Here is a 121,896-nt window from a genome sequence, read left to right on the forward strand (position 1 = left end):
GCAAAAGATAATGTCAATCTAATAAAAACGTAATTTAAGTCTAAATTCAAATCATAATAGCTTTAAGGGTAAATTTTATACACCAGTGGGAGGCTCCTTTGCACAAGATGCCGGCTAGATTATGGGTACCACAACGGCGCCTATTTCTACCGTGAAGCAGTAATATGTAAGCATTATTGTGTTTCGGTCTGAAGGGCGCCGTAGCTAGTGAAATTACTGGGCAAATGAGACTTAACATCTTATGTCTCAAGGCGACGAGCGCAGTTGTATTGCCGCTCAGAATTTTTGGGTTTTTCAAGAATCCTGAGCGGCACTGCATTGTAATGGGTAGGGCGTATCAATTACCCTAAGCTGAACGTCCTGCCCGTCTCGTCCCTTATTTTCATAAAAAAAAGACTTTTATAATAAAGTCCCAGCGACTGCTGTGGCATTCTCTATAAATAAATTTAAATGTTTTATTAAAACAAGGCTCTGTTGTTAATCCTTCTACTCCACAGCTGAATATATAAGAGATCGGATAGCCTGGGACTTGATAATGATCATTTTATAGCAGTTACAATGACAGTACATTATTGTATATTTTTCTTAAAAAGAGCGCAAAAAAGAATGCTGAGAGAGTTTCTTTTTGAGCCGCATTCTTCTCTCTCTCAGAGCGCCATTTGTTTCCGAAGCGGTAGTAGTATCTAGTGTATTAGAAATGACATCAAAAAGAATTCTAAAGGAATCAATTTTGAGAAAATAAATGCCTTTTATGCCTTTTAATAAAAATAAACTTGTGCGCTCTTCGAGGTAAACTTTGCTCAAAAGATTTGACTTCGCAAATAATAAATTGAACAAAGTTACTTCAATTTCATGTAGAATCTCATGACAAAGCAAGTACTATTGAAACAATAATGCAACTATTAGATGCTTGTGTGCTTGGCATCTTGACACTCAATTGCATTTTTTTTTTATATATGAGAGGGGGCAAACGGGCAAGAGGCTCACGGGATGGGGAGAGGTGAGGCAACCGCACATGGACATCCGCAACAACAGGTGTGTCAAGAAATGCGTTGCCGGCCTTTAAGGTGGGAGTATGCTTTTTTCTTGAAGGTCCCTAAGTCGTGTCCGTTCGGGAAGACCGCTGCCGGTAGTTGATTCCACAAAGTGGCTGTGCGAGGCAAGAAATTTCGAAGAAAACGCGCGGTTGTGGAATGCCAGACGTCTACGTGATGCGGATGGTACTTTGCACGTAATGTCCGATGGTGGAATTCGGCCGCTGGAATCAACCCGAACAGCTCCTCTGAGCACTCCCCGTGATAAATGCGGTAGAAGATGCAAAGAGAACCCACATCTCTACGCAATGCTAGAGAATCAAGCCGATCGGAGATGACTTGATCGTCGATGATTCGAGCCGCTCTTCGTTGTATGCGGTCAAATGGAAGAAGCTGGTACTGGGGAGCACCCGCCCAGAGGTGAGAACAGTACTCCATGTGAGGCCGAATTTGCGCCTTATAAAGTTGCAGGCGGTGGCTTTTAGTGAAGTACTGTCTCGCCTTACTGAGTACACCAAGCTTTTTAGAGGCCAGTTTGGCCTTCTCTTCCAAGTGACCACGGAACTGAACGTCGCTCGATATATCGACGTCAAGTATGCCAATACAGGCTGTGGCAGTTAGAGGAGTAATCTCGGATCGAGGGGATACGACAAAGGGAGACTTTTTAGTGGTGAACGCACAAACTTGTTTCTTCTTGGAGTTGAATTGGACTAAATTTTGTCGGCCCCATTCCGAGACTTTGCAAAGCATAGTCTCGATTTCAGACACAAGTTTGATCCGGTTCTCGTCGACGCTATCCCGGGACATGTTGGCACGGCCGGTGTAGGAAGCATACCCCGTGCTGTCGTCCGCATAGCAATGAATATTGCTGATTTGCAGCATATCATTGATATGCAGAAGAAACAGCGTAGGGGAAAGCACACAGCCTTGCGGGACACCAGAGTTTATGGGTTTTAAGTCGGAGCATGCACCGTTGATAACAACCTTGATGCTCCGATCAGCGAAAAAGCTAGTGACCCATTTGCACAACTTCTCGGGAAGCCCATAGGATGGCAGTTTCGCTATAAGCGCTTTATGCCACACCCGATCAAAGGCCTTCGCTATGTCCGAACTCACCGCCAACGCCTCTCCCTTCGACTCAACCGCTTGCGCCCATTTATAGGTGAGGTACGCAAGAAGATCACCCTGACGGAAACCGTACTGGCAGTCGCTGATCAGCTGGTGCCCCTCTAGGTATCCCAAGAGCTGGCGGTTGATGATCGACTCCATTACTTTGGAGAAAATGGAGGTAATAGCATCTTTATAATTTTGTAATTGTTATTAATAAAATACAAAATACTTACTGATGATATGTAATCCAGCAAAGTTCAAAAGAACATGTGAACGTCACACATTGTTCGAGACTGGCTCGAGTACGTCCACTTGAGCGTAATATTCAAGAGACCAATTCGTGGTCCAAGTACAGACTCCTATTTTGATATCGGTGATATAATTCCAGCTCTCTAGTCTAATGTTAAAATATTGTATAACGGGCTTGGAAAAATATTTTACCTAATAATTGAGGTAATACTGATATTAACGTGAAGGAGACACAACGATTTACCTTGACCCAGATTCCTAGAAGTAGATCCTTCCACAGATACTCGAGAGACGATCCATGTTTCTGAGAAACCAACAAAAACTTGTCTTAAGAAAGGACAATAGATAAGATGAATACGCAAAGACAAGTTAACGAATTTGAAAAAAAATAAACATCATTTTAGAGCTTTATTTACAATATCTGTTAATTAGTTCTTACAATATTATGAACTTATAATTTTTTTAGCTAAATACGCTTACGATACAACATGAAATCCTACAAGTTAATTTCAAACAAAAAAGGTACACATAAAAGCACTCAACCTTTTTCAAACATTGTAGGATAATTTTGCTTTTACGCGTTTAGGCAACGCATGAAAACAGGCCAGGCTTATCACATTAGTGTGCGTGACAAGCTACGTCTTACATTCGCGATACGTTTGTCATTTGGTTTTAGTCTGCGTGTATTTGCTGAAAATAGAGGTTAACAGTTCGCCGTTATTTTTTTTAACGTGTTCACAGCTGTCACAATCTATCTAGACGTATAAATTATCTAAGTTCCCAATCATTGCTCTTAATTATTTGGTTTTTTTTTTATGACAGATAGGGACCAGACGATCAGGACGTTCAGATGATGGTAATTTATACGCCCTGCTCATTACAATGCAGTGCCAGGATTATTACAAAACCCAAAAATTCTCAGCGGCACTACAATTGCGCTCGTCACCTTAAGAAATAAGATGTTAAGTCTCATTTGCCCAGTAATTTCACTAGCTACGGCGCCCTTCGGACCGAAACACAATGATGCTTACACATTACTGCTTCACGGCAGAAATAGGCGCTTTTGTAGTACCCATAATCTAGCCGGCATCCTATGCAAATGGGCTTCCCACTGGTAAAGAGGTTGTATTCATGAAAGAGTCTGAAAGTTTCTATTAAAGCATTGCATCTTGTAACACGGACAGGAAAAGTAATATTTTACTATTCCTTCCAATAGGATGAAACCTGTCACAAGCAAGCCTTTGTACAATGGACCGTTTCATTATATTCAATTGATTTTTATTTAAGACTGTCAGGCCGTAAGTTGAAATCACTTGTTTTGACAAGAAATACATTATTTAATTGAAACTTCTAATGCGACTTCCAACAAGTGTTCGGGCTCAGGAATAATATCTGGGACTGTATTAAGGTTTCCTATAGTCGCCGGTTTTGGCTCGTTAAATAAATGAATTTATGTAGGCACTTGCAATCAACCAAGAATCATGAGGAAAGAAGTTAAATGCAATCCACTAACCTTTGAACACTCCCACGTCACTCAGGTGGCGGCGGGTAGCAGCTCCAACGGTCCTGACTGTGGTGTTCCAGGTGAACGTCTCTGGAGATCGCAAGCTTGCAAAGTTTATATGTAGACACTAGTATTGAACGTCAACAATAGACTTGATGACCACTGGTTATCACTCAGGGTAAACACGGTTTACATATGTAATGCTATCGACCACGCCCGAGCAAAGATCAATTGTCTCTGTCCGCTTGTCTACCCAAGCGCGACTTGTGTCATCGGATAGTGGAGCACGTACAACTACCCTCATGATTCCCATAAAAATCAGCAAGTACCGTACAACAAGGTTGCGTTATAGTTATTAATTATGCAACTGTTATGTAATAAGGAGTATTAAAACACGAATGTGGATTTATTAATAGTATCACATGAGTGTTTAATACCTAATTATCAACAGTTGCATACAAGACTTTATCTACACCCATAATATAAATCCTCTATAAAAGATTCTGAAACAGCTTACTGCTAATATTAAAAAAGCCAGTCCTAATAACCATAATATCATCCAAAGGAGTGTTGTAATGTTGTACTCAATTTCATTACAACACTCGTTTGGATGATGTAATGGTTATTAGGACATTGAGTGTTTTTAAAGCATGGGTGTAGATAACGTGTAGATAACGTTTAACGCTACCATTGAGGGGTTATGAAAGAACTGTTGCGTTAAACGTTCAACGCGCCTGGGGAGGGATTTTGATGTATTTTTTTCTTTTTTTTTGATGCAGTCTTTGCATCATGAAATATTGAAAGAATTGAACTCAAACATTTCGTATCTTACTTTAGTTATCATAATCCCATTGTGAGTGTTAAAGATTTGGATATTACTCCACTCGTAAATGATAATTAAAAGATGCGATAAATTTTGAATTGAAAGCAATTTTATTAATGTTTGTCTTAAAGATAATATTAATATTAAAAATTATTTTATATATCATATGTTTCACTTTGTAATCGTTTTTGTACCTTAATTAAATAAATAAATAGTACTCTAACTCTTTTCGCAATATGCTACGGTACCCAAGCACAAAGATAAATTTTGCACGGCTCAATTCTTATGTTGTGTTCCTCTTACAATCTCAAAATCTCTTCAAAGATTGAACAAGTGTAATCATGAAACTAGAACGCAAATAGACACATTTATATAACTCGAGAGAAACATTTGTCTAGACTGTAAGCGGGAGATTGGGGGTAGGCTGGGAGCCGAGGTATTACCGCTCCACTGCTCTACTATTGTCTATGCTCAACTCTCACATTTATTATGCCAGCTTATGTTGAACAAGCTCCGCTTCACTTCGCAAAAACGGAACAAATTCATAAGCCGCGCGCGGTAACATTGCAACACAACTCAAGTACGTAATTATATTAAAGAAACAAAACAATAGAGTTATATTTATCTGAGCGTGAATAAACATAATTTTTTTTAAATTTTTAATCAAAATAGGATATATGTAATATCAATAATGATTATTTAAACAATTTGTTTTTCAAAGTGATAACCCTCACTTCTAGGTTTAATACACAACAAAAACTAAATGCCACAACCTGAGAGTTGAATTAAGCATACAAGATTTTATGACCATGCGTCACTCGAACGGTTAGCTAAGTTGGGAGAGCACTCACACAGAACGCGAGAGGTCGTGGGTTCGAGTCCCGCATTGTTTTCAAATCTCATTTGCCCTTATTTAAATTCAAAACTATCACCCATTCAAAAAGGTATTCCTCAGACCTGAGAAGAACGGGTTCAAGAATCACAGCGGGCTTCTTTTTCTGTTGTGTACATACATCAGTTAATAAGTATTAACAGACTAATTAAACATTTAAAAAAAATACTACCTAAGTTTCAATAAGTTTTTCATAGCTCCTCAATTTAACTCATTGTTAAGTTAAATTGAAAAATAAGTAAGTAATCGTCAGTTAGAATTTGGGATCAACATGAGTAAATTATGAGGTATTAAAAATTAAGAGGGAATGCTTTAAAACATCACAGAGGCAAAATGCAGCAAGCAAGAAGTGCTCTTGTAAAATGCTTGCTTGCAAAATTCCTATAACAAGTACCTCTCTTTTGGCACCAGCTTTGAGTACTGCTGTTCTACAATATTTCTCTTTTATCTTTTGTGGCTCATTTGGTGCTAGTAATTTATAGAATTAAAAATTCTTAAATTTAAATATGGTTGTTTTATTTAATTAGACTTTATAATTTTATAACTAATTCAATTTTTGCATTATATAACGTAGTGTCAACTGTTTGATTCCCAAGTTATGATTAATTAGAAAATCATTTATACACAAACGTTTTTAACAAATGCTTTTAGATCAAATTAATAAATGTATAGCACAGTAATTTCTACAGTTTTTGTCGCTACTTATCTTAATGATCCTTCTATTTATTTTTTGAATTGATTGATTGATGAAATATTTTTTGAATGATAAAGATAACTGAGACTATTGTTTCAAAATTTATTGTTATTAAGTATTGTTGTACTCATTTAAAAACTATTTTTTAAGTAGCTTTTGTAAGTCAAGATGAGACTTCCACTAAATAACTTATAAATTTTTATAGTGAAAAATTTTTATTTGAATTTGATGAATCTTAAATGTTGATTAAAATAGTGGTAATATGCGACTACTCATCAAAGCTCAACTTTTCTGTAATGGTGGTATGTGCTGAATGTATAGCTTTGACAGTCATAAGCATATTATGATAAGGTATAAATCAATTTTGATTTGATTTACTATTTTTTTGGCTTCAAGATAAAGTAGTAGGTAAAATTGTAGGTTTTACTAATGATAATCACTATTATTATTGTATCACTATATAATCCCATGCAAAATTTACATTAAACCTCTAAACTGCATATGAAGTCCTGGTACATGTTGCTAGGATGACACATGATTTCAACCGCTATGAAAGACTGAAAGACATTACTATCACCGCTACCATACTTATGTTCTCCTGGTGTCTATGTAGAACATATATACATCGTGCGCATGACGTCAGAATATATTAAGGTAATCTCGCGTCATACAAAAGACTCTCTAATCTCTTCTTCAACTATAATCGCCTGGTACTAAAACCCTGTATAATGCTTCGTATCTCATATTCTCCCTCGAAATCTTATGATTTTATGTGTCTGTCTCTTTTCACTGTCTCGCTTTTTCGATTCATCGACTTTCAAATCACAACGATGTTAAAGAAGTCTTCACTAAAAAATACAAAAGTAAAGAAATGCAATAGTATAATTTTCATTATATTAGCATTGATATGAAATTCGTTACAGTGAATGGATACGCAGCATGACTGGTGAGACATCGATTCTCGATAAAGTTATATAAGGCAAGTTTTATTTTTTAAACATTAAAAAAATATTAATTGGCTACTTAATAAACAACCGGAAATTAAGTAATTAATAGCTTAGCGCATAGTCAGAGCGGACTCACGGTTCACGCTAATCGTGAAGCGCGGAAGTAACAAGCGGGAAGATAGGGACCTGTCAGCGCTTACGCCAACTGACGAAAGAAATGAAATGAAATTTCTTTATTCATTTGGGTACAATTTGAACGCTTATGAACGTTGATGCCATCGGTTCAAGAGACTACCAGGAGGCTTTGTTCTGAGAAGAACCGACAAGAAATTCAGGTGAAATTTGTTTTGTTAATTATGTACCAAATTTTATTAACATGGCAATCAGTTATAGACAAAGATCTACAAAACTCCCAAATAGATCCGTAGACGACCTAGGTTAGAACGTCCTGGCGAAGACTGATTAGGAGAGCCGACCCCAACTAAAATGGGATAGGGTGAGGATAAAGAAGAGTACATATGCACCTAAATTACGAATACCTAAATAGCAGAATATGGAGTATTGCTGTTGTTCCAGCTTTAATAAATTGACCATCTCCAACGCAGATATGTTTGAATCGTTAAAAAAACTCCTATGGTTTCAGGCAGATATGACACGAAAAAAGACCACGTACACCTTCCCAAAACAGTCGGCAACGTAGAAAAGTAGTGTTTTTTTGCTATTTAATTAGTCTGTTAATATTTAACTAAGTACCTTAGTTTTACTTAGACGAAAGAAATGAAATGAAATTTCTTTATTCATTTAGGTACAATTTGAACGCTTATGAACGTTGATGCCATCGGTTCAAGAGACTACCAGGAGGCTTTGTTCTGAGAAGAACCGACAAGAAATTCAGGTGAGATTTGTTTTGATAATTATGTACCAAATTTTATTACATAATCAGAAAGAGAATCAAGAACCAAGTACTCATTAATCCGTTATCTTTTCTATCGTTATTCATACTGTACATGTATTTATGAATTATTATTTATAATAATAATATTGACACACTTTTACACAAATTATCTTGCCCCAAACTAGGCAATGTCTGTACTATGGATGCATAACAACGATATGTTTATTACAATACACCTAAATATATATCCATGACTCAGAAACAAAGATATATTCACCATAAACGTTTACCCCTACCGGGATTCGAACCCTGGACCTCTAGCTCAGTAGACAGGGTCACTGCGCTATATGAGTCGTCATATTTATGTATATTGCATATAATATATCGTTGTCCAACGTCTATCATAGAGTAAAGAATCGCCGTTTTTGGCCCTCCCCCAAAATCAATTGTCAATGTCATTTTATTTTGAATGAAAACATAAAAACAAATGGAAAGTAATAAAGAGTTTTTCGTCTAAACAAATTAAGGGTCAAATACTTTAAGCTTTTTGCTAGAACTTCAAAAGATAGACTCAACGTTTCTCAAGTAAGTATTTGTTTATTAACTTTTGGAGTATTTACATAACTCAGCAATATAATTTCGAATTAAATAGATACTTTTCATCTTCGTGCCCCGAGGGTCGACGGTTAAAATTTTGTTTGTTCTACACTTTTTGCGGGTCGCAAAACCTTTTTTAAATTGACAATGAAAAATTGTTCTGGAATTTACTATAAATTAACAACCTTTATTCATGACAGTTACATCAAGGAAGAGACAAGAAGCAATATATCGTTATATATATAAACACCAAAAAAGTTTATCAGTTCTCTAGTGAACATATTTATGAGAAAAAAAACAATGACAAAATATTATCTGTAAGTAAAGTGAGAGTCAATGATATTATAGTATTAAAAGATGTAGATATGTCACTAGCGCGCCGAAAATGAATCGCCTGTATGGAGGCAATTGGCCCCTTTGGTCGTAGTTGTTCTGTCGATACGAAAACGATACGCACGCGTTTCATGTTGACAGAATTACTTACAATTTGAAATAGGTACATAATTAAAATGCCATCTTGTGTAATGGGAAGATGCACTAATTACGAAAGTAAAAGAAAAAATCATAGAATTACATACCACAGTTAAGAAATCATAAATTATAACGTTTTATTTGATTTCATTATTTCTCTAACAAAATAAATATGTTGCCATGACATCGCGTGGCGAACGTAAGTCGATCCAAGCCGAACGCGACTCGAGTGACAGTGCGGACACGTTAACGTTATTAACGTACAGAAATGACGAAATATTGATGCTGTCTGTTGCGGAATGATCGAGGTAGTATATGTTAGGTAGGGTAACGCGCAAGACGGCCGTAACCGTCTCCCCGCTGATATCATTAGTACCCCGCCCCGCCACCGTCTGTCTCCCCGTGGGACGGTCGCGCACGAAGTTGTCGTACTATAGAACCAATTATATTTGGTTGGTTACAGTACCTTAATTATCTTTCACCGCCAGTAAAATACTTATCATTGTGAACTTCAGCAGGTTTTTTGTCTTCTTCGTCAGAAAATTTATGTACGCATTTTATTTTCCATTTTATAAATAAGGTGTATTCATACACTCTCAATCCCCTTCTAGATATATTCAATTCTTGATGAAGTGCATTTTAATGCTTTAAGAAGGTCTTCATTTGCTGTTTGGCCAACTTGGGTTATTCAAAGAAAATGCTACAAAACCAATAATCTCAAATAAAGCATTGCATTTCAGCACCTTGATATTGGAACAAGTATTCATCTCAAAGTCGTCGAATACAATATTCCTAACTCTGCTGAATCTTGTTTCCTGCTATTACTCTCTGTCGGCTGCACTTTCCAACCCCTTTTTAAAATTGCATTTGAAGTTTTCAATTATAATCCGTTCCATGTTTGAAAAATCTTAAATTAATACAACTCACGGTCACTTTAGCTGAATATACGGTTGAGTTATCACGGTGAGGGACAACATTGCTTCTAAGACGCTTTTCTAAAGCTTGTGTCTCTCTATAAACTCTGGGTAAGCGTGAGTTGTTGTACTTATAAGTAATTAACAATTATAATAGGGGATATGCGTATTTATTATATATATATATACTATTTTCAACGATATTTAGATAAAAGTTTAGTATGGACTGAAAATAACTATTATGTTAGTTCTTTTCAATAACTAACATTTCAAACACACGCCATTTTTGCGCATTGCGAACAATGACGTTATAGTTCATAAAAATGAATAAACAAGCGATTGATTGAATGAAAACTGACATTTACCGCGATACTTTTAGTTCAAATTCACTCTGAGTTAAATGTATTATTATCATGATTATTTATTTAACCCTAATTATAAATTTATTTTAAATATTACTTTTATTCGAATCACATGCATAAATTCTATCGCTTTTCTGTTTCTTTTGTTGTAAGTGATCAGTTTCAGAAACTTTGAGTATTCCCATGTAAAACAAGTAAAAGATGACCAATATTACTTAATTGCCTAAAATGTATGCATTGTGAGTAACCAGTCACAAAAGACAAAAGAACAAAAAAGGTGAAACAATTACACTATCATAATCCAACCACGTATTGAGTATTGTTCTCTTCTTTGATTTAGTTTCAGTATTGGGTCAAACTATTTGACCGCGTGCAACGCAGAGCTCGAATCGTCATGAACATATCTGCGAACAACTTGATCGCTTGGCATTCCATAGAGACTTCACTTTGTTATGTGTCTTCTACCGCATTTACTCGTACTACGGGTAGCGTTTGGAAGAAGTGTTTGATGTGATTTCTGCCGCCAAACTGAAATATACACCATAGACAACCGCACTGTGATAGATAGCTATCATAGTTTGGTTTTCAAGAATCTTATTCCATGTACAACTTAACTATAGAATGTACTTTTACCCGGTGACTTTAGATTTTTAGAATGACGCAACGTGGGCAGTTTAAAAACTCGTAGAACAATTGTTCTGCTGTTGCAGATTAGTATGCTTCTTCTCTCTCAGAGCGCCATTTGTTTCCGAAGCGGTAGTAGTAGTATCTAGTAGTATAAGAAATGACATCAAAAAAAAGAATTCTAAAGGAATCAATTTTGAGAAAATAAATAAATGCCTTTTATGCCTTTTATGGACGTAGTCAATTAAGATCATAAGATAAGATAGCTCGTAAGTCACCCATTTCCATGAAATGCGGTGTTTTTGAAGTGATAACTTTCTGTGAGAGGGTAATCCGCTTCATTACGTAACGCGATGCTTCTGTCAGAACAAAATCAATTGAAACACTTTTTAACAATGATAGCCATTAATGGCTTTAAAAATTTTTCAAATTGTTCACTAATATTTCTTGAAAATCGCCAAGTAGGTATATAAGTTTATTAATTACTACTTTTATACTATTTCGACAATCTTTATGATTTTTTGGTTTCTTCGTCTATTATTAAGACATCAAAGGTTTCGATCCCATACGGCCATATCCGTTGATATTCAATAATTAATTGTCAAAGCCGCGTCTGCAAGATTTTTAGATATTTTATTATATTATGACAATTTTTGATATCTTATTATACCTAACCAATTAAATATTTATACTAATAATATACCTACATATTCAAGAACTGTACCTAAAAATAAAATATATTTTATAATCAATAAAAGATTTTATTAATAAATAATCTTTCCTTACATTATCATAAAATTTAAGTAATCCTAAGATTTTCTCAAGTTATTAATTGCAATATTTAATAGTTCAACTTAAACTAGTTTAAGTTAATCACTTCTGTAGGGCGTCCCGAGGCGCACACATATTTTGTTTATAATAAAAAGCGACGGAATGAGCAAGACGTTTAGGTTATAGCAGATGATAGGCCAAAATTCTGAGTGGCATTGGAATTGCCCTCGTCACATTGAGACATGCGATCTTACGCCTCATCAACCCAGTAATTTCACTAGATGCGGCGCTTTTTATACCGAAACACAATATTTCTGGCACATTTTTTTATGAAAATAAGGGACGAGACGAGCAGGACTTTCAGCTGATGGTATTTGATACGGCCTGCTCATTACAACAATATTTCTGGCACATTTTTTTATGAAAATAAGAGACGAGACGAGCAGGACTTTCAACTGATGGTATTTGATGCGGCCTGCTCATTACAACAATATTTCTGGCACATTTTTTTATGAAAATAAGAGACGAGACGTGGAGGACGTTCAGCTGATGGTATTTGATACGGCCTGCTCATTACAAGAATATTTCCGGCACATTTTTTATGAAACTATGGGAAGAGACGAGCAGGACGTTCAGCTGATGGTAATTGATACGGCCTGCCCATTACAAATAGTGCCGCTAAGGATTCTTGTAAAACCCCAAAAATTCGGAGCGACACTACAATTGCACTCTTCACCTTGAGACATAAGATGTTTAGTCTCAATTGCCCAATAATTTCACTAGCTACGGCGCCCTTTAGACAGAAGCACAATAATGTTTACTCAAGAAATAAGCGCCGTTGTGGTACCCATAATCTCGCCGGCATCCTCTGTGCAAAGGAGCCTCCCACTTATTGCTTGACGACATAAAAAGACGTCGTTTTGGTAAACACATAGCGGGTATCCTGTGGTAAAAAGTCTCCCACTTGTACCGACTGGTGTGTGCTGAAAACCACAGGATAAAAGTAGAAACTTATTCAAGGTGAGAGATTAAATACGAAAAACAAGAAAATATATTGGATTAGGCGTTATTTTGCGCATATCAATAATTATCTAAATGACATGGGCTTTTTAAAACTTAGCGGAGCTTTCTCTTGCACCAATTCGAGGTTGAGAACTTCAGGAGGTGTTGGCTCGCCAAATTCTGAAACAAGAGCTCTCGTAGATGTTGACAGATTTGAGAGGTTGGCGAGTTAACATCTCCTGAAGATGCCTCGAGTAGAGGCGAAACCCGTGTCGAATTGGTGAAAGACAAAACTTAACGGAAGAAAAACTCATAACACTTATAAACGAAAAACAACTTTATTTTTCTTATATGGATAGAATTATAATATTTATTATATTATATTATATTTATTTAGCTGATTATAGTTATGTATAAATTACTATTAAATATTTTTTTCTCCTCACGAATACAGTCGACAGGCGGGATCCTGCCGACTTTATTCGAACAAGCGTTATATACAGCGCGTCATAATTTAGTCTAATGCATTTTTTTTTCCTTTAGGGAACATAATAATGTAGTTATTATAATGTTGTCCCATTTGCATTACAATCTAGCCTTAACTTAGAATAATAAGTACTTACATACTTTCTACTTTAACTCAAACTGCTAGGCTGATTAAACTAAGAATGTGTCCATTAACACATTTCTTAATGTCTCCATCAATTAGTCTCCTCTCTAGTCTCTAGTCTCCAAAGAGGTTATTAGCGCTCCTAAAGAAGTTTTTAATTCACTTACCTGTCTTATTGTTGTTTTTAGCAGAAGAAGCCGCATTGAAGAGCGAAGCTCCAGTCATCCTGGCGCGTCTCAGAATCCACCACATGATTTATTTCACATCAACTTCTACACTTCAATATTACTTCACAATCACTTACGTTACTTCTATCAATAGGCTATAAGATTGTTCATTCATAAAATGCGATTATTCAGTTATTGTATTGTCACGTAAGGTCGTGTTTAGTTTGCATGTGTTCGCGCGACGTCCAGTCGGTTTGATAGCGTAGTACTGAAAGTGTTTTTGGACATTTCGCGCATGCGTTAAAGTCCGCAGGTGAAAATTCTTTGTAATTTACATTCGCTAGAGCTATTGGGCGGTGAAATTAATTTCGGTTTTATGTTTACCAATTTACATATTATTAGAGTCTGTGGGTTACAATGGCTCACTTATAACTACATACATAAAGATATTAAATTATTAACAAATAGAACGACTTAAAACATGTTTAGGAAAGTTTTAATTGAGAAAAGTCTACTTTACTGCCAGTTTGTGATACTTTTTTTTGGAAGAGGCGGACTAATGAGCGTACGGATCACCTGATGTTAAGTGATCACCGCCGCCATTCTCTTGCAAAACCAGAGAAGTCGCAGGAGCGTTGCCGACCTTTAAGGAACGCTTACGCGCATTTTTTGAAGATACCCATGCCGTATCTTCCTACGGAAACATAGCACAAGGAAGTTACCTAAGATACTCAATAAACTCTTTCTTTCTTAATACAAATTGAAGTCGTAAAATCGAATTCTTATTTACATTAAGATGACCGATTTTTGAAGTGAAAAGTTCTTTAACCGCGTTGGACACTTTCTTTTCTATTTGTATATTAATATCATGTTTGACATAAAGCGCTTTAAGTGCTCTCAATGTTCTGACGTCATTATTTTTTATAAGACAACATGAATGCGGATTATCTTTTTTTTTTATGGAATAGGAGGACAAACTAGCGTACGGGTCACCTGTTGTTAAGTGATCACCGTCGCCCACAATCTCTTGCAACACCAGAGGAATCACAGGAGCGTTGCCGGCCTTTAAGGAAGGTGTAAGCGCTTTTTTTGAAGGTACCCATGTCGTATCGTCCCTGAAACACCGCACAAGGAAACTCATTCCACAGCTTTGTAGTACGTGGCCTAAAGCTCCTTGAAAACCGCGCTGTGGAGGACCGCCACACATCCAGATGGTGAGGATGATATCCTAACTTGTGGCGTGTCGTGTGATAAAGATTCAACATGGACCACGTTTTACCAGCCTAACGATCACAGGAGCGTTATGCTCAATAGGATGCTAGGTTATGAAAAACAATCCTTTTTAAATGCTTTATCTACACCCATGCTTTAAATCCTCTGTTAAAGATCCTAAGACAGTTAGTTTATTGCATACATTAAAACACCCAATGTCACCCAATTACAAACATTAAAACATCCAATAACCATTACACCATCCAAACGAGTTTTGTAATGAAATTCAGTACAACATTATATCATCCGTTTTTATAATAACACTCCTTTGGATGATATTATGGTTACTCGTTAACTCGACAAAAAGCCAAGTTAAAATGTATATATATATTGTACAGGGCATTTAAATTTGGATAAAGCTTTTCAAAGTCAATCCAGTGACACCCGTAAAACACCATATGGCAGAGTGAAGCGGTGCCAGGAAAACAAAAGAATATGTCTAGCCAATTAAAAACACTTACCAATATTTAACAATACCGAACAATGAAAACGAAATTTTTTTATCAGAAATGTCTATTTATTATTATTCGTGATTTAGGCACTGTAAGTATCACAGACTTTTACAGATTATTACAGTTATAATATAAGCTATGAAGCAAGAAATATTTGTTAACCTATTTAATATTTTTTTCAAAGCCAAGGGATTGGACGCAATACTATCAGATCATGATAATACTGGATTTCCGATGATTCCAGCAGCTCCGAGTTATACTATTTAATAGACTTAAAGAAATCATATTTATGATCAGTGACCGTTGAACGGTTACAGTTTTTTTTTTTCCGATAATACGGGACAAGACGAGCAGGACGTTCAGCTGATGGTAATTGATCGCCCTGTTGAGTTAGCAATTATTACTTTATAATTATTTTTGTCGGAGAATATTAATGTTAGACTTACAAGGGTGCTAAGGATAGTAAAGGTATTTTTTTGTTAATGAAAATAAGGGACGAGACGAGCAGGACGTTCAGCTGATGGTAATTTATACGTCCTGCTCATTCCCCCGCTCAGTATTCTTGAAAACCCCAAAAATTCTGAGCGGCACTAGAATTGCACTCGTCACCTTTAGACATAAGATGTTAAGTCTCATTTGCGAAAATGCAATAATGCTTACAGATTACTGCTTCACGGCAAAATTAGGCGCCGTTGCGGTACCCATAATCTAGCCGGCATCCTGTGCAAAGGAGCCTCCCACTTGTAAACAGTACAGTACCGTACTTATGCGCAAGTGCCCCGGTTTATGTGCAGCTAGTTTCAGATGAGAAGCAATAAAACTTTCATTGGATATCGGCGACTTACTAGCATATCCTTGTGTTACGTAAAAGTGCGCGATCTTACCCATGCTCTTACTTGTGAGATGGGAATTATAGTAATAGAGACTGTTGTAAATAAGATTACCAACCTTTTCTGGAAGATTTAGAGTATGTCTGATTTTAGAGTGGAAGAATAAAGAGGACAGATTAAAAAAGAATATCGTGTATTTCTGTTTTTTTCCATTAACAACTTTACGTCACATTAACGTTATTATTTGACCTGACTGATGTGTGCTCAGAAACGTCCGAGCAAAGATATAAATACTACGTAATAAGAGGCGGGAATGCCTAAGTAAAAATTTAAATAAAGTTTAGCATAAAAACGTGTAGTGATTAGACATAAGTCTGAAAGAGTAATTACTATTGAGCCACGAAGTAAAATCCGGCTAAGTTTGAAAGCGAATAGTTGCTTAAAATGTAGTGGATTTCGGCTATCTCCGTTTTTTACAAGATTAACGGCCGTTTTCAATAACGTATCTCTAGTTACGGATATATTGCTATCACCATTCACCGTTTAATGACAAGATCTTAGCTATCTATTTTTATGTCCAATATAATTATATTATTAGTTATAGTCCAATGCTGTCTGTCAATAGGTTATTAAAATGTAAGTAAGCGTAAAAGGATGGATATGTTTACCTCTAGTAAGTTAAACTAAGGATAGATAGGTTATTGAAAACGGCCGTATAGCCGTCATCTGTCAATCTATCAATGACTGCACGTTTCATACAATCGAGTGAATCGCTTTTTTCTTAGAGAGTTTCGCTAGGCTGCTTCCGAGTTTTATGTATTTGGATACCACCGACCAGTGGTTATTGGTTAAAGAGTAAACATATCTGAAATAGTAAGTTCACTTCTAAAGACGTTCAGAAGTACACTATTCTATTTTAGAGTACGGTTGACAGCCCTGGACTTCTATACATATTATTAGTGCTCGATCCTCATCTAGTATCTGTATGTAATGTGGATATCTATGTTTTTATGTACAGGGAATGTAAAGTTATCTAGACTTAGTTACAAGTATCAACTGCGGATTTTTTTTATGAAAATAAGGGATGAAACGAGTAGGACGTTCATCTGATGGTAATTGATTACATTACCCCATACAATGCAGTGCTACTCAGGATTCTTGACAACCTTGAAAACCCAAAAATTCTGAGCGGCCCTACAATTGCGCTCGTCACCTTGAGACATAAGGTGTTAAGTCTCATTTGCCCAGTAATTTCACTAGCTACGGCGCCCTTCAGACCGAAACACAGTAATATATATTACTACTTCACGGCAGAAATAGGCGCGGATTCTTTAAATCATCCTAAACATCTTTGAAAAGTCTACATAAAATTGCCAACCCCAACCAACCCAAAGTTGGCAAAAGTTCAATGTTTAAATATAGATAACTGTTGATGATAAGTTTATTATTAAAACAAAACAAATCTTATAACTATATTTACAATACTACGACTACATAAAATTAAAACTATCATTACGTGGAAGCGTACCAAGAATAATGGCAGCATTACCGCGTTGGATAGCAAGGCTGATCCGTTGACCGAAATAGCTGCCAGTACTTGTGTTGTCAGTAGCCTTATCGAGGCGCGAAGATAGCATTGATTATGTTGAATATTTATTTATTTATGTAACCAATAAAACCCCTATCCTTACAGAGTGACCTATTGCGATAGAGGCTTGACTTAAATTTAAGTATTTAAATTAATATAAACATAAATCTCAGAGCTACTACTAACAATCTATACCTACTATACTAGATTATTACATATATTATTATATATCTATAGCTCAAACTATTAGTTTCAAAGTTTGCAAGAAAAGCCATAGATCGTTGAGATGTTTTACTTTAATACTAATTACGAAAGTTTCGAATCGTCAGCACCGAAATGGGCGCTTTAATGGACGTCTATATCAACCAATCCCTGAATTATTATATAACTGCGGTTCCTGACTAGAATTGAACAAATTCGGAAGATTTTATTTCGCTTGAAACTTGTTCAGAAACCGAGAATATTCGTACAGAAATATAGGATATAATTTATCATTGGTAAGCTCAACCGTTATATTTTCATAAAATATGAAATATGTCATACTAGGAATGTTATATAGAGTGGGATTTTATACGTATAAATTATAATGCTATAATTATTCTTGATTAGCTTAGGTATATTATATAATAACTAGCTGACCTTAGTTTTTCTGATATTAGTTCTTCTGTTCATTATATTATTTTCAACACACACGCTCGTAAAGTGAGCTTTTTTACATCGTTTTTAGGGCCATAAACCGAACTATATATTTATAACACACACATGCATAATAATATTACACACTAGTGCATAATAGAATCATCCCTACAAAGTTAAGTTTTTACTTAACTGCAAATTATATTATGAGAGTAAACAGAGCATTTTCAATTTAACCGGGTAATACAGTTTTTTTTTGTAACAACAAGGTTATATGCCGCTGATACATACATTTTTGCGGATAAGTAATAGTGTCTCTTTTAATAAGACGAAAAAACATTTATTATTATTATCAAATTATTTATAATTCACAATAATTCGTTTTAAAATTTATCACTAAAATTATAATTTTCAATTAAACTGTATGGCTCGTATGGCTATATGTAATGAATCACTATACATTTGACGCGTGTAAATAAAAAAAAAGTGCGCGCCATTTTACAATAAATCTATATTTTGTTTGAACGATTTATGTAATACATGTTTGTTTTTTCCTCGCAAGTGTGTTGAAAAAGTGCGTATGAAACTTGCTCACTAGACTTTTAATTTAATTTAATACACGTCGTATGCAAACCTTATAGCTTGAACATTAATAAAATACTATTATTTGAATGTGCCATATAGAGATAGATTTTAAGTCGCTGCTAAGCCCTAAACAAAATAAAACTGAGTATTATAAACAGCTTACTTACTGTAATTATCAACGGCGTCTGCCCACTTGGGTGGTTTTGTTCTGGACGAAGCTATCCCGCACAAAGTTACGCGTGGCTAGTGTGGGTTACATTTGGCTCGGCACCGATTCAAACCTATCAATAGGTGGCACATACAAATAATAGTATTTTATTAATATTAAAGGTTTGCATAAGAGGTGTATTAAATTAAATCTTTATTAAGTTATTTTATTCTTTTTAGTTATTGAAGTCGGATTTTTTTAAACGTAAGTTTTTTTTACTCTTGTCTGTGTGTGTAATAGGTTGTTCAGTAAACAGAAGTAGGTTTTTTTCTCTATTACATCAGGTAAACTATGTTATTTCGTTGCTTTATTGTGTCACATTATATTAAATAGTAATTTTTTTTAAGTAGCTATGGGTAGGCCTATGAAAGGTGCCATGCGCCTTAAAGAATATAGATCCCAATAAACGGGAACATAAAACTGAATCGACTTCGAAAAATGCTATATGAAACTCTATTTCACGTTCTTGTGAGATAATGAAATATCGTACATTAGTATCGTAAGTACACTTTGTTAGCAATGAATGACATGTAACTTAAGATAATAATGAAAATATATAATCATCCTAAGTAAATGAAAACTCCAAAAAAATCTGTACACAAAATAAAATTACATCGTCCACGTAAACAATAACATCATCCACGTAAACAATAACATCATCCACGTAAACATGAATGTTCATAAAATGAAAAATACCGATCGAATTGAGAACCTCCTCCTTTTTTAAGTCGGTTAAAAAGGATGTCTTATACATTATAATTATACTAGCTGACCCGGCAAACGTTGTTTTGCCACATAAATTATTTTAAGTGGTCGACCGTTTTTTCTCCGACTTACTTAACAAATCCGACTACTATGAAAAAGTCTATTCATTCTTCGGTTTAATATATTAAGATAAATACAAATTCAAATATTGTTATTCAAAGTAGGATTTAATATCATTTATTGAATGTCAAAGACTACCACTATGACACTCAAAAAATTGTAGTTTTCTATTGGACGTAACAAACATACACACACACTCACAAACTTTCGCATTCTCTATTCATCTATTCACCACAAATAAAATTATTATATAAAATCAAAGAAAACCAAATACTAACCCATGTAATAAAAATAAAAACGAAGTAATCCCTTATAATTAACTATTCAACACATGTTCAGATAAGTTAAGTTTTCAATTGTATAGATCTTTTGCTTGCTAGTCGATAAGAGATGGCGCTAGTTGTATTCATTAGTAACAATCACACTTCTTTTATATTTTGTATAATTCGCACTATAGTTTTATAAATTATAACCTATTTGTTATTCTGGTGTGTAAGCTATATTATTGTAAAGTTTCATCAAAATCTATTCAGTAGATTTTGCGTTAAAGAAGTTCAAACATACATCCAGACATACAAACTTTCACATTTATAATATTAGTAGGATATGTAGCTACGTAATGTTCAACACTCTAAGCCTATCATAGCAAGTAGGCTGACGTAACACTCAGAATGAAATAAAAATATTGTGATGTAAAAGGATGTATTAAAATTATGCGAAACACAATTCCGTTGAATATCCTATTGTGACGCAGTGAAAGCTTTTGATTATAATTTGAATATCGTTGAAATTTGAAGCATTAAGACCTCATTGTTTCGTACCGCAGAGATTGTGAGAGAACAATGGGTATTGGGGCAAGAGTCCTTGCTCGCTCAAGTCTCACGACTCGACCTTCAAGGAGGCTTTTGTCCTCTGCTGACAATGTTTAATATGTAGATACATATTGGCAAATATAATGACATATTTTTTTTTTTTTCATTATTTTTCGTTTATACAACGCTCTTCATCATAATCATCATATCAACCGGAAGACCTCTAGGGCTGGATTCTCTGGACGCCTCCCCGAAAGGGACAGATTTTACGACTTTGGAAGTGTCTCTCGCGCAAACTATTCAGTTAAGAAAAAATGATATTAGAAACCTCAATATCAATTTGAGACCTATCGATAGATACCCAACCCCACACGCCTGACGAAAAAAACATTTAGTTTCACTTTTAAGTTTGGGAAACCCCCAAAATTTAGTGTTTTTTTTCTATTTTTGTGTGAAAATCTTAATGCGGTTCACATCTTAGGTTTTATAGTTTCGGAAAAAGTGGCTGTGACATACGGACGGATAGACATGAATCCATAAGGGTTCCTTATTTTGCCATTTGGCTACGGAATCCTAAGAACTCATAATTAATTCGTAAGAATTTGTATATAAAACGTAATAATATTACTATCAGTACTATCGATAAAAATGAATCTTTACCTTAGTGTCATTTTGCTACAGTCGTAATAAAGATGAAGGCCGAAAGTCGCTTGAACATATTATATTTCCTAGCGGCCGTTCCCAATATTCAGTCTATCTCTTACTTTAGATAAAAATCGTAACTATTGTTGACTTTTCTGTTCCAATAAACTTACTGACAGTAACTCACCTTATCCGTTCACGCTGTTTGTCAATGGGACGACGTATAGCTTACCAGCGATATAAAGTTTGTATGGAAATTGCAATTCACGCGTCCCAATATAAGGCGATAAGAATGACTTATCGGGTATATTGGGACAGCTTCAGATTATTGACAGTAGACGGCAGTAATTTATCTCTATCTATATTAGGAACGGCCGTAAGTAACTGTTATCATTTTATTAGACACTGACAGTACACCAATTGTCATACATTTTTCTTCGTGCAACTTTCGTGCAAATATAAACCCAAGTGTTTTTATTTGATTTTAAAAGAATTATCAACAAAGTAGATGAATCTATTTTGGTATAGTTAACGAGTTCAAGATTATTTATGAGCAATAAACGTACTATTCAGTATGATTTTATTTGTGGGTTTTTATTAAGTGGCAGATCGGGAACGAAATGCTCAAGGTTTTTTGCTCAGGGAAGCGCCTTTATAACAAAAAAAGATATATAAATTAATATATTTACTTATTAGGCACTTCATTACAATACATGCTAATACATTTATAAGCCCTATGTAGGTACATCTGTTGACCAATCAGAAATTCACCAATTTAAATTTTACTATTAACTTCAAATTATACAGCTACAGTCAAAAATAATACTACCCAATGTGTCAATACCCTAAAATACCCTGGAATCTTTTGTAACGTCTAAGCCTAAAAGACAAGAAGAGTCATTAAACCTATTCGGGCGATCTGGGCCAGATTACCGGTCCATATTGTGGGGGGGGGTAGGTGGTCACCATTCAAGGACTTTACTGGCCCAACAGCCACCTGTCCATGTACCCTGCCCACTGCCACTTCAGTTTCACAACCACTGGGCTTTGTCGGTGACTTTGGTTCTCCTACGGATCTCCTCATTTTTGATTCGATCTCGCAGAGACACTCCGAGCATAGCCTTCTCCATTGTCCTCTGAGCGACACTGCCTCATAAGGCCCATAGTTAGCGACCACGTCTGCGTTCCATTTGCCATCATTAGCAACAAACCGTCGCCATTTTGACTTACGTTAAGTTAAGAGACCGTTAAGGAGTTACAAATACATATACAAACCAATAAATAAACATTTATAACCTTTATAATATCAGTGTACTTTTGAATGCAAAGGTCAAAAACATCCGACTGACGAGAACTTAATCAGAAAATACGGACAGTCTGATAAACATAAAACTTATGGCAACCCTCGTTTTCGTCAGAGTTTAAAAAAATAACTTGCTGCTACTCCAATGATGCCACTGTCCAAATCGGTTTCTAAAATCACCATACGCAGCTTAAACTGAAGAAATGCTGCCTACCTACCTATAACATTATACACAACTAGAGTAAATGGAGAAATGTATAGCAGTCGAAGCTTAATATGGTGTTATTTATGGCATGTGCTATATTTTTGCAATGATGTGATTCAGATTTCAGTTTCAATTATCATATGTATAAGTAGTAAGTAGAACGGAATTTTTATGGATGTCACTACAAGCACAACCACCGCTTCAGAAACAACTTGAATGGCGCTTTAGAAAGAAGAAATGGCGCAAGAACACTCCTTGTATTCTTTTTAACACGATGTACTATATATATTCTACCTACTAAGCTAGAGGTCCCGGGTCCGAATCCCGGTAGGTCCAAGTATTCATATGATGAATATGGATGTTTGTTTCCGAGTCATGGATGTTTAAATGTATTTATGTATGTTTATATGAATTTATGTATGTTTAGGTAATTATATTGTGTTAAATATATCATTGTCTTGTAACCCATAAAACAGGCTATATATGCTTAACTTGGGGCAAGATAATTTGTGTAAAAAGTGTGTAAATATTATATTATTATATATTCGTATAGAACAGAGTAGTCACAGAAAATTTTCAAAATTTGATTTAGTACCGCATAGATTCATCCCTTCATCAGATCTGGATTTTACAATGGGATCAAAATGGGACTAATGAATAAAAAAAAACAATTTAAATGTGTTTATTTACTGTAGATTTGATAAGTTCCGAAATATTAAAAGATAAACAAACTTCATCACCTTCTAATAAAAGAAACAAAACTCTAGAATCAACACTTTAATGTGAAAAGTTTTACGTAATTTGTTGATTTATTCATCAAGTATCAATAGAAATGTAACATCGGAAACGGTAATGCAATTCGATTGGAAACGTTTGCTCCGGCGAGAGGGAAGAAGTCTCCTCCCCTTGATACATCCTAATCACATTAGAGTGATAGGGCTGAACAAGAACTGACTTTAATTAATCAATCGCCATAAAATATGTGTCGATGCCACGGACCAGCGGACTATGTGACTTTGGTACGGTCCAAGTATAGTCACATCAATTTCCATAATGGGCTAGATCTTAAGGCCACTCTCCCAAGAAAACGCCAAAATAGCAGATAATTGAAACAAATTCTTGACGGTTTATATAAAGCTTATATATATAGCTAATATATTCTAGATTCCTATGGTGTCAGTCTATCGGGGCCACCACCAGAATTAGAACTGAAGAGAATTAAAACTGAATTAATACATGTTTATCGGAAAAAGATGCTGTTATTTTTGTTCCTTGTTATTTTATAAAGCCAAATAATGTTTCATTTGAGTCCGGTATCAAGATATCACTTGAGAAAAATACACCCGGCATCTTACACGTCGCTGTTACTAACGTTAAATTCGAAATTTTTATATCTATTTAAAATATTGCCCAAAATATCAGAACAAATTGAATTATTTCCTGTGAATCAACTGTGGTTATCACTTTTGATGATTATTAAATATATTTCTCATGTTATTTGATTTTGTGTAAATGTGTCCGGAACAGCAATTACGTGGCAGCCCTACAAAGGATAAGTATAAGTGGAACTTTGAGACGTGCGGCGTCCCATTACTAGACAATATAGTATCACCAATGCCTACATTCCAATTTGATTTATAATTAACTAAATCGGTTATAGAGAAAATAATATTATGATATATATATCTTGGAAATATATTTGCATATCTATATACAATGTGTCCCGGCATGTAGTAATAAAACTTGAGGAGTAGTAACTATTTGATCGACGAAAATACCCCATATAGCCACTTTTATTTTTATCTTGGCAAAATTCGCCTTAATTTGTAAAACAACGGCGGGCGCGCGGTTTTAGTTCTACGTCCTGTAGAACTAATACTGTAAAAAAAGCTGGCAAATAACTGTTTTTTGTGATTTCCGAAGGGAGAAAGTTTATTTTTTACAGTATTTGAGCACACATGAGCGTTTTATTTTAGAATTGTGCGAAAACAACACTATTAACTCATCCCTTTTAATTTTATAATGATATTTGAGTTGATTTACAAACTCGTATACGAATCACTGCTCTCGGTCTAATAATCTAAGAGTTATTGTTGATCAAAAACCCCGTTTATATAAAGCTTTTCTTTTTACAAAAAATACTTGTATGTCTACAGAATTTGAGAAGAAAATTATTTTTTTCTTTACAATTCTATCATTAATCTACATTGCGAAAAAAATATACCAAAGTAAGTACATATAACTTTTGGAGTTTTCGTTGGAGCCATGTTAATCTTTCGATCTAGATAAAAATTGTACGAAAAATTATTAACTGCTTACCATTTATTTAACATGACATAGTTTTGTTATTTTTGTAAAGAAAATTGTTAGTTATAAGTTTAATTACTGAATTAAAACTATGGCGATTTTGTACGGGAAACCTAGTACGCTCAATTTCTCAAGGCCGTTGGCTCGGTCCTCAGCCTTAAGTGTATGAATAAATCCAAAATCTAATATTTAATGAGATGATTTTTTAATTTTCTCTAGTCAAAAGATAAAATATGTTATTGGCTTATTAATAGAATGTTTTATTTTGAAGAAACCATTTTATTCTCCTACGTACATATTTCTTATTTGCTATTGTAGATTGTTTGGCCGATCTATTTCTAGCCGTTAACACTCAATTATTGCGAGATAAAAAAAAGATTCACGTACCAGATCGGCTAAATCTCAATCCACTGCGCCCGTTCAATAGATAACGATAATTTATAGTTTAAGTTGTTTATTTGTGAGATTTTGTGTGGCTTTTGTGAGGTGAGTTTGCTCTCTAGATAAGTTTATGGTTCATTTATCTATGGTTTGCCCATAGACTAGAATAGACGTAATTATAGACAAACACTCTCATGACGGTGAAGTTTAAAATGTTCATGTGTGCTAGTTTTACAGATGTGTTAGACTTAGAGAGTTAGTGAAGTGTGTAGTATTTTGCTTTTAGACGACTGAGACAATCCTTTTGACAAATATTGATAATCTGCGTCTGCTATTTTCTAACACATATTTTTTTTAATTAATATAAACTTTACAAAATAGAGTGTTTACTGCGTATATAAAATGTTATACAAAATATTTTAGTGAATATATTCTACGAAAATAAGCACCACGAAAGTAGTACAGAAGAATCAGTATTTAGCTGTGAAATAATAATAATAACTTTATTTCCCAAAACTAACAATAATTAATAATAGTAGTAGTAGTTACAAGTTACAAATAGTTCTAAATAATATTATTAATTATTTACATACAAAACAGGGAGCAAAGACAGCTAAACTAGTATGAACTGTGTTTCAGCTGTCAGAGACTTCTCGGTACAAGATATCATTACCTATATAGTTAATCAAATTATCAAAATCAGATAAAATAAAATAAAAGTATAACTTCTAAGAATGTGTGTGTATGTGTGAGTGTGTTTATTAAGATTGTTGCTGTAGATAACAACACAATCTAACACAGAACACGACACCATTATATTTTGTGTGTACCACTCTTTTGGTATGTACCAACCCTAGCGCTTCGCCCAGGCGTAGGTATAAATTTGAAGGAGACTACTGAGTTACGCTACTGTACTATTACTGTACTGTGGTATGGAAAACCTGACAGACCGATTTTTTTATATAAAAGGGGGCAAACCGGCAAGAGGCTCACGGGATGGGGAGAGGTGAGGCAACGGCCCATGGACATCCGCAACAACAGGTGTGTCAAGAAATGCGTTGCTGGCCTTTGAGGTGGGAGTATGCTTTTTTCTTGAAGGTCCCTAAGTCGTATCTGTTAATTGATTCCACAAAGTGGCTGTGCGAGGCAAGTAATTTCAAGCAAAACGCGCGGTTGTGGAATGCCAGACGTCAACGTGATGCGGATGGTACTTTGCACGAACAGCACCTCTGAGCACTTCCCGTGACAAATGCGGTAGAAGATGCAGAGAGAACCCACATCTCTACGCAATGCCAAAGAATCAAACCGATCGCAGATGACTTGATCGTCGATGATTCGAGCCGCTCTTCGTTTTATGAGGTCATATGGAAGGAGCTGGTACTGGGGAGCACCCGCCCAGAGGTGAGAACAGTACTCCATGTGAGGGCGAATTTGCGCCTTATAAAGTTGCAGGCGGTGGCTTTTAGTGAAGTACTGTCTCGCCTTACTGAGTACACCAAGCTTTTTAGAGGCCAGTTTGGCCTTCTCTTCCAAGTGACCACGGAACTGAACGTCGTTCGATATATCGACGCCAAGTGTGCCAATACAGGCTTTGGCAGTTAAAGGAGTGACCAATAATGCATGACCAAATTTAAATTATCAATGTGTGCGTAAGCGAGTGGTTTAATTATTAGATAATATACATGTCTAGAATGAGACTCTTGCTGTTAGGCAGCGCATGACAACAGGCTAGAGTTATTACTTCACTGTGCATGACAGCTACGTCTCACACTCGCAATACGCCAGTGCCTTAGATTAAGTGTGCGTGAGTTTGCTGAAAATAGAGGTTAAATTTCGCCGCAATTTTTTGACGTTTTGACATTTGTCTGTGAAAACTGTGAATCACGGTCTATCTATATGTATTAATTATTTAAGAGTTTAATTTTCAAAATACATATGAGATTTTATCAAGGGTGTCTTAAGTACGTATTGTCGATCAAAATCGGATATTAGTAACAATAGATTCGTTTTCCTTTTCTATCTTGCTGTATTTCCGTTAGAGGTGTGCTTCTCTCACTCTTATTATTGTGTAGTTTGTGATCAAAATTCAAATTCAAAAACACTTTATTCATGCAGTCACGGAAATGACACTTCTGAATGACAAAAAAAATATTGTTTCTTATTGAATTTACCGCTACTTCGTAAAGGGTTGAGCTAATGAGAAGAAGTAGCAAGAAACTCATTGCCACTCTTTTAAGTCAAGATTTACATTTTAATTGTTTTACAAATCATTTCAATTACAATATATGCAAAGTGACGCAACAAAAATACTCAAATGTCAAAAACTGAAAGGCTTGCACGAGTAAGTCAAAAAACAAAAAAAAAAGTAAATTAATACTTATGAACACAAGAGTTATTGAGTATAGTAGATGCATCAATCCACACATACCGTAAACAAATAGAGGCATTATGTGAGCATTTCATAAAATAAAATAAATAATAACTTTAACTTTAAAGGAAATAATAATAATAAAAAACACATCAAGCAGACACCAAGGTAACAAGATCATCCAGCCACCACAGATCAAAGAAAATACAATTAAAATTGATATCATAACACAATTTCTATAAACGCATAAAAAAGAAAAAAAGGCATAAAAGGCATTTATTTTCTCAAAATTGATTCCTTTAGAATTCTTTTTGATTTCATTTCTTATACTACTACGGCTTCGGAAACAAATGGCGCTCTGAGAGCGAAGAAGCGGCGCAAGAAACTCTCCCAGCATTCTTTTTTTTTGCGCTCTTTTCAAAAAAAATATACAATATTGTACAGTCATTTCTATCGCTATAAAATAATCACAATCTAGTCCCAGGCTGTCCGATCATTTAGATATTCAGCAGTGGAGTAATAGGATTTACGACGGAGCCATTTTTTTATAAAACATTTAAATTTATTTATAGATAATGCCTGAACGGTGGCTGGGACTTTATTGTAGAAGTGTATACATTTACCCTTAAAGCTATTATGTATCTTATGTCTATACACTATTGTTACAGCTTCCGTGCACAATACATTTAGCGGTTCTGTTGCAATAGAAACGAGAGGCTTTGTGTCCGGTTTCAATCAGAGTTAGCCTTCAGCCCGCGGTAACCGGATTACGTTCGGGTTTCAGTTCGTAGCTGCCGCGCCAGTGTACAAGTGCACGATATATTATATAGCGCTGCGAGCAAGTCTGAATGAAGCGAACCGAGTTGTATCGAAACAGCATCTTTTGCATGGGACCAACAATTTACAATAAATTACCTGACAATATTAAGCGCGAAAATATATTCCACTTTAAAAAGTCTCTCAAATCTTACTTAATAAAAAAAGCATACTACTCATTAAAAGATGTAAATAAATTAAAATAATAAATAAAGATACTTTCTGGATGTGTGGCGGTCCTCTACAGTGCGGTTTTCAAGGAGCTTTCTTCCTCGTACTACAAAGCTATGGAATGAGCTTCCTTGTGCGGTGTTTCCGGGACAATACGACATGGGTACCTTCAAAAAAAGCGCGTACACCTTCCTTAAAGGCCGGCAACGCTCTTGTGATTCCTCTGGTGTTGCAAGAGAATGTGGGCGGCGGTGATCACTTAACACCAGGTGACCCGTACGCTCCTTTGTCTTCCAATTCCATAAAAAAAAAATCTTGACGATAAAATAGTAAATAATAAAAATTAACTTCGACTGAACTTAATATCATTGTGTAGCTAATGACATTATATTATAAATTAAAATGAATAAGCCTATGAAATAATAAATATTGTATGATTGATGTTAATCTAAGTTTGCTTGGGATGTATATCTTTTTTTAGTATAGTACAATATATTATAATTGTTAAAACATTAAAACGTGAACTATGTATGCCTCTATAAGTTTGCATGCCTTGTGGGTTAGGATAAGAGCACTTGTTAATTATAAGCCAACAACATATTATTACCTTATCTTGCAAATAAAGATTAATGATGATGATGATTTGTCCTGTTAATATAGTTGCTAAGGTATTTATTGTTTTCAGATTTGTCTTCTGCACATAGCAACGCGCAATTCGTGTCATTCGAGGACCAATAGCTGAGCTTGTGTGTGAAGTGACTGTTAAATGGACCAATAGTGAATAGTGAATTAATGAGTGATAATAATCACATCATAAACAATGTTTGTAGCCAAGCCAGTGATCTTGTGAAATGTGACCTATGCTCTCCTACACGTTATTTTAGAGGTGCAAGAGGCTTAAAAATTCACACCGGTAAAAAGCACAGTTCCGCGTTAGTTTCGGATATACATTATAGCACCTTGCCCTTGACAAATAACGCATATCATGTTACAACAAATTTTTCGGAATTATTAGGAAAATTAAAGAATTCGGTTCCAGTAGTAAAGCGAATTCCAAAAGGGGCTCGCATTACTGTTGCAACTGCACTCTCCAAAGTCATTCGATCTACAGTAAACCAAAATTCAAAAGATAGTTGGGAGCATTTGTTCATGTTCGCATATTCAACTTTACATGCTAAAAAAAATGACCACAGTTCACTCACACAGAAAATAAAATCAAATTGTTCTGACCCAAATATCTTTGGCAATATTTTAAATAGTAAACAAAATTCAAAATTCAACATTTTTCGAAAAGTAGAACAGAAAGTTAATGACGGTGACGTGAAAGGTGCTGCATCTATACTTTTTTCAAATGATATCCTGGCACCCGACTCAAATGAAACACTTTTGGCTTTACAAAGTAAACACCCATCACCAGATGCTAATTGTGATATTCCGGAACCATCTTTTTCCGATAATCATCTACGGGCTAATGATGGTGATGTACTAAAAGCAATAATGTCCTTTAAGACTGGTTCTGCCGGCGGCCCCGATGGACTGACACCCCAGCATCTTAAAGATCTGGTATGTCCTTCCACAGGGGATGCGGGTAGAGCGTTGCTTGAGGACATTGTTCTCTTAGTAAATCTCATGCTTTCTGGAAAAGTTAATACCGAAATTACCGAAATTTTATATAGTGCGAATATATGTGCTCTTAAGAAAAAAGATGGTGGTATTCGTCCTATAGCCGTGGGCTGCACATTTCGACGCCTTGTTTCTAAAATTTGTTGTAAACATATTTCTCCTTTCCTATCAACTAAATTCATTCCAACTCAGTTGGGTTTCGGCTGCAAAAGTGGTTGCGAAGCTGCAGTCCACGCTGCGCGAACTTTTTTGGAGAGGAACTCTGATGATGTCTTTTTAAAATTAGATGTGAAAAATGCTTTTAACTCTGTTGATAGGGGAGCTCTGCTGAGAGAAGTTAAAAATTCAATTCCTTCAATCTATCATTATATTTGGCAATGTTATAGTAAACCATCAAAATTATTATTCAAAACTCATAATATTTGGTCTTCTGTTGGCTGTCAGCAAGGCGACCCTCTTGGTCCAGCAATATTTAGCCTTGCCATTCATTCCGCCATAACGAAACTAAAATCAAAATTTAATGTTTGGTACTTGGATGATGGTACTTTGGGTGGTGAAGTGGACTCTGTTTTAGATGATTTGAAAGTTGTAATAGAAAGTTTTAGCTCAATCGGCCTTGAGTTAAATTTTTCAAAATGCGAGCTTTTTATCGGCGAAAATTTCCAAATTTCAGACAGGGTTGATATTACCAATAAATTTAATGTTCTGGCCCCCAATATTAAAGTTTTGGATAAGAATTCACTTCACCTTCTTGGAGCTCCATTATTTCCTGTTTCAATTCCAACGATCTTAAACGATCACATTAAAAAATTTAATAACGTTTCGGACAGATTATTGAAAATTAATTCTCATATGGCCTTAACTATTATTCGGTCTTGTTTATTTGTTCCAAAATTTACGTACCTCTTAAGGTCTAGCCCGTTATGGAAATTTCCAAATTTGCTTGATGTGATTGATATTTCACTTAAAAATATTTTAGAAACCGTTTTGAATTGCGCGTTTACAGATCGTGCATGGTCTCAAGCCTCTTTACCGATACGGTTTGGTGGTTTGGGTACTCGCAAAGTTTCGGGCGTTGCCTTACCAGCATTTCTATCTTCAGTTCATAGTGCGCAGCCTTTGGTTACTAGAATTGTAAATCATGTACCAGGTAACTCAGAGATTGTGTATTTGAACGAAGCTAACAATGCTTGGCTAAATATTGCAAAAATTCAAAATTTTCCAGACGATTTAAAGTGTCAAAAAGCATGGGACGCACTTCTCTGTAAGTCAGCCTTTGATGATCTTTTGATCTCATCTACTGACATAACAGAGCGTGCTCGTCTTTTGGCCGTGACAGAAAATGAGTCGGGATTTTGGTTACAAGCCTTGCCTTCTGCGCCGATTGGAACGCTACTTGACAATATGACATTGTCAATATGCGTATCACTCCGGCTAGGTATAAAACTGAATGAACCACATCAATGTAGATGTGGCGTTCAGGTAGATGCTCTTGGACGCCACGGGTTATCCTGCCTAAAATCGGCAGGCCGTATCAGTCGTCACGCCAGCATTAATGAAGTCATCCGCAGGGCATTTGCCGCTCTTAATATACCAGCTGTTTTAGAGCCAAATGGTATTACCCGCCGCGATGGCAAGCGTCCTGATGGAATGACGCTGGTGGCTTGGGCACGGGGAAGGGCGCTGGTGTGGGACGCTACTTGCGTCGACACTCTGGCTCCTTCTCATGTCCAAGTTACGTCAGTTGGTGCTGGGGCTGCTGCTTCGACTGCCGAAGACAGCAAGCGTCGCAAATATGTTGGTCTCAGTGAGTCATACATCTTTGTGCCGTTTGGTGTCGAGACACTTGGCCCGTGGGGCCCAGAGGCGCGGAGAATGTTCAAAATACTATCTTCGCGCCTCAATAAGGCTACTGGAAACCCAAGCGCTGGCAGCTATTTCGGTCAACGGATCAGCCTTGCTATCCAACGCGGTAATGCTGCCAGTATTCTTGGTACGCTTCCACGTAATGATAGTTTTAATTTTATGTAGTCGTAGTATTGTAAATATTGTTATAAGATTTGTTTTACATATATGTTAAATATCATATAAAATACAAGATGATTTGATTTGAACCTTATTACATACTATGATTCCACTTTCTGTCCGTTCTTCTGGTTGATAACAAAAAAACAACCGACTTCAAAAACACTATTCCAAAACAATAGATATAATATGCAATAAAAAGTATGAAAATAATTGCGTATTTTTATACAATCTAATTCTAGTTACGAATATTGTTATTTTTGGAATCGGTGTCCTTCACCGTGGAATAGTGTTTTTGAAGTAGGTTGTTTTTTTGTTAATTTATTTTTTATTTTTTGATTTTTAGTGAATTTGAAGTACACTTACTAACAATTTGTCTAAATATGTGTAGATATACTAAATTTTTCAATGCAGCAATTAACGTAAGCGGTTTGCAATCTGATTACAGTTAGTTGGAAATTCTGCCTCAGATCGCACCCTTACTGTAAGTTACTAAGGAGTGATCATCATATTCGACTACAACAATTACTTGATCATAACTATGTTATGACTATATATGGTAGACTTAAATATCCGAATAGCATATAAATATTCGGCCGAGTATCGTTAATTTGCTCCTAAGAATTGAAGAGTTCCGTTACTTTGTCATGGATCTTGGATTTGTCCGTAATTGGAACCTTACCAAACTATTTTTAAAGTATATCCCTTCCAATAAAAAAAAAATCATCGAAATCAGTTGGTGCGATATTGAGTAATTCGTAAATTTATCATCCACTTTGCTATACGTATGTATAGCAAATTTAAGACTTTTATGGTTTTCTCATGGATGTCATTGTCAGATTACAATGGGACCAAATTACAATGGGACCACATAGGAAGCACCAGCTTTCAAATATAAAAAGAATTATCAAAATCGGCTCACCCAGTCAAAAGTTTTGAGGTAACAAATATAAAAAAAAATACCGACGAATTGAGAACCTCCTCCTTTTTTGAAGTCGGTTAATAATAATTATAGTTGACATTATAGAGACTCATATTATAGATATGTCGAGCTATATACCGCAGGCGTAGTCGCAATGTGCAATATACTACGCGTATTTGGCGTACTCGAGCCAGTCTAGAACAATGTGTGACGTTGACGTGGCACATGTTCAGTTAAACTTTGCTCGTAACTAAAATGCCGGGTTGCGTTGTAAAACTTTGTAAAAAAAACAATATCACGATCACATTCATCAGTAAGTATTTTGTATTTTATTAATTGCAATGTAAAATAACAAGAAGCGTACGTTACAAAAATTGAAAGGTGCCATTGAGTGTCAAGATGCCACGCACACAAGCATCTAATAGTTTAAATAAATTAGCTTTATATTACCGTTATAAAAAAGCTAGCTAGCTATTATTCTTAGGTAGTGCGATACCTAGTTGGAGCACAGCGGAAACCAATCCTTAATCTAAGGTATATCTCCTAAAATAACATATTATTCTTTTTAAAGTATGCCTCAAACCTGAGAAGAACGGGTGCAAGAAACTCAGCGGCCTTATTTTATTAAATGAGTTGGCAATGAGTTTCTTGCTTCTTTTTCTCATTAGCGCATTCCCTTTACGAAGTATCGGTAGATTCAATTAGAACTAATATTTTTTTTGACATTCATAAGTGTCATTTCCTTGACATACATGAATACAGTGATTTTGATTTGATTTCAATAAAAATATGGTTGCAATGTAATAGCGTACAATAAATTTTATTATCCAATAGCCTGAGGACGGTCGCTCCACTCTCAATTCCACGATCACTTGGCGTTGCGTAGAGACGTCGCTTCATTGTGTGTCTTCTACCGCATTTATCACGGGGAGTGTTCCGAAGAGCTGTTTAACCTGATTCCTGCCGCTGAATTCCACCTTCGCACGACACGCCACAAGTTAGGATATCATCCCCATCATCTGGATGTGTGGCGGTCCTCCACAGTGCGGTTTTCAAGGAGCTTTCTTCCACGTACTACAAAGCTGTGGAATGAGCTTCCTTGTGCGGTGTTTCCGGGACGATACGACATGGGTACCTTCAAAAAAAGCGCGTACACCTTCCTTAAAGGCCGGCAACGCTCCTGTGATTCCACTGGTGTTGCAAGAGATTGTGGGCGGCCGTGATCACTTAACAACAGAAGACCCGTACGCTCGTTTGTCCTCCTATTCCATAAAAAAAAACTGTGGTATCATTAAGAAATTCATTTATGTTATAGTAACCTTTACCACACAAATGTTTTTAACAATTCTTTTGTATTTTGTAATAGATTTGTTTTGAATATTTTCTGGGATCTTGTTGAAAAGCATATAAGTACATCGCCCCAAAAACACTTACTAACTCGACTTGGTCGAATAGTGGATGTAATATTTATTCCTGGTGGTACCGTATGGAGTATGGACATACATAGCATTAACAAGAATATATTGAGACGCAACAGTTAAGATGTATATTTCTAGATAGTACTAGAAGTAGATGTATATATGATTAAGAGAGTAGCTACAGCAGTTAAACTAATTGTTAACAAAAAAACACGTGGTAGAAGTGAACTCATCAAAAATTTTGTTTTACATTTTACTCGTAAATATTCTAATATATAAAATGGTCATGTCGTGGTGTTTGTAGTTAAACTCCTCCGAAACGGTTGACCGATTCTCATGAAATTTTGTGTGCGTATTGGGTAGATCTGAGAATCGAACAACATCTATTTTTCAACCGCCTAAATGTTAAGGGTAGCCCTATTTTTTTTTTAATATGATTAGGCATTAAAAAATAGATACAACTTAAAATTTTCGCCCTTCTACGATCTACAACTATTTTTGTATCGTGATTCTTAAATTATTCTGTTCCATCCACAAATCCGCTATAGGGTTGCAAGATGGCAATCAAATACAATAATTGTAGTACGATAAATTTGGTAGGTCTGGGAATCGGTTGCATCTACTTTTTATATCCCAAATTTTTTTTTATTACTTTATATGGTAATACAACGTTTGCTGGGTCAGCTAGTATTATATATATATTTATTCAGACTCCGAGCTTAAATTTTCGATATATGATACAAGAGGCTTGATAAGTAACAAAAGTATGAAATATATTAGTTGGTCTTAATATATCTTTACTACTGTGCCAATTACTGTTTTTGATCTGGTTGTTAATACAGTGCGAGTTCTGCACATTTTCAAATTTAATTTGGCGTCAAGCAACGGAATCGCGGTATCCGATACAAAATTTACATTAAACCTCTAAACTGCATATTATGAAGTCATGTATCAGGACTTGCTAGGTTGACACATGACTTCAACGGCTATGAAAGACATTACTATCACCGCTGCTATATTTATGTTCTCCTGGTGTCAATGTAGTAATGCGTCCAGTGCATGACGTCAGAATATATTAACGTATACTCGCGTCATACATACGACAATCTCTTCTTCAATTATGATCGCCTGGTACCAAAATAGTACCGTAGTAGTAGTAGTAAAAATACTGTATATAGCTTCCTATTTCATTCTCTTGCCGCCTGAATTCTATACATTTACCTGTTTGTGCCTCTATCGTCTCGCTTTTTCGTTTCATCGAGTTTCAAATCACAACGATTCTAAAGAAATTTTACTACAATAAAGTTTAAGTAATTAAGGCAGAAATCCTTATTATTTAACCTAGATTCCATCGCCAGACCACAGATGCCTGAACCCTACGTGATAAAAGCGTTCTACTTACTCTACATTCGTTCGACAGTCGCCAGCCGTATCCACTCACAATCACAGATTGAAAATTGTTGCGAAAGTCATTCCAGTAATGTCTCCCAAAGCCACATTGCGCACTGTTATTATTGCTCGAATACTTTTATCTGTTATCATAAGAAATATAACCTTCCTAGTGGTCATACTCGAACACTTAGGTATAGCTTTCCTAAGTAATTTTCAATTTTGCTTTGTATTTGCATATCTGTTTTAAGCTAAGGTCACTTGGTTATTTGAATAAAAGATAGTTTAATTGTTATATATCAATCAGCACATAATAACTACGTTTTTAAAGTCAGTTCCTTTTTTCCTTTTTTGAACGTCCGGGTCATCTGGTGGTAAGTGATCAGCGCCACCTATACTCTCTAGCTATACCAGTGGGATCACAGGAGCGTTTGCAACTTTTTAAAATAAAAACGAGGTGAACGCATTTTGTACGAAAAAACGCATGTCAAATTGTTTTGGAAATCCTGCTCAAGGAGGTTCATTACATGTATTCAATACACCTATTATATCGAAAGAGGCGTTAGCTGGTCCATAAGTCATGCTCGTGAACGGGCGCTGCTTGTGGTGGCTGGATGATCCTCTCACCGGGAAATCTGTTTTATGTTTTTTTATATCTGTTTAGGCCAAATATGCCTAAAGGGTTTTTATAAATAGTGAAACAGTCACCGCATTAATTAATTAATTTACTAATGAATTAAATATTGTGGGTGCACAAAGAGTTGCACTAATTCCTTCTCTTTCCTACCTGCACCCTATCCCTCCCACTTACGGAGTAGCGCGAGCGCAGCGGATCGATGCGTTCCGCGAGGAGTAATTACTTAGTTAGTATTGAAGGCGTACTGAACTTGTATTGATCAAGTATTGAACTTGTCAACGCGCGCCGTGATAACTCATTAATCGTCTCCTTACGTGTAATCTCGTGATCAAGTGTCTTGTGATCCCTTGTTTCATCATTATCGAATTCGGGAAGGAAGAGTGGCCACTCAAAGAAAACGTCTACAAAATAAAGAGGGAAATTCGCGACCCGGCACGTGGTGGAAGAATCGCTGCTGCTCTGGTAAGTCGTCCTGTCTTATTTCCTTACACCGGCTTCCTAATTAAAATATTCACCTAGATCCAGCGCATACACATTTTTTGGTCACTTCGGCCAGGGATATCTAACTTAATTAAATTTGTTAATTCTGTTAGTCGGCCGCCATATTAAATTGTTAATACTTAATACGTTGGCTGTTTCACTGTTACTTACTTAACATTACGTCAATCAGTAGATATCTAATTAACGATGGCCACTTCTAAATCACAAGAACAAATATTTGACCGTAATTTACGTAGGTTAGAAATTAAAGTAAAGGCCTACTTTACACGTATGCAGGATATGTACGATAGTATTGCGAAGTTGGATACTGCCGATAAAATAGACACATTTTTGTCTAAGGCTAGTACGATCGACATTATTCGATCGGACTTTGTACGTACATTAGACGAACGTAATGAGTTGTTAGCTTCAGAAGTAAACGCTGGTGAGCCAAATTATGCAGCCATGCTTGCTTTTGAAGACCTATATGCGTCTGTTAGATTCAAATACTCGCAGTTGTCATCGCGTCCCAATACACACAATACCTGTGAAACCAAAATGGCGTTTCACAAGTCAAGCCCAAAATTACCGAGGCTTGAATTAATGTCTTTTAATGGCGAATTAGAAAATTGGCCTATATTTTATTAAACATTCAAGTCAAGTATTCACGAAAATATAGAACTAAATGATAGTGAGAAAATTCAAAATTTAATGGGTAAATTAACGGGAAAGGCATTAACTATTTGTCAGGGTTTTATGCCAACGGCTGAAAACTATTCGGTTCTCTGGCAGACATTAATTAATAAATATAACGACAAACGCGTACTGGCTGCATCGTACTTCGATAAGCTGTTAAACTTACCTTCCGTTAACGAAGATTGTTCTAATAGTCTAGATAACTTCATAGATAAATATTCATCTCTAATTAGTTCGTTAAAACAATTAAATTTAGATAGTTTGGAAGATTTTATTTTTATTCATTTAGGTTCAAAAAAGGTTGGCTTAAATATTTTGAAATCGTTTGAAATGCATCACGGTACTTCAGTTAAACTTCCGTCATGTTCGCAATTTATAGACTTTATTCGTAATCAGTCACATATTTTACAACGAGCTAATAATATTGTAGGTACGAGGCAGTCTAGTAACAAGTCGGTAAAGAATAGTACGTCCGTTTCAACTTCTCGTCCCAATAGTAATAATTATAATAAAATTAGTAAGACTTTTGTTATTAAAGATCAAAACAAATGCTATTGCTGTGGTAATACAGAACATTTTCAGTTGCGGTTTTGTAAGAAATTTAATGCATTATCGCCCACGGAGCGTTTTGATTTTATTAAATTAAATAAAGGCTGTGTCAATTGTCTAAGTAAAGAACACACAGTTCGTCACTGTACTTCTAAATCGACGTGTACGCAATGTTCACGGAGTCATCATTCACTTCTTCATTTTACGTCTGAATTAAATCGCGAACCTCACTCGAAAATACTGAGTGAACGTATAACAAATGCCAGCTTTGCCACTAATGTTAGTTCATCGCAAGCTGCGCATGAGACGGCCGCATCGCCACAATCTATTTCTTTGTGTGCCATTAATCCGAGCGCCGACGTACCGCGCGCACTATCGCCTGGTCATACTATTCTACTCGGTACCGCGCAATGTAACGTTATTGATTGCGCGGGAAATAAAAACACCGTTCGGATTTTAGTGGACAGCGCGTCGCAAAGGGATTTAATTACACTTAATTGTTGTAAGAAATTAAATTTACAACTATTGCCCTCCCCCACAAAATATGTTTATGGAGTAGGTGACTTAACGAATCCTATTGAAGGATATACTAATATTACTTTACGTTCACGTTTGGACGATTCCATTTCTTTTACTATTAAGCCTTTAGTGACTCATCGTATTACCGGCGAGTTACCGTCCGCTTCAATTGATTCCGAACGTCTAGAATATTTAAAAGGCATTCAATTAGCCGATTGTTCTTATTCAGAACCTAGTGATATCGACTTATTAGTTGGGTCCGATTTCTTCGCTCGTATAATACGACCAAATATTATTGCCCGTGGTATGAACGAACCCGTGGCTATCGAAACCTTATTTGGGTTTATTATTTACGGTCAGGCTCCGGTTTTATACCCCGAGACTGATATTCACACTTATTGCACATTAGATTACAATAATTATTTTGAAAAATCCGTTGGTCGTTTTTTCGAATTGGAAGACGTACCTAAAGCGAATATACTTTCGTCGGAAGAACAAGAATGTGAGAATTTTTATTCCGAGACCACCGCGCGTGATCATTGCGGTCGCTACATTGTTGCATTGCCGTTCAAGGATGATCCGAGTAAATTAGGGAACTCGTTACAGGCAGCTACGCGTCGGTATTTGTCTTTAGAGCTTAAATTATTATCGAACGTAGATATTCATTCAGAATATCATAGAGTATTTAGTGAATATTTAGAAAAGGGCTATTTAGCACCCATCACAAATAATAATTCGTTTAATTCTCATTATGTCATACCACATCACGTTGTCTTGCGACCTGATAAAAGTACTACAAAATTACGTGTGGTACTCGATGCAAGTATGAAGACATCATCAGGGTTGTCACTCAATGATATGTTGCATGTTGGACCAAATCTTCAAAATGATTTGTTTAAAATTATATTGAATTTTAGACTGTTTCCAATAGCGATCAATGCTGACATTAAACAAATGTTTTTAAGGATTTTAGTGAAAAATGAAGATAGACCGTATCAAATGGTTTTATACCGAGAAAACAATAATCAGCCGCTTCGCTTGTTTCAAGTAACGAGGGTACCATTCGGTTTATGTTGTAGCCCGTACCTCGCAATACGAACGGTTCGTCAATTGATAACCGACGAAGGCTTGCTTTTTCCGGCCGCGGCTCCCGTTGCTGAGCGTGACATATTTATGGATGACCTTGCCACCTCTTGCGGAACCCCTCGCGAAGGCATCGAGTTATCTCAACAATTAGTTGAGTTGTTCCATGCTGGCGGGTTCGATTTAGTTAAATTTTCTAGTAATTCGGTTGAAGTTATGGAAAGCATACCATCCTCCGCTCGGGTCTCGTCTGATGTCGAGTTCAGCCCTGACGATTCGATAAAAATATTAGGCCTACGGTGGCTACCGTCTGAAGATGTTTTTGCGTTCACAGTAAACATTCGTGAATGTGAATGCACGAAACGTAATATTTTATCCACTATTGCCCGAATATGGGACTTAATGGGATTGGTGGCCCCAGTCACTCTACTGGGAAAATTAATTATTCAATCATTGTGGAGTGAACACATTGATTGGGATGAAAAGCCACCACAAAAAATAGTTTCTTTGTGGCGCCAAATTGAGTCGGAATTACATGTTCTGGAAACCGTTAAAATTCCGCATTTTGTAGGATACGACCCACAGTGCGTTGTTAGTGTCTTAGGCTTCGCGGACGCTTCCGAGAAAGCCTATGGTGGAGTCATTTATCTTCATATTTATTTTCCAAATGAAAATAAATTCTTAACTAATTTAATTTGTGCTAAATCTAGAGTAGCTCCTATACGTACCGTTTCATTGGCTAGATTAGAACTTTGCGGTAATTTAATTTTAGCTAAATTAATGCGTTCAGTTATCGAGACATATTCGCAGCGTATAAAAATTAATAATATTTATGCATTCACGGATAGCATGGTAGCTTTAGCATGGATCAATGCACCAGCATCTCGTTGGCATACGTTTGTGGCGAATAGGGTTGCTAAAATTCAAACCCTGTTGTTGCTTAGTAACTTCTATTTTATATCAGGTAAAGAAAATCCTGCCGACTGTTTGTCGCGTGGCCTTACTCCAGCACAACTGGCTGCTCATCCACTGTGGTACCATGGTCCGCGCTTTGCCGATCTGCCTATGTCCCAGTGGCCTATTAGCGAATATAATCAGACTACTGATATTGATGTCCCTGAAAGAAAGCCTACTGTTTTAGTTTCAGTAGATAAGATTGAGCTTCCTCTTATACTTTCTCTTGCATTAAGAGTTTCGTCTTGGAATAAATTAATTAGAATTGTAGTTTATATATTACGGTTTTTGAAGAAATTACCCAAAACCTTTCAAGTTACCCATTTAGATTACGCGGAATTAACAATTATAAAGGAATTGCAACGTTATTACTTTCATGATGAATTCAGTAAAATACAGTGTAATAAAACATTGTCACCTGCCTTTCAAAAATTGAAAGCGTTTGTGCATAATGGTATTTTTCGCGTCGGCGGACGTTTGAGTAATGCCGATTTGCCCTACGATAGTCAACATCCTATATTACTTCCCCCACGTGATCATATTGTAAATTTAATAATAGATCATTATCACCAAAAATATTTGCATACTGGACCTCAATTATTAATGTCAATATTACGTCAAAAATATTGGATATTGTCTGCTCGAAATATTGTTCGTAAACGAGTACAATTATGTAATATTTGTTTTAAATTTAAACCTAAAAATGAATTTCCTGCAATGGCAGATTTGCCTGCAGCCAGAGTACAGGAAGCTAAGGCATTCTTTCACACCGGAGTCGACTATGCGGGTCCCTTACGCGTTATTCCTTATCGTAAGCGTGGTGTTCGTAGTCAGAAGGCCTACATTTGCCTTTTTGTGTGCCTCGTCACTAAAGCGGTGCATATAGAATTGTCGAGCGACTTAAGTACAGAATCATTTTTAAATTCTTTTAAACGTTTTATAGCACGACGTGGCCCCATTAAATTCGTTTATAGTGATTGCGGTACTAATTTTATTGGCGCCAAGTCATACTTGGAAGAAATATACAAATTAACGTCATCACAAGAATATAATAATAAGCTAACATCAGAGCTTTCAGGCAATGCAATTGAGTGGAAACTTAATCCACCTGCATCTCCACACTTTGGTGGTATATGGGAAGGTAATATTCGGAGTGTAAAAATGCATTTGCAAAAGGTAGTTGGTCTTCAGCTACTTACTGTAGAAGAAATGAATACCCTCTTAACGCAGATCGAGGCGGTGCTGAATACCAGGCCTCTGTCTGTCCTTAGTTCAGACCCTTCTGAGCCGTTGCCATTAACCCCGGCTCATTTTCTAACTTTAACGCCCTTAAAGTCGTTTCCTTCTGAATCGATTCCTAGAGATGTGAATATTATAGACAGGAAGCGTATGATTGACAGTCTATTGCAGTCATTCTGGAGACGATGGAAGTTAGAGTACTTAAATACATTGCAGTGTCGTAATAAATGGTTGAGCAATACGTCACAAATTAAAGAAGGTACCATTGTATTGTTGTACTCAGATAATAGTCCACCTTTAGATTGGCCTCTGGGTATAATTGAAAAGATATTTCCCGGTAAAGACGGGGTTGTGAGGGTTGTCGATGTACGTACTAAGTCCGGTGTATATTGCCGACCGGTAGTCAAATTATATCCACTTCCATCTCAATAATTACATACAGTCCACTTAGTATTAACATAAAATAATAGTAGCTTAAAATAAAAATTAGATTATTATATTAAATAAGTCAATAGTTATAAGTAACATTGTTGTACAATTAACTTTAGTTACCTTTTAACTTAATTAGGTTGGTTGAAAGAACTGGGTTCCATCAAACTGGGGGGCATGTTTAGGCCAAATATGCCTAAAGGGTTTTTATAAATAGTGAAACAGTCACCGCATTAATTAATTAATTTACTAATGAATTAAATATTGTGGGTGCACAAAGAGTTGCACTAATTCCTTCTCTTTCCTACCTGCACCCTATCCCTCCCACTTACGGAGTAGCGCGAGCGCAGCGGATCGATGCGTTCCGCGAGGAGTAATTACTTAGTTAGTATTGAAGGCGTACTGAACTTGTATTGATCAAGTATTGAACTTGTCAACGCGCGCCGTGATAACTCATTAATCGTCTCCTTACGTGTAATCTCGTGATCAAGTGTCTTGTGATCCCTTGTTTCATCATTATCGAATTCGGGAAGGAAGAGTGGCCACTCAAAGAAAACGTCTACAAAATAAAGAGGGAAATTCGCGACCCGGCACGTGGTGGAAGAATCGCTGCTGCTCTGGTAAGTCGTCCTGTCTTATTTCCTTACACCGGCTTCCTAATTAAAATATTCACCTAGATCCAGCGCATACAATATCTTTTATATTTGTTTAATTAAATTTATCATGTATTTTTCTATATAATAGCTAATAAAATGCTCGCATAATGCCTTTATTTTATTTACGGTACGTGTGGATTGATGCATCTACTGTACTGTACTTTGGGTATGTACCTATTTGGTATTATATTTTCTTGACTTACTCATGTAAGGCGTTTGGTAATTGACGTTTGTGTATTTTATTGCATCACTTTGTATATATTTTAATTGAAATGATTTGTAAATATAATTAAAAATAAGAACCTGTAATACCATTCTGTTTTGAAAAGAGCAAGCTTAGAGTTTCTTGCTCGTTCTCTGAGGAAATCTGTTTTTTTTTATGTAATAGGAGGACAAACGAGCGTACGGGTCACCTGGTGTTAAGTGATCACCGCCGCCCACACTCTCTTGCAACACCAGAGCAATCACAAGAGCGTTGCCGGCCTTTAAGGAAGGTGTACGCGCTTTTCTTGAAGGTACCCATGTCGTATCGTCCCGGAAACACCGCACAAGGAAGCTCATTCCACAGCTTCGTAGCACGAGGAAGAAAGCTCCTTGAAAACCGCACTGTGGAGGACCACACATCCAGATGGTGGGGATGATATCCTAACTTGTGGCGTGTCGTGCGAAGGTCAAATCGATTGGATTCCGAACGAGCTGTATGAAAAAATTACATATATACGAAATAAAATATTTTTGATTTGATTTGATTCATCAAATCTACTCTAAGCCGTTTATTAACACACGGTTGGTTCTTATATAAAATAAACAACTAATCTTGAAATATTTAACATTATTTCTTATATCTTATAAAACTCTCTGTCTATAAACTTTGTCTACAAAGCTTAATACGTAGCGCTCCAATTCACAGCTTGTGGTAATGAAATACGTCCCATGCAGGCCACTAGCACATGAGTAACTAGGTAGGTACAGAGATTACGCTTCTTAAGAGCGGCCAAAATTGTCACCTATTTTGGTAGAGTTGTCACAAAAAGTTAAGATAAATTTATATTATTGGGTTAATAATAATAATAAACTTTATTTCACTAAAACAGAGGTTCACAACACTTAAGTATATCTATATGTACTAAGTCTTCAAAATTAACTTATCTTAAACAAAATGCAGTGTTGAATTGAAACTCTGATATCCATGATAAGATCTAATTTGTGTTATGGGTACCAGTGTTCGCGTAAATCATATATGTAGAATATTCCTATGTTGTAAACAGGATGTACTCATTAGTATTTTTTAGTTTTATAAGTTACACATCTTGAGGAGATCTTCAGTGTCTGTGTATGTTTTGATAGGAGCCATTTATTAACAACAGATTTACAGGAAAATTTTGCATCAACAATGTCACATGTAGGATACATGTGACATTGTTGATTTATTTTATTATAAAGATAAATGCAAGATTTTAAACATTATAAATATCTGTGGATATAAATTTATAAATTACCTGCTCAAATTTTTTTTTGCAATCTTTGTTTTCTGATAATATATTTTTTCTTTTAGCGGTTTGTATTATTAATCTTACGGGAAACACTCGCATGGCATATCAAAGATGCAATCTTTCTCTCACTTCTAAAAGGCCTTAGTCGCCTCTTACGACACCCTTGGGCCTGGGACTCCCCTCTTTTACGAAGCACAGGGCACATATTTATTTCTTTTAAAGACAGACCGAATAGAAAGCAAGAAATAAGAAGACAGGTACACAAAGGCCTTCCCCAAAGATTTCCACGACGAAAACATATACTGCAAAGATAATATCTCAAATAAGCCCCGATATTTATTCTTTTATACTAGGAAGAAAAGAAGAGTGGATAATCAATAACTAGGATACCAGCCAGCAAGATGAAGAACTGACACGTAAGGGCCATATTATATCTTTCAGGTTCTGCCATAAATATTGATGATGCGTGGTGATGATAAATAATATTTTTAAAAAGATGTACCAAAAAACTAATCAAAGATTTTTAACTAAGGAAGTACGGTATATTTCTATAACTAAGCACTGTATGCCACTTTTGTATTACGAAAAATAAAAAGCAAATTAAGTCTAAATTTAATAAGAATTCATCTCAACCCAAGATAAACAAAGCCGTAAAGTCCATCTCATCTCGAACGTTCAATATGAATGGAGCAATTTGAAATTCTGCTTTGTCAGTGAAAAATACTTCAAAGATATACTTATTGCTCGACAACTTAATGGATTCCTTGCGGGTTATTATGCTGGTATTTACTTCAAACGTTCTGTTGAAGCGATTTAATGAAGCACTGTATCCCCTAGATCAAATAAACTCGTTTTTAAATCATTATTTGAGACGTATATTATTATTTTATTCTATGACATCCAACCTGGAGAACTCTCGTTCCTATCATCAGGTCTCCATAATTATCATTACTGTTGATCAGCCAAATACGATAAAATTTATTCTTACTTCATACGTTGACCAGATTCAATTATGAAGATTTACGGCCTTCCAAATTAAATTGGCATAAAGTTATAACTAATCATAAACCAAGAGTATGTAAATTGTTTCCAAATAGACATTTTGCTTACGAATGGTTTGTTCGGACGTATAACGTTTCCCGCGTTTATTTGCAAGGCAGCTTGTCATTCGGAAAACTTCAGAATTATCATTGTATTGACAGTGTTGTCAACGATATTTTAAACATTTTGCATTTTCTTTGTTTATCATCGCTTATAACTTTATACCAAGTTTATTTGTAAGGCCGATAAGGTTTAAAAAAATCTTTAAATTCTCAATTAGAGCCATGATAAGTCCACATTAAGTAAGACTCATTATCGCTATCGATTCGAATACAGTTATAATGTAGGTTGTCGCTCTCTCACCAACAACCTACACAAAAGCCGATTAACAAATGCCTCAGGCTGTAGACATTCGAAAGAGGCGATTCCTGCACTATCGCCCAAACTTACACGTCGACTTATTAGCCTAAATAGACATGACATCCGAATCATCAATCAGACAGTCGGCACCCTAACGGGTCCCACATCACTGAACAAGCACCTTTTTATAATCGGCGGTACGGACAGTCCTAGGTGCAGGGGCTGTCTAACCGAGGATGAAACGGTCACTCATGTAATCATGGAATGTGCTAGGGTGGCCAACTAACGGGCAAAAACTTTAGTAAATACAAGGTCGCTCCAGGAAGTCTGCGAACACCTTAGGAGTGTTCTGAACTTCTGGAAGGAGCTGGGATGGTTAGAATGACTGGCCAACACTGCCCGCAAAATAGACCTAACTAAGCGGTCTGATTGCGGAAACAGGAGCCCTTTACTAATACCAATAATGTAGGTTGTTTGGAAATAACAGAGTTATTAATCTATCCATCCATAATGAAGATGACCTATATAGTCGAGTGGCTAGCGACCCAACCTACTAAGCTAGAGGTCCCGGGTTCGAATCCCGGTAGGTGCAAGCATTTATATGATTAATATGGATGTTTGTTTCCGAGTCATAGGTGTTTATATGTATTTATGTATGTTTAAGTAAGTTTAATGTATTAAATATATCGTTGTCTTGCAACCCATAACACAGGCTATGCCTAATTTGGGGCAAGATAATTTGTGTAAAAGTGGTGTCAATATATTATATTATTTTCTTATAATTCAGTGTTCATTTTGTTTGTCGTTTTAATCCTCCCAAAACCAAATTTTCACAATTTAATAAAGTAAATTCATGTTACTAATACAGACTGTCAAATTCTTGATCGTGGGCTTTTAAAATTTTACTATAGCACTAGCTGACCCAGCAAACGTATTGACGATATTAAAATTGCGATACACAAGTAACTGTTGATCGTAGATTGGTGAAAATTTGAAGTTATATGTATTTTTAATGCTGACTCATAATCAAACAAATTAAAAAAAAATAAAAATAAAAAATTGGCGTGGACCACCCTAAACATTTACGGGGATGAAAAATAGATGTTGTCGGATTTTCAGACCTACCTAAAATGCACCCAAAATTTCATGAGAATAGGTCAAGCCGTTTCCATGCAGTTTAACTACAAACACCGCGACATGAGAATTTTATTTATTAGATTACTAATCTAGAGTTAGTCAAATTGATTGTTGTTTACTGCTGTGATTTACTTATTAATGTATCTTTAAACAGAAAATTGTCGATTTAAAATAGTGCGTAGTAGGGGCGATAAGATTGTTTCTACTTGTTTTAAATAAAACTTAAATGTTGTGGTGTACAGTATAGTAGTTACTATAACTTTAATCATCAACCCCCTTATTCATAATAGTCTGCTAACTTAAAGCATTGCTAATTCTCACTCTGTATTCTTCTATTGACCTAAGTCAGAATGAGAAAAACACTCCTAAGCAGCTGTTTAAAGTTAGCGGACCATTATGAATAAGGGGCAAGTCCATTTCAGACATACACTATTAAAAAAAATCATAATAATAAACAATTTTTATTCGGATCACAAATCATAAAATATATTCAAGTTTATCCATCAAAAGTTTAGTCCCAAGGGACGGACACGTTATTGAAATGTCAATTACAGAGAGCCTTCGACGAAATGAGACAATTTCCTCCGAGGTCCACTTTATAGAGAGGAGTTTATACAGATATACATTATAATAAACTTAAATAAAATGTAGAACATAACAATTTTTTTTATTTTACAAATTTAATACAAAGGAGAATGAATTTTGTACAACTGCTTAAAGATCTAGTATATCTATACTAGATCCTTAAACAGTTGTTACCTAACTATCTATCTAGATTGTAAGGCTTAAATTATGGATTGGTCACTGCTGCGCTCCAACTAGATACCGCACTACCTAAGAACAATTGCTTTTTTATTACGGAAACTATTAGACAACTACAAGTGCGTCGCAATTTTTGGCGTGCGTTCAAATTTTGTAACATACGCTTCGTTTTATTTTACATTGAAATTAATAAAATACAAAATACTTACTGATGATATAATACCAGTGTCTTTCTTATTTCTAGTAGTTTTATTTTTGCAAAGTATTACCACGCAACCCGGCATTTTAGTTTCAATTATTAGCAAAGTTTAACCGAACATACGGCACGTCAACGTCACACTATGTTCGAGACTGGCTCGAGTGCGCCCACTTGGGCGTAGTCTTAGTTGACGTACTTTGCGACTACGCCCACGGTATCTAGTTGGAGCGCAGCGTATACCAATGCTTAATCTAAGTTGTAAGGTAATAAAATAAATTTCGAAGTGATGATATTCGTTTACATATTGATCACGCTAGCTCATGTCTTGTCTTATGGTATGTGTGTTGTGCTAAAAAATAAATAGCAGCTGTGCCCAATAAAAACATTTTACATATAAATTCATGCCTATCAATAGTCTGCAGTTCTCTGTAGAACATATTAAGGAACCAACCTGTTGGATATAGTTTTTGACGAAGAGGTAGGTGTATAAAAGCACCCAGTTTATGTTTTGGCTTGAGCGTTATGTTGCTATAATAATAGGGAACCAACTGGGTTCCGTCGTAACATTTTAATATTTTATGTTTGCCAAAATGGCCAAAAGATTGAAAAAAAGAAAAAAATGAAAATTTTCAATCGTGTACAGCTCTGAACGTATTTTATCATAAACAAAAAAAATTGGCAGTTGTAGAAACAGCAGTTGCCAATACAAGTGAAAACTTAGTATGAAAATTTTAAATCGCATAACGCTTAAAAACAATTAAGTAGGTAAATTAATAATTTTAATTTATTTTTAAATTTTTTTTTCATAAATATATCAATCAAACAAAAACACCATTTCAACAATGCACAGCATATACTTACACATTGATCTTTTCACTAAATACATTCAAGTTCATTCTAAAGATACTAGATTTTCCCGCGACTTCGTGCGCGTGCAATAGTTATTTTGGGCAGCATTTTTTATTTTTTAATATACTCACTTTGCAAATAATACACTACAAACTGCTGTGGTTAACACATTTTAATTAGCTACCAACTATAGAACTTTCATCCCCCTTTTTCACTCCATACAGGTCTTAATTTTAAAAACGCTAGAACAAATATTTATTTATTTCTTATGAAGTGCCTAAATACAAAATTTCATGGTGCTATCTTCGATAATGACGAACTTTCATACAAACTTCCACCCCCTATTGCAACCCCACCAAGCTTTTTATTCGCGATAAAGATAAAGCCTATGTCCTTTCCCAAGCTCTTGTCTATCTCTGTACTGTAAATTTCATCAAAATCGGTTCATGGTTTAGGCTTGAAAGCGTAACAAACAAACTTACATTCACATTTGTAATATTAGTAGGGATATACAGCACTAATGTTGGACAATACGTTAATTTAACAGTTAAAGATATACTGCTGTAAGCATTTCGATGACGCGAACTAACGAGATTTGACCCACCCAAAAAGTGTCTAACTACCTATATATATTTATAATAATTTTTTTAATTATTTATCTATCGCGTACGCCAGTCATGAGCACGTCGGTGACGCGAACCCATCAAATTATTCCCTACCAAAAAGTGCCCAACGCGGCTAAACAGGTTTTCACTTCAAATACTGCAGAAGTCCTGAGACGTGACAAGGTAAGACTGTATTCGTTATTCATTGAGTCATAGAGAGATGAATTTCAAATAATAGCAAAATTACAGCAGCGAATTTTAAGTTCATTAAAAGTTCACCGTCAGCGCAAAGCCTAGGCGTACAAACTCATTAATATGGCGATTATTGTGAAGCCCCCTAAATTAGCTTACTCTCGGAGAGATTGAGGGTCGCGGGTTGCGCGGTATGGGGCGAGCTTTAACGACCAAGAGTTACCACGAGGTCAAACAACCGAGGACTCTTTAGCATACGCTAAAAATTGTTTTGGATTTTGTGATAATTCTAGTCGCAAATTTATTTCTAGATCAACATGACTAAACAATGTAACTGAATCTCATAGGAGAGATATTAAGCACTACACAAGCACAAGAAGAATCCTACTAATATTATAAATACGAAAGTTTGTATGTCTGGATGTATGTTTGAACTTCTTTGACGCAAAATCTACTGAATAGATTTTGTTGCTTTACAATAATATAGCTTACACACCAGAATAACAAATAGGCTATAATTTATAAAAGTATAGTGTGAATTATACAAAATATAAAAGGTGTGATTGTTACTAATGAATACAACTAGCGCCATCTCTTATCAACTAGCAAGGAAAAGATCAATACAATTTATATGGCAAAACAACGTTTGCCGGGTCAGCTAGTTTATCATAATGAATGATAGAAGTTTTATTTTTTTATGTAGACCAGTATTAATATTATTTATAACGATTCAAGTATGACATCAAAAACATAACTTGTAAAAAAATCAAGTCTCAGACTCAGTTCCTCCACCGTAAAAAGTTGTGAGATCCATAATACCAATTCGGTCAATTCACTTTGCTCGCCAGGTTCAGAAAAAGAGTATACGGCCAGACTCGTCCGGGTTAATTACCACACTCGCACAGAATACCGGCGTGAAGTTGTTTGCGTGAATGTTTCGCATGGGTTAGTGTCGAGGACCGGTGGCCATCCCACCCCCCTTCCCCAACAAAGATTATACCGCATTTATCACGGGGAGTGTTCCGAAGAGCTGTTTAACCTGATTCCTGCCGCCGAATTCCACCTTCGCACGACACGACACAAGTTAGGATATCATCCCCACCATCTGAATGTGTGGCGGTCCTCCACAGTGCGGTTTTCAAGGAGCTTTCTTCCACGTACTACAAAGCTGTGGAATGAACTTCCTTGTGCGGTGTTTCCGGGACGATACGACATGGGTACCTTCAAAAAAAGCGCGTATACCTTCCTTAAAGGCCGGCAACGCTCCTGCGATTCCTCTGGTGTTGCAAGAGATTGTGGGCGGCGGTGATCACTTAACAACAAATGACCCGTACGCTCGTTTGTCCTCCTATTCCATAAAAAAAATACTCTATTATGATTCTGTGAGAATAGCTAAGCTTTGCGTCTACTGTAAGAACTGCTAAACTGATTCGTTTCGAAAGTTCATCAATGGCTCCATTTAAGCTAACTATATAATGTTATGTGTTATTTATAAAATCGCTCTCCTCGCAATTGTTGAAATCAAACGCAACAACACTCATGGTTCATTTATATCTATATATATAAAAATTAATTGCTGTTCGTCAGTCTCGCTAAAACTCGGGAACGGGTGGACCGATTTGGCTAATTTTGGTCTTGAATTATTTGTGGAAGTTTTGACAAGGTTTAAAAGGTGAATAAATATAAAAATCCTCGGAATTAAATAAAAACAACAATTATTTTGTTTTTCCTTTGATGTGTCGCCCGTCGTTCAGAAGTCGAATTGAAAGAATAGCTTAAAAAGAATAACTAATTAGAATTTTTATATCTTTCTAACTTTCTCAGGAGGTAAAAAATAAAATTAATTTTACATAATAGTTGGTAGACTAGAGTTGCTATCTATCACATTATTTTTATGTAGATTGATAAATCTTAAGTTTAGTCACTAATTAAATTTATGAACCATTAGAATCCATCTTATATGTCCATCGATACTTTAGACAAAGAGTGCATCCTTCTATCTTTGTGAGTGACGATTACCGCTACGTGCGCGAGAAACTTATTTACTTCGATAGGCCTTTGTGATAGTGACATTTCAATTCATAAAAAAAAACAATATTTTATTTATTATATACAGAACAACGTCTGTCGGGTCAGCTAGTATATTTATAAAAATATATAGACAGTAGGTAGTTACCTATTCACACAATTCTTATAAAATTTCTGGACTAGAAAATAATAATAATATACCTATGGATATATTCCTAATATATCCATAATATATCATAAAACACCATTAAAAACGAGCACTTCGATTATTATTATCCCTAATTAGTATAAAAAAACAAGTGTTTTTTGGTTAAGTATTTTCAGCCGTCTCGGAAAAATATAACAAAGGTATCATTCGATTCGGAATAGGATATAGATGATTTAAAAAAAACTCCGCCAGCAAAAAGATGGTGAAAGTGAAAAAAGTGTATGGCACAAGGCGCACTGAGCGCAGCATACAGGTCGTTGTCGACGGTTATTGCTCGAATCCGAAGCCCGTGACCGCTGGAGTGCCCCAAGGATGAGTGCTTTCTCCGACAATGTATTTCGTCCCCGAGTGAATATCATCTATTCGTCGGTATCTTTTTTTCTAAATGACGCGATCTTGTTTTGATACGTCAAATACGTGGGTAACACTGAAAATGTTTAGAACAGGCCAGTTAGAAACATTTCTAATGAACAATATGTTATATTTTTTTTTAAGTGATAACCTGAGAGTTGAACAAAGCAAAAAGAATTTTATAACGAGGGGGTACTCGAACGGTTAGCTCAGTTGGTTAGAGCACCGGCACGGAACGCCGGAGGTCGTAGGTTCGAATCCCGCATCGTTCATATTTGTTTTTCAAATTTTGTTTGTGTATTAATCCTATCCTTAAGTGAGGGTTATCACTTCAAAAAAAACATAACATATTGTTTAGATTTACAAGAGCGACATCTCAAGTCAATTGCCTAATATGCAAATATTGGGGTTGAGCAGAAGATTAACTGTACGGTTACTGTACTGTAAACAGAATTTTATAACAAGGCGGTACTCGAACGGTTAGCTCAGTTGGTTAGAGCATCGGCACGGAACGCCGGAGGTCGTGGGTTCGATTCCCGCATCGTTCATAATTTTTTGTTTTTCAAATTTTATTTGTGTATTTCTGATGAAAACTTTTTTGAATTTAAATTTTAAAGCTCTTTGGTAACCTAATGTAGTATATTGCATTCATTTGTCATTTGTTTTTGTGAATTGGCGGCGAATCTTTAACTTAAAATTATCGGTCTATGACTTTCATTGTGGGCTTACTCAACAACAAAGATATGATAGGCTTCGATTAGCATTTCTTAATGAAGCCCCATCTCGTGCCACTATTTACAATTGGTTGAACGAGTTTAAGCGTGGACGTAGCAATCTCAATAATGATCCGCGTGAGGGACGTCCTTTAACAGCGACTACTGAAGATAACATCAGTGCTGTGCGACGCATGATAGAGAGTGAAGATAAGAGAGTGACCTATCAGCAGATACGGGCAAACCTAGGCATTGGTATGAGTCAAGTTTAAAAAATATTACACGAACATTTAGGCGTCAGGAAGCTTTATACCAGATGGATTCCCCATACTTTAACCGACGACCAGAAACAGCTTCACATAGACTGGTGTCGCCAAATGTTAGATGAGTTCAGCAGCGGTGACCCAAAATGCTGTATTTGACATCGTCACAGGTGATAAAAGCTGGATATATTGCTACGAACCCGAAATCAAAAGACAACCAGCTCAGTGGGTGTTTCCTTTCCAGGATCGGCCAACTAAGGTCAAGAAAGGAAAAAAGATGATTGCCTCATTCTTTGGTCGCAAAGATCATTTCGCGACTGTTGTGCTACAAGATGGAAGGACAGTTACTGCAGACTGGTATGTCAATCGCTGTTTGCCTGTTTGACCTGATTCCTCCGCCGAATTCCACCTTCGCACGATACAAATTAGATTAACATCCCCACTATTTAGAAGTGTGGTTTTGCTCCACAATGCAGTTTTCAAGGAACTTTCTTCCACGTATAGCCAATCTGTGGAATGAGCTTCCTTGTGCAGTGTTTCAGGAGTTTCGCCGGCAGGCGAATTAACATCATGTGACCCGTACGCTCGTTTGTCCTCCCATCGATAAAAAAATTGGCTCAGATGTGGTGACCTTTCCACAAAAGCCACAATAGAAAGAATGGAATGCTTAAACGTGACATTGGCCAAATTTTGGTGTATCTTCAACAGAAACTACAGTAGGAAGAATAGAATATAACAAATAGTATTGATAGTACTTAATACGAATTTAATAACAAATAAGGATTTTTATTTTTATTTATTCCCAAAATTAAATTATTTATACCTAAGGTAAGACCACCAGTAATTGACACTGTACTAATAGTTGACACTTTGACGAATATTAAGAAAAACACAGGTTGCCGAAGATCGAGATGGTGTCTGAGATATAGTATAGACATCTAGCGGCACCAAAACAAACTAACGTGGCGCCTTAAACAACATCGCTAGTTACCCCGTTCGACTGATGACAACCGCATTGCAACTGCTGACAACACCCAAAAATTCGGAGCGGCAATATAATTGTGCTCGTCACATTGAGACATAAGGTGTTGTGTCTCATTTGCCCAGTAATTTTACTAGCTACGGCGCCTAGAGTATTATTACAGAATCTCCAAGAAGAATATGGCATTCGATGGATCATGCGAAGTGCTGGATCGCTTGGCGGCCGCGGTCTATTGACATCACGCCGTTCGACTTCTAACTTTGCAGACTCGTGAAGAAATACGTGTTCCGAAAAATTTGTGACACTGAGGAGGAAATGAGAGCCCGGATCGTTACAGTAGGTATTCGATACAATTAAGATTGACTCGACGGTGTTACAATGGGTCCCAGCCAATGTCTTGAAACGTTTAACTTATCGGAGTCAGTGGAGGTCACGTCGAGCAGATTGAGAGACGCTGAGCAAGTGGACTTAATAATGAATTGAAGTGTTAAACAAATTTTCGTTTTTGCCGCCGCCTGCCCGCACGCCCTTCGCAGGTACATGAATGAAATGTGTGTATAGGCGGGGCCTAATTAAAATGGCCGCAGGCAGAGGAGTCCAAACTTTTATAATTGGGTACACTAATATCTTTTCTACTAGATATAGTACAAGATTTTTTAAAATCCTGTATACATACAGGATGTAATCGTTAAGTGTGACCAGGCGATTATTCCGTAACTAATGAAGATATCAAAAAAGTTTATGCACCACATTCAATTGATTTTTTTGTAAAGTTGTTGCACTTATCCTCATGGTACCTACTTCCTTTTATCAAAATAAAACACAGTTATAGTGCTGTTTATTAAACTAATGACTTCTACTTATTTGCTTAAAACTAATGAGAGCTAAATAAGTATTAATATATAAAAAACACTTATAGTAAGTCCACTTATAATAAACACTTGAATTAGAAACACTTATATAAAGTTAATATCACTGCTCCTTTTCATTGGCTTAGAAAGAACAGAAAGCTGTTTTGATAAATGTTATACTATACAAACAATGAAAACTCGTAGAACTTCACAGAGCTGAGATAAACTCCTCACAAACTACTGTGTAAAAACTAAAATTGTACAAAATTTTGGCTGTTATAATAAAGAGTGACCTATATAAATATTGTTCTCATTCATATTATATCAGGTATCTATTATCCATAGACTATCTATATCTCTAATCATAAGTAATATAATCCTAATCTGCGCCCACTCTCGTACCAAAGAGGATGTAAATACTACGCCTTAAAAGGCGGGACTGCCTAAGTAAAAATTGAAATTTAGTTTAGTATGAAACATGCCGTGATTTGACATAGTTTAAAATAGTAGTAATTACAGTATGGTAATCACCATATAATGGCGACCAAGTATAATCCGGCTAAGTTTGAAAGCGAACAGTTGCTTAAAACATACTGGATTTCGGCTATCTCCGTTTTTTACAAGGTTATAACTGTCATCTGTCAATCTATCAATGACTGCATGTTTCATACAATTTAGTGAATCCTTTTTTCTTAGAGAGTTTCGCTAGGCTGTCTTTTACAATGACCACTGCTTTAAGCAATACACATTGTTGAACTAATAGAGTATTTTTATAATTTATTCAGTTACAAAACCATCACATTCATTAGCTGTGGGAGGCTCCTTTGCATCGGATGCCGGCTAGATTATGGGTACCACAACGGCGACTATTTCTGCCGTGAAGCAGTAATGTGTAAGTATTACCGTGTTTCGGTCTGAAGGGCGCCATAGCTAGTGAAATAACTAGGCAAATGAGACTTGACAACTTATGTCTCAAAGTAAGAATCCTAATTGTAGTGCCGCTCAGAATTTTTGGGTTTTAATAATCCTTAACGGCACTACATGGTAATGGGCAGGGCGTGTCTATTACCATCAGCTGAACGTCCTACTCATCCCTTATTTTCATAAAAAAAAAGCTCTCCTTTTCAATTTATTATTTTCAGTGACTTCCCACACTTATGGGATCATATAGCTCTTGTTTTTCCGACCATGAAATGAGATTTATTATCACTTAAATATTTAATATTATTCCTACTTTGCTAAACCTCATCAATTACCTCATAATAATGACAAAATAAACATACAAATACATATACATTAATAGAAGACATTCCTAAATAATTAACTTAAAATTAACTGCAGAAAACTATACTAACATGATACATTGAAATGTATAAAATATTTATTTGTATATTTTGAACATCCAGTGGGCACAAGTATAAATTCAAATAGAGTTCATTTGGTAAAACAACTTAGCAGTGATTAATAAATTAACAAAATTTCTTTCCAAAATATAAAAATAATATTTAAAAAAATAAAATATTAAATTTCATATGAGATGTGAACAATTCAGCTGACAGCTACTCATTCATAATAAAAGACACAATAATATGACATGAAATATATGATATGAAACACAAAAATAATAATAAAATGAACATTGTGTATAAAACTTAAGTATTCACATCCTTAATTTAAACATCAGCTGCACATTTACAAAATCTATCACAGTTTTCATAATATAATATTTCTTAGACCCGACTGTTTTAATCATAGTTATATATACACATATTTACACCATGATGTGTGTGACGATAAACACATCTATCATTTCCCAAGAAGTCACAGAAAGTTAAGATTTGCAAATTATCTCAGAATACAGAACTAACCGGAAGCTGTCAACACACCCAATATTGAGGTGGTTAAGTTTGTTAATGGTTAATTTGCAATGTACACTATGTTAAAAATAAACTGTGTATGATAATTAACATGGATATGAAGTAGAATGCGGAGATACCACAAAACCTCTTAGCTTCTACAGTAAAAACAACTAAACTAAGGTCTTCGCCCTGAACTCAGTCCAATGGCGTAGAGCCGGCGCTCAGCTGACCTATCTCGCCTCGCACCGTATACCGCTGCCCTTTGACCGATGCCGCCAATCGCGTAAATTAGAATGATTGCTTTACAAAATTACTAATTACACTCACTCGGTTACTCGGCAGCTCGCGTCTGGATCTTAGAAATAGAAATTTTGCGTCAATTGCGTGATTTTTGATGGTATAGTGTTAGTTAGGTTTTATGCGTTGTAATTACTCCGCAGTTCGTAGCGAATACGAACAAAGTTATGAACTTGACACTTCCGCTCGGTTTGCAGTTGCCGAAATGCTTTCCAGCGTTTTCACATGCGACAGTACACGGACATCGTCCACATAATATTTTTCACGCACCGTTCGAGAGTATCTCCAAGAAGAGTACTGCACTCGAGAGATCCGCCGAGGTAGTGTCGCCTGGCCACCCCGGTCTCCCGACCTCACGCCTCTCGACTTTTAACCTTTGGGGACAAGTGAAAGAATACATGTTCCGAAAATTTGTGACACTGAGGAAATGAGAGCCCGGATCGCTACATTATTCCATACGATTTAGCCTGACATGAAAGTGTTACAACAATGTCATTAAACATTGCACTAAATGGAGTCAGTGGTGGTAACATCGAGCAGAACTTGCAGTTGGGAGACCCTGAGCAAGTGGATATAATAATAAATTAAGTATTTAATAATACAAAATTTTCGTTGTTTGTTGCACTGACTGACTGAAAGATCAACTTTTTGTTGTTTATGGAAGTTGTTTTCCACAATATTTCTACATCAATAAACTTCTTAACCATTTTAGCGGCAGAAGCTAAAATAACCATAAAAGTCAAATTATGTATAACAGTTGCTTGCGGGATTCTGAATTGAGATGAATATATACAATGCAATCTAGCTAAATTTTGAGGAAACTTCGAAAAATGAAATGGGTGGGTCTAGAAATTTCTTCCAAGCAAACATGATGTTACAACCCCTAAGGGGTTAAATTTTCAAAAAATCCTTTCTTAGGGCATACCTACCTATGTCACTTGAGGAGTATTGTGCAAAATTTAATGGTTCTAGACCAAGGGTGCTCAAGCTTGAACTGCTGGTGATCTACCTCAAAATTGTTAGACTACGATCAATCGGCTCTGAGAGGCTTCAAGTATGTGTGATGAAGGAAGTGTCGTCTAGGTAGAGTATCACGATGACATAGATATTAGTTTTGCGCAAAATATGCATTTTTTTAATCAAGGTAAGTGTAGGTCTGCTCTTAAATGTCAATGAAAAAACTCATAATTATTATTCAAAATTGCGAGTTTATTGGTTCTTACAAAACAAACGCGTTCTAAAGTTCTAAGCTTAACTAAATAGTGACTTTGGATCTTGAAGCGTGACACTGAATGTATGTATGAGCATACTTTTCATAAGATGGTACGTAATTACCGAATTTAGTTTATTATACTGGATTATTTTTCTCGAGATCGACTCAAAAAGCACTCTCGATCGACCTGTCGATCCCAATCGACCGTTTGAGCACCCCTGTTCTAGACTCAGAAGTTTCAGCTGTGTTGATTGATCAGTCAGTCAGTTTCTGCTTTTATATGTACAGATTTATTACAATAAGCCATAAAAGTGGTAATGTGTTGAGAGTTGGTAGCACTGAGTAAGGTGGTGAGGCACGGGCACGGAGTTATTTTAAACACAATGTGCTCTATATAAATCTGATTGAACACTCCTTCTAGTTTGTACTGTATTCTGAGTAAATAACATAATTATGAACTTCATAAGTACACTACTTTATTCTTTACACTTACTTTAATATACAGGGTTGAGCTACAATAGTGATATTAAATAACCACATAGGTAGAACTACTTAACCGTAATCATAAAAAAGTATTCAAAAATGAAATAAATAATTATATATATAATATAATATATATATAATAATATGGACACACTTTTTACACAAATTATCTTGCCCCAAGTTATGCATATATAAGCCTTTGTTATGGGTTACAACACAATGATATTTTTAATACAATATACTTACTTAAACATACATATATTCATATAAACATATATATAAACATACATAAATACATTTAAACATCCATGACTCGGAAACAAACATCTATACTCATCATATAAATGCTTGCACCTACCGGGAATTGAACCCGGGACCTCTAGCTTAGTAGGTAGGATCGCTAACCACTCATAATATTTTGGAAAAACCTGTATGTAATCTGACACCTACTTTGTTCCATGTTATGCAACCACTTATAGAGTGACTTAAATTTTGTTTCCTAAATATATAATTTGTTTGTTTGAAAATTTTCAATTATTTACTTTAAATTTTAGAATTATTTTTTTACAGTTGAAGTAAGATAGCTCTACCCATGTGTTCATTTAATGACACCATTATAGCACCATGCTGTATGTTTATTATTTGGCCTTCTGAATTTCTTATTTTTAAATTCTTAAATTGGTATATATAAAACTTATTTTTTTTACACTAAATCAACCCATTTCTTTTGCTGTTCACATTCTATCGATTTAACTAATGTCTATAATGTTTATAAATGTATCTTCCTATACATAATAATATTACATAATAATATTATACTTTACAATTTCTATTCCTCTTAGTTTGTAGATCCAGTACCACCTGCTTCTAGTGGATCAAAATTGGGTTCATCAGGGTCACATTCTTCAACTTTTATTTCCAAAATACTTGATTTGATATCTGCCTCATTGTCGTTGTAACAAGAGTAATCTGGTTGAACTTCAATCTGTAAATAAAAAGTAAGTGCTTATTTGCAAAGTACATTGATCATTAAGAAAAGTGCAACAAAAAACCAAAGACTTACTTCAACTTCCTTTTCATTTGAGTGGGAAAATATTGGTTTTCCGTCATCCTAAAAACAAAAATTACTTGGTGTAAGTACTTATTAATAAAACTTAACGTATTTAGAATGGGAAATTGACAAATAATACCATAGGTTTCCGAGGCCTAAGCTTTCCATTCCACACAATTTTCATAAGTGTCTCTTTTGCTTTCCTGGCCTCGGCTCTTCTCCTAGCATTATATGTTCGAGTATTTTCAAGTCTCTTCTGTCGCGCCTCGCTGTCCTCGGTAGCCCGCCGCAATGCCGCTCTTTCACGTAGATACTGCAGCCGCTTTTCGCGCTCTTCTATGCTCTCTGTGGCTCTTCTTTCAGCAGCACGCTGTCGAGTGGAATTTAATCGTTTTTGGCGTTCTTCTAATGTTTCCGTAGAACGTCGTTCGATCGCTCTGCGACGCAAGTATTGCAATCTTTCTTCGCGCTCTTCTGGAGTTTCAGTGGCGCGTTTTAATGAAGCATGACGTCGTAAATAGTCAAGACGTTTAAGACGTTGCTCTTCTGTTTCCCCAGGCTTGAAGTAACAAGATTTTGATGATTTGTTTACAGCTTCATCTATTTGTAGGTTACTTTCAGTAATCAAATTACAAGACAATAAAGCTTCACTATGCTCCATCTTTTAAGATATTGTACTTGCAATTGCCAAGATCTGTTGAATGCTTTTGAATATTTGGTAGGTTCTTTCTATCAATCTATTCGAAGCATCCATCCAGAGCGTACTTACCTTTTGCCATTGCAATTTATCTTATTATTATTGGCCTCATCTTTGAAGAAAGTTTATTCATCACTCCTTTTTTTTCGATAACTTGAAAATTCTTCAGCATCGTTTATAATTAGGCACATAATTAGATTGAAAAAATAAAAATAAACAAATTAAAAACTCCGTCAAGCCGGCCATAAAGATCAAAGAGAATTTAAACACTACCCTAACTACGTTAAAGATCACAGACACTATTACCACAGATCTTTGCCACAGATACAGAACATTTTTACCAAAGAGTATAATAATATATACTTTTATTCTACGAGATACCTAGATTGATAGCTGATAGATGATGAAAATATAGATTTTTATTTTCCCAATATCCCTCTGTTAAATTTTCTCATGTAAAAAGGTAAAGGTAATTAATTCTTATACAGCCGGTTTTTGGAAGATATTTTCCAAAACCCAAACCTTAATAATATATTATAATATATATATTATAATATATGTTTATATACTTAAACTTCTAAGAAACAAGATTAATTATTATTTTTATAGTATGTAATTTTGAATAGGCGTCCAACATAGACACTAGACGTAGACACTCTTTCTTGTCCGTATTTTTAGGTACTTTTATCAGTACTGAATGTTTCGGAGAACTGTGAACAAGAAATATTATATTGACACATTAGGAACAATAATCTTGGAGCATTCTTGGAGTGCCAGCCAAGCCTGGAGAAAAACAATAAGTTGAGTTGTACAGCACAGGCTTTTCCAACATACGCAATACGCAATGCACTTAAAAGAGACAAACATATTATCTCATCTTGTCTGTCTTGAAATGCAAACAATAACTTGACGCCATTTAATTTCATCTTGATCAACAGCTCGTTAGAGTAAAAGTGTTCTGTGATCAACAGTCAGGTACTCTCATAATAACATATTAACCCCATAATAATCTCAATTCTCATATTCTGACTTGTGTCATTCTGTAACAGAATACCCATAGAGTAACTTACTAGTCACTACTACTCTGGTGAGCACTCTAACGAAAAAAAAGTGTATTTTTGTTTACACTGTTCGTTTCCGAAAGGCGAAAAGTGAAAACTCATTTTCGCAACAAAAAATCCATGGCCTATGTTGCTTATGGCTGTAAAAGCTGAAGCAGTAAGAAATCCGATAAAGACGGACTTTTGTCATTTCAAAGGCTAACCTTTAGCACTAATGCTATGAGCTATTTTTGATTTAAGTATTATAAAATTTTGAATTTATTTTATGAAATGCTCCATGCTATGTTTTTGCTCTCCGCGTTTCAATAAATAAACTCCTATTATAGCCATTTATTCGAAAAATATGCTAAATCTTGGTTTCATAGTGTTATGTTGTGTGTGTGTGACTGTGTGTCATGATAAATCACGCTACATGAACGCTGGCGTGGGGGCGGGATTGTATTTTGTAATTTGTATACTATATTTTTTTTACTTGTCTTATCTAGTAAACAAGTATGGTGTACAGAGAACCAGAGACAATTCATAGAGATCCCCATCTCTATGAATTGTCTCTGATTCTAATAATATTTTAAAAATGATATTTTAATTATTCGGATTCCAATGATATTTCACTCGACTCTTCTGACGAATTTATTATAAAAGTAAGGATCGGTGCATCTGTTGCAGCATCTATTAAGCCGTCAAGCTGCAACATTTTGTCTTCTTCTTTTTTTATATGTTCTATACAATTTATTCATGACACCGTACCAATTTCTCTTAATCCTTCTCTGACTAGCTCCTTGGCTTCAGTCATTTTAAAACTTTTATTATTTAATCTTACGCGTCACGGACGAGTAAAATAAGAAGGACTCCATGTCACCTTACAGAACAGTTAGGCACCAAAACAAGCAGGTAAACGTATAAATACATAGCCCCACGCATACACTTACACTAATACCCCTTATTTAAATAGAGAGTTACCCCTTATTTAAATAGAGAGTCATTATTAAAAATGGGGAGTCGTATGAAATTGCACTTTGCTACCTTACTATTCGGTATAATAAAGAACGAAATCCCTATTTATCTATTTAAAAAGTTAAAATGGAGAAGTGATGCTAACATTCCACATAAGACCCGCGCTTCGCACGATTCTTTAAATATACCCATCTTCCACACAACCGCATTTCGTGGTAGCTTTCGCTACGCAGCCACTAAGTGTTGGAATAACCTGCCACCACCACTTCGAAATTTGCACTCAAAGGAATCTTTTAAGAATAACTACAAAAAGCTATTATTGCAAGAGCAAAAACTAAATTAAATACATCGACTGTAGTGAGGATGGGTATCATAATGGATATATTTTATCTATATAATATTAAATTACTCATGCATTTTTTATATATATTTTTATTATATACTTGTCTAGCTAGTGGGGATGTATGTAAATGCGTGTATACGCATCACTACTTGATATAAATATTTTCTTTCCAGATTTATAAATTTATTAAATTCTGAGCTTTGTTTATTAGATAGAGGATACGATAAATATTTAAATATTATAATTATTTGTTTCACACATTACTGCCAAAATAGCTTTCACGGAAAAAAAAAATATAGGAAGTTCATAATATCAGTGTTAGGACAATACGTCCTAACGTTTGCTGAGAACTTTCCTTTTTGCGAATCGCGCTGCTGCCTGGTTTGTTATCATTCTACATAGTTAGTTTTAAAGCATTAATATCTCTTTCTTTATTGTTTTTTAAACATTTGTATTGTTATTTTTCTTTTCTTTATACAATGTTAATTGTCATATCTATTGTACTTGTAAAAAATTTGGTGGCAGTTTTTCGCAAATAAAAAATTTATTATTATTATTATTATTATTATAATACAAGCCGATCGGCTGCCATTATGAGATTTGCCATCGTCTGTGACAGATCAGTTTGCGTCGCAATAAAATATTTTAAAAATGCCGTCGTGTTTTGTAAAAAGTGTAAAAACAAAACTATAAAAGTATTTCTCGATATATTATGATTATATAAGGGAGAAAAAATTGTGTATCTGGTAACCCCGTAACCGCACACACACTAGCATAAAGGTGCTTCACTTGCTAATATCACGGCGCGCAGTCCTTCTTTTTTTACTAGTCCGTGTTATACGTCTAGATAGAGCGTCTCTTGCTGTTAGACAACCGATAACAGGCCAGGAATATGAGTTTAGTGTGTTTGACAAACTAAGACTTACTTCGCGATTTATATGACAATGTAAATTCAATTTTTTTCGACGTTTTCACAGCTTGTTGCGACGTTGTCATAGTCTATCTAGATATTCTAGACGTATAAATGATCTAAGATGTTTTCGGGGATCCTTTTTCGCTCTCTGGAATGCGATGGTCCAGCTTTCAATTCAAGTTCACTTACATAATACAGAACATTAATAATTAGTCCTCTTTGAAACAAATAAATATAACAAAAACCAATTGTATAGTTTTATGAATCAACGATGCAATTGAAACTTATTTTCACAAAGTAACAATATCGTGAAATATAATATTATATCATATCAGCATAATAATCGGAAGAAAAATAGAAAATGTATATTATTTTAAACTTTACTTATTCACAAAATAAAAAAATAATGTAATAAAAAGCTATGTAAGGGATGTGGTTCGAACCCATGCTACCACTCGGGAACCAATGCTTAACTCTGGGGTATAAGACTATGTATTGACTTCAAGTCAATACATAGTCTATATATATACTAATACTGTTTTATATCTATCGAGTTCATACAAGGAGGCAACCTAAATAGCGCCATCTATTGGTGTAACGTGATCATTTTGTTTTTCTTCCTTTAATACTTTCATTAAAGGGCAAAGGCTACAATTCATTAATAATACAAAATTTAAATTATGATTGAGTATTCTTTTTGTCATAATATTATTTTCTTTTGTGTCTTTAATTTTATTGACAAGGCCTTAATTAACACCTTCAAAAGTCCCTATGTGCATATTATAAAACTTCCTTTAATGACATTTCATCAAATACTAATGAAGATAAGTATCTTTTTTTTATATTTAATTTTTCAGCTTAATTTTTAACTCTAAAAGAGTACCATTTAAACCACGGCCTACATGCAAATTATTTAACCAACTGCGAAGTGAACTTAAACTTAAGAAGAAATACATTTGTAATAATGTATGTATATGATTTGGACGAACAGTAATATAATAAAGGTTTATGCAAGTTCTTTTTCAGATGTTTCATTTTGTCTCACTTATTTATTTCTACTACATAATTTATTATGGGATCTAATAAACTGAGCATGCTATGATATTTTAATTTCACTAGTGATAATTATAACTAACCTGTAGATTGTCAATCGACTTCATTTCTTACAATTTATAGGCCAGGTTTTAATACAAATATTTTATTTTGTCTCAAAACAAAACATATTATACAGAAAGCCATGTACAAGTTACTACATACTGATAATACCTACTACACAACATTATACATCACAACCATTAGGTACAAACATTAAGAAGAAGTATACGTAAGGTAAAGCTTAAGTTTGGTAAATGCATCTAGACAAGTAGTTGTTACTGCTAGGACTTCTTAAATCAACTAGGTACATACAGACAGTAGGTTTATGTGAAACAGACATAAAAGCTTGTGCCTTTTTCCACAAAATAGCTAATTTGCTGGAGATCAGGTATGTAGTTTACATTATGACAACAATCTACTAGTACATGGCTGAGCCCTAACTCATAACTAAGTTTCCCTGTGCCTAGGTTATTAGTACTCTAAATGTCATTGTCTCTTTAATGACATTGTAATGTCACAAGTACAATATAGTGATAATATACATATAGGTACTTATATTACAAATTAAGTTAGCAGTGTGAGACGTCGAGCGTTTTGATTACTAATTTTTTTTTGATACGCAATTTACAAAACAATCATAGTAAATATTCGAGCGTGTCTGCAATTTTCCATCTGAAATTATCTGGCACTCAACAGCCGCTACGCTCGGCCCGCTACGCTCGGCTTGTGCGTGGCGTCAACAGTCTAAATATGTTTTTGGGATTTACTAGTGAACAAAGGCCGATTCAATTTGTGATTACACTAATGCATAACTGAAAAATAATGAATTTACAATAAAAACAAGAAAAAGACCAATCATAGACGGCGTCATAAACGAATGACCAGTAAAATTGAAAAAATATAATATGATTGTCTTACAATATCACTATAGTGTAGGTACCCGTGAAGTTATAATGTCACGGCTTTGACAATATACCTTCGATATATTATATGGTGACGATGGGTGCTGCCATGTTTAAATACAATGGCTATCTTATATATTAATATAAAGCTTTCTTTTTGACGCTGACTTGACTACTTGTATAATCAATATGACTGCTTTAAATCAAATAGATTATAATACCCAATAAAACAACCAATTTATATTATGTTCGTAAAGCTCTAGGAGCTATAGAAATATTGCCATGTCTGATATGTTTTTCCATCGATTATATAGGTAAGTAATTTATGTTTTTTGTGTAGGTTCGCAGTGGATGAAAAATATAAAGATATCTGGGTGAAGGCTAGTATACTGAAACGAAATTGGAAGCCGTCTAAACATTCTCGGCTTTGCTCAAAGCATTATGATTCAAATTGTTATTTGGAAGGCAAGAAGAGAAAAGTTCTCTGCAGAGATGCCATACCGACCATATTCTTAAGTTATTCTACTCATTTACATACGTTTTGTAAATCCAAAATAAGCAACATATTAATGGCTCTTGTTATCCTTTTTAAAATAAATACCATTTATCATTTAACTTCTTTTTCTTGTGTTTTTTCTTTATTATAGTATAGTTATTAACCGACTTCAAAAAGGAGCAGGTTCCCAATTTGACTGTATTTTTTTTATGTGTTACTCAGAACATTCAGCTGGGTGAACCGATTTTGTTAATCCTTTTTTTTATTTGAAAGATAGAAAGAATTTTGGAAACATTTTTGGATTCGGTGTCAGCCAATGTAGGTCTCTAAGTACAAAGGTGAGATGTGCATGAGTCGCACGCACTACGACGAGGCGAAGAATGAATGTAATGTAATAAATACAACAGAAATTTACAGCGGTATTCGTTAGATATTAAACATGCAGATAAACAATTTTGAGGCTAGAAAAATGGGATTCCTATCGAAATTTAACAAACATTATAATGAAAATCTCATTACGACAATAAAACGAATGCGTGTTGAAATATATAATTACATATTAATTTTGTCCACATAAATCATAATGCTAAGAGCAATGAAAGATTTTCCTGACGTCAAAATTCATTATTTTTTATTTCGCAAGAATGCACATACAGAACATAATGCGACTCAGTGTCGCACAATGTTGAATTGTGCAGATGCTTAATTGGAACGTAAATTAGTTTTAAACGCACTAGCAGAGTGCGCTAAATTCAGTGTTGACAAAAATATTCATAGGGTTAGCAACTTTGTCCGATTTCTACAATGAAATTGTATTCACATTTTAGATGTGGAATATAAAAAAATATAGTCAATGTTTATGCTTTCAACCATACTTATATTTAATTTTTTAACACAGTCTGAATTATCTTTTATTATTTCCATAAAATTACGACAAAACGAAAGTTATAAAAGTTTTTTCAACAATAAACAATATTACTAACGATAATTTAATAAAATAAAATTTCGATCAATGCCAACTTAAAGAAAAAACACTCAATTTTCTGCCACTGGGGTATCGATTGAAAGTATCACGCGAAAGCAGTACTTTTGAGAGTGCTCGATTGTGGGAATAGAGGTGGCCTAAACTGTTATAATTTTTCAATGAATTATACTGTTGTGTTATATTTTCCTAACTGTTGTTGTAAACTGTTATAATATATATTAGATGTTATAAATTTTAGATAAAGATAGATGGTATTTTTTGTTGTGCTTTTTAGAAAGCTTTTTTTTACCTGTGTAGGTACCTACACAAAACAATCTTATCGACTAATTAGTTAAAGAAACTATTAAGTAAACGTATATTTACACTATTCACAAAACTTTTATTTTTACACTAACACAGTCTTGTCTATACATACCTACATTACATAAAAAAAAATAACTCAAGACGTATTATAGATAATAATAATTTTCAAAACACAGTTTGTCAATTTAAAAAATTGCAAATAATGATTCTCATTGGAAATATAATTAATGACAGTGTTGTTTTAACCAAAATGTTATTTATCTTCATCTCATCGCAAGTCGAAATAGCTCTATTGTTTATAGCAAAAGTGTTTACAATACTTTTCAATCTAAAACAACAGTGTTATAATTTTATATTTGTTCGTCGCAAGTAAAAATTGCTTTTATTGTGATATGCGAAGTGTTCACATTACTTTGAATACTAAGCACTTACTAAAGCGAATTGGAAAAAGGGCCATCTGTTAAAAAACATTAAATTTACAAAAATTTTAATAAAAGAAACGCACCACTTTCCAATCGTGTACATAGATGGCGCTGTAATTAAATTTCCAACGAATTTTAATAGTACGGAAATAATTTATATATGTAATTATATTATAACAGTCTAGTGGAAAATTTTATAATGTGTTGTGTGTTATAACGCCCACCTCTATGTGGGAAGCGTTGCTGTAGTTGAAACATTCACCGTTGAGCATATGCCGCATAATCATCAAAAACAAAAATATTTATTTTCGTAGGTAAAATGCATAACACTTGAATTTTGGCCATTTTTCAAAACGGAATAGTATTACAGGTTCTTATTTTCAAATTCTCTTTTAATTCTTATTTCAATTCGCTAAAAAACTACCATATTATTTGATGTTTAATCATTATTCTCTCATAAAAATATTTTAGTCAATGTCTTACACAGAATATAACTATGAATAAATTCAATTTTTTTTTTTTTTATATTAATTCGTTCTTTCGAACAGGCTATAGCCAGGGGCCTTACTGCCTTGTCGTTAGTATTTTCATTTCTTTGGTATTTATTATTTTCACTATTTTGTTTTACAAAAAGTCCAATCCAGTTTTCTCATTTCATCTTACATTATTTCCATTTTCCTTTTCCAATTATGTATATTCGATAGCGAATATTTATAGTAGTTTCTTTCATCAAATCCAATCCAGTCTTAAAGTCATCAGTTATTTTACCATTTCCGTTAATGTATAATTCTCTAAAGAATATTTTCCATATTTTCCTTTTAGTAAGTCCAAATCCAGTAATATAGTCTCTAATAATTTTCCCCTTTTCTTAAAGTCAAATCCAGTGTAATTTGCATAACTTTTTAGAATAATACCTACCTATTTACATTATCTGTTCAGTTCGCGAATTGCGCTATGCTATTACTAGTTGTATATGTACAAGTTATAACGTATTTACATAATTATAAACAAATTTACAACGTATGTATCTACAAATTACAATGTATTTACAGTACTACATACAAATTTATACAAGGACATATAAGTTGATGTGTCCTTTAATAGATCTATTACTGAGAGCGGGATTATATTGGGTGCACCATATATTTCCAGTAGCTCATCCATCAGCACAAGGCGCTGTATGCCAAAGGACGAACAATCAAAAAAGATGTGATCCAGAGACTGATCTTGTTGCTTATTACAATGGTCACAAAAAGGAGAGGAGACAATTTTTTTGCGATGAAGATGAAAATTCAATCGATAGTGACCAATACGCATTCGTGTTATTGTAGTATAGAACTTTCTGTGAGCGTTATTTTTAAACTTACAAAACCAGGGTGTGCTATTAACGGGATTATCTAACAAAGTATACGAATGAGCCTTATTTTCAACTTCTGTACAATTGTACCAATATCTTCCCCAAAGAAGAGTCATACGCTGTTTTAGATTACTTATTATATCTGTATATGGTATGTTAATGTCTAGATCTTTGCAATCAGGATATAGGGATAGATCGGATATATTAATGATAGTTCTAGCTAGAAAATCAGCGCTTTCGTTTCCTGCTACTCCTATATGGGACGGGACCCAAACGAAATCCACTTTAATATCGATTAAACATAGTTCGAACCACAATTCCTTTATAGCAAAAATGATGTAATTGATGTTAGCACTCATTTTGTTATTTGACAAACTTTTTAACACACTCATGCTATCACTAACTATTACCCACTTCTTATTAAGTTGATTTTGTTTCTTAATATGCTTTAAAGCAAAAAGAATAGCGACGGCTTCAGCAGTAAAAATACTGGCATATCTATTAATCTTAAAGCCAATACCCTTCCTAATTTCAGGAAGGTAGATTGCAAAAGAAACATTATTATTGTTTTTTGCGCCATCCGTATAAACAAATTTACAATTAGACCATTCTGACAATAATACATGAACCTCCTCTTTTGAAGTTAAATTTGGATGTATTACAACATTAATTGCAGAATATTTACATCGAAAAGAACCTGCATGGCAGGGAAGTATATCATTATACCGATGAATATTTAAATCTTGTAGAAATTTAAAAAATGAAGAAAAATCTTGCAAGATAAACAACTGTCTCGGAAATGAAGACGATTGATAAGCAATAAGATTCTTAAGAAGATTGTTCGTCGGCAAGCTATAGAGCTTTAAACTAAAACTTTCTTTAAGATAACTAAATCTAATACACAAAGGAGGAAGGTTGGCCTCGATTTGCATAGCAGCTATTGGGCTAGTTTTAAGTGCACCCAATATTGTACGCATACATTTATTTTGTATTTTATCCAGACTATTAACAATTTTGCTGTCTGCGGCGAAACAATGAAAGCCATATTCAAAATGACTACGAATAAGCGATTTATACAAAATTAACAATATTTTAGGGTCCGCTCCCCACGACGTTGCACACAAAGATTTTAATACATTATAAGCTTTATTCGCTTTAATTATAACACTATCTGTATATTTTTTCCAAGAAAGTTTTGGAGTAAATGTTACACCTAGAAATTTTATGTCACATGAAATAGGCAGTGGAATGCCATTGTATAAAATGGGAGGCAATATGATGCGTTTACGACCAATCACAAAGACTTTTGATTTGGTTGGATTTACATTTAAATTAAGATAAGAAAAGTATTGATATAAATTTACAAGTGCTTTATTAATAGTAGCGGCTAAATTAATCAGATCAACTCCCGATACATAGACGACTAAGTCATCTGCATACTGTAGGTTTACTATATTTGGCCCCAAAATAAGGTTCAATCGTCTTATGTACATAATAAAAATTAAAGGAGACAATATTCCCCCCTGACAAACACCTAGAGAAGAAAGTCGTGGTCCATACAAATGTTTATTAAATTTTACATATACTTTTCTGTCAGTCAAAAAGGATTGCATCCAATTTATTATTTTACCTGGTATCCCTAACATTGATAACTCGTCACAAAGCACGGCAATATTTACACTATTGAAGGCACCTGAGATGTCAAAAAATACAGACAAAAGATATTGATTACTTGCTAAACATTGATGCGCATCAAGCTGTAACTGCGCTATACTCTCCCTAGAAGACCGACCTTTGCGAAAACCAAACTGATTATTAGGCAAAAGACAATTTTGTTCTATAAAGAACTCGAGACGTTGTTTTAGAAGCTGCTCAAATATCTTCCCAACACAAGACGTGAGAGCTATAGGTCTATAAGAGTCAGGTAACATTTTATTTTTGTCTGGCTTTAAAACTGGGATTAAACAGTCTGTTTTCCATTCTGGAGGAATAGTATTCTCCTTCCATAGGTGATTAAGATTATTTAAAAAGATGTTGAGACTGTGGCAATTAAGTTTTTTGAGTAAAATATATGGAATGGTATCGAGACCGAAAGATGTATCTCTTCTAGTAAATAAAGCGGATTTTAGTTCTTGTAAAGAAAAAGGCTCTATCAAATATTTATTACTATCATTAACAACATTTACATAGTTAGTTAACTCATTTGATACAAAGTCAGAAGTATACTTTTGTAGAAAATCTGGAATCCAACTATCATTCAACACACTGTCAGGAATGTAAGTTTTGTTAAATTTGCGCATGTATTTCGAAATTGAAGACAAAGGAGTACAACGATTAAATGAATTGCACAAGCCTATCCAGCTATTTCTTCTTTCACTTTTTAAGATAAGTTTTTTTAAAGCCCGCAATCTCTTAAACTCCACATAATTTTCCTCAGTGGAGTTGTTTTTAAAATTAATGTAACCATTTTTAGCATTTAAAACTGCTTCTGTACACCTCTGATTCCACCAAGGCAACCAAGGATATTTAAAAGATTTTTGTGAACAAGAACTAGTAACATTATTACTATTAGAACTTTTGGAAAACAGACAGCTAGGGATTGACTGCTTGGCAGCAGAAAGTAAAATATTACAAAAGGAATTAAAAGCATCTATTGAAGATAAAGTGTCAAATTTAACATCATCCAAATAAGAAACAACTAAGTTACTATACATATTCCAATTCACCTGCTTATAATTAGGGTGAGTGGGCAAATGTAGATTATTACATAATGTGTTTTGCAAACTAATACTATCACTACTTACTGCCATTTTTATTATTACAGGGAGATGATAACTACTGCCCAGAGGACTGTCAATAACTGACCAGTCACATAAAAGAGCCAAAGATGGAGTTACCAAAGTCAAGTCAAGAGCATTAGGACGCCAAGATGGAGATCCTATTGTGGTAGCTTGACCATTATTCAGAATAACAAGACCATTCTCATCTATAACCTCTAAAACATCTTTACCTCGAGGCAATGTATCAACACATCCCCACAACATGTGATGAGCATTGAAATCACCTGCAAATATCATTGGCTCTGGAATGGACTTAATTAAACTGTTTAAATTGTTTTTATTAAATGGAGGATTTGAATTGGAAGGACTGTAAAAACTCACAATACTCAGTTCTTTGTTATTAATTTTAATTTTAATGCAAACATTTTGTAGAGCACTATCAAAATATGTATTTATGTTAGAAAATGTGATATTATTATGAATAAAAATTGCTACACCATTGTGTTTATTACCACAATCATTCTTTATTGTGTTATAGCCTTTTATTAAAAAATACTGATGTGGTTTTAACCAAGTTTCCGAAATTATAGCAATATGGATATGATTTTCATATAAAAACCTTGTAAAAATAAGCCTATTACTAATAATACTTTGAGCGTTCCACTGCACTATATTCAATGTATCCATAATAACAATTAACTAGGTGTCTTTTTTCTAAAAGTGTTATTCAGAATTTCCTTAATACTATTTGAATTTATAGTTAACTTATCTTTATTTGTACAAATTTGTAAAACTGCTTCAACCAAGAGGTTCATAAATTTGTCAGATTTTATAAGATTGCTCAGGTGTGTGTCAATATACTTTGAGTTTAATTGAGGGAAAGCAGATTCATTGAAGAGATCTGAGTATCTAACACTACGGGACTTCACTTTGTTTTCTTCAATTTTTTGTTTTTTCAGAGGACAGGTAGATGAGATAGCTATGTGATCTCCACCACAGTTGGCACATTTTGTTAAAGTTTTTGGACACATTTTAAAATTGTGATTGTCAGAACATATGGAACAAACTTCATTGTTTCTACAAAATTTAGCAATATGGCCAAATTTCATACAGCGTAGACACTGTTTAATAGGGGGTACATATACATTAACCTCATGCCTCCAGTGATCAAGTGTTACATACTCAGGTAACAACATTGATGCAAATGTGACTGCAACAGTTTGCGTTGGAACAAAGGAGACAACACCCTGTGGGTCCTTTACTCGCCCCATGAACCTTCTCACAGCAATAACTTTTTTACTCGATGCAATTAATTGATGAATTTTTTTGTTGGAGTAATCAGTGGGAACAGAAGTAAGAACTCCAGTGAACTCCGTTTCAGAAGCCGGAATTGAGGCAACCATCTCCAACTCGCTAAGTAACTTTTCATTTTTTAAAAATACATTCGCATTGTTAGGCAGGTCAAAGGTAACACCAACTTTAAAAGCATTAACGGACCTCAGGTGCAACACACCCGATACGCAATGCCTCCTGATTCCATTTGACAGACCCAACCTGTCCTTGTCTGATATTTTGACTTCACCCTGCTTGCGATTGAGAAATACAATAAATTCCTTCTTATTTGAATTTTCGTCGTATAACCTATAATAATTTGTCGCTCTATAAGGGGTATACTTCTCTTTATCCTTTCTTCTTACAATGAGACGTTCAGTCACCTCCGCGTCAGATACCGAGGATTCGGATAGGGGAAGTTCGTCTGCTGGTTCTGCGTCGCTCTGGCCGTTCTTCGGCCTTTTACCTGTACGCTTCCCCATGGCGATGGGGAAGCGCACTTAACAATTTATATATACAAAAATCGAATATTTATAAACCAGGATAAACAATTTACAAGTATGAAAAATATATGCACTATGAACAATAATTTAAACAAATTTTTTTTGTATAAGCGCGCCTTCCTTCGTTCACTCGTTCCCGCCAAAAAAAAAACCCCTGAATAAATTCAAGGCAATTATTACTTACATACCATAGATATTTTTTTTGGTTCTGTTCGTCCATCTGGACAGGCAAAGGGGTCAAAAGCCCATACAGCCAAATCTTCATTTTTATTTTTCTATTCTTCACATTACACAGCTTGTTCAAAGTCTAGCTAAGTATTTATATAATCTTCATCTTCAAACATAAATAGTACAATTTCCCATAAAAGTAGTATTTCGTGTTCTTCTTGTTTCATTTTCTTCATATACATATAGGTTCGCATGAAAGGCCGAAGCATACGTTATAAGAAATATATTATACATGAATTATAAATAATAATGATGAATATTAGTTGAATATAATTATAAGATAATATGAAACTAATTTAAGGTATAACTACAAATATAATATTTACATTTATACATTATAAACACAAGTCCAATAATAATTTATGGACGAATATGTTTTAAGTCTGTGTAGGGGAGTGTGTCAAAAGCCAAGCCGTATTTTCAAATTTCGCCTACCGTTGAAACTATAAATTTGTAAAGCGGCACGAAGCAGTCATAAGTTTTCAATAACTGCTGAAGTGAGCGCGGAATGTCTTCAGCATTCTTATAAATATCCAAGAGGCAGTCTATCAATGTAAATCTTTGAAGATTATATTGGGGACAGTCAAAGAAAATGTGATCAAGAGTTTGGATGGATAAATTACAGAATTGACAAGTTGGAGAATCTAAAACACCGATCCTAAATAAATGAGCACCACTACGAGAATGTCCCAGACGTAACCGGCAAATTGTGGTGTAAAATTTTCTGTGTAAGTATTTTTTCTTTTTAACAAACCAGGGAGGAGAGATTTCGTTTTTAATGTCGGCTAACCATTTGCCCTTTGTTTGAACAACTTGTTGCCAATAATTCTGAAAGTCTTGCAAGAATGTACCTTTAAAATGAGACAGTGCATCTGTGTGTGGTATGGGAATGTTCAAAGCAGTATGTATCTGATTACTATTCACAATAGATTTAGCTTGCTAAATGCGTATTCCATAGGAGATTTAATATTTTTAGAAACTTATTTAAGTTAGAAGAATTTAGGAGTTTAAACATTTTATAGGAGAGCCAATCCAAACCGCATGCAGAGTCCTTTCTTGATGATAGACCAGCTTTTAATTCTTCAATAGTAAATGGGGCAATCATAAAAGAGTTGGTGCTATTTAAAGGATGATTATTGTGAATAATTGTCAAATTTGGTACTGTATCTGGAGTATATTTGTGTAAAAAGTTGGATATCCAATTATTGCTAGAGAAACAATTATTATTAGAATATAAGTTCTTAAATTTCCTCATTTTTGTCCAAATCTGTTTCATTGGTGTTAACCTATTTATGGTGGAGCAAAAATCTGTCCAGGATTTACGACATTCAAGTCTTAATATACATTTTTTCTTTGCTTGAGCTTGCTTAAAATGAATGTAGTTTTAGATATTGCAATTTGATTTGAATAACAGATAAGCCTGTTTGCAATCTTCTACCACTTTAGTACATTGCCCATTCCACCAGGGAAGTTGTCGCTTTCTTTTAGGTAGATTAGTAATATTGTTACAGTGGTAGTTGGTTTTAGGTACTGAATTTTCTACCGCTCTAAGAATTATGGAACAGACGTTATTGTAAGACTTCTGTAGATTACAATTATTTATATCAAATTGTTTTAACAAGTCATTTACTACGTTCTCATATTGGTCCCAATTTACTATTTTCAGATTACTGTGTGGAGGAATGTTAAATGGAATTGAAGAAGATTCAGTTTTCGACACTACCATGGAAAATTTTGTGATTGTAGGCAAGTGATAGCTGCCCAAAGAGTCCTAATGAACTTGCCATTCACAACACAGGAATAATGAAGATGATACTATTGTTAGATCTAGTCCATTTGGTCTCCAAGAATTAGTACCCACTGTAGTTGGTTGATCATTATTTAAGAGCATTAAGTTATTATCGTCCATTACATCCATGATGTCTCTACCTCTAGAATTGGTTCTATTACAACCCCGAATGGTATGGTGAGCATTAAAATCACCAGCAATTATTAGTGGTTTTGGAATACTATGCAACAGTCTATTAAATTTAGATTTGTCAAAGTTAGGTACACTGTTGCCAGGACTATAAAAGCTAACAATTTTGCAAGGAGTTATCAGAAAATGTTTCTAACTTTTGAAAATAAATGCCATTTCTAACAAAAATTGCTACACCATTGTGATCATTACCACAATCATTTCTTAGTATTGTATAACCTCTGATAGAAAACTGTATATTTGGTTTAAGCCAAGTTTCTGATATAAGTGCTATGTGTATGTCCTGCTCATAAAGTAGGGTTTGAAGCTCACCTTCTTATTGAGTGATGGAAAGTTTGTTGGATGTTTAAATAAATCTGATAATGGTGTTTTACTTTTATTTTTACTATCCAATATCTTTTTTTGTTTTATAGGGCATTGACCTGATACTGCAAGATGGTTACCTTTACAGTGCACACATACTGCTTTGTCAATAGGTATAGTACATTCTTTATATGAATGATTTTCAGTGCAGATTGAGCAACGCTGAGCATTCTTACAGAATTTAGCCAAGTGGTCAAACCTAAGGCATCGGAAACACTGCTTAACTGGTGGCACATAAGGTTGCACTGGTAGACGCCACATCTTTAAGTGAACGTAATCTGGGAGTGAAGTAGATGACGCAAAAGTAATAATGACTGCCTGTGTAGGTTGTAATATAAAACCACTATCGGATTTGTTTTTTTTTCATTATACGCCAAACAGAAATATTTTTTTTTGTACTTGACAAAGATTTGAAAAATTTTTTGTTGGACATATCAATGGGTATGGAGGAAATCACTCCAGACAATTCAGTGGCACCAGCTGGGATGGACGCTTTAATATTTTGTTTCCTTAAAAATGTCGTGTTGTCTAGGAATGTATTAGCCAAATTGGGTCGTTCAAACACTACTACTATCTTATATTTGTTGCGTCATGAATTGAGTAAACAATAGGCTACTAGATAGATAGCTTGCATCTCATTTACATAAAGAGAATAGCATATACATTAGTCCTGTAAAGAAATGAGATAACATCATATGATTTTCTGTTTCATGTAGCGTGCCGGTTTTTTCAAGGTCAGCGCCGTACTGTGCGAAACAAACATTGACAGTTCGCCATAGTTGCAACGCTATGTGTCTAAAATATAAAATTAATACACATTGCAAGCACGTAATACATGTTGAATTACTTATCGTCTACGAATAATAATTTTTATATCCGAATTGCATTGAAAATATGGTTCGATGTAGTGTATTAGGGTGTAAAAGTGATAGTGAAAAAAAGCATCCCGATTTGTCTTTTCACACGTAAGTATAGCATTTTGGATTGATAATAATAATAGCTTCCAAATTAATTTTTGGTAATCAATCACAATACACAAATTTAACTTTGTTCGTTTTATGCGATAAAGTTAAATTCAATTAGATTTTTTTTTTTTAATTTATTTAGTGGCACGGGCTGTAAGTCTTTAGAGACTGATCGTTTGGCGATTAAATAAAACAACTGCTTGACTGTGAGGAATATGTGAAAGATATATGGAAGATATGATTTATTAAAAAGTTACACGATATATATACAAAATCCTTAAAACTAGTTACCCAATTACAATCGTTACTTAAAAAATATTTACAAGTTCAGAAAATACACACTGTAGCTGTACCTACAACCAATAATATCAATTAACACAAATGTCTAATACCTAACTTGTAACGTAGCATTATAGATCGTAGAAATAGTAATCGTGCATAATAACTGTAATAAGCGTATGCCGAAAGATTCGTTCTGACAAGAACATTTTATTTTATATAACGTAATATTAGCTCTGATAAGAACCATTTCATAATGCTGTACAACAACTCATAGGATCATACAGATCACCAGTAGGCATCTCAGTGAAGTTTCAAGCATCGTACTTTCTCTCGACGATCGCAGACATACTCACGTGATCAGTCATATGCTCCGCGTAACACAACCGCACAGCAAGGCCGAGCGTCCTCGAATTACGCGTCGGGACACACACGTGATGTCATCTCACGCGCGCTTGAGGGCGCGTGGGGGATGATTTTCGGGGCTAATTTGCCCCCTGAATCAGGATTCAGGCGCTGGGCATGAATATGCCCAGGTCGTCGGGTGGGGGTGCGGGTGCACCCCTTAAAGGCCATCCTCTTCTTGAGATGTTAGGGGAGCGGATGCTCCCCTTTGCGGTCATCTTCTTCATGAATTGGTAGGGGAGCGGATGCTCCCCATGCGGTCATCTTTTGATTTTTGCGCCCAATGTAAGGATAATTGGGCGCGGCGTCATATCCGGTAGTGTGGCCATCGTCGCCCCGGGTGGCTCAGCGATCAAGCCCCTATGAAGCGATCAGCCGAGCAGGGGGACGAGCACGTCGTCACTCCTCCTCTTTTTCGACCCGCGACAGAAGATCTCGCGGGAAGCGGCGGCCGTCGGGTGGCCTCGCGTGCAAGGGCGCCAGGTCCCGCAAATGTGCGAAGTCCGATGCGTCTGCTCGCGAGAACATTGCGACGGCGAGGCGCCTAATGAAGGCGTCCAGGCTCTCAACTCCCAAGTCCCTCTGGATCGTGGTGTTCCTCACGTACCATGGGGCGCCCGCGACACGGCGGAGAATCTTATTTTGTGTAATTTTTAATCGCTTTTTTGAGCCGCCTGTCACGAGCGCGTACCATGCTGGTGCTGCGTACGTGAGGCGGGATCGGATGTAGGTCTTGTAGACCCCCACCTTGTTCTTTAGAGGGAGGCTGGAGGAGAGCACCGGACGGAGGAGCGCTGCGGCGACGTTGGCCTTCGTCACAGTGTCTTCGAAGTGCTGCGTCATGTTGAGGCGACGATCTATCGTGACTCCGAGGTACCTGACCATCGAAGACCACGGGATGTCCTCTCCGCAGAACTTCAGCTTTTGCAGGCTTATGGACTGCCTGTATAGGCAGATGGCCTGGGTTTTCCTGGCATTTGCCGAGAGTTGCCAGCTTTTCAGCCAGGCTGGTAGTTCATCCAGCTGGCGCTGCATCTTCAATGCGGCGTGTTTCGACGTGAGGGAAGTGGTGATGTACGCCGCGTGCATCACGCGTATGTGCCAAACACGGTCGAACGCCTTTTCCATATCCAAAAATACTGCAACAGCACTGTCCCTTTTATTCCGGGCTGCTGTGAGGAGAATCAGTACTCTGGATAGCTGAAGCGTTGTGCTGTGTTCAGCGCAGAACCCGTATTGCTCTTCACGCAGTTGGATGTGTGGCGTGATGTGAGACAGCAGGAGCTTTTCGAACACCTCGGAGGCGGTGGGGAGCAGCGTGATGGGCCGATAGCTTCCGGCCTGCAGCGTGTCCTTCCCGGGCTTTGGAAGCACTATCACGAGGCCCTCTTTCCAGATGGACGGAAAGTGCCCCGTGCGTAGGATGCCTTTATAGATCCGCGTCATTGCCGCGATGGTTTGCCGCGGCAGATGCCGCAGTGCTGAGCTCGTAATGCCATCCACGCCCGGGGCCTTTTTAGGCCTCGTGCGCCTGATGGCTTTGGCGACTTGCTTGGGCGAGAAGAACATCGCATCTTCTTCGGTAGCTATCGGTGTTCTGAAGTAGTCCTCCAGGTGTTGCTCGACTGCTGTCAGATGAGCGGTGTCGTCCGTCGGGTTCGGCTGGAACTGGCGTTCGAGGTGTTTGGCGAAGATGTCTGCGCGGTCCTCCGCAGTGTACCTCATCGAGCCATCTTCGTGCCGCAGAGGTCTTACTGGGGGCGATGTGTTCATGAATTGACGGCACAGCCTGTGCAATGATGCCCAGTCATCCATTGCGCCGTCAATACGCTCCTCCCAGCTCTCTGCGGCTGCCTCATCCAACTCCCTCTTTATCTGTGCTGCCAGCCTGTTCAGTTCGGTCTTGAGCGGAGGATACCTGGAGTCTTGCCACCGGCGCCTCAGCTCTCTCTTGTGGGTAATGAGGCGCCGGATTTTGGCCGGCAGCTCTGGGAGTCGGTGAGACGACTTTTCTTTTGTCGCGGTGGCTAGCGCCCGCTGGGTACTCTCCGTGAGATCCACGGCGAGGGACTCCACGTCGGTACTGGACTCCGCCCTCCTCATCGGGGTGGTCGACGCCATAATGTCGGCGAAGCACCGCCAGTCTATCACCTGGCGTGGTGGTGGTGGTGGAGTACGTGAGGATTCGTTTTCTAGTGTGATCAAGACTGGTAGGTGGTCCGATTGGAGCTCATCAATGAGCACCTCCTGAGACATCTGGCAGTCGAGGCCCTTAAGCACGGCGAAGTCTATGACATCCGGCTGGTAGCCATAATAGTCTGGATAGTGTGTTGGAGTCTCCGGGCCGTGGACCTCATACCCTTGAAGTACGGCATCTCTCCATAGCCTAAGTCCGTCCGCTGTTGTCCGGCTTGAATTCCACGCTGGGTGTTTGTAATTCCAATCACCCGCCGCAAGAGTTGCTTTCGGAGAGTTAAGCAACTCTCGTACTTCTTCTATGTCTAGTCGATGTTTTGGCGGGTGATATATTGCGTAGATCCTGGTGTCTTTTTCGTTGATTCTGGTTTCAACACCCAGCGCGTAAAAGCTGGAGAGATGCAGGTGTGGCAGTGGTAGGTGAAGCAATCCCCTCCTCACGAGCACGGCGAGGCCCCGATAAACACCGTACTCGCCGACTTCGTCCTTCCTATAGACGACGAAGCCGGGGACCCGAAAGGCGTCCGCGCTCGCCAGCAGTGTTTCACTGATGAGCGCGATGTCTATCTTCTGGTCGCGGAGGAGATGCTTCAATAATGTGGCCTTCTTCTTTAGGCCACGTGCGTTCCAGTGAATGATCCTCAGCGGGCTAGCCATTTGTGTTGTATTGTATCGTTCCGCCGAGGAACGTTCGTGCAAAGGTCTCCAGAAAGGCGCGCATTGCCTCCATCGTTAATGCTGTCCCGGGCATTGTGTTGGTGGGTACAGTATCGGCTCTTGCCTTTCTAGGCGCAGTCGGCGCCTTCTCTGACGCCGCGAGAGGGGCGCTTTTCTTGGTTTTTGGCCTCCTCTTCTTTGCTTGACCCTTTGGCCCTGGCTGTCGGGGTTTGGGCATATTTGCAGGGGCCATAATGGTCGGGGCTTCCGGCGGCTGTTCAACTGCTGTTTGATTTGTATGCGTGGCGGCTATCCTTGAGCTTGTTGTGCGCGCCACGAGCCGGCCTTCTTGTTTCGTGCCTCCTGTTTGAATACGAAGGGGCACGAAGAGTTGTTGGCCGGATGGGGGCCTCCGCAATTTGCGCATGTTGGAGGCTCTGAGAGTGGGCGCAGGCACTCCTTGGCAGTGTGTTCCTCGCCGCAGCGCACACATGCCAGTCTACGATGGCGCCCATGCGAGGAGTGCCTATATTCTTGGCACCTGTGGCACTGGGCGGGACCTTTTTTGGAGCGCCACAGCTCGATCTTTACCCCTGACATATTAAGTAGTTCGTCTACTTCGTAAATGCCAGGGGTGAGGCCGGGGGTTTTCTTCAAAATAACGAAGAAAATACACCCCGGTCGGCCTTTGCGAGCTTGTAGTCGCCGGCAGTACTCCGGGCAGTACCCCAGTGAGCGCAGAGCCTCCTCGATTTCTACTGGTTCCGACATCACCGGCAGTCCCCTGACCGCTACTTTAAGAGTGCGGTCTGACGGCAATGAGTAACTGAACCACGAGATCTTCTCCACCTTTTCCAGGTCCGTAAGGTACCTCTGAATGAGGCGGTACTCACCCTCATCGCTGGGGGTGAACCTGATCCCTTTGAACCCCCTGACCAGCAAAAATATTAGTTTCGTGACGTCAGCTACAATAAACTTCCACTTGTATGGTCGACGGAGGTTGAGATCGAGTTCTAATGTTTTCTCACCATAAGTTGAAATTGTTGTGTTGTTTGCAGCGTACAATTTAAATGGTAGAGGTGTTGCTTTCAGGCCTAGTTTTCTTGGTAGGACGGATATATTAGCACCGGTATCTACTAAGAATGACATCTTTGTTTTCTTGTCTGTGACAAAAGGCGGTATGAAGTGTGAAGGACGCCGGGTTCCGCCGTCGTCCTTCACACTTCATACCGCCTTTAGACGTCCGTTCTAGTTTCCCGATGGCTCTTTCTTGAAGCTGCAGGGCGTAGTACAACGTCGTGCTTCACTACCAAATCGGCGATGGTAATAGCAGTAAAGTGTTGATGAGCTAATGAGTGTGCGGGAACGGTGTTGTGACGAAGTTCTATTGCGAGATGACGAGCGAAATCGGTGGCGATGATAGTGTTGAGATGGCCTTGACTTGAGTTCGGCGACTTCTAGTGATAGTTTTCGTATCTCGTTAATAAGGAATTGTGTGTGATCTACCTGATTTGACGTCGATGATTCTGGATCTGATGCTGGTGGCTGGCTGGAGACGGCTGCTACCTCCTGGATTTGCTCCATCATCGTGTCAGCAAGCAACGCTAGTTCCTCCAGCGTGGACTTCGCGCTGAATGACTCGCTGACGGCGAGCACGGAGCGGATGTGGGCTGGCAGCAGCTTACTCCACATCATGCGGAGGGTGGAGTCGGTAACCTTGTCCCTTGCAAGGTTACGCAAGCGTCGCAGTAGCTGTGAAGGCTTCTGGTCTCCAAGCTCCATCTCGACGAGTAGCTTCTGGAACTTGCGGCTGTCGGATTCTTCATACACCGATATGAGACGTTCCTTGATTGCTGAATATTGTTTATCTCTCGGTATGTTAAATAGCATGTCGGAGATTTGTTCGACGTCAGCCTTTTCTAATTGAACGAGCACCATCTGTGTCAGCTGGGCTTGACTCCTCTTGAGATCATCGGTGGCGGCTTCAAAGCTGTGATACCACAATCGCGGATTTTCCCGCCAAAATGGTGGTATGCGCATCGACAGTGAAATGCTGGAGATTTCTGTCGCGGTTGGCGCTGGGAGTGGCTGAGCCTGGTTTGTGTCTTCCATTTCTTCGTCGGGTTGATATTCCTCGAGCAGAGATTCGTCGAACAGGAATTCGTCGTTTCGGTGAGCTGGTGAAGCTGTTCTTCAATGTGTAGCCGGGCAGAGGTTCGGTGTATTCTGTGTCGGTGTTCTTGTTCGGGTTCCTTCCGTCGGTGTTCTTTTTCGGGGTCACCACTTTAGAGACTGTGGAAGATATATGGAAGATATGATTTATTAAAAAGTTACACGATATATATACAAAATCCTTAAAACTAGTTACCCAATTACAATCGTTACTTAAAAAATATTTACAAGTTCAGAAAATACACACCAATACTAAAGCTTACATTTTAACCATTAGTAAAACGTTTCATTCAATAAGAATTGAGAATAATATTATGTGTTCTATCTCGCTCTAAAACTAATGCTATCGCAGTTTGTGTAAACTCGCGTCGAACCTCGATCATACGATGTCAATGAGCATTCCGCACCTACGCTATTGCTCATTGATTAAAATTGCATGAATAGCGATCGACGCCCGAGTCCCGACGCGTCATACGAGGACACTCGGCCTTGTTGTGCGGTTGTGTAATGCGGAGCATATGACTGATCACGTGAGTATGTCTGCGATCGTCGAGAGAAAGTACGATGCTTGAAACTTCACTGAGATGACTACTGGTGATCTGTATGATTCTATGAGTTGATGTACAGCATTATGAAATGGTTCTTATCAGAGCTAATATTACGTTATATAAAATAAAATGTTCATGTCAGAACGAATCTTTCGGCATTCGCTTATTACAGTTATTATGCACGATTACTATTTCTACGATCTATAACATAATATAACGTTACAAGTTAGGTATTAGACATTTGTATTAATTGATATTATTGGTTGTAGGTACAGCTACAAGTCCATAAGCCTTAGTCAAAATATTTATATATGGTGCTGCATGCCATTGAAATTATTTTTCCCCAAAGCACATTATTTTTGGCATAAAAAAATATTGTTTTTTTACTTGTACCAAGAGTGAATTCAATTATATATACAAAATATTGTGTTGTTATTATATCATACATGGTATGACTTCTTTATGTCTTGAATGTCTTCACAGATCATTTTCACATAAGTTTTCATGCGTAGATTATATTCATATTTTATATTATTATATTTGTTACAGCTTTCCTCGAGACCATGACTTACAGATACGTTGGATTGAAGCCACGGGCCGAAATAATTGGACCCCGAAATTGTCATCACGGATCTGTTCCACTCATTTTGAGAAAAATGTCTTAATCAAAAAGAATAAATTAACTGTCCTGTTTCCTAATTCTATTCCACTCTTGGTAAGTACTTTTCTAATCTGCAGTAGGTTCGGTAGGTATAATTTTTTTATTTTTTAGGTCTACCATAAAATTAATTTAAAAGCTTTTAATAAAGATACGTATGTAGGTTACGTTACTGATTTAAGATTATTCCACTATTTTAGGTCTATCACAAAATTAATTTTAAAACTACTAAAAGGTATATTAGGCGTAATTAGTAAGTAGTTAGTATTAGTATGTTACTGCTTTAATACAATGCCACTTAGCTTGAATGTTATTTAATTATTTCATAAATTGTTAATGCGTAGGTATATATGATGTATCCCAAACAATTCATGTATCGGATAAAACCTCGCAGAGCTACTAGTTAATTACAGATTATTGGACTTAAGATAAATTATTGGACATCCAGCACTGAATGCGGAATTGTTAAAAATCTGGGTGAAGCTTTGATATGGCAATACCACCCACCTATCATTCTATCTCACATGCGGCACGGCAACCAGTTGTCTATTGTTTTCTCAGTCTACGTATGTAGGTAACTAGAATCAAGATAAATAAGCAAAGAGGAAATTGTAATGAAATAATAAAACAACAGAGCATGTGACAATGTTTGACGTTTATTGCTTTAAAAATATATAATTCTTAAGGGTCGTTAGAGCACCGCCATCTAGCGAACCTTTCAGAAAGATAAAATTGAAAAACGCTCATTCAACGTCAACGAAGCTATGCGAGTGAACACAAACTAGTTGAGACTTGAGAGGTAGTACAGTGCCGAGCGGTTAGTTATAGTACGAGAGCTAGCAACGTCAACAAAACAAGAATTTTAGGTATACCCGTTTTTAGATATGCTATCCCTCTCACTCTTCGACGTTATGCGTACTACCCCGGACCAATTATTACACCACTGGACGGATACCTCATGCAAATCGGCAACGTCGCACCGTACATTGTGTCAGCTTGGGTGATACCGAGTCGGTCTAGTCGGTCAAAACATTGCGATTTGGTGCGTAAATTAAATAAAATGTTCGTTCATTTCATTGATTTTGTTAAAAATCTATTGGAAAAGTGAAAATATGTCATGTGTAGCTGTATTATGTTCATCCAGAACAACAAAAGGAGGTGTAAAAGACCCAGAATTATCATTTCATACGTAAGTAAATAACAACTATTTATTTATAATGCTTAGTGATTATGTGTTAGATATTCGATAAAAAATTAAAGATTTGCATGTTCTCAGTATGATAGCTATATTATACTAATTATACAAATTATTTTATCAGTTTTATGACCAAAAATAAATATTATTTGATGCATTGTTTAATGTTTTCGAAGTCATTTATATAGTGATGTGCTTGCCTGTTATTGAGAATCGCCTTATCGATAAAACCAAATCAATCTTTATTTCCAAAAATTGGTACGTAATCGGTAATTTGCAAATGTTGATTTAACAAACTAATAACTTAACTTTTTTATGCTTACATACTTCTACAGCATTAATTAACAATGTAATATTGAGTATAAATTAATGAAAATCACAACTAAATTTTACATTTGTCTTAGATAAATTCAATTACCTATACTTTAATAACATTTATGGCTAAGAATATTATTTAATATTTTTTTCACAATTTTAAAGGTAGGACTAAATGGTATAAGTGAAAGATAAGTGTAATTTATTAAAAGTTTTAGGCGGAAAAAAAAATACGCTTTATGTTGAAAGTGCAAGGGATCCCGAGGGCCGAGCCTTACGATTATTTAAAGTCATTTCAAATTTGTCCAAACTATTCTTAATGTAGACTTCTTAAATAAACAAATAACGGAAAGTCTATATACCAAATTTCCTAAAATTAGAGCTGTCTGAAATTCAAAATATCTTTATACATTTGTATAACGAATTTTCGTCAAAAATTACTCTTATGAATGTCAAAGTTATAAATTTGACTATTTTAATACTTCGGAAAGTTGAGCTTAAATGAGAAGACGTGGGAAGAACCTCATTGCCACTCTTTTAAATTAATATTAATGCTTTTAATATTCATTTAAATAATTTAATATTGATTTTAGAAATTATTTTGATCCAGTCTTTGTAAAGTAACAACAAAATACATGCTTTAAGTAAGTGAAAAAAAATTACTTATTATATAATATTTAAATGTGAAAAAAATCTCAAAAGTTCCTGAGTACCTGTTATGAGCAAAGTAAATAAATAAAGATATTTTGTGAACATTTTATTGGTATTTAGTCAATTAAAGAATCCAAAAACAACGAGTATTGAGAATAGTCTATTGAAGAGATACCAACCATAGTCCTTATACATTGTTTAAGTGCTTAAAACTCTTTACACACTACGCTATAATATAATAGCATATAGTTCATAGCGCATCAATATCGCGCAGCATACATTATTATAGACAAGTTCACACTTCACTGTACGATATATTATTGGCCTACTATACGCAATAAAATTGAGCGTGTGGTAAGCCGTCCTCTTCCTCCTTCTTCCATCTTCAAAAAGTTTGAAATCACGGCGTTCTCCTCTGAACTTTATGTCATTTGATAGCCATGCTCTGGCATTTTTCTTCTTTCGTAGCATTAATGACAAGATAGTGTCAAACTCCACTTTTTAATCATCGCTCGATGACAATTATGACTATCCAATATTAAATCCATTGTGTCGATCGTGTGCACACTCTTCAAACATTGCTGTCAACTGAGATACAATATACTATTTATACTTGCGATAATATCGCGTAATGTGAACGCCATGCTATATGCTATACGCATTAGGTTCATAATTGCTATATTACAATACTATAGCGTAGTCTGAAAAGGGCTTTGTTGTTCTTGTGTTTAAGTCTAAATTGTGACCGATGTTTTTTTACGGTATAATAACATTTACATACTTCTGTAGATTTCCAAAACGTCCTGACATCAGAAATGCGTGGATTAAGGCTATAAGAAGAGAAGAAGGCTGGGAGCCTAATAAATATTCCCGAGTATGCTCAAAGCATTTTCAACAGTCTTGTTTTCTTTCCGGTTTAAAAATAAAGAAACTTAAATTCGATGCGATTCCAACTATATTTGATGGATATCGTCAATATTATCGGCCGGTAAGTATTTCATTTCCCCGGCGAGAAACGTACAGGGTCGGACCCTACCGGTGGCCGCTCCGGAATATTAGTGCCTCTCATCAAGGCACCTCGCCTTAGTGATCCCGCCGTTTTTGGGTTACGACAGATTCGTCGGTTGCCCGCGTTACCATAGTCCGGCTTCTAGACAGCGCGCATCGCCCCCGCGGAGAATAGAAAGGATTCTTTATAAAGGTTGTTTGTTAGTTTAATTTTGAGATGCTTCCATTCTAGCTTAGATATATAAAGAGGTAATTTATTGTATATTTCAATTTTAATACATAATCCTTTTTATTGGGATTCTCAGCTTTTCATTATTTCTCAAGTTATATATGTATTTATAACCCTCCCTTCTGCAGTGTCATAATTTAATTTTCAAATAAACTATTGTAAATATGAAGCGAGTTTTAAGTCATTCTTTTAATGATTTTAAAATATTTGTTAGCTGATTTTCGTTGAGATAAGCCATTCATTATTTTTATTAATCACGTTTTTACCAATAAGCACACTTTTTAATTGTGTATTGAATGAACATAAGCAAAGTATACGGTTTTTTTCTAATTATCTGTGCTAATATTATTAAGATGAAAAATCATTTAAATTTTTTAAACCAAATATTTGCACATGTACAATGCGGGCCGGTTTGCTAGTAGGCTATAAACGTCACACAGCGATGCATAGAAGCGGAGTACCTAGTAAATATGTGGCTGATTAGTAAAATTTTTAAATGTACCTATATTTATAAATTTTCAATTATTGCAAAATGAAAATAATTTTCTGTAGTGTGGATACTCGCAACACTGCCGTATCGTCGTTCCCAACACTAGTGCTACGCACACAATGACAAAATGACATGTTCACATATAAACAATTGGCACACATTTGAAGCTATCACTCCGTCAAGTGTAATAATTTGTCCAAGGGGCTAACAGTTAACTGCCGGTAGGGGTTTCGTCCATTAGTGCGCATGCTTACCCTTACATATAAAATGATGATTTTTCAAATGATTTTAAGGCTTTTTTTTTGTTTTTATGAAACTTTTTTAAACATAAATCCGTTATTACCGGACATTTTTATCGTTGCTGCATCGTTAGACTTCCAGCAAGACTGGAATGCATTAGCTGAACATGTGGCACTTCAACGTCACACATTGTTTGATACTGGCTAAAGTACGTAATATTAGTTATTTAGTTACCGCACTTTGCGACTACGCCAGCGGTATCTAGTTGGAGCGCAGCGGAGGCCAATCTTTAATCTAAGTTTCATACCTTATTTTTGATTGCATTTTTTGCAAACCGATGCTATTTTGATGTAGAATAATTTAGAGAAAACTAGTGACCGACCGAAAGTCCAGTTTCGGTTTACAGCCGTTTTCAATAACCAATCTATCCTTAGTTTAACTTACGGATGCATTGCTGTCACCGTTTAATGACAAGATCTTATCATTCATAGTTATGTCCAATATAAGTTTAAGGATATTATATTATACTTATTACGATATTCAAAAGAATTGTTAAAAAACGTGTGGTTGGTAAAGGTTACTATAACATAAATGACTTTCTTAATGATAACCACAGATTGGGAATGGAGCGTCCGCCCTCAGGCTATTAAAAAATAAGTTTAATTGTACAATGTTACTTTAATTGTAAAACATATTTTTGATGAAAAAAAAAAGCCTGCTGAGTTTGTTGCGCCGATTCTTCTCAGGCCTGAGACATTCATTTTGGAATGGGTGGTAGTTTTTTGACTTTCAATAAGTGATTTCACATCCTATTTTGAATAAAAATATTTGAATTTGATAAATAGGTTATTGAAAACGGGCGTTAATGATTAAACTGATGGGTAATGCGTGATGTAGGTACCTAATAAAGCACCTTTTAATTTTGCAGAGAACCATATCTTTATCATATGATGTTTCGTCTAAATTTAACGATGACAACGAACTTTTCTCTAATAGGTAAAAATTAAAAAAGAAGTCCCTACTGAGATCTCATCCAACGAAGAGCATGGAACAAGTCAGTACTCATATATATTTGAAAGAGATGTGACGACGATTCCGAGCAGGAAAAGACCATTTAGTTGTAGTACAGATGACGCATCGCGAAGAAAAGTAAATCTTCTAGGTAAAACAGAAGAGGTAACATATATCTTAATATATATAAATTACGTGACACGTTGTTTGTCCGCGATGGACTCCTAAACTAATGAACAGATTTTAATGGGGATTACTTCATGGAGTGCAGTTTGGTCCAACTTGAGAGATAGGATAGTTTTTATTTCGATTTGGGACCCATAATTATTTTTATTTCCAATATTTGTTTTATATGGACATATTTTCTATGAGAGAATTTAGTGACGCACGGTTTGACAGTTCCGCTGTGAAACAATTTAATTATAACAACAGGGAGCATATGTTACGAAATAATTCTTGATGTTTTGAAATACCTATTATTGTTAAATTCTTATAAAACAGTAACTATTTTTTTATTATCTACAGTTGTTCGTCTGTCGAGGCAGCTAGTAAATATATATATATATATATCAAATAACATCAAAAACATTTTAATTCATAGGTAAATCGTATTATACTTGAAATATGTAATTTTTTTCATACACCTCATTCGGAAGGCAGGTTCCTTAGAGAAGAACCAGCAAGAAACTCTAAGATTGCTCTTTTCAAAACAGACTAGGTATTGCAAGTTCTTATTTTTAATGCAACTGTGGGGGTTATCACTTTAAAATAAGAAATTGTAAGAACCCGAAATGCTATTAAATAAGTAGTTTCTACTTTATATAAAAAAATTGAGATCTGTTAGTCCATATTATTTATATTTTTTTTTTATGAAAATAAGGGACGAGACGAGCAGGACGTTCACCTGCTGGTAATTGATACGCCCTACCCATTACAATGCAGTGCCGTTCAGGATTCTTGAAAAACCCAAAAATTCTGAGCGGCACTACAATTGCGCTCGTCACCTTGAGACATAAGATGTTAAGTCTCATTTGCCCAGTAATTTCACTAGCTACGGCGCCCTTCAGACCAAAACACAGTAATGTTCAACAATTACTGCTTCAAGGCAGAAATAGGCGCCGTTGTGGTACCCATAATCTAGCCGGCTTCCTGTGCAAAGGAGCCTCCCACTCCCCTCTCCAACATATTATATACCTAGTTATTAGAAAAGTATAGGAAAATCGGTACGATAAACGTATAAAACTTTATTAAGAAAATTCGCCATATCATTAGCATGAGCAACATCGAGCATGATATAAATTTATATTCTTTTCTAATATATAAAATTCTCCATGAAATTTTGAGTGCATATTGGGTAGGTCTGAGAATCGGACAACATCTATTTTTCATTCCCCTAAATGTTAAGGGTGGTCCACACGATTTTTTTTTATACAACTTCAAATTTTCACCCATCTACGATCAACAGTTTGCTGGGTCAGCTAGTATATTATAGAATTTTTGCCACAAACAAACGAAAAAAGAAGCGTAGAAATTTTAATAGCACCTAAAAGGCAAATATTTAGGCCATGAATGTATATTATTATTATTATTAATAATAATTATACTAATTAATAATAATAATAATGAATGTATAAGTACTTATTGGTAGATTTCTACTAAGTTCTTGCCATTTATTTTAATGTAATGAAGATAAGTCGGAAGAAAAATCGCTGCCGCTGCAGTTTGAAATAACATTTCATTTATAAAATTTGAATAACCAGAATACATGTAAGGTTTTGGTTCGGCTTATTGTACCCAAATCAAAGAAATATAATTAAGAATTTATTTCCTAACTCCCAAAAAAAAAACACAATTTGTCGATCATCGTTTTGAAAACTTGGCACACTGGTATGGTAAAAGGTGGCAAATGTCTAAAAAATTGTCTTTTATCTAACTATTTTTTTATGACAATAAGTGACGAGAAGAGCTGGACGTTTAGCTGACGGTAATTGATACGCCCTGCCCATTGCAATGCCGCCCAGGATTATTGGAAAACGGAAAAATTCTAATTCGGCACTACAATTTCGCTCGTCACCTTGAGACACGTTGAGGATGTTAAGTCTCATTTGCCCAGTAATTTCACTAGCTACGGCTAGACCAAAACAGTAACAGTAACTCTTTACACATTACTGCTTCACGGTAGAATTAGGCGCCGTTGTGGTGCCCATGTTCTAACCGGCATCCTGTGCAAAGTAGCCTCCCACTGGTAAAGCGACTACCGATAAACGAGCCTTTATAGTAAAATTTTGAACTATTAACCATCTGTGCTTATTAGCTTCTTTCACTAAATTTACGTTACAAAATTATGAGTTTGTAATCGACGATCGTTTCCTAATTCCTATTTTTACACGTACAGGCGCGCTCCAAAAATAGACTTGCAAGACTCAGTGTATTTTGTGCGCATGAGTTTCTACACGTGGATTCAGTGAATTACCTACTCGAAAAATGGTGAGGAAATTGTTGTTGCAATATTGTGTTTCAAGTTTTGTTGATTTGCTTTGTGGCCAAATAGGATAAATTGCAGGTATTTATTTATACTAGTGCCTTGCAGGACCGCGACCTGCCAGCGTCGTAATCGGCATACCAATTAGTTTTTTGTTTGTGAATCGATTGGAATGAAACCAACACTAAATGTTACGCATACCAGTGGGAGGCTGCTTTGCACTGGATACCGGCTAGATTATCACAACGGTGCCTATTTCTGCCGCGAAACAGTAATGTGTGAGCATTACTGTGTTTCGGTCTGACGGGCGCCGTAGCTAGTGAAATTACTGAAAAATGAGACAGAATATCTTGTCTCAACGTGCCGAGTGCAGTTGTAGCACCGTTCAGATTTTTTGGGTTGTTCAAGAATCCTGAGCGGCACTGCATTGTAATGGGGCAATGCGTATCAATTACCATCGGCTGAATGCCCTGCTCTTCTCGTCCCTTATTGTCAAAACCCATTCAAATTCATTTAGCAGTTGCTTAGATTAGAGTGCATAATAAGACAAATTTTAAAACGAATTTTTGGCTTCGCTTAAAATATCAGTACAACGTGTATAAACCTATTTTTTGAAGAACTATTTAAAGTATAGGTACGGATAGTTTACGATTTTATTAGAAGCATCTATGCTTCTCGTAGCTCCCGACTGAAACTTGAAAGATTTTTTTTTTTTCGAGAGGAGGGAAATACATTTACGTATTTAGACCCCGGAACGGAATATATCGGGATCGACTAACAACCTTCTCTTGCTGATATCCCTAAAAGCTTTGCCATCGAAGTCGGAACGAGTTGAAAGAGCGAATGCGGCTTCAGAATGTGTGTATGCGTTTCGTTTCATAAAATTATGAACCTTGTCTTCTCATCATGAGTCGCAATCGCTGAAATTAATACTTTTGTAATATGTAGTTACCATATAGATGAGCCCTCACGGGGTTCCTATCTGGCCATTGCAAGCTGAATGGGCACCTAGGCAGAATGGGTCTCAGTGAATCAAATCTGTGCAGATTCTGCTGCGAAACCGCTGAAGATCCCGTACACATCCTTCTGGAATACGAAGCCATTGTTAGAATTAGGCTGGGGTGTCTTCAAATACCTTCACACAAAGCAGAAGACGTGCCCTGCCTAAACCCTCTGAGGATCCTACGCCTCTTAAAAGTTAGGTCTCGAGGATATAATTTAAATCTCGGCACAGTAACACGTTTCCTAGTTAGTAGCCTCGATTCTTTTCCTTATCTCATTTTTTTAGACACAGGAAGTTGAAGACAGGCGCGCTAGCGCAAGAAGAACTATAGATTTTATAGACACTATAGATTTTATTATTATTTATTATGGATTTAAGTGCATTTTAATCCCTAAATCATAGTAATAATTATACCATATAGATATACAGGCTATGTACATTTCTATTTCAGTTACAAAAAGGTTGGTGAGTTATTCTGTGCGTGGCTCTAAAAACATTTGTAGGGATAGCTTTGTGGTCTGTAAATACCAAAATTAACATAAGGTATAATTACTATTTTTAATGTACATGTATCCAATAACTGGTGTAAAAAAAACTGGCGCGTATTCAAAAATTGGTGCAAAAACCTGAATTTTTAAAGTGAAAACTACTTTAGGCATGTCAGTGAGCTTTTGGGGTGGGGATGTACTAGACTCGAGTAACTAGAGGCTAGTTTATTTGTTAAGAAAAATTTAAATTTATTCAGCCCGTTAGGCAACCGTTCTTTGCTTCCATCGCGTGGTCCTACTAGACTTCGAGTACCCCACATTAGAACCCCTTCGTACCACAAAAACTGTCTTGCTATGTGTGTTAAAGTATTTAATAAATTACCAAAAGAAATAAGAGAGGAGACATTGTTGAATAGATTAAATTTTAAATTATTAACGATATTAAAAATTATAGTTTTTACTCAATACACGAATATTATCAAACGAAGTGGTAACTACCACCAATTATGTTATGTTTTTAAAGTGAAAACCCTTACAAAAAAAAAACAACAAAATTTTCAAATATTATTTGTGTACCAATCTAATTACTTATAATTTTTAGTGGCTATTTTTACTACATTATCTCGTAACATTGTACTAATTATTGTAATGTACAGAAAAAACTACAAGAAGTGGCATCACGTCATTTTACTATGGAAACCGATGTCGCCAAACTCACACATTTACCTATTAAATATGTAATACACACACTTAATTCCGGCTTTATGATGGGCCTAAATTCACAATCACGAAAAGATATAACTACATATTTATTAACATGAATTTCGAACTTAATACAATTACGCTAATCACATATTCTTAAAGTGATTATGACAACCTCAGAATATTTTCATATAGTGCGAAAAATGACATATGAAAACTTGAAGTAATAGGCACTCTGTAACCATAGATTTGACTTCTGTCAAAATACCTAGTGTTGTACGAAAGTGAATAAACATATCGATAAGTTAGTGAAAACTAGAAATGGTCAGGGTTTATAAAGTATATGACCGACAAAGTATGTAGTAAGCTAAATTAATAATAGGCCAATATTTTTTCTTAGGTATAGTTTTATTTAAAAGGATGGACAATATTTAGCCCAATTCAAATAAAATCAAGACACGAATAGTCTTGGAATGTCCAAATATCAATATTATATTTACCTGGGAAGCAATATACGCATAAAATGTAGTTTTTTTTATAAGTATTCATCTTTATTCTGTATAAACCCAGGGGCCAGTAGGACATGAGATTTTATAAGCCGTACTGCTTCTATACGCAATGCGCGTGCGGAAAGAAAAATTCCAAAAGAAGCAATAAGGAATGATTAATAGAAAGAGAAGCAATAAAGTACTGATGAAGTATTAATATTCTTGTTAGTCTTATGTTAAATGATATTTTATATTATGATGTACATATGCTACAATGATAGCAAACAGTCCCAGAATTCATGGTTTTCGGTCTATTTTTTACACTTCCATGACGTATTTCCTCTAGGTACTCCATGGTGTGATGTGGTTTTTCTTCTACTCGACCTCGACTCAATCTTATCCTTGGAACCTCAATATATGCCAAATACATAAATTTAATTAAAAAAAAAAAAAAAAAAAAAAACCGCCTTCAAAAACACTATTCCATAACAATAGATATAATGTGCATTAAAAAGTATAAAAATAATTGCGTATTTTATACAATTTAATTAATTAATCTAATTCTAGTTACGAGTATTGTTATTTTTGGAATCGGTGTCCTTCCGCCGCAACCCGCTCTCGCCTCTCGTCTCCTCACGACTCATTCTCACTCCTCATGTATGTAGTAACAAACCTATCTGGGATGACACCGATAAAAATTACAATAATCGTAACTAGAATAAGATTAATTAACTACTTAGATTGTATAAAATACGCAATTATTTTTATTCTTTTTAGTGCACATTATAATATCTATTGTTTTGGAATAGTGTTTTTGAAGGCGGTTGTTTTTTTTGTTAATTTTTTTTATTTTATGATTTTATTGAATTTGAAGTACACACTAACTAACAATTTGTCTAAATATGTGTAAATATACTAAATTTTTCAATGCAGCAAAGAACGCAAGTACTTTGCAATTTGATTACAGACAGTGTTCCGTTACTTTGTCATGGATTCCGTAATCCGAACCTAACCAAACTCTCGTCAAACTATCTTTGAAGTATATCCTTTCGTATAAAAAAAGAATCATCGAAATGGGGTGGCGCGATATTGAGTTATTCGTAAATTTATCATCCACTTTTCTATACGTATGTATAGCAAATTTAAGACTTTTATGGTTTTCTCATGGATGCCATTGTCCGATCTGGACCAAATTACAATGGGACCACACGGGAAGCATCAGCTTCCATATAAAAGAATTATACAAATCGGTTCACCCAGTCGAAAGTTTTGAGGTAACATAAAAAAAACATGATAAAACGAAACCACTCGAATATTTGCATGTCTGTCAAGACGAAACATGTGCTTACTCTTTTTATAACAATATTACCTTTAATGTTTTTAGCAAATAAAGAACTTTGACTTTGGGGAAAAGCACGGAACTCGCCTTAAAGTTATGTTAAAGAGACGAAAGAAATTTTTTCTTATGATTTCATGAATACGGAACTTCAGCTGCACGAGGCGGACTCACACTAGTCCTCGTTAAAAACGAGGACTAGTGTGAGTCCGCCCTTTGTTTAAATCTGTTATATTAATTATAATATTTGCAATGGTTTGTTGAAAGTCATAAAAGGCATTTATTTTCTCAAAATTTATTCCTTAAGAATTCTTTTTGATGTAATTTCTAATACTGCTACTACCGCTTCGGAAACAAATGGCGCTCTGAGATAGAAGCGGCACAAGAAACTCTCCCAGCTTTCTTTTTTTGCGCTCTTTGTAATAAAATATACAATATTGTACTGTCACTGTTATTGCTATAAAATAATCATAATCTAGTCCCAGGCGATCACTTAGATATTCAGCTGTGGGGTAGTACGATTTACGACAGAGCCATTCTTTAATAAAACATTTAAATTTATTTATAAATAATGCCTGAATAGAGGCTGGGAATTGATTATAAAAGTTATTATGTGTCTCTTGTTATACTGAGTTTCCATTAAAGTACCTACAGATTATAAATAGTAAGTTATAACATAAAGCAGAAGGTAGGTACTATACAAAATATGTATAAGTTTTTAACATTAGAAAAAATGTACTTCCAAACAATACCGGGTGTAACCAGACAAACTTCGAGTACGGAAGAATATTCTGCCACTTTTTAGCAGCCACTTTTTGGTCATTTTACAAAAAAAATGAGAACATTATATATACATTCCTTAAGGGAGAAAGAGTTAAAAGATATTTTCTAAAATAATATGTATGATAATCACCGCTGACCGCTAGAATAAATAGCACGCTAAGTAAAGCCAATCTTTCATTATTACTTTCAAATTGATTGATAAAACAACAGAATTTCTAACTTTGATTTATTGATGTTATGCTATTCTTCTTTAGGCGCGTTATGAAAAAAAATCATGAGTGTGAAATTTTAAGATGATATATTACACAAAAGTAACGGTGAAGTTGGTTCCTAAGATTTTCTGACGTTTGCGACATTCATTATTTATTTATTTTTTCAATATTAGGATAGGCAAAGGGTTCAAGCCCATGCAGCCGTATTCGTTATTTAATAATTAATTGTCAAAGCCATCTTTGCAAGATTTTTGCAATAATGTTCTTTCTACAAACGTAGAATAGCACGAGGAATAAATAATTTTTAGGATTTTTGCTTTGTTAGGCCAAGGAAGTATTACTTCTTGCGTCTATACATAAAAATTACGCGTTGCGTAATAATTACATTGTGTGTTGAACCAAAATCGTCTCACATTTTATGAAAATCGACGTAGGAGAGCAGTTATGGTAGAAACTTGTAAGAGTTTTAAAAGTGCTTTCACTGCAGTCTTCTTACGCAAGCCACTAACGGCCGTTCCCAATGTTCAGTCTATCTCTTACTTGAGATAAAAATCGTAACTATCGTTGACTTTTCTGTACCAATAAATTAACCGACGGTAACTCGCCTTATCCGTACACGCTGTCTGTCAATGGGACGACGTATAGCTTACCAGTGATAGAAGTTTCTATGGAAATTGCAATTCACGCGTTCCAATATAAGGCGATAAGAATGACTTATTGGGTATATTGGGACGGCTTCAGATTATTAAGGTAGTAATTTATCTCTATCTGTAGATATTATATTGGGGACCGCCGTAAATCATCTGGCACTACAACATATTGATTAATAATAATATATTTAACTTTCTAAATCGGAATACTGCTCTTGCTTAAACACTTGGGAAGATTTCGCATGAACAGATTGCTTTGTGTAGGCGTGTTTGTTTAGATTTTATGCTTAATCTTCGTAACACATAATCCACTTTGTTCTCACACTCTGCGATATTTCTATTGCACAGTAATTAATGAGACTACTCAATGCTAAAAGTATATGAGAATATAAAAGTATTTACTAGTAGGAGGCTCCTTTGCACAGAATGCCGGCTAGATTATGGGTACCACAACGGCGCCTATTTCTGACGTGAAGCAGTATTGCGTAAGCATTATTGTGGTTCGGTCTGAAGGGCGACGTAGCTAGTGAAAATACTGGGCAAATGAGACTTAACATCTTATGTCTCAAGGTGACGAGCGTTATTGTAGTCTGATCTGTATCGCTCAGGTTTTTCACGAATCCTGAGCGGCACTGTATAGTGAGCATATTTTTAATATTTCACTAAAACTTTTTTTTGCAGTCTGACGTGAACACACATAATGAAGAATCGAACGTCGAGTCGACGCCTGAAGCTCTTGAAGTACGGAATGTATATGTAAGTGTTGTATGTTGAAGGCGTTGTTAATTGAAATTTAGAAATTGTTATTCAAAGCAGGACTTTTAAAGCTTTGAGCTGCCAGCCATTGTGTTCATAAAAAAATTATTGAAGTACTTTGCGGAAATCCATAATTATCCAAATGTTTTGAGTTTTCTTTAGTGTTAATTCCGCTAATATTTGTCTTTTGAACAATTCGACACGTGCTTCGGCTCTACACGAGGCATGTTGACTCGCCAAAATCTGGCACGAGACGGCTGGCACTTTCAGTCAGACATTGGCGGAATTAACACTAAAGAAAACTCAAAACATTTGGGCATTGTGTTCATTCAATAATATCCCCTGTACTACTCCATATTCTGTATATAAAAGCTCTTCCCATTTAGTCTGACAAAGCTGTTGTCGCTTTTGTTACCTGAAATCACTATTCAAGCGAGTTGTCAAGTTTTTCGTTCCTTATCTTCAAAAATATATTAGGTAAAGTATATTCCTACTAATATTACAAAAAGTGAATGTATGTTTGTTCCGCTTTTTCGCTGGAGCTACTGAACCGATTTTGATGAAGTACAGCGATAGTCTAGAGCTTGGGAAAGGACATAGGCTACATTTTATTCCGGAAAAATCCATGGTTCCCGCGGGATTTTTTGGATGAGCTATAACTATACCAACAGTAAGTTTAGTTTGCCATAACAATCTTCCTCGAATTAAGATTCTTATAATATGTTGGCAAGGGAGTGAAAACGGTAACTAGAACTGGAATAGAACTTAAGATAAACTTCAATTCCAAATGGGCTTATTATTTTTAAAAACAATCTACGCGGAAGAAGTCGCGGGTTATAACATAAGTTTCCACGTGCAGGATGCGGAATTTGTCATCGTGTCAGGTGATGAGCCCCAGATCAAGCAAGAACCAGTAGAGACCGAGAGTGACATGAGGCCTGCCGTATCTGTTACTGTAAGTACAACACATGGAGGGTACAGGCAAGGAGGATCATCTCATATGGGAGAAAAGTTGAAAAAGTGTCCAGTTTATGCTATAAATAACAGTTCAAAAAGCTTCCACAATGGCGCTGGTGCAGGCAAAGGGTATGGTGTGAAGTATGGTGAATGTAGTAATTGTAAACGAAATGAAGTATGCCGATTAAAAAAAACGGGGACTGCCGCGGTAAAGCTATTGCATAGCGTTTTTTATCAACTTATGCAATTATAATTATTTATTTATTTTATTTATGCAGTTTTTTGATAAAATTATTTTAAAAAAAGCAAACGGGAAGTGAGTAAAATTTTACTTGCAAGATTTGATTACAGACAGACAACGGGACAGGTGAAACTAAATAAACATGCTTGTCATAATAATAAAAACTAAGAAAAACGTGATAAAAAAAATAAAGTAATTAAAAAAAATTGGGACCTTCTGCACAAAAACCATACGTGATAACCGCTGTTCCACGGCAACTGTAATGACCGTGGCGAAATATCTATATAGATCTAGTAAGTAAGTGTTAGGTTATTTTCGTTACGGAATTTCTGGATTCGGTCTCCACGCTCAAGGCCCGCGATAGAAGCTATGCAATAGCTTAAAATTTAATATAACTGTCGACTAAAGTAGTTAATTATTGAAACAACTTACGTTGTACAAAAAAATGTAGTAAAGAATTTCTATACGGAAACGTGCACCTCGAGTGATTAGTATTATTTTATATTTGGCACTTCTTTTAAGATTTACCCTGATGCTACTATAATAATAATAATAATAAGCCTTTAATTAATTCCAACAACATTCAAATACATAATTCTATAATCTGAGCACTACGCGTATAATATAAAATAAATATAAAAGTTATGTTATTGGAACCCCACTGCGGGTGTAGGCCTCCGCCAGCTTATTCCATGTATCTCTCCTCTGTGCTTTTCCTCTCCATTCTGTTCCTGCTATTTTTATTATGTCATCTACCCATCTGTTTCTTGGGCGGCCTCTTTTTCATTTGCCAGATGGTCCTTCCCAAATTGTCGTTTCTACTGTCCATCTTTTGTCCATGAATCTCGCTACATGACCTGCCCAGCGCCACTATAGCGCGCTATAGTAGCATCTATCAAACCACCCTAATTCAATGCATTTTGACGGACACTTTTTCATATACACAGATTATTCTCCTTACCTCTCCCCTCCATAGTACAATAGCAGTTCAAATTAGTCTTTGGATCTAGATGCCAAATTATATAGATTAATGAGGCTCATGGAATTCAAAAACTTTATTTGACCAGTATTTTCAACACCTTCTTTGACACGCCATTTAGGTGCCCTGTTTGTGATTTGTTTTGTTTATCGAAGTCACCTGGTGTCAAAGTCAAATAAACTTTGTTCACTTAGGCTTAAACTAAGCACTTTTGAATAGTCACAATAAATATATCTTTTAAATTACTGAAACCTTAAGTTCGGAAAAGTAGAGCTCTTGAGAAGAATATACAAGAAACTCAAGAGCCACTCTTTTTATTCCATAGAGTATTTTACAATGGCTGTTCAGATCAAACAGATCATTTTTTGTAACAAAAAATTGAGTTTAGAATTAACTTATTTTGAGCAAATCATGCACACTTACACAAAATGTCATACATTTTGCCCTGTACTTTCCCCGGGCGTAAAAAGAATAGGGGAGTCCCAGGCCCATGGGTGTCGTGAGGCGACTAAGGGCTTTTTAGAAGTGGGAGAGTCGCGCTGCCGTCTTATGACGTCAGCACAATCGGGCCAGACTCGTCCGGGTTAATTACCACACTCGCACAGAATACCGGCGTGAAGTAGCGGCCTAGTGCCGCTATGTTTCGCATAGGTTAGTGTCGAGGACCGGAGGCCATCCCTTACCCCCACCCCCTCCCCCCAACAAAATATGAGAGCGGTCCATAAAGAGATATTAGCCCAGGAGGGTACCGGCTCTACCAGAGCCGGAGAATCCCTCCCCGAGCACTCTCGCTCGGGCTGCCCTTCGTATTCTGGGGTGGGCACAGAACCGCGCATGACCGAGGCAGAAACACCACGGCACCCCGCTCCACGCTCAACGTGGACTTTTGCAATATCAGGGGAATTCACTCCAATTTAATCGCCATGGACGGTCGGCAGGTGATCTTCTGGTATACCTAACACATAGATGGGCGGCGGCTATTGAAAGCAAGGGGGAAGATCTGGCAGTTATCCTGAATATAGCGAAGGCCTTTGATCGTGTATGGCACAAGGCGCTCCTCTCAAAACTTCCATCATTTGGGCTTCCCGAGAGCTTGTGCAAGTGGACCTCCAGCTTCCTCATTGGGCGTAGCATACAGGTCGTTGTCGACGGATATTGCTCGAAACCGAAGCCCGTGAATGTTGGAGTGCCCCAAGGCTGTGTGCTATCTCCTACGCTGTTTCTTCTGCATATCAATGATATGTTGGACACCTCCAACATACATTGCTATGCGGACGACAGCACTGGTGATGCCGTATACACGGGCCATGCAGGTCTCTCTCGGGAAATCGTCGACCAGTGCCGGGAGAAACTTGTGTCTTCTATCGAGTCCTCTCTCGGGAAGGTCGAGGAATGGGGTAAATTTAACCTTGTCCAATTTAACCCCCAGAAGACTCAAGTTTGCGCGTTTACCACTAAAAAAAACCCCATTTGTCGTATCACCGCTCTTCGAGAACACTTCTCTTAAAGCCGCGCCTAGTATCGGAATACTGGGTCTCGAAATCTCGAGCGATTGCCAATTCCGTGGCCATCTGGAGGGCAAAGCCAAATTGGCTTCGATGAAGCTGGGCGTCATCAATAGAGCACGGCAATACTTCAAGCCGGCCCACATTCTAGGGCTCTACAAAGCGCGGCCACACATGGAGTATTGCTGTCATCTCTGGTCTGGCGTACCCCAGTATCTGCTCGATCCATTTGACCGCGTGTAACGTAGAGCAGCTCGAATTGTCGGGACTCAGTGCTCTGTGAACGGCTGGATCTTTTAGCGTTGCGTAGAGACGTCGCATCATTGTGTGTCTTCTACCGCATTTATCACGGGAATGTTCCGAAGAGCTGTTTAACCTGATTCCTGCCGCCGAATTCCACCTTCGCACGACACGCCACAAGTTAGGATTTCATCCCCACTATCTGGATGTGTGGCGGTCCTCCACAGTGCGGTTTTCAAGGAGCTTTCTTCCTCGTACTACAAAGCTATGGAATGAGCTTCCTTGTGCGGTGTTTCCGGGACAATACGACATGGGTACCTTCAAAAAAAGCGCGTACACCTTCCTTAAAGGCCGGCAACGCTCTTGTGATTCCTCTGGTGTTGCAAGAGAATGTGGGCGGCGGTGATCACTTAACACCAGGTGACCCGTACGCTCGTTTGTCCTCCTATTACATAAAAAAAAATACAAATCGCGAGTGTAAGACGAAGCTTATCAGGCACACTAAACTGATAATATTCCTGGCCTGTTATTATCGGTTATCTAACAGCTTATTTATCACGGGGAGTGTTCCGAAGAGCTGTTTAACCTGATTCCTGCCGCCGAATTCCACCTTCGCACGACACGCCACAAGTTAGGATATCATCCCCACCATCTGGATGTGTGGCGGTCCTCCACAGTGCGGTTTTCAAGGAGCTTTCTTCCTCGTACTACGAAGCCGTGGAATGAGCTTCCTTGTGCGGTGTTTCCGGGACGATACGATACCTTAAAAAAAAAGCGCGTACACCTTCCTTAAAGTCCGGCAACGCTCTTGTGATTCCTTTGGTGTTGCAAGAGAATGTGGGCGGCGGTGATCACTTAACACCAGGTGACCCGTACGATCGTTTGTCCTCCTATTCCAAAAAAAAAAGAAAGAGACTATCTAAACGTATAAATAATCTAAGGTTTTGCCAAACTGGCCTTCAGACTCAGATGACACGACATAAAAAAGTAACGTGTTTATACGCTGTTGACACTGAAAGTATCGTTGGCATATCCCCTATATATTATTATACTCTTTGATCGTTGGTTTTAAACTTGTTATGAAATGTTTGGTTCAAATTAATGACGTTTTCTTTTTGTATATAATGTGAATTATAAAAAATCATACCAAGCCGTAATTAATGGAAAAACAGTACCATGATGCCATATGATAATGTTAATGGTGATTCTCTAATGACTGCAATGAGGTCTCGAGTGAAAGATTATGAAAATCGTGCTGTAAGCTTGTCTAATATTATATCGTTATAACTTTTAAATTAGATCTATAAGGTAGTCTCCTTTATGCCAGCCACTAGGTCTTTTGGTGCTGCAAAATATGCTCAAATCGTTATTTTTTTTTTAATGAAAATAGGTGACGAGACGATCAGGACGTTCAGCTGATGGTAATTGATACTCCCTGCCCATTCAATGCAGTGCCGCTCGGAATTCTTGGAAAACCCCAAAATATCTGACCGGCACTACTATTGCGCTCGTCACCTTGTGACATAAGATGTTAAGTCTCATTTGCCCAGTAATTTCATTAGCTACGGCGCCCTTCAAAACGAAATACAATAATGTTTACACATAATGATTCACGGCAGAAATAGGCGCTGTTGTGGTACCCATAATCTAGCCGGCATCCAATTACAAAGATTGTATTCAATATGCAATAAGTATCAACGCGAATTGTTTCTAGTAAATAATAAAGAAGTTATTATATGAAAAGACTGAACTGGACAGTCTTGTTTGTGTTGACTATAAGATCATTAAACTACGTATCCTAATCCATCTCATATCTTCGCGAATTATCTGTTACACATTAATGAATGAGACTGCCCATTGCTAGAAGGATATACAAATATATATATATATATATATATATATAAACTAGTAGACCCAACAGACGATGTCCTGTACACACGTCTTAAATTTGAAATCGGTCCAGCCGTTAGGAGGATTTCACTAATTTACACATGAGCAGGAGAATTATATTATATGGACGGAATTGAGAATTAAACCAATCTCAAATTCACTGAAACAAACAAAAAAAATCATCAAAATCGGGCAGCCGTTTAGGAGGTAGTTTAATTGTGAATCTAAACCATTCTCGAATCCACCTGACGACACACACCAATCTCAAATTCACTGGAACACACGACATACACACGCACACAAGAAATATATATATATATATATATAAAGATACCACTGGACAGGCTGTTCCATAAGTTTGACACCAAAATTTTTGTACCTATTTGAAGCCCCACTCGCGAGCCTCCACAGAACTAATTTTTACGTATAATACAAATGGCTGCGATACTCTGAAGTATTTTTGCATTTTGAATTAATTTCGTTCGTTTTTCGTTTTATTCATACTTCAAGAATCAACGTTATAAAGTACACAATTTTTTTTTGTAAATAGTTTGACAAAGGCCAGTCCAATGGGTATATAGTAGAGGTCAGTGAATCAAAGGAACCAACAAGCAAGTCATGACTAATTTGTATAAACAAATTGGCTTCATTGAAATTTGATATCCTGTCCGACGTGATCTGAACTATAACTATACTCTACTAACATTTCATAAGTTACATAACAACAAGAGAGATATCTTAAATCTCCGAATTTTCAGCTATAACAACATTCTTTTTTTTTAAAGAATTTAATAGAATTAGTACTTTTATAAAACTTAAACCGAACAATTTTCAATATAATATGTAAATTTTGAATAAACAAAAGAAAATCAGTAAAATAAATGCCCATTTGCAGCTAAGCAACATGATCAACACAAAAATTGTTGAGTTGGTTGTAGGGTTTACAATCCTAGTCAGTCCGCGCCTTAACAGTTCGCCGCATTTTTTTCGACTTATAGATTATTAGACGTATAAATTAATTAAGCAAGAGAACATAACCCGCAAATATATCACGAGGATTTTTGCCATCGGCTCACGGAATCGTTGTGTCTAACCCTGCTAATAACAGCAATTTCCTTCGGTTTTACATTGTTTTCATAAACAGCTCATAAAGCTCTGTCTCTCGATATCCCTTGTCTTCCTCTTCTTCCAAAAATGTCACTAATTATGAGGTTACGCATGCAGGGAGCAGCATCCGATATCGAAACCGATGTGGCAGCGACGGTGAGAGAAACAGCGGAGCTTCGGATTAAGCAGGAACCCGTAGACACTGAGGCTGAGGGTGACAGTGCGCCTGTGTTATATGACACTGTAAGTACTACAGCCAGTTTACAATAATACATAGATGGGAACTTCGTGGGAACTATAGTTATGCGATTTCAATCCCGCGTATAACACGGGCATAACGCGGGGATTTCCCACAAACATATTTCTGTACTGTGAAATTTATAATGATTTGTACAGTGGATATTTAACTTCGTAGCATTCATAGCATCAGATAACACATGTGTCAGTTGTGTTGTGTAATAACAAAAGTATATTATTTTATTAAATTTGTGTATTAAAAACCTTAGTAAAATAGTAAAACTAGGCAAACAATTGGAGATCTTGTTACGAATTGTGATTATTTACGAATTACAATGATGTTTAACGTTTATTCATATCTCATGCAAAAGCACCATTGATTTAATAATCCGCTGCAAAGGATTTGTTCCTCCTACAGATGAAAATGATTGTCTATAACCGTGGAGACTGGAGACTTAAGTAAGTCACAATACAAAAGTTATCACAAACTAAATTAACAACTATTGCCTTCCGCTTTGGTGGATAATCTTCCATATTTATTGAAACGTATATCGTATTGTGTGCAGGAGAGCTGGCAGCAGAGAGAGCAAGAATTGTTGAAGAAGATCGACGCGTTAGAGACGGTTAAGAGTGAACGGAGCGAGGATGGACTCCGATTGCAACTCAAAGTGAGTATTTTTAACAATTAATATTTTCAATTATGAACCTAAGTGTAAATTTCAGGCAGATGAATCTCAGCATCATTTATGGAGAGCAGTCTCTCCATCGAAGAATTTCGGGGCAGATTTATCAGATGGTCGTTTGCTCTGTTTCAAATAGTAGCGGACGACAGTACTGGTGATGCCGTACATACCGGCCATGCAGGTCTCTTTCGGGAAACCGTCGACCAGTGCCGGAAAGAACTTGTGCCTTCTATCGAGTCCTCTCTTGAGAAGGTCGCGAAATGGGGTAAAATGATCCTTGATCAATTTAACCCCCAGAAGAATCAAGTTTGCGCGTTTACCATAAAAAAAACCCATTCGTCCCTCAGCCTCGCCTAATATCGGAATACTGGGTCTCCAAATCTCGAGCGATTGCACATTCCGTGGTCATCTGGCTTCAGGAAGGCAGCAGGCTTTTAAGAAGCTCGCGTCGTCGTCATAGATAGAGCACGGCAATACTTGATCGACCACATATGGAGTATTGCTCTCATATCTGGTCTGGCACAGCCCTGTATCAGCTCGAACCATTTGACCGCGTGTAACGCATAGCTGATCTAACTGTCGGAGTGGGTCTCGATGAACGGCTCGTTCACCTGCCGTTGCGATGCGACGTCGCTTCATTGTGTGTCTTCTACCGAATTTATCACGGAGATTGTTCCACAGTTGCTGTTTGACCTGATTTCTACCGCCGAATTCCACCTTCGCACGACACACCACAAATTAGGATATCATCCCCACCATCTGGATGTGTGGCGTTCCTCCACAGTGCGGTTTTCAAGGAAATTTCTTTGAAGTACAACATCCATATTCATATTCAAATATTTTTATTCAAAATAGGATTTAAAATCACTTATTGAACGTCAAAATCTACCACCCATTCAAAAGAGACTGTCTCAGACCTGAGAAGAATGGGCGCATCTGTGGAATGAGCTTCTTTATGCTGTGATTCCGGTACGATACGACATGGTACCTTCAAAAAACGCACGTACACCCACTTTCAATGCCGGCAACGCTCCTGATTCCTATACGCTCGTTTTTCCTCCTTTTCCATAAAATAAAAATATTAAATCAAATTCTATAAATGCCTTGAAATCACCAGGTCCGTGAAGAGGAAATTGAACTGCTGAAGGCGAGGGTTAAGAATCTTGAGACAGAGCTGCAGGCAGCGTTGTCCAAACCTGGCGGCAAGAACCAGGAGATGATTGACAGTATCAAGGTGCAGCATGAAGAGGTAAACATATTTCGTTGTAACCCAAACAATTACTAATTTCTAAAGAGGCATCATAATTTATTAAATGTAAATGCTGAGGATGATGAAATGCCGGGGTATTTACCTGAAATACGACATTCCGTCCTTTTGAAGTTTGGATATGCTGTTATTTGAACACGTTGTCATTGCGTGGCGTTGTATTTAAAGCGCGGTCGAAACACAAATGTTGGATAACTGTTTGTTGCTGTTAAACATTTTTTCGGAAATATGATCCGACCACCGTATCGGACTACGGCCTCTAGGTCTTTTTACCCCGTATTTTCCTCGTCATCATCAAAAGCTCAAAGTCTTCTCCTCTGCGTACGGCCAAAGTATCTACCACTTCACACATTCACGAAGTTTTTTCCAAAATTGTCAAAAATCTACACGAGGCATCCTCAGATCAGCCAAAATCTGGCACGAGACAACACGTCCAGAGGATGCCTCGTGTAGAGGCGAAACACGTGTCGAATTGTTTTTAAAAACAAATATTGGCGGATTTAACACTAAAGAAAACTGAAATCATTTGTATAATTAACTATACATCCATATTATAAGTTCTTAGTTTTTTATTAGCACGGTCATTGAGATTATTTTTAATTCCTGCTCCTATGTATATTGCTACGCTCGTTCGACGGACTAATATATACATTTCCTTTATTCTAAGAATATGTTAAATGGATCGTTGGGTTTGCCATTTTCAATTATTGCCATTTCAGTTGCTGAGTAAAGCCCGCGGGATGATTTTCGATAAAACGAAGATGGTGAAGAACCAGGAACTACAGATTCAGGCGCTGACTACACAAGTGCAGTCGCTCAAGGACATCAACGTCATAACCAAGGATCTTCTCACCATCAGGAACTCCGAAGTCAAAGCTATGGAGGTACGATACTACGATAAATTACCCAAAACCGTAACTGAATTATCAATAAACAAATTTAAATCATTTATTAAACGCAGACTCATGTCGAAGTCTTGGTCTTATATTAATGATTACGTAAACGACATTACCATATGGAATTAAATAGTATTATAGTTATTACTTTTTATAAATGTTAGGCTCAATCTTGTCTTATTTAAATAGATTGCATTATTTTTAAAATATATATGTATAAACTTTGTATTTTTAATGATTCCACGTTGACGTGTCATTTTATGTCATTAAAGTATTTTTGACTTTAATGATCTTTTAGATCTTGATCCAAGTATTTGTGAAACAAATGCTGCAATTATTTATTCAACGTACGATATTATAGGAACATTCTCTAACCACCTTTTCGAAGCATGGCACACAGATAAAAAATAATAGTTAGTTTTCGGTTTATGTAATACTAGCTGCCCCGACAGACGTTGTTCTGTTTATAATAAAAAAAACTTGCGGGTAGAATTTCGTAAATTTCTTAGCTGACCTCCACTCGGCGAAAGGAATATTCCTACCAAATTTCAAGTCTCTACGCCTTATGGTTCCAGAGATATCGTGATGAGTGACTATATACGTGGAAATCTCTTATATATATTTAATATAAAAATATTTAAAGACAGTTTTGAATCATGCTTGTATTTTACTGCTGTTTGACACATTGGTAATCCCAAATCCTAGAAATGGTCGTTCATTTTTTCTATTCACATACAAAACTAAATAGATAAGAATTTGTCAGGATCGTTTGCAAGCGATGGAAGCTCGTTTCGCGGCAGAGAAAGAGCGACACGGGCTCGTACTGAAGCGAGCGGAGACCAGCTCGTCCCTCAACGATGACCTACGCAAGGAGTACGAAAAGCAACTTGCCATATTCAAGGTAACGTGACAAGTTTACCAGTGGGAGGTTGTTTTGCACAGGATGCTAGATTATGGGCGCAACGGCGCCTTTTTCTACCGTGAAGCTGTAATGTGTAAGCATTATTGTGTTTCGGTCAGGGAAGGGCGCCGTGAATTTACTGGGTAAATGAGACGTAACATCTTATGACTTAAGGAGACAGCGCAATTGTAGTGCCGCTCAGAATTTTTGGATTTTTCAATAATCCTGAGCGGCACCGCGTTGTAATGGGCAGGGCTCGTCTCGTCCCTTATTGTCATAAAAAAACGTCGGGGTAACTTATTACAATTTCATTGCATATCGACATTAATTAACTAAACAATAAGTTATTTATTTTGTTTTGTTTTACACGTCATGTTTTTGGAGAACTACAAGATCGATCGAGATCTTTATTCAATACTTAAATAGTTTATTCAAGTATATTTATTATAATATCAAATTTTATAAATAATACTATTTTTTTATGAAAAAAAAGTGGCAGCATTGACAGAAGACAGTGCACCAAATGTATTATTCCAACTGAAGGACTAACACCTAAAGTCAAGAAATAAATTAAAAAAAAAAACAGTGCAGTGCCGCTTAGTATTCTTGAAAATCCCTAAATTTTTGTGGCATCACAATAATAATTGTCCTTGTTACCATGAAACATAATATTATGGGGTAACGCATTTATGCAGCAAAAAACCAACTTATTTCGACAGGAAAATTGTGTGTTTTAAATACCGGTGGTGATGAAATAAATATCGGATCATTGAACAATTTAGTTTAGTCATAGAAAGTAATAATTCAAAATTCTATTTTAATTTGTTTTAAACTAAAAGCTCCTTATATTTTCAGGAATTACGGGAGAAGTATGACCTGAGGGTTAAAGCATTGGTCGCAGAAAACGAACGTTTGAAGGAATCTATTAACACCCCAGCCCCCACCAGCTAGTGATTTGTATTGGATTTCTTCAAATTGTATAAGACTGCGTACGTTTATCTATTCGAATATCTGTTTATAATTAAAATCGACTTATTTTTTAAATAAATAATGTATAAAAAACTTCTTTTCATTACTATTCTTTCCTTTACTTTTATAATAAATAATTAACCCTTACGGCCTTACAAATAAACTAGGTATAAAGTTATACCTGAGAGTAAACCAAGAATATGCAAAATGTTGACTATATCGCAGCTGTCAACACTGCACCCTTGCAAATAAACGCGGGAAACGCTATAATACGTCCGAATAAACAAATCGTAATCAAAATGTCTATTTGTAATCATTGTGCATAATCTTGGTTTATTTAGTTAGTTTATACAGGTATGATTTTATACCAATTTTATTGTTAAGGGCGTTTTCATCTTACCAATAATTTTCTATGGAGCAACGAACTGCCTGACGAAAGATCGATAGTACCTATACGTACGACACGCTATGATGGCCGCTTTGACGTTTGTCCACTCATGAAGTTTCGTATTATTTAATAATTACATTGAAGAAGCAAATGACGTGCATAAAAATTTATCGAATATGTAATTTTAGGACACAAAATTTATTTATTACATTGATTTCTAAACTATATTAGGGTCCCGCGAACATTTATTTTTTATTTTTATAATTATTGGTGTACTTATTCACCACAAAACACGGCATTTGTTTATCGAAATTATTTTTTTTTAAAAATGAAATCTAATTCGATCGTCACATAGCATCGCTGGCCAGCACAACTACAACCTCCGGCAAACTCGCGTCAATGCTCAATACAAAACAAAGCAGTTGCGACTTCACGTTGCTTCGAAAAGTACAAATTGTAAGTGTAGTCCGATTGTGATATAGTTTTGACCTGGCTTTGGATTTCGGATATTGATACTGCATTACTGTTGACCCTTGCTCGTTAATTTGGACTCTGTTTACGCCTTTTGTTGTGGATTTCGTCGATATGGGCGAAGGAGAGCGAGACTGGCACAGAAGAAATAAACTTAACACACCAAAAACGAGAAAACGAGCAAAACCTGTGTGTACGGCTACTATTTACGGGAGGAGTATCCAACAAGAAAAAAGTTAGTGCAATCACTGAAGGAAGCTGGATTATTCTTCGGTGGGGAAAGTTCTTTTACGAGGATTTTGAAGGCCGTTGGATTTCGATACAAAAAATGTAAGAAACGCAAAATATTGATGGAAAGATTTGATATCGTGATGGCAAGATATATTGTTTTAGTGAGAAGGATTATAGTAACAAACAACATTATTACCCTATATCAAATACGTCTTTTATCTTTACGAGAAACGAAATCTAAACGAGATCAACTAAAATCAAAATGTCAGTTTTCAAATTACTAAATGGTAACCTAGCCGCTGTCATATTATAGTAGCGACACGTCACTAGGGTATGTTCCGATATGCACTGCGACCACTGTACAGTGTGACGTCAATTTAGTATACTGTGAAGCCGTTCCTTCATAGCCAGTTATACTGGTTACTATTTAAAACGGAACGCAATCCCGTATACTGTCAGCCGCACTTTTTGACACAGCATTCAAATGAGTGAAGTAAAGTTTTCTAGTTCATTAAAAAAACTTTTGTTGCAGTACTGTCAAATTAAAAATATTTTAATTAATATTTTAGGCACTCGAGTGGTTTTGACTGATCACATGATCAAAGTACTGCGAGTACCTTACCTCGAAAACGCCAGTGCTCACAGTAGAATATGGCGGCGATTTATGACGTCACGTCACGTCCCTATGGTACTGCGGCAGTATACTGGCAGTCCATAACGGAACGAATTTTTCTACAGTGATAGCACTGTGCAGTGCTCGCAGTGAATATCGGAACATACCCTATATCAAAAAGTCCATGATTGACTCTTATTATACCCGTAAACTTAAAAAGCCTCTTTTCTTTGTACTCCATTTACACAAGTTGACGTTATTTTTATACAGTTTCAACAGACCAGAGACCTTCCAAAGATAGGCTTTTAACGATCTGAATATTGATAAAGTGATCTTTAAAAAGTGAAAGACACCTTTAGTTAAAGTTAAAAGTAACACATTACGATGAATAAAATTGATCACGCGCATCACTGTAACACAAAAATAACAGGTTGAAGTTTGTAAGGTGGGTCTGACGTTTGTGACATTCGTTATTTTTGGTTTCTTCGTCCATTATTAGGACAGGCAAAGGATTCAAGCCCATACAGCCGTATTCACTATTTAATAATTAATTGTCAAAGCCATCTTTGCCAAGATTTTTACAAAATTCTTCTTTCTGCAAACGTGGAATAGCACGAGGAATAAATCATTTTAATAATGTTTGCTTCGTTAGGATAAATAAGTATAACATCTTGCGTGTTTACATAAGTACACACACACTTTTTTTTAATCAATTGATTGGTATTGCAACCGAAAAACTTTTTAGGGAGCATGGTAATCTTTAGCATCTGATGAGCGTAGTACATTTGGTGACTTGCCTATTAATGTTAATTAGTAGTGGATCAGAGAAAAACATTGAATCTGCTAATTTAGGTACTCATAAGTCATAAGTCTCCTCCGTGAATCATAAGGAAGTTGTTCAGCTAGACCTGGCAGCCCCACCTTTTTTTGACAGTAATTGCAAGTATAGGCTGAAAATAATATTCATCCAGGCTAGACACTTACCCTATAAAATAACAAAATACTTTAAAAAACCTGCTAAACTTGTAAATTATCCAAATTAAAGGATTTCAAATTCAATCAAAATTCCCAGCTATCATCAACCATTCATAACCTTTAATTCCACTCGTCATTGGCGAAATAATTTGCACCCGACTGGTCCGCAGCCACACGCCATATCATAAAAATTGAAATTAGATTCGAGAATGCAGAACCGTAAAGAAAATTAAATTTAGAAAAAAATATATATATTTTTGACGTTGGCTGCATGGCTCTGCCTTTACCATCTATGTGAAGAAGAATAAAAAAGTCTGCACAGTGGCAGATAAAGAATAAAAAAAAATAAACCGTTTTGACATTTCAAGGATAATAATATTATTCTGTTAATGTAATGTAAATTTATTAATTGTTCCTATCTAAGGCTACAGCGGACTATAGTAACGGACAGACTATAGGTCTGATAAAATTTTAGTGCTGTTTTAAAACCATAGTATATAGATTCCAAATTATTAAAATGACTTCTGAGAAAAACGCACAAATTGGACAGGCGCGTGAAGCTTTTCAAATGTTATATCAAATATCACAACTCCTAAATACTGGTTTGGATTCTGAATCATTGACAATATGCATAAGACTTTGTGAATTGGGAGTAAACCCTGATGTACTCGCTCAAGTCATTAAAGAAATAAGGCAAACTGGAGAAAATGCATCACAGAAACGATCAGATCATATGCAGCATACATAATAAATACTTTCGTTCATTATCTTTTAACTAACGTATATTTATTAATTTGCATAATCATAGCTTTCTTTTATATTATATTAAATATCAATTGTCTGCTCCTTTGTTAATTTATAAGTCAAAGTTCTTGGTATATGATTAGCCAGTTTCTTTCAATAGATGTAATTGTTTAAAAAGTTGCTTGTGTTACATCATTTATCAGCCAAAACAAACAGATCTGTTGAACAAAAAAATTGGTTTAAGTATAATTCATTTAGAAATATAAAGCTGGTATTCTATCATTACATTGTCCCATTTTGTTATCTACACATATATTCCTTTTAGTGTTTATAAAGATTACAGTGTGTGTAGATAGAATTTTATTACTAAGAATTGCTGTGAATAATTATTGTATGCCTGTCTCGTCTCATCACAAATAAATTGAATGTCAATATTTTTGTCTAATTACAATGTATTGCCATTTGTACTAGAAGTATTTTATTCAAATCAAAATTGTTATACTTGCAATTATGTTAATATGGTAATAATAATTATTATCTTTGTTGTTGAAACCACCACCTGAAATAATGTAAATGAAAAATAAATAAAACAAGTATTTTTTATACATTTATTTCTGTTTTTGTACATATCAATCATCCCATAACTATATGTTACATGAACAACTACACACATCAACATACAAGAAAAAATGAATGGAGGCTTGGCTAAATATGCCCACATAAATATACATACTTCTATAGTTGATTTGCATAGAGTATGTTCAGCTTTATGGAAACAAATAATTAAGCTGAACTAATTTGACATAGAATTATGGGATAACCATCTAAAATAATAAAAATAATCTAATCTGTTCTTAAATGCCTACAGTACCTCAAAAGAATTCGGCAAGATAGTAAATTATGTCAAGTGCTGGAGAATTTTTTTAAATTGCATATTTCAAGCTATATTCTTATAAAAAAGCCAGATCCTCATGAAATAATAATTAATTATACTTATGAAATTGTAGCTGACATAATAAATGCTTTGTCACATCTTTATTGTTCAATATGAGACTAAACTATCATTACAGACTATGAGCTGTTATAGGCTGCAAATACATTTCAAAGAATTGTGAATTTTGGGGAGAATTGTCATCACATAGCACTACCTACCAACAACTATAATGCATTGATGTTTTTAATTTATTGAACAAATATACTTGTCATAGGAAGAATATTAGGTTTGCAAGCTTTGAAAGATATTTGAAGCAGAACTTTGAAGTAATCAACCCAGCAATTAATTATCTATGCCCAATCCCCAATACAAATATTTATTTTAATATATTATGTAGTGTTTCTAAATTTATTTGAACTTTGAACTTATTTTTGGGGTTATTTGTTGCTGTTGTATGATAGTTAATCTCACTTTTTTATTCGAGAGCTTGACATTCCAAAATAATTGTACTAAACTAAGAAACTTTTCCGAAGGAAACAAAAGAAACTTCACAAGGGTTTTGCTTTTTAAGGATACCATATGTGGCTAATTTATTGTACTCAAATTTCAAACAGATCAAATTTTATAATGTTTATAGTTGGATGGATGTTCCTGAAAAACATTTCAAGTCACAAACATCACATTTTCAGGAATTCATGTTTAAAGTTTAATAAATATTAGTGTATTCCATACAAGTGGGTTGGGCTACTATGTCATGTCATTTAAAAAGTGACAGCAGGGCTTTCATTTTTTTTTCAGTCCGTTAATATTAATCTGGTGACCAGTTTCATGTTCTTAACTCAATTTCAACATGATTGTGGTTTGGAATATTTTTCTGGAATTACATCCAATTTTAGGTCATGAAATTAGCCAATTTTTATACAAACATTGGTGACGTTTCAATCTTAAACACGACACAACAATGTAAAATTATTGTATTTGGATTTATGAACACCTCAATCAACATAATCAAAAGTGTGTAATATAGTGTCTTCAGGATCAATATTTACTTCAGAAGATTCAATTGAAGTACTGTTGGTAGTCACAACAGAGCAGCTTTTATGTGAATCCATTTGCAATCAGTGCAAACACTGAAGATTATCACAGGTGCAATTTATTCACAATTTTAAAACTAAGAATTGAGATACTAATCTGTACAATTAATAATATTAAAAAACAATTGATTGAAGTGAAAAAGTAACTGTAAGGATGTAAGCTATACTTAACATAAAAATTGAAATCGAGTTCTACGATCCTCATCACCAAATCATACAAATGTCACATAAGTTATATCAATTTGTACCTGTATTGAAATTATATTGCCTAGTCTAGTCCAAAAAGAATTATGTTATTGGTATGTCGGATTCTGTGCTTGGCTCTGCCCAAGGATAGAAGGATCTTCAAATATTGGTTGCTGAGGTTTGAACTGCTCTGATGATATTCTTGTGAACATAATACCAATGCCTTCTATTAAAGCCAGCAGAACTCCACCTACCAATGCACTGCCAGCCATTGCTGGCACTCCTACAAAAAGAATACTTAAAGTAATTTATTTTCACATACACTACTATACCGGTAATGTATAATACAGTCAATGACTATTAGCTATAAAATATATGTATATTTAACTTTCTAATAATACATCATTTTACCAGTGGGTTGGGAGGCTCCTTTGCACCGGAAGCCGGCTAGATTATGGGTACCACAATGGCGCCTAGTAGTATACATAGCTAGTGAAATTACTGGGCAAATGAGACTTAACATCTTATGTCTCAAGGTGACAGCAGCTCAGAATTTTTGGGTTTTAGAAGAATCCTGAGCAGCACTGCATTGTAATGGGTAGGGTGTATCAATTACCTTCAGCTAACGTGCTGCTCGTCTCATCCCTTATTTTCATAAAAAAAAACATCAACACTGTTACTTTCAACAGTTACCATTTTTATAAATTGTAGAAATAGTTTGTAGGTGAATACACTTGAAATCTCTAAATTGAATTAATACAAAATTACTATACCATTTCTTGCAGCCAAAATGCCTCCTGTAATTGCCCCACTCATAATAGAGTTCCAAGGATCTTCTTTCTGTCTAAGGTAGACCAGAGAACAATCTATTGTTGAGAACATGCCACCCCATACTGCAAAGCTGCCACCTACAATAGGTGATCTTTCCTTTATTGCTGCTAAACTGCCAAGCTGGAATGATATCAATTGATAAACTACTTAATTCCTACATCTTATATTTATATTCCTATTAACATTATATTTTAATGTACACAATATTGGTGAGACTTTATGGGTCATAAGATATATCAATGTATATTTTTTTCAATACAAATTAGCTGCTAATATAGATAGAAAGACCAACAGAAAGACGAGTATTTACAAAAATTATAATATTATAGCAATCTACTAAAATATAATATTTTACCATTTTCCTATTAAACCCTACTGGGGCATTCCTAAAACCCTTGATTGAATGAAATATGCCACCTCCAATAGCTCCCATTAAAAAAGCACCTCCAGAGTCATCCAATATTCGCCATGGACATGGTTCTCTTGAATATTCATCCATTATAATTTATGATGTAAGTCCTTAAACAAGATCACGAATTATTGTACTGTGTATCATATCTCAACTAACGTAGAAACTAATCAAAGTTCACAAAATTTGCTTATCATAACTAAAATTAAGATTTTTTAAAGTATCAAAATCAATAAACAATCAATTGGAACTCATGTTAACCTCAAAAGCATTAATTTCTTCTATGTACCAACGTATAGCTAAAAGTTAATTTAGCTTACCTTAAATAAAGTTCAAAGGTATTAATTATATTTTTAACACAGTTTTTACGATTTTTCAAATGTTTTAAATTGAATGCACCCTGTCCATTATTGTGTAATTTACAAAGAGGATGAAAAATGTAAATATTACGTATTAGTTTATCAGAGAGTAGTATATTCTTGGATAATTTATTTCCAGCCAATAGCTAAAAAGGCGAATATTGACACTCATGGAAGTCGTTCCCGCGTGCCCCTTTTAGATAGCAATAGTTTTGGCAGGAGTAGTCTCAGGAGTTGTCATACGAGTAATAATATAATGATTAAAATTACCCCTCACGGAATTAAATCGTATGACATAATGTCACATACTCAACAGATGATTGGGAATGTAAATGAATTATACATAATAATGAAAAGCATGTAATGATAATTATTTATTTATTAAAGGATAAGCAGCAGATTTACTCTGCCTACGCAGCAGAGTAAATATTCTTTGCGTTGTTTAATAATTGTATTTACATTTTACATCCTCTTTAGTCTGAACTGAACGTAGTGGTTAAATAATTAAATTCTCTTTGGTCTGGAAAAAAAGCGCGGGAACTCTTAAACGCTTAGGGCGGTCTTTTTAACTATACAATTAAATATTTCTATTATATTGTATATAATCCTCATATTTTTGAAAAGTATCTAAGTATATATATATGTTTATCATTTAATTTGTTTACTATAAGTAAAAGTATATATATTTAGTGATTTAGGTTTGTGCTAAAAGATGTCGAAAAGGCGGAAAAAAACCAAGCCGGAACAGATAAAGGTGAGTCTATTCTAGATTCCACCTCTGAAAGTAGCGAATACTCAGATTCGCGTACAGTATTGGAAGACCACGAGGACTTTTATTTGCCATATAGGGTGGCCGACTATTGTCGCCGATATCCGGAAGACGCAGGTGCCGGTCATGAATTTATAGTCTTCATAGAGACTGTCACTGAACAGCCACTTGGTAGTCGTGACATGCTAACTCTTAGTAGCTACTTATCGCGCTTCATTAAAGGCATTAAATATCTTAAGAAACTCAACAAATATAAGATAGGAGTAGTGTTTGAACGACCCAATTTGGCTAATACATTCCTAGACAACACGACATTTTTAAGGTAACAAAATATTAAGGCGTCCATCCCAGCTGGTGCCACTGAATTGTATGGAGTGATTTCCTCCGTACCAATTGATATGTCGAACAAAAAAATTTTCAAATCTTTGTCAAGTACAAAAAAAAATATTTCTGTTTGGCGTATAATGAAAAAAAAACAAATCCGATAGTGGTTTTATATTACAACCTACACAGGCAGTCATTATTACCTTTGCGTCATCTACTTCACTCCCAGATTACGTTCACTTAAAGATGTGGCGTCTACCAGTGCGACCTTATGTGCCGCCAGTTAAACAGTGTTTCCGATGCCTTAGGTTTGACCACTTGGCTAAATTCTGTAAGAATGCTCAGCGTTGCTCAATCTGCACTGAAAATCATTCATATAAAGAATGTTCTATACCTATTGACAAAGCAGTATGTGCACACTGTAAATCTGTATCTTGCAGTATCAGGTCAATGCCCTATAAAACAAAAAAAGATATTGGATAGTAAAAATAAAAGTAAAACACCATTATCAGATTTATTTAAACATCCAACAAACTTTCCATCACTCAATAAGACAGAGAACACACAAGACATCATTAATTTAATTTTGTCCAATCCAGCAGCAATGAACCTAATCAATAATCAAAGTCATTACCCTAAATAAAACACAGAATCAAAGCATTAGCTCACACGCAATTAGTTCAGCTATTAAAGATACCATACAAATTAAAAATAAAACGTCACATTCAACTGTCACAAACTCAACATAGTACAGTGGAATGCTCAAAGTCTGTTGAGTAACAGACTTGAGCTTCAAAACCTACTACCTATGAGCAGGACATACACATAGCACTTATATCAGAAACTTGGCTTAAACCAAATATACAGTTTTCTATCAGAGGTTATACAATAATAAGAAATGATTGTGGTAATGATCACATTGGTGTAGCAATTTTTGTTAGAAATGGCATTTATTTTCAAAAGTTAGAAACATTTTCTGATAACTCCTTGCAAAATGTAGCAATCAAAATTAAATACAAACAAAAAGACATCTCAATTGTTAGCTTTTATAGTCCTGGCAACAGTGTACCTAACTTTGACAAATCTAAATTTAATAGACTGTTGCATAGTATTCCAAAACCACTAATTGATAGTGATTTTAATGCTCACCATACCATTTGGGGTTGTAATAGAACCAATTCTAGAGGTAGAGACATCATGGATGTAATGGACGATAATGACTTAATGCTCTTAAATAATGATCAACCAACTACAGTGGGTACTAATTCTTGGAGACCAAATGGACTAGATCTAACAATAGTATCATCTTCATTATTCCTGCGCTGTGAATGGCAAGTTCATCAGGACTCTTTGGGCAGCTATCGCTTGCCTACAATCACAAAATTTTCCATGGTAGTGTCGGAAACTGAATCTTCTTCAATTCCATCCAACATTCCTCCACACAGTATATAATATTGGACGATATTAATATAGTTGCTACAGAAACCAACTTAGACAAATCAATTCATGATTCAGAGGTATGTGACTGTGTAAACTGGTCGATATTAAGAAAAGATAGAGAAGCTCGTGGAGGAGGGGGAGTTCTTCTTGCTTCTCGCTCTTACCTAAATGTTGAACGCATGTTGTGTTACGAGACAGCACACTGTGAAGACCTCTGGGCGAGAATCAAAGTTGCTGATAAATATGTGTACATAAATGTTATTTATTTGCCACCACGCACTAGTGAGGATATATACTTTGACTGGTTTAATAGTGTGGAGCGTATCTGCTCGAAGGTTTCATGTTGTGAAGTGATTATATTGGGAGACTTGAATCTGTACAGCGCAAGTGTTAATGTAAATAATTATTTTCATTGTTTTCTAAGTCTTTGTAATCTTTATCAGTATAATAGCGTGACCAATATGAATGAGAGAATATTAGATGTGGTGCTCACCAGTGCTGGCATGGGTAAGGCCGTACGAGTGAGGGAAGCTACCCTGCAGGAGGTGATCACTAAGACCGACCCTCACCATCCTCCCTTGATGATTGAATTAGAGTACCCATTTAGGAGTGAAGTACTTTTAATTGATCTTACAAATATAGATAGCAATTTAGACTGGAATTTCGCAAAAGGCGACTTTGATCAACTTTATAGTTTACTAACGGATACTGATTTCAACGAACTTTACAAAATCAAAGATATAGACGCAGCTCTACAGTTTCTTTATGGACTCCTTTATGCAATATTTGATCAATCCGTCCCAAAAAAATCGCGAAAAACTGCACGTCATAGAGTATATCCCGTCTATTACACAAACAATAATTTGTGATATGAAAATGAAAGCTTTCTATCATAGATTATGGAAAAGTACTAGTGATATATGTTTTTATAGGATATTCTCAGAATTGCGACGAAAAATAAAGTGATATTAGCTCTGCATACTCTAACTATATACACAGAAT

The 121,896-nt window shown here is 35.9% G+C and overlaps 2 protein-coding genes and 2 long non-coding RNA genes across 9 annotated transcripts; 3 read left to right on the forward strand and 1 right to left on the reverse strand.

The window, feature by feature from the left end:
- Positions 1-71,868: 71,868 nt before the first annotated feature.
- LOC126976035 (uncharacterized) lies at positions 71,869-73,430 on the forward strand. The gene is made up of 3 exons (XR_007731820.1): positions 71,869-72,075; positions 72,625-72,892; positions 72,976-73,430. It is a non-coding gene; the product is annotated as an uncharacterized LOC126976035 (long non-coding RNA).
- A 1,960-nt stretch (positions 73,431-75,390) lies between these two features.
- Positions 75,391-77,345, forward strand: LOC126976038 (uncharacterized). The gene is made up of 2 exons (XR_007731823.1): positions 75,391-75,722; positions 76,661-77,345. It is a non-coding gene; the product is annotated as an uncharacterized LOC126976038 (long non-coding RNA).
- An 869-nt stretch (positions 77,346-78,214) lies between these two features.
- LOC126976013 (sarcolemmal membrane-associated protein) lies at positions 78,215-111,229 on the forward strand. 4 transcript variants are annotated; one of them, XM_050824153.1, is made up of 11 exons: positions 78,215-78,300; positions 85,107-85,272; positions 90,340-90,519; positions 99,180-99,254; positions 100,114-100,209; positions 106,291-106,416; positions 106,977-107,078; positions 108,211-108,342; positions 109,080-109,244; positions 110,020-110,157; positions 111,013-111,227. In XM_050824153.1, exons 1-11 carry the CDS (start codon positions 78,230-78,232, stop codon positions 111,106-111,108), a joined length of 1,347 nt encoding a protein of 448 aa, XP_050680110.1. In that variant the 5' UTR covers positions 78,215-78,229; the 3' UTR covers positions 111,109-111,227. The 4 variants fall into 4 exon arrangements, with proteins under 4 accessions (XP_050680110.1, XP_050680111.1, XP_050680112.1 ...); XM_050824154.1 differs by lacking the exons at positions 78,215-78,300; positions 85,107-85,272; positions 100,114-100,209 and adding exons at positions 86,313-86,404; positions 88,166-88,364 and having other exon boundaries at positions 111,013-111,229; XM_050824155.1 differs by lacking the exons at positions 78,215-78,300; positions 85,107-85,272; positions 90,340-90,519 and adding an exon at positions 92,751-92,841 and having other exon boundaries at positions 111,013-111,221.
- Positions 111,230-114,568: 3,339 nt separating this feature from the next.
- Positions 114,569-118,491, reverse strand: LOC126976030 (mitochondrial import inner membrane translocase subunit Tim17-B). 3 transcript variants are annotated; one of them, XR_007731817.1, is made up of 6 exons: positions 118,323-118,491; positions 117,949-118,112; positions 117,536-117,713; positions 116,825-117,045; positions 115,055-115,107; positions 114,569-114,766 (listed from the first exon to the last, which is right to left on the reverse strand). XR_007731817.1 is itself a non-coding variant. In XM_050824178.1 (5 exons), the coding sequence occupies exons 2-4, from the start codon at positions 118,090-118,092 to the stop codon at positions 116,870-116,872; spliced, it is 498 nt and encodes a 165-aa protein (XP_050680135.1). In that variant the 5' UTR covers positions 118,093-118,112; positions 118,323-118,491; the 3' UTR covers positions 114,569-114,766; positions 116,825-116,869. The 3 variants fall into 3 exon arrangements, 2 of the variants coding, with proteins under 2 accessions (XP_050680135.1, XP_050680134.1); XM_050824178.1 differs by lacking the exon at positions 115,055-115,107; XM_050824177.1 differs by having other exon boundaries at positions 114,569-115,107.
- Between the last annotated feature and the right edge of the window lie 3,405 nt (positions 118,492-121,896).

This window comes from Leptidea sinapis, chromosome 39 (genome assembly GCF_905404315.1).
Source record: "Leptidea sinapis chromosome 39, ilLepSina1.1, whole genome shotgun sequence".
NCBI lineage: Eukaryota > Metazoa > Arthropoda > Insecta > Lepidoptera > Pieridae > Leptidea > Leptidea sinapis.

What these genes read in the sequence shown, in the direction of transcription:
- LOC126976013 (XM_050824153.1), top strand. Translation starts at nt 78,230, where the DNA reads ATGGTTCGATGTAGTGTATTAGGGTGTAAAAGTGATAGTGAAAAAAAG. An exon ending in CCCGATTTGTCTTTTCACAC is followed by an intron (nt 78,301 to 85,106) that starts GTAAGTATAGCA and finishes TATTTGTTACAG; the next exon opens with CTTTCCTCGAGACCATGACT. An exon ending in AGCAACTTGCCATATTCAAG is followed by an intron (nt 110,158 to 111,012) that starts GTAACGTGACAA and finishes TTATATTTTCAG; the next exon opens with GAATTACGGGAGAAGTATGA.
- LOC126976030 (XM_050824178.1), bottom strand. Translation starts at nt 118,092, where the DNA reads ATGGATGAATATTCAAGAGAACCATGTCCATGGCGAATATTGGATGAC. An exon ending in TAGGGTTTAATAGGAAAATG is followed by an intron (nt 117,714 to 117,948) that starts GTAAAATATTAT and finishes ATATCATTCCAG; the next exon opens with CTTGGCAGTTTAGCAGCAAT. An exon ending in CATTTTGGCTGCAAGAAATG is followed by an intron (nt 117,046 to 117,535) that starts GTATAGTAATTT and finishes TTCTTTTTGTAG; the next exon opens with GAGTGCCAGCAATGGCTGGC.